The sequence below is a fragment of the Sinohyriopsis cumingii genome, unplaced genomic scaffold (genome assembly GCF_028554795.1).
Source record: "Sinohyriopsis cumingii isolate HCF-2022 unplaced genomic scaffold, ASM2855479v2 utg001825l, whole genome shotgun sequence".
NCBI classification, from domain to species: Eukaryota; Metazoa; Mollusca; class Bivalvia; order Unionida; family Unionidae; genus Sinohyriopsis; species Sinohyriopsis cumingii.
Window position 1 is genome coordinate 126,204 of NW_028316064.1, and position 126,771 is coordinate 252,974.

Consider the following 126,771-nt stretch of genomic DNA (forward strand, 5'->3'; position numbering starts at 1 on the left):
CTCGTCCTTTAACCTTTTAATAGGGATATATTTTGGAAGAATCACCAATAAATGATAAAGAACCATGCAACATGGATGGTTCAAAAGTTTTCATTACTACACAGACTGGGGATTGCTTGACCTAACAAATGCATTAGTTTCAATACCTGGTTGTGACCATGACCTTCTTAGAAATACAATCATTAGGACTCCCTTTTACTTTATTGTGATGCTTATTTGCAACCTACAGCAACTATAAATAATTTAATTTCGTCCTGCAATAGGTGCACGTAGGAAAAGATACTGATTTTTTATTCAGTCGTTTAATCGATTTGCTCCACAAGATAGATCTTGACCTCACTATGGATGGAATGCTGGGACTCTTCTACTCGTATCAGTTGTCTAAGGTTATCGAAATCCGGATTTTCTTGGCTTAACTCCACCTTGTAGTTAATCATTCTTCAATGAACAACTGAGTGAGGTTGAATTAGAATATTAATAAACTTTTACTTGTAAATAATATACCAACAATCTTCCGGGGATTTATTTTACTGGACAGGGTTCTTTTCATACTCAAAGATGAACGATCTTTTTCTGTTTCTTTTCCAGAACATCTGATAGAATCTGAATTAAACTAATTTGAATTTAATTTGACAGAAATGCTTTTTTAAGAGATCACACTAAATTTGCGTCAAGGCTGGTTTGCTCGGCTAGAACGTGATTTATATAGCAACGAACCAAATACAGATTTCAAAATTTAAAAAACTGTGCATGGGACAACTCAGACAACACTTAGAAGACCAGTTCATTAGAATATCCATTACCACAATTACGCCCGTGGTCGCTTCTTAGAAACATTGTGTTTTGTAGAACACCTGAGCCAAAACCTTTTTTTCAATTCACTTTTCACAAATTGCTGAGCATTTCAAAACAAACGTGGAAGGACTTCTCTTAACACAATGTTTTGAGATGTTTTCGTAGCATAAGCGGAAACGCTATATGCTTTATTTATAAGCAGATCTCGACGAAACATGCAAAATAGTTTGATATCAAACACATACTCATGATTTAAATACCCCGTGTAACCTTTGGCATATGCAGGGGTTCGTCTGAGTTTTGATTAGTTCATATTGTGCATGAGCCAACAGCTTCATTTATAAAAAATTATAAAAAAACAAATGCTATGAACGTATTGTATCGAAATCTTGGACTGAGTCTATGATCAATGACATTTGCACAGTGGATTGAAAACTTTTGACCATCTTGGGATCTTATGTATCTTTTCCTAAAAAAGATCAGAGGTAAATTTTGTACAGCCTGTACCACAAAATATATCGGGTTCTTGCCAAATCTGAGACAAAACAATGGACCACAAACTTCAGTGAAAGAAATATTGTGAACACCTTGGACTCTTATTTGAAATTGATACTTTTTCCTAAAAGTGTTCCCCCCCCCATGTGAACGGCGTATGCTGACAATTGCTGGAACGAGTACAATTTATTGTCAAAGTTCACGCTAGGGTTTACATTGTAAGTATCCGATTGTACTAATCATGTCTCCATTCTTGTTGGACACGTAACAAAAGCCCCAGCAAACCTGAAATAACTCTTACAATCAACATCAGCAGAACGTACCTGCAGATTAAATCCAATCATATTCAGGATTTTAATAGTAATGTAACTTAGAACAACTTTGGGAATTCAGTGATAGCATGTTTTGTATACAAGCAAATCGTATTCCATGCGTAATCTCTGGGATGATCAACAATGTTGTTTTTAAGCATTAGTTCGAAAATAGGTCAGGTTTTTGGAAAATTACACAGGGTTTATTGTGGAAAGCCTGTTCATTAAAATATATAGACGATAGTATAATGCCATGCTTGTTTATTTAAAGTAATGACAGAAGGCAATTAGTCCTGGTGGTAATGGAACAAGAAAATAAAATATAAGGCTGGACTGTTAATATCAATATAGAACACAAAAGCGTTCTTATAGCAAGAATACGCTGATTATGTAAATAGAATCATACGGTTCTGAGTAATGTAAAAACTTCATGATGCGCATTTATTTTAAATGACAATTGCTGACCGGTATATTAAGTTAAACTGACCATACTTTTGCATACAATTATAATAAGTCAAAGGACCAAATGCTGTAATATTAAAACATTTGGGTGAGTAACAAATATACCCAGGTGGGCATACCAACCTGAATCAAGTACACGATAATCAGCACAGTAACTGTTATACCCATTATCCCAGTCGATTGGAATAACCAAATGATAATTATAGATTGTATGATGCGTTATGCAACCGATAACTAAAAAACTGAGTATAAAGATTGTCCCGATTACGGAGAAGTCGAGTGCGAAATGTTTACAAGATAACAATACAGTAAGGTGTCAGATCCAACTGATACAGACAGAGCCGAGTGGAAATAGCCAATATATAACTTTAAAGTCTAGAGAAAAGACCCACCTACTAACTGGAGAGTTAAGGGGCTAGAAATAAAGAGTAATAATGTTGCGGGTGGAATCGACACTTTTAAGTTTGAAAGAGCTATTTTAAAATAAAAAATAATTACAAGCAAAACATTTTTTGCGGTTTGGAATTCGGAATTCAGAACAGCTAGAGCGGGAATGATAAGACAACTTTATAGCCGAGAAGATAGATCAGTATGAGGAAGAATACTATCAAACTTACTGGACTATATTGAGATTCGAACACGCTTGCTGTTTGCACCCGTCGTGTTACATGTATGCACACAACTTTAAAACCCTATTTTCAGAAGAATGGAATCAAGCCTTCGATATAGGCATTCGTGCACAGAGATACAGTGGCATGGCGACCAGGTAATTATCATATACATACAAAGTCAATCTTGATGCATCTGCGAGAAGCCAATCCATATATAAGTTAGTATAACAGTTTCAAGTATCTGTCAAACAGAGATGAAACTGCTATCCATAAATCATTCTGGTGGATGAGTGTTAATAAACACAGCTATATATTATCATACAATCAGGGAACCACGAGCTCATCCCATGCTTAGATTCGAACGCGGGGTCCGCCTTTACCGCAAGCACCAGTACTCATACCATCCCGTATAAGTTCACATTCCCCAAAATATAATATTTCAATTACTTCCCGTGTTGAAGCAAGAAATACATAGTTTAGCAAGGAAGTATGCATTTTTGAACCTCATGTGAGATATTCCTTCCAGTGAAACCACACGTCAGATACTGTCATCTTAAAGGGTAAATTTAATTAACATTGGTTTCTTTTTAACAGAACCATCGCGAATTCGTAACATTAACCATGAATCATGCAATATCAATCAATACTATTTTCTGTAGAAAATATATATATCTGGTTTGATAGACATAGCATATCAACGAATATTAATAGATGGAATAAGTTACGTTTAAATAGCAGCGAATAAATCCAGCCCTAAATGTAGCTCTTTTACTGAAAAATATGCTAACGTTTCATTTGATTGGAGCCGCCGCCTCCGATGCGGGATGTCCCTGGTTCGTACCCCAGACAAGTCATACTAAAGACTTATAAAAATGGTACTAACAGCTGTGTTAGGACTGGTCGGCCTTGTGTCAGGATAATGTGACTGGGTGGAACACCATGCTACATGTCAGCGGCATGATGCCCCAGTGCTCGAGATCACTATAAACTGATACGTTGCGGATATCGTAGCGATATGACTGAAAAATTGTTAACGCTGCGTTAAAATACAAACCACACACAACTCACACACACATGTCGGTTTGGATCCACTAACCATGTTTAATTTGTCCAATTTTTCATGATGTTAATTCGTTTCCAATAATAGTGTCTTGTATGAGCTTTGTGGTAGTAGGTGATACGTAAAAGTCACGTGGCATGTCTGAAGGAGTAGATATCGGGTAAAGTGTGGCTTAGAAGTGAATTGCACATCGGTAGTCATGTTCGTTTGTTTCTTTTTTCTTTCTTTCTTTCTTTATGACAATACAGTTTCTTTGTTTTTTAACTTGGAAAATGTAGTTGTTGTATTTACGGTTTTCTTTCAAGCTATATGGTACACTCCATCCATTCTGTCAAACATTGCTTCCTTTTGTTAATGGTCGGTTCCAGACATGTCGAGGTAGCGGTTATGACTTGGTGGTATTGGCTTTATTTGAGTAGATACAGAAGTATGCACGTTAAATATTAAAGATGTCGGTATAAACTGCAACCTGATAATATTTTCTCAACTTATATGCAACGTATATACTTTCATGTATAGACACAAGCAAGCAATTAAACCTGTACGGATAAAAAGAATGACATAGGTTTGCCATTACTCAGTTATAATATAAAACGAATCAGTAAGGCACTTAATATGTTAGATTATAATACTGCTGTAATGGTATGATGAGACCTTTATGAAAGGAATTGAAAAAGTGTAGAGCCTTAAACAATTAATGAGCTTAGACCATCTCATGGTCATTGGATATCGACATATTTGCATGGCTGCTCAAATACCATCAACTCTCTCTCTCTCTTCATTTTATCTGAGCAAGCTGAAAGAATATTTACTTAGGCCAAATGCAAAACAATTAATTACCATGAAGTGTAACGTTTCATCTACACAACTCTTTTCAGAAACAATCAGGAAAGGAAGGGGTTGGTTTCCTTACGGACCTTGAAAAGCGTTTCTTAAATAAAACAAACTCGACAGTACTTCGTTGTGTAATGAGTTTATATATATATATATATATATATATATATATATATATATATATATATATATATATATATATATATATATATTATAAGGGCTTGTTTTATGATTCGATTTATTTACAATATTTTGATATATCCATCGCCTAGTGTCTTCAAACACTCGAAGGGGCCCGCATCTCTCAAACTGTGAATGGTCATGTCTGTATTAGATAACAGTGAAATGTCTATATCGTTGATCTTTGCATAATCCATGCGTGAAGGCAATTTTAAAGATCTATTGTGTGCCATATCGTTTATTACTCAATTTACCACCCCCAGCATAATTGAGTTAATTCACAGAAGTAAGTTACGACAAGTAATTTTATTGTCGGATAGATAACAAGATGACAGGGACGTTTATAATCTGTATCCAAAAATTCGTTTTTTTTTCTTCTTCTTCAAACTCATCTGGCAAAGGACCCGCAAAAAAGTCAATAAATACATTGAGCGAATCATTCAGTACATGATATTCAATTCTTCAACAGGACAAAATTAAATTGTAATTAGTTATTTTAATAAGTCAAAGGCTTTTCCTTAATCGCGCCTTTAACGATCTTGCAATTAAAGAGGTCCTGAACTATTCAAACGTCTATTTTAGTTTTTGCACACGGGGTGATTAGAAATTTCGCAAATTACTTGTGATTCTTGTTTAACATTTATTACTCGGAGACTGACATAATCCGTCCATCTTATCTTCAAATTGTGTTACACTATTCATCCCTAGTTACCTTCACTAGCTAAAATAACCCATAAAGCATGAACGAATTTCAAAAGCAACTATACAAATTCTTGACGATATTCACTCATTCTTTTGAACAATATACATAAGATGACACAATGTACTTCTGCCCTGCTTCATACGTTTGCCGAAAACGGATTTCCGTTATGGATACCAATTATATCAGTGCTGTTTCCACTAGTTATTTTCAATGTTTCATTGTATTTAGATCATAGAAAAATCTATGTTGGAAAGAGTTAAATTTAAATTTGGACACCGGTGTAAATATGTATTTTATTTACAATAGAAGTTCCTGCGCATGTAGATAACGTTATCGCAGTTCTTGTATTGAATGTAATAGTACAAAAATAATATGACTATGGCGTGAAGATTGTTTGTTTTTTTAGCTCATTTTGCGGGATCTTTAGTTTATTTTGTAAACACCATGACAATTTCAATGCTATGTCATGCCAGGACAGATAAAGCAAAATATATTTGTCAAGAACATTCACAGGTAACCTATACGGGCGTATGCAACCGAACCAGCACACCCCATTGATCGTTTTATTTTGTTGGTGTATTGCCCATTTATATTGCTAAACAAATTTGAGGAGGCATGTTGAGATAGAAACCCATATTTATAATAACAACTGGTGGAATTATCATCCATCGATCAGTTACTTTGCCATGCCTTTGAGTCGAATACCTAAAACATGATAGAAATGGCCAAGGCTATTTACCGCCAATCAACACGCCGTTCTACGACATGTGCCTGATGCTCACTACTACCATTCCCGACAACATGCGAATCAAACAACGAGAAGCGTTCTACGCTTAGTGCCACACTCACGCCTTGGGGCCTTCGACTTTCAGGAGGAAATGTTAAAGTATGTTGATCAGACGTGTACATTTTACGGCGATGCTATGGAAAATTTCTAAAATTGTTCATGTAGCACAGAAGGAATCGATGCTTTGAAAACAGCCTGCACCATTGCCTAAGCGTATTCCTTAGCGTACCGCAAGCGATTCATGCCCGAGAACACCCATCTGTGATCCGCCATCAAACCTGTCAGCACATCATGAAGAATACACTCCTTGACAGGAACGTGGGTCAGCGTTGAATTGTTTAAAACTCTGGACCTGGGATACCAGTTGTTAGAAGTGTATGAAATTTACCACTTTCCCAGGACAGAACAGTACTACAAGGGTGTCGAGACTCACAGAGTCATTATTTCAGACTACGTGGATGCCCTTTTGAAACTGACACAAGAAGCCAGCGGCTATCCTTCCTAGTCCTACACTCCCGAAAACCAAAATAAATTAAAAGATAAATAATTTGAGCACAAAGGCATCACTTTAGATCAAATCGAGAAAGACAAAGGTCAGCAATCGTTTGCCAATGTGTTTTTGAATCGACTGTGGGACAAAATGTCACAGCGCCTTTGTTTAGCCAAGACGGTGTATTTGACAGAACCTTCCCGTTACTTCCAGATGATTAACGACACAACCAAATACATAAAACAAGTGGACGTCATTCGTTAAGACTTGATCTTAGTCAATTACGAAGAAGGACTGGTATTTGTATAGGCCAAGGAATTTGGAAATGTCGTCATTACAGCCTACGTGACAGCCCATGCTCGCTTAAAATTGTACGAAGCTTTAGAACTGTTAGGATTTCCTGTGCTGTATTTTGATACAAACAGTTCTATCTACATCGATAACCTTGGTCACCGTCACTCTGACATCGGCATAAACCGTTTAGCTGTCTGGATGGGAAAGCACCCCGACGACATGATTCTAGGATTTGCTAGTAGCCATACAAAAAAGTACAGCTGCAGCTACGAATGTCGGGATCAAAAAGAAGTGCACACCGAGGGTAAAGTGAAAGGATTGACTCTAAATTATCGCACCAGTCAAGTGGTGAACTTTTGGATATTGAATGAAGACTTGCAATCGGGAGAGGATCAACATTTTAAAGTGACCACCTACGAGCCTCACAAGTTTGTACGTTTAACAACACACCAAATTGTCAGTCGACCTTTGGAAAAACTCTATCAAATCATTTACCAGAGGCGAGTGCGGCTTCCCAATCACTTCACTTTACCTTACGGACACATCGTTATCGTTCAGCATATAAAAAGGGAAAACCTCCAAGACCGATAATTCATTGTGATTAGTATTACCAAACGAAAAAGACGAATCATTTTAAACTTTCACAATTCAATTTCATTGAATCTCATGTGAAGTGCAATGCTGTGCCTTGCGATTGCAAGAATGCCGTACACTGTGACCTCAGAGATTCCGCAGGACATCATGGGAATTTCGCTATGACTACTACAACTACTACTACACCTACCTTGTAAAGTGATGATGTGCGTGTCAGACCTGACGGATGCGAAAGCGATGCCACTCGTTATCGTGGACTCTTTACTGGTTTTCATTGTCAATGTCATCCTCAACGTGAAACCATACGGCAACCACCCTATGGATGTCATCAATGCCTATGCAAACTACTTCGCATGTCACCGTACCATCATCGAAATGAACCTGTCAAAAAAGACAATTCTTTCTATGTGCGTTTGTCGGAATACTGCGACTTAGAAGTTTGATTACAAACTTTCCAAGGAAAGTGGCCTAAATATATGGACGGATCTACCCCAGAAGAATTAGCCAGAACCAAATTTATATACTTGGGAGACTGTGATAAAGTCAAGTGCTTCAGTTGCCATGTGTCACTTCACGAGTGGGAGGAGAAAGATTAATCTTACCTGGAACATGCTCGATTGCCTCCGCACTGTCACTACCTGTCTTGAGTGGGACAACCTCAGTAATCTTTCCATGGAAACCTTACATGAGATCATTCGCGGTTTGTTTGTGCAGTTTAGAGAACGCATGTACCAAGAGTTTGTCAAAATACAAGTGCAACGCAAAGAATAGTTGCATCCGTTACATCATTAATATTGAAACCGCTGAAACCTGAATGCTATATAAAGATTTATTCATTTGAAGGTGTTCCAATGGTCAGAATTCTTTGGTTGCTACTCATTATACTTGCATGGTGACCATACTACAGAGAAGACCAAAGGAAGACATAGAGGATTACAACAGTCTTTCATACGGGCAAAACGTGTCCGTATAGGAACATTATGTGCGGTGTTTGGAGTGACTAAACGATTTGGAGTACGATCAGTTCTGTGCAAAAGGTACATCTATTACCTCCGAAAGAAAGACATTGATGTGAATGTCTAGTTTAGAAGAGTACATTCAGAATATATCTCTGGAACTGAGAGAAAGCATTTACCAAGAGCTGGTCAAATTACAAAAGAAACGCAAAGAACAATTGCATCCTTTACGTCACAGATGCTGGAACCACTGGTATCTGAATGGTATAAGAGGACTAATTCATTTCAACGTTTTCCAATGGTCAGACATTGATGAATTACACGAGATTCGGATAGTTTTGGATACTCATTCTACTTACAAGGTGACCATAGTACACTGAATTACAGAGGAAGAGATAATGGATTAACAAAAACTTTTACACGAACAAATCTTGTTTGAAGAGGAAACTTTACTTGTGGCGTGTGAGTTAGTGACTAAACAATTTTGGCACGGTACTGAATTAAAATCACTTCTGTTCAAAAAGAGAAGGTATGGAAACTTGATACCATGTTACGACCTTTATCATCAGTGATACACAATTGCCGCAGACGAAAATCAATGACAGCAATCAGACTTTGGAGGATTACCAAAGCCTTTTACGGGAACTGAATCCAATGAATTTGGGTCGTCGTGTGATGTGTGTCTCACTGACTTCTTTTCTGGGATTTCGTTTAACAGGCGATTCATTGCGGGCTCTAATACGATTTGCTGCTCACAATAGCACCAAAAACATGAAGGTGGTACCTTTAAATATACATGAGATACTGATTGTGTTAAAAGCCTTGCGATTTAATCTCGATACTTTTTCTACCCTTCAGGGAAAAAAATATTCGTCAACATCTAGACACTGAGGATGTTTACGAAGATGTGTGTGCAGCTTGTGACTTAAACTCTCACTGGCTAGATGTACGTAAATAGAAAAGGTTTGGTTTTGAGGCTTGGACAAAATAAGTGGCAAACTATGCCAACACTATGTGATCATAACTTCCAATATTCAGTGAAAAAGCAACTTTTAAACCTGTGTTAACTGAAGTGTCAGAAGAACCCGATGAAAACCACTCCATTCAGGACATGGTCGTCATTGAAATGGACATCCGCGAAGGGCCATTCCGTGAGGACACCTGTGTAACTGTGCCAAGTGTAGAGATTTTTAGAGCATTACCCAGTATTCATTGGACACAATACCTTCGTCACAAAAAATATTGTACAGTAATAAACGTGTCTTGTCTTGTCTGTGTTAATTTCAAAAGTGTCATCCCCTTCACTATGGCTACCTGTTGTCTCTGCTACCTCTTTCTCCATTTTTAAAGTCATCAAACAAAAAGCTAGATCGTAATAGTTGGAAGGCCTTGTATCTTCGTCATCCCTTTAACATGTTAATTTCTGGAACTAGCGGTTCAGGAAAAACTGAATGTGTCAAACGTTTGATCGAACATGAACATCATTAGATCGATCGTCCACCTCAACATATCTTATGGTGTTACAAAGAGTGGCAATCGGCCTACAGTCTCCTGTGAGAAAGTGAAGGAGATTCTATCGTGTATGTGGTAGGCTTTCGTAGCGAAGACGATGAAATAGTGTCTGACCCTAGTCAACCCCATCTGGTCATCTTCGACGACATGTTAGGAGAAGACAAAGTAGAAATTGGGCTGTGGTTTATGCGCAAAGGGCATCATAATGCTAGTGTCATTTACATCACCCAAAGGTTTTGTCAACAAAGTAAAGTCAATAGCACCATCAGTCGCAATGTTCAGTACATGGTCTTGTTTAAAAGTTCTCTGGATAAATCGCCTGTGCATGTGTTAACCAAACAATTAGGAACTCCTTGGCTGACTCATGCGTACGAAGATGCCACTCAAACCCCTCACATCTATTTACTCGTGGATGTAAAACCCACTATTCCCGATTATTTGCGATTTCGTACCCATCTGTTTCACGAGTGATGCCAAGACAGAGGTCCTGTCCTGTGCACGTCCTCGTCGACGTAAAATAATTTATAAAGACCTCGGACACTTTGGGTCCGTCTCACACATCGGCAACGTGACGTCCCTTCAGTCTCAACTTCCCGTCAAATTGAATCGTGCCTTGTACAGCATCAGTCGCGAACAAAATCCACAAATACGTGCTCTTGACTTAGAAACTAGCCTCAGAGAAATTTTACGCTCGTTTACGGTTACAGCAGATCAACTACACCGTCATTCACTCTCTCTTAAAATAGGATCCCAATGCCCAAAAAGTCATTTCAAAAAAAAAAGACAATCACCGACCAAAAGGTACCCAGAAGAAAAAGAGCAGTTGTGCCAAGACCGGGTCACATCCGTAGAAAAAGAACAGCCCCCCAGAAAGAGAAAAGTCGCATGAAAAGACCCCATAAATCAGCTTCTACCCGCAAGAGCGCTACTGTGGCCAGGACACAAACTTACATTCCCAAGCCACGACCTGCAGAGACCGTGATCGCGTCTCCAATAGCCTCAGGTATTTCCAATTCTCCGCTGCCAGACATACCAAATTTGATACACGTCTTTCCTAATTTGATGAAAACAATGGAAACCCGTCTCTCCAGGAACTTCTACTCCGAAGGTGACACCCTCTTCTTCTTTAGGTGTTGCGGAAACTGCTAACAAAGTACCTGCCCAAAAACTCAATGTCCAAGAGAGATCGGGTATGTTACATAGTTTACTGGATTTATCCAAGCAAGAACTTTCCCAATTTAGTTCGATGTGAACCTCTCAACGTTGAGTGATGCCTGCAATGAAAATGATACGACAGAGCGACACTCAATGGGGACGCATTTCGCCACTTTAAAATGACATGGGATAAAAAAGGGTATCAGAGGTTTTGTGCTCCTGAGCGCAAAAAGTTTTCACCTAAAAGAAGTGCACACCCTTATTTTCAAAAAGCAAAATGGAAAAGAAAAGAACAGTCTCGCCTTCTGACCCTACATCCGCAAAAACGTTATTCCAAGCATTGACGTTTAGCCCAACAAAGATCCAATCGTCCAAACAAAAAGAGAAGCAACCAAAGGGGATGATTTTGTTTGACAATGAGTTCTTAAATGAGCTCGTCAAAGATACTGTTTACAAACCCTACGACATAGTCAACAAATGTTAGTTCAAAATATAAGAAAAAAAACGACGTGTGCCAAAATATCGACGTCAGTGTATTTTGTGTGTGTTCCGGACCAAACAAAGATGTCACCCCCCCAGAAGCCATTCCTCTTCTTTCACAAAAGGAAATAAAATTAATGACTGCCTCCTCTGTCAGCCAAACACTGAGACGTGAGGTAAGTTATGTCCAAAGCCGCTCCACCCAGGCGAACACATTTCATTCAAAACGCCTTGAAAACGTCGTCGATACCGTGTGCGAATGTTGCTTGAATATGTTGAAAGGAACCACACCTTTGTCTAGAAATCAGAAATAATGCTTGACCATATACAGACATGTTCTTCGCCAACTGGTCAAGAAGTAAATACCCATTGGTTAAAAGAAAACGATGTTAGTGAACGACGAGGATTTCTGCACCTGCTTTTAGAACCCATGAAAAAGCTTCATTGGGACCACTGATTACAGGACTCGTGGGAGCTGATGCTTAACGAGGGAGTGGTCAAGATAAAAAGGGATCAAGAATATAAAAGGGGCCTCTGATGTGAAAATATATCGGACGTGACCTTTGGAATCTGATGGAATGACAAAAACAAAACTGGCTTAAGCGCCTTACAAATGATGGATTGAATTCCATCGTTGGCAAGAACAGCTCACCACAAATTTACCTCCAATACCTTATTTGACCGAGATGTCCCAGTTACAAAACGAAATGCAATATTTTGATGAATCGCAACGATTTGGTAGAAACGGAAAAACCGATACGATACGGTCAAGTGTTGCAACGTCTTCAGATTTAATATGAAACCTTTAGATGAAACAGCTCGACCGACTTTGAAAGTTTAAAGACCTGGTGAAAAGTCCGTCGCCACCACCACCACCACCCCCAGTGACTTAGATGATAGCCACAGGTATACCTGGGGAAGAAGAGGCACGATAAGACTTTTAAACAACGACTTCGATTCCAATTGCTAGTAAGATTACATAGTCATTATTTGACCCCTTCCCCCACACCCCAACGATAACTCAAAGCTTGGGTTAAGAAGATGAGGTCCATTCCGCCGTCGACAGATGTGAAAAAGAAACAAGGAAAACTAGAAGAGAAAAAGGAAAGCAAAACAAAAGCCATCCCATTATCAAAACCACCACAACCACTACCAATTCTGCTCCCATGGTACATCGGACACGTAAACGCGTTTCCAAAGCCCCATCTCACCCCTGTCAAAGAAGTATCAGTGAAGAGTGGGTGACTTATTAAAGGAAGAGAGTCCTAATGGAGAATTTGTTAGCCAGCATTTACTATGATCCAGCCCATCATGTTGGGTACAAAGGAGTTCCGAAAAGTGTCCGTTTACCTTAAGTGCAACGATTGTTATAAGAACAGGCCACTTACACTTTACACAAACAGGTGACTATGCAAGAATCCCAATGGGCATAATTTCATCCCATCTTGACTTTGACGACCTCAACCCCCTTTTCATTTGAAATCACAGGACAGCTCTCTTGGGACAGATTACGAAAATGAAGTTAAAAGTCGTTGCCAGATATTTTAAAGGAAAGAGCCAGAATTGAATGTATGGCTTATAATCACCTGTGAGACTTCAAAAAATTGATATCAGGGAACTTTAGTACCTTTTGAGAAACAGTTCGTACACCGCTTCTTGGAATTATGTCGTTAAATATACATTTCCTCAACGAAAACCTAAAGACCAGCAAACTTATGTCACCAACACGGACGACTGAGGAACCCACTGGGTAGCAGTCTACTTTTCCCACGATACCTGTTTGGAGTATTTTGATTCGTATGGATTACGTCTTTGGAAGACAGCATCATCGACTTCATGAGAAAAAATGACCTGATGACACGATTCAATAATGTGAAATTACAAGGCACAGATTCCATGGTGTGTGGGCAATATTGTGTGTATTTTCTTCATCAACGCAGTCTTGCATAACTCTTAGAACATTTAGTGACTGATTTTGATGGCGACTCTTCTAGAAACGATCATGAAGTAGATATAAGGTTTTGTGACCATTATGGATATCTCTTGTCTTTAGCTATGAAACGTAATGTACATCAATGGCCCAATGACCTCCATCAGTGGAAGTCCAACTTGACTTGACAACGTTGTCGTTCTTGTGAAGAATATATTGTTTGAAAAAATGTGTCGATGTTATATTATTTGTTGATTGTTTGTTGGTTGAACAAAAATGTTAACAATAATTATTGTTTGCCATTTGTTTAAAAATATTGATATCACTATATATTCTCTTTGACTTCTCTCTATCCGTCTATATTAGATGGGCTGTAGCGTTCCTACTGAAAGAAACACGCTTGGATGTTTCCTATTGCGACCGCACTTGAGACGTATAAAGCGAGGTGGTCTCCAGTCTGGCCATATTTTGCTGACTTTTCACCTCGTGGATATGTCTTCAAAATTAGCTAAACTGAAGGAAGCCCACGTCCAATTGCATCGTGTTAGGCAAAACCTGATGCCAAAGCCTGAAGAAAAAGAAAATGTCAGGATGTTGAAAGTGAAACAAGACCTGATAGAAGAGCTCTTCAGAGAAGACATAAAGAGGAGCAAAAAGACTGAAGTATGGCCTTCAGATGTAGCATCAGCAGCAACAACAACAACATCAGCAAAAGCCATAAAGAGGCTTTGTCGACTATAGAGTGGACACCAGGGAGTTCTCCTTCCGAAGAAGCAGGTCCTATCCTATGGGACAGCTTGCAACCAGACGGGTATATAAATCCTGGACGTTAAGAGAGATTGCCAAAGACTATTAACATACAAACAAGCTCTTTTCAATGCTAGCAAAACAATCTATAAAAGACATTGTACTCTATTGGCAAATTTTCCTGTATTTGTGTGTTGGTCTGTGAGTTTGTAAGTGTTGAGATATAAGTGTGCCCATAAACACTTTGTTTCCCTGACTTGTAAGATTGTGTGTGTGTGTTTGTTTTAGGGTTGTATGTATAAAAGTGAACGTGAGTGTTTCTTTTAGGGTCGCGCGTTCCATGTTTTAATTGTAGTGTTGGTATTATTAGTTTTTTGTAAAGGGGTGTTTACCTTCACCTCCGTACTTCAGGGATATAACGCGGAGCGCTCGTCAGTCTGGCTACCTATCGTTGACCTGTCAAGTACAAGAAAATGAGTAGAATTTCCAAACTGTTGGAACTCTAGATGCATCTAGAGTATGTAAGGCGCCTGCTGGATAAGCTGGCCAAAGAGGCAATCCAGAAAGAGGAAAAGATCAAAGCGGATGAGTAAAAGATGAGAGATGGGGAGAAGAAAATAAAATTTTCCCCACCTCATTCTGATGCAAACCGGTGAAGTGAAGCCAATGGTAAAGACACCTCCAAAGAGTCAAGCACAACAGCTAAAACCACTACCACCCCAGAGACCCACAGTCCCTGGGATAGCAAACAGGGACGATAAATTGGAAAGGCAGATGCAAGAGTGTGAGTCGCAGCGACAGATAGAGCAACCACGGGTACATCATCATTCAAGGGCTTGGAATAAAAGAAGAAAGGAACAAGTCTTCACTATCCTTCAAGGTGAGGATTGGGATAGTGAAACAACACAAACCTACCGGTAATCTGCGCTCCAAACAACAACATTCATTTGGGGGCAGATTTGTGGTCGGCGCTGCATGCGTGGTGCCGGGCCTGGGAGATGTACTCATTAAATAGGCGCATCTGAAGTTTTATATGTATAAAAAAAACCTCGTCAGGGCTAACCAGATCTCTAGAAAAGAAGGACTGATCAAGTTGCCAATCATATGTTTGTGTTGGTTGGTAGTGTTTGTGTGTGTATCTGTGTGTATTGTGTGTGTCTGTCTGTCTGTATGTGTGTGTGTGTGTGTGTGTGTGTGTGTGCGTGTGTGTGTATGAGTAAAGTTTAATAGCAATAATTCAGGTTGTTCAGAAGGGGTAGCGATAGTAAAGTTATACCAGCATATAAATGGATGTGTGATAACAGACAACTAGCTAACCCACAATCTTTTATGGTATTTGACCAGTGGAGATACTATGACACATGTGGAGATTTTATTATTCACCTGGATGCAATACAGAACAGTTGAACATTTCACTAAACCAATTGATATTATAGTGTACGAACATAGTCAATGTAAACTATCCTCCAAACATTATATCATGCTGATTTTACCAATTGTATTATATCATGATAAAACAAATTAATAAGATGAAGGCATTAAAATATGAGATCATTTGCTCAGAATCAATATTCTTGATAATAATAAACCACCAGATCAACAATAAAAAAAGATTCAAGAGTGGTAAAAAGCTCACTGCAATCAGGTGTAACATCACCTCATTAACATGAATTAATCTTGCTCATCTGAGTCCCAGATCTTCATGATAGAAATATACATTCCAATATATTGCATATTCAATAAAAATTAGTTAACAAATGGTAGCAATACCAATCAGATACGTATAAAAACAAAAACTTGATATAAGGATATGTTCCAAAATATATAGCAGCGAGATAAAAATAAAATGACATCCAGAGTGGTAAAAACTACTTATTTCGTTTATTAACGAACTCTTCAGGGATATTAAAGAGATAAGTAGCAGGTCTTCTATTTCTGAACAAAATAGGATCAGGAATAGGTCTTACAGAATTTAATAAGGTCATCTAATCAGATGCAAGTTCATGTAATACTTCTTGAGAGCTGACCTTCAGGAGAACTTGGGCTACCTTTGATTTATGGAAGACTGACAAGGACAATCGGTTATGTATATCTGAATTCGTATACCATGGCCCAGAAATTCAAGAAACTGAATATTGCATACTATCAATAATTTTCATAACATCTATAATGGTTGTTACATACTTTTTAAGTCCTGTCCATGTTATTACATCCGGATACTCAAGGTTACAGTTGTTACACAGTTCTCGTAATACATATGGACCCCTTTAAGGCTATTGGGCATTACCTGATCTTGTAAACAATTACTGAGACTGGTCAACATTTTTCCTCCCCTGTTGCGGTTAAACCCATTACTTTTACATAGGGTTACTTTGGCTCAATTGTCATAAGTATCGGTGTTTCTCTTAATTTTCTCTCTGAGGTCTGAACTAGTTTTCTTTACATGATCATAAAGTTCCTTCACATCTCCACAAAATAGGATGATGAAATCATTATTCATTTTCTTGTTTTCCAGATTTTGACGAGCTCTGCAAGGAACAAGATCTCCCCAATCACTTTCAAAAAACTGGATAAATGAATTTTTATTTTCTATTTTTAGCTGAATTTTTCCTTTCATCCACTCACTAGAATTATTTGGGTATATTCTTAAGAGAATATCCAAACTTCAATGCAAACACTAGATTTTTGATATGCATTTGTTTGGTTTTTGTTCACTCTTTTCTGTCATTGTTTTCACACTCTCCATGACTGATTCAAATTGTCTCGAATGAAACATTCTTGTAAAGTTCTTGGAGCTACCTTTTCAACTCTTTCAAAACTTAACCAAGTTTCTAATTTTTTTGGAAACAGAATATGCTACTTTGTCCTCAATATACCGTTTATTACATAGGCTCTGGCCATAGCTAATTATGAGATTTTTCATGATGTGTATCACATTTGAGTAAAATATTTCCGTCATTCTTGTAGGAATAGGAAGCAATAGTTTCCCTTCCTCCGTGTTACTTCTTTTTATCTTTAAGCTCTGTAAAGGTTTGGTGATGCAATGCTTCTTCTGATGCTCTGCAAATATCTCTTTGCAATACAAACCTTTGCCACAAGGGCAAGGAACAAGTCAATGCACCAGTCGATGGTCTATATTTAGGAATGTACACTCGATTAACTTTTTCATATACATCTAAGTGATGTTTAAAGTCACCATCATAGCACATCACTTTCCAACCTCATCTACGTTCCTTTGAATTATTTGGAAGTGAACTTGTTTTTACACCTTCGTGTTCATCTGAAAGACATACTTCATAGCCCGTGCATTGTTTTACCTATTAATCTACCAGAGAAATTGCAAGCAATGCTACTTATCCCATTTCTGCTTTTTGGATTCATCAGTATCTTTGGTCTAAATTACGATTCCTGGTTGGTTATATGATTCCATACGACTGAGTATGGTACTACAGTCATCATCTGAATTATCATTAAGCATCTCTTTGCTATGGATATCTACTAGATAGTTCGAATGAGATTCTTCTTCACTGCACTGGTTAGAGAATCAAATACGACTTATATTTTTATATTGTTGCAAAACTGGGGAAATTCGTGATCTACAGTTCTGACATATTGTGTTGTATTAATGATAGTTCAGGGTGCTATACTGTGATTTTGAAATTTCACTTAGATTTGGGATTATTTGAAGTTAACTTGTCTCAAATAGTTTTATATAATAGGAGTTGTGGAAAAGTAGATGTGTTGCCTGCTCAGAAGCGGTCATTAACCATGATAGGTTTTATTTACAAAGTTTGGCCAAAATCTACACAAGGATTCTAAATGGCATTCACCTTGTCATATAGATGCATGTACAAGCCCGTCTCACATACACACACACGCACATATTATGTATATATACCTATGGTTGCAAGGGTGAGGTAACAAAACATATCTTCAGGTTTGATCCCGGAGCAGATACAATACCTACGATGCATAACCCTTTGGACCAAGTTTTGTGGGTATCTTATTGGTTACAATCTAATGAGCCTAGAGTCACAACTGAAATCACTCCTTCAAAATGTTGGCATTATCACAACTAAAAAAAATAACTGAAACATTGACAAGCTTTTCAAGGGACCTTACTTTTGTTCCCAGCAAAATAATGCATACATGTGTCACCATATAAATGCCTATCGACGCTCAAGTCCAACACTGAAAGTAATACCTTGAATGTCTTGGAAACTATGACATCTGAGATAACTTTAATCTAAAAACCTAGCCATGTGTTCACACATCAGATATGGATGTCATCTTAACATAACGAATAATTTTGTTTCAACTCTGTGAAACCATAAAATAGCTCTTAAAAATCTTCCTGGCTATTTATCTGGAGTAAGGGGAGGAAATGATCGAAGCAGTATATTATTGCATATCAAGAAGGATTTTATTCAGTGTTACTAACGTTTCAGTTCTGGACACTCTTTCCAACGGTCAATGCTGTCACTGCCTTCACCATCAAAAAGGAAGCCATGTAGAACCAAGTGGATCACTGTCCATCAAACATTAAAATACACCGAAGGTAATTATGTAACGCATTTGCGAGTGGATGCCTCAAAAGACCAGGAATTACCTTCTCGGACTTTACTAATAGAAAATAAAGAAAATATTGAATATGATGCAACTGATACTCAGGAAAACCTTTGACGGAATTGTTCTTATTTAGAACGTTTACAGTGGGAAAGCTCGGTCGATTAACCAGTTCTAGGTGATCTCTCAGGATCCAAGAATCCGATCCCACTTATGTTCCTAGACTGTAAAATTTATGTTGCACTGTTCTACGCCGATTTGTTTAACACTAAATATTTTCTCTATAGAGTAAAAACAATCAGTGTTGACACAAGATTTGATTGAAACCAGATTAACCTTTTTCGACAAGGTACAGTCGTTTGAAAACAAAATTATGCCATTTTTAATACATCCCCCATAAGATCATTGAGAGAAGGACAAACCCAATACTATATTCCTTGAGGCAAACCAGGTACTTCCAACTCTATCTTTATTCAAACATGACCTGCAAGGGAAGACTGAATTTTTTGGGTTAGTAATGTACAAGAATGTCTCCTGTCAAATACCTAAATTTTAATTCAGGTGCTAAATAGCATCCTTTACCATTCGTATCTGCATATACAGCTGTCATCTGTCCCAGCTCTGTAAATTGAAATCATCAATACATAATGTTCACATTCAGTTATGTATTAGATCTTGATGTCATGGTATAATAGAATAACAATAAAATCACTTTCAGCAGAATCTGATAACATTAACCTACTTTAAAATGTCCAATTTTTTATATACTCAACATCCACTCAGTGGAAAATCCTTTTATAAAGAAAATGGAAATATATAAGGAGTGTTATAACAAACCTGTTGTTAGGCATTTTTAGGATCCAAGACGGCAAATCTCTTGCATGTACGTCTTAGTGTACAGTTATAAATCAAATTCACAACACAAAGAAAACGCCTAGAGGTAACGTTGCTTAAATACAAGTAAACATTGATAATCGTCACTGGATCATTTGTTGAAAATAACCAGTGATTGAAAGAATGGAGAAATAATACGAAAGAGAACACCGTGTTTCATTTCCACTAAGCAGATCCAATCTTTCCAACAAAAAAAAAAAACTATGCTGACGATAACAGAACGTGAATGATATTAATGTAATAAAATTGTATATCTATCCGGATTTAATGCATTTAAATTTTCAAGCGTTTTCCATTGGGAACCGAGTTATTATTATGTACGTTTAGTCAAACATGGACAATTCATATTAGTAAAATATATTATAAAATGTTTATATTAGACCTTGGCTTAGATATTGTTCTAAAACTTGCAATAAACTTTGGTTCAAAATAGTCGTTTCTAACAAGCTATTTCAATGCAAAGGAATTCAAGACAGATGGATGGACATGTTAAGCACTAATTGATCCCTCTACATTATACGCTATATCCCCCGTGAACTTCATGGCAAGTGCTAAAAGGCATGTCTTACCATTTATATATGTACTAGAGTTATCACCTGGCCTGCCATCTTTTTGGTCATTCATCTTATATCCCTTTGTGTTTATTATCTGCTGGAAGTATTATCTGTGGCTGTTTTTCACTGCTTCTAGCATTTTCATTCTGGTTGTACAACGCTTTGTGGCCATAAATGTAACTATTGTGTAGTTATAATAGTCGCTGATTCACAATAGTCAGAGAAAAGACAACACTAACAGACCTCTGAATGTTTTAAACATGATGTTAAACGATACAGAATATTCATCAAGAATGAAAAGGCCCAGAAAATAATTAGCAGTTTATTCTGAGTATGCAGAAATATTTAGGATCAACAAGTTACTAACAATTAAGTACTTTTGAAATTGTTGTCATCTCCTAGCTTCTGACGACTTTTCCAAGATACAATAATAAAATTTAACTGCAACCAATTATGTCAACATCTGGCTCGTATTGCAGCATTCTTAATATGTGCACTTTAATATCAACAAACTACGTTTTCTTTTAGGAACTTTTTTCTCCATCATTAATACAACAACATCAATTACAAATACCAATACACGTCCAAATAACCACTCCATGTGTTTGTATTGCTGCCATTGTGAACAAATATTTTAAATGCATACGATTAAAACGTTAATTGGTTCTAAGGAAGATTTCAATAGTTATGGAAATATTAATATGCTCACTTGATGTTTCAGAGCAATAAAAAATATATATTTTTATACGTAAAGGATCATATTCAGTTGTAATCATAGACATTTGCGCCAGAACAATTTAAAATGGTATATAACATAATCCATTATATAAAATATTTATTTTTGTTTCCGCTGATATTAACTCACGTGACATTGATATGTCCCACCCAGTCACATTATCATGAAAACAGGCCGACCAGTCCTAACACTAACCTCTTAATGCTGAACGACAAGCGAGGCAGCTGTTTGAACCATTATTGTAAGTCTTTGAATGACTCAGCCGGTGATCGAACAGACGACCTCCCGCATTTGAGGCGGACGCTCTAACCACTAGACAACCGGAGCGGTTCGCACAATAGAGAGGTAATTGCGTAAATGAACAGGATTCAATGATCCCAGTGAGTTTTAGAACAAATTAGTATTCAGCAAAATCTTGTTATCACTACTTCTTCCTAGAGGGGGTCACATCAGAAGTTTCTACTAAAGGAGGTCGTATGATGTTTAATTGTCTAACGAAATGTTTGCTAATGTGATAGCTAAAATTTTCCCATACCCATCGTGAAAATATAGAGGATCTCAAATGGGGAATAATTTACTATTGAAGTTATGAAAGGAGGTGAAGAATGTTCATCCTTTGACGAGATTTATAAATTTAATATTCAATCATTACCCACTTAAGATCCTTTTCATCACGTAGTTTATATTTTGGTAGAAATTATTTAGACAGGAAGAAGAACGAATAATAATACATACACTCAATGCTTACATACAATAAACAAACACAACATATAATATAAAACATCGAAAAGGATAAGAATTTGTTATATACATTCACTCTTTAGTCACATATATTAAATACACACAGCATATACCATACAACAGCTACAAGGGTTTGAGTTTTTTATATACATACACGCTATGCTTACATACATTAAGCACAAAAGAAGGGGATAGGAATTAAAAAAGAGACAGGAAATACATATTCATACTATCAAACAAGCAAACCTATTGTATCACACACAATGGTAGGATTTTTTGTAAACACACTACAATACCGTTACATAAAACATTCTATCACAAGAGAAGGGGTAAGAACGGCTGTACGTTTTACTAATCAACATTAAAGACAAACACAAACATACTTAAACATACGAACGAAAATTAACTGTAAAGAAATGATTATATATCATTTTTAGTGATGATGGTGGCCCTAAAAAGGGTTGATTTTATTAAACTAAAACTGATTCATATAAGTAACACCGCGCCACTGGTCTTCTTCCATTACGACCAGGTTTAATCATTTTGGATATCTGTTAAATCTTGTGTAATTGTTATATTTTTCTTTTTTCATTACATTTGTTTAATCGCTAAGTAGGAAATTTTAGAGATTCATGTGATTCTTATTTGTTCAATTTTTCTTTCCCATTTTTCATTTTCCATTGCTATTGTTGGATCCCTAAGTGCGAAAGAGGGTTTTTGCTTTGTTAATTTGTATTCAACCTCATACCCCAGAGTGAACCACAGGTGATGTAGAATTAACACTTTGGGGCGGGGGAGGTCGGAAGAGCACAGGTAAGTGCACCGTATTTTTTTAAGTTTACAATTACCCATTTAAAAATGGTTCTTCTTTCATTGCATCATGGAACCCCTACCAAAGGAGCATTTGTCGCAGACGCTGACAATATGTCTATCTCGTTTTTTGGACCGAACTCATGAAGTAATTGTCACTGGTAGATCGAAAGTTTGTCTTTACGCTTTAATCACTTCGGCCACTGTCTCAGTTAAGAATGTGTCATAAAATAATTTATATGAGCAAACACGATAACTGAACAGACATACAGACATTAAACATACACACGTATTTAGATCGTATCCTTTATTTATCAAGTATTTATGTTTAATGCAACGCGTAGATTTCGCTACAGAGTGTACCAGAATCGATTTTTACCTTGTAAAATCGAGCCAGTGTGGATATGTGAGAAAGCTTGCCAGTAGCTTATCGTGGGTCGGTGGTTCTTTCCGGTGTTTTCCCGGGTTCTTCCTCCACCATTAATACTGGCCGCCATGTATAGCCTATCGTGTGCTGAAAATGGCGTTAAACCCCACAACAACAACAACAACCTTGTAAAATCCAGGCGAGTTCTAGCGCATAGGTCTTTAGCGCATTTGATAGCGTAACCTCATGTAGGAGCACCGGAGTGTTATTGATAGCGCACAGGTATTTTTAGCGGCTTGACACGTGATGTGGGGTCCTGCTAAACTGTGAGTATAATTGAGATTCCGGTAATTTACTGTATTTGGAGAAATACAATTCAAGTTATATTGAACCAATGACTAGCATTAATTTTTGTTGGGTGATGAAAAATCAATTTTATTTTTGATCTAACATATTTGATGCAGCCGAATTGGTTATACCATTAGTTACTTTTTGCATTGGGTTTTGTATTTTACCAAGTTTTCCAGCTTTTGTACGTCTTGTATTTTCACCTGGTAGGATTGCTCGTAACTTTTCAATGTAGCTTTCGTTTTTATTTGAATTAATATGATTAACACATTTAGTAATTACTCAATTAAACACTCATAAATAAACATATGTGCGTAATACTTTTTTATCGCCTTGGATTCCAATACTAATTTGTACGTAACATGTATTGATGAATTTACCAATCAGTTTTTTAATACGACAATGTCTTACAACTCCGGGTCTGCTTGCTTCCTATATATCATAGATCGGATGACATCTTAATTCATCGCGATCATTCTCTTTCTTAGTTTGTTCCAGGTGAATACCTCCTCTGCGTCTGTTATTATGATGTCTTCATAAACATTTTGTTTTTCGTAATATCGTTTAAGCACACGATATTTTCGTCCGCCGCAAGACAAAGAAAACTGGGTCTTTCCCTTAATATTAAACCAACATGTCAGACATAGTATTGTTGCAGTACTGCCACGACGAACACTAGCCATGTGATATTCACAGTAATCTCCACGACAATTGTTTCCACAAGGACATACTGATCCGATCATGAGCCGTCGACAGCTATTTTTGGACTAATGCATTATATTATTGACTAAAGACCAATTGAAGATAATACAATTTCCTAATTATGCAGATGACTAATTCTTATGTTGCGAAAAGAGTATTTTAGTGTAACCGGGATACAAACCAGCTTTCCCAAGGTCGGAAATCGCATAAGAAAAATTACAAAACGAGACGTGAGTGAAATTGAGAGACTCAAACAATCGAACCAGAGAAGAGTAGAGATACCTTTCTTGAACCAGAACGAAAAAGAACATCTGCGATATAACCAGAGGACATCACGAATTTAGACATTGATAGATTTACCAAAGATAAGAAACAGTCACCATTCGAACTACAGTTACATGATTCGATCAAAATGGCGAAGAATGAATTTATCAACGATGGTGCTGCTCATGTTGTCTCAGCATTTAAGACAGATGGCGATGGAAAAGAATCAAGTCGACATAACAATGTCGTCACGATACATAACAATTTTAACCCCTGGGTATTTTCACCGGAATCGACAAACTATACTACAATATCGCATATCTAGTGTCCCCTGTTGTTTACCCAGTTTATCGTTTAAATGAACCAGACATAGATACTCTTGCTCCGATGAAAACAGGCCTGCTGAATTGTGTTGCTCGATTTATAATGGAGCATTTAGTGCTTGATTACAAATTAATAAAACAAGAACTTTTAATTTTTAATACCCCCACCAAAAATATTTCAATGTTGATTTAAAAAAAATCACGTGTGAGCATCGTCAACTTACAAGTAAGCCTTTAATCACTATCAAACTTTTATTAATTCATAACTAGATTGATAAGGTAAATTTTCCTCATAAAGGTATTCTTTTCAGCTTTACAGGTAATATCATTTGCGTGTATGAATAGTTCTTGTTGATCAAGCTTCTTATCCATTCATCAACGGTCGCCTTGTTGTAAAGTAGCTAAAAGTCGCGTGATGTGAGGTGACAAAAAGAAGTGTAATAAAGGTATCTCCCAGAATCTATAGAGGAATAAAGGTATTTACTGTAATAAGTACCAGAATAAATGTAATTACCGGAATAATTTTGTAATACCATAATAAAACGAAGAATAATGGTGTAAATTTGAAGCATTTTTAAGCAAAATTGGGTAGTGCTTGCAACTCAAGTATTTGCAGTAAATATTCAATTTAAATTACATATTAATTGCAGTAGCAACAGTCTAGCCAATTGATTAACAATCTAACATTTAGTGCATTTTATAGGAAAGTTGAATTCTGTGGTAAAATCACAGAAATAAAAAATATGAAAAGTAAAAGTAAACCGTAAGTGTTCATAAACAAAACTGTTACATTACACTAACATAAGTTAACCAAGATCTGTGTAAAAGAGATAAAAATCTCTCTTTAATTTTGTATTGCGTAATATTCCTGTAATTGAATTTATTCCTGTATTTATTCCGGTAAATATATTAATTCCGATTAATCTATTGACGACTGATTTGTAATTTATTCTCATCTCAGCGATTAAATTACCATAGATCCATCGTTCCATCGCATCGCTTCGTCGCTCCATCGTATTGCTCCATCGCTCTATCGCATCGCTTCATCGCCCTGCGAAATACTGCACAATGAAGAGAGAAACACACACACACACACACACACGCACACACACACACACACATATATATATATATATATATATATATATATATATATATATATATATATATATATATATATATATATATATATATATATATATATATATATATATGTGTGTGTGTGTGTGTGTGTGTATATATGTGTGTGTGTGTGTGTGTGTATATGTGTGTGTGTGTGTTTGTGTGTATATATATATATATATATATATATATAGAGAGAGAGAGAGAGAGAGTGAGAGGGAGAGAGAGAGATTCTTGCATTTATTTGCAGCTTGTATACCGTAGAAAAGATCAATAACATCGGAACAATTAATATATTTGCATATATGTATTTGTACTTGTCTGTGCCCCATTCACCCATTGTGCCCATAGTCTATTCCTTTATAACCTCGCCGTCAAAACAATTTTTGAAATGAACATTTTAGTTTCAAATTCATTCAAATATATACTAGTTTGTTAATTTTAGACGTCTAATTTCGTTTAAATACGGCTATTAATGTTAGTTTCCATCGCTGCAGAGGTACTATTACTTGTGTGTGAGCAAGTACCTTTTATAAAGTCAGACTATATTATTGTCTTCCTGTATTGAAAAAGGTATATGCATTTCCCAAGATTACTGTGGTAAATTAATGCAAATTATAGATCTTAGAATCTTAGGCTATCGAATATACCCTAATAATAATAATACAAATACGAATGCTTTATTCAGTAATTTAGGTCACAGGTCCATATCGCAAAATAAAACGCTAGTAAGTGAAATGTGCTCTATAATGTACATAATTTATATGTGTTATATAATGTACATGAATTAAAATCAACAATTACATCATACGTACACATATATAATTTGATACTACGTGTACCATTCGTATGAGTTATCAAAGTTTTTCTCACTCGAAAATCAACATTGATATAATAACAAAGATTTATCATGGTTAATATACTACTATGAATCATGAGGGATATACGTGCTTCGATAGATGTATAACGATTTTAAAAATTCATTAACTATCTTTTTCTGACGATGGTTGTAAGCTGGAGGAACACAAACAAAATGTAAGTCATAGTCTACCAAAATTATTTTTTTCCGGCATATGATACACTACCTACAATTTATTTCAGTCCAGCTATGCCTACTTGTCTCTACGTTCAGCATATTTTTCAGACCAACTGCATTTCCCATTTATCAATTACTTTCTGAAATACATATGTCAATCTACATGGAATAAATTTTGCAGGTTCTAATTTCTTTGAATTGCTAATATTAATTTGCATCCATTGAGAGAAACGTTTTGACCAGATATAACAAACCCGAAGAGAAATAATAGGTCATTCACTTATTTTGTCAAGTTAACGCGGCAGGCTTAAGTATATAGTTTTAACATTAATGTTGTTATTCTCACAACCATCAGTCAGTATTTAATGCACCGTAAAATTTACAATGTACAAAGTGTATATATTCCGTAGTTCTCAAAAGCACCCGCTTTACTCAATAATGTTGCAAAAGATGTATTGCACAAATTGAATATCGCTACTAAATTCAGATCCCCAATAGAAGCGATTAGTTTTATCACATAATTTAAAAATATCCTCTGCAATAAAACAGAAAAGTAATTTTTGAAAACTCAAAATCACCGTAGCTGCCATGGTTGCCAGAGCCGCTAGAATCTGCTTTGATTTTGTCTCAACCTATTTTGGGTAGAAACATATACTCATACATTTGTTGAGATTCACACGTTCAATACGACGTGGAAAAACTACAACAAACCTACCTTTGTTCAAGATATCTCTTTCCTGAAAACAAGGATTTTAGTTTCATCGAGATTGATCATCATACACATTATACCATATAAATGACATTTACAGTTGGAACTGTATAAATCGTTTGATAACCTGAAATAGTTTTAATTTTTTAATAACTTATGAACATGTTATTATCTTTTCATGAACCTATATAACAGGTTCAATAATGATTCTGATTTCAACAAATACAATAATGTGCTTGTATTTGCATTAAATTGTCTGTGTTTTAAAGAAAAAACTATTTTCATACTTAAAATATGTCCAACAAAGATTAACGCAAGATCATAACTGCTGCTTCAAGGCATCACGAGTTAATGTCCTTGACTAACGTCGACTGCGCACCTTAAAATACCAAACAACACTCAGTTTCAAACATTCATTGTGTCTGGTTTGTGACTGGTATACTAATTTTGACTCGTTATATCTAGTTATCTATCTTTTTCCAACAAATTATAAATATCATGATCATGAATATTTATTTTAAAATAACTGACTTATGATGCATGAGCGTACGCAAGATTGGGACTGTTTATGCCAGTATACCTTTATCTCATCCTCTGTTATGGCGAAAAATAAATAAACCGAAAAGTATCGCCAAATTTTACCAAGCCGAAAGCAAAGAAACGTATTGCTATATAACAAATCCAGCTTTTGTATAAAACATAATTTTTGCCTTTTATAAGATTACAAATCGTTATCGGACACGACAAAAGTCAACTCAACCGTAACTTTTACCCACCAATACCTAAAACAGAGAAAGGTCATATGAATTATTGGATTGAATATTTCCTGTTGGCAATAATTTATGCATAATTTACAATGGATGTTCACAATATAAAACATGCAAATAATTACTGGTCTCAAGTTTGATTAGCACGAAAATTTGAAAAGGCAAATTATTTTTATAAAATGTTGTGTCTTTTTCGAGTCAATTGATGATAAACATCCAAACTATTCAAGAATGCGTCTTTTTGTATAACTTTCATAAATAATTAAAACTCGTGAAAGGGAAGTGTGAGTGTAGTGGGATTTTAATATAGACTAAACAACACATCTTGCTAGGTGTTCAGTTCGTATTCTATCATAAGAATAAGTTTATTCTTTAATAAAACTGCTTTATAATTTTCACACAAATTATCACAAAATAATTTTTTGTATTAGTATTTGTGAGATTCATGTGACCAAACTTATTATGGCAAAGCGTCAAGGCGACCGACAAAAAAGTGGCGATGACTTTGGAGGGGTCGACCTCTATCAAGGCCCCAATTTGGGAAACGGGGGCTAAAATAATGTTTTTTAGCCAAGTAATGTTGACTCCAAAGCTCAATCCGAGCCTGTATGTAAGCGTGGTACTATCCGTGTATAGGGCGACCGACCAAAAGGTGCTGTTGACCTTAAAGTGGAACCCTCACCTATTCAAGGCTCCATTGCACATTCGGTACCGTGATTCTAGAGACACCAATGTCTGATCTCTTGAACAAGTAACGAACTAATAATATGAGAGTTATATCCAGAAAAGTATACGTGATTCACTTCAGCGTACATTATTTAAGCTTCACAAAGAAAAAAGTCCAATGCTGCCAGTTCCACTATGTATTCGCCCTGCAGATACCCGTCGACGATATATACACGTCGATATTCCTGGAACGGATTTACACAACAGCGACTCGTTCTTAATGATATCGTCGAGGTTCCAGTAGATTCTGTACAGCGGGCGCTGTCTCAACAGCCATCGAGTGATTGCAAATCGCCATGGATTCTAGTGTTTGCGATAACCATTCATTCGTCGCAGGGGCTAACAATCTGATACTACCATTTGGATTGTCGATGATTGCATCGATTGGTCAAATTTAATTTATCCGGCTGTATCACTAGTGACATGAGGCCGAATCACTGCTAGCGTATCCGACGCCGAATCTAACTTTGTGGTAATTGTGTATTTCCAGGAATTACCTGTAATTGTTCACGGACAAATCCACGTTGAGGTACTGTTTAATCTAGTCTGTAGATTGCATGCTGGCGAGCAGATCTTACCACGCTGGAAATTGTGCGTGTGGTTACACTCCAGACGTGATCAGTTGTTCTTGCTGGACCACACTCAAGTTCACCGGGTTGATATATATGTGTTTTTTTTTTGCGATTGCTTATGTGGGTTTCATGCTAAGTTCACGAGTGACCTCATTGTTCATTGCGGTCACCACGTGAGGATGTCTCGCAACCCATTCACGAGATCTGACCTTGCTCAGTACTTCCTGCGCGTACTGATGTACAAGTAATCGCTTAGCTAGCGTTCGATTCAATAATTCAACGATTGCCTGTTCACGATGTTACGCGGTGTGTCCACGTTTGATTTTAACCTTTTTGTTGTTGCATCATACTCATTACTGCAACGATAAATTCTTTGCTAGGATCAAGCCGTAGCAACTGTAGCCATCGCAGACTACGTTGATAAATTGTTTCAAACAAGGTTGCGACTTCAGTTGCTGTTTTAGTCGATAGAGGCTCCGCTTTTTTGTATCTACTTGCAATGTCAACGACAGTCAATGCGTATTTGTATGTACGACGTTTGCGTGATGTGATAATGATATTATGTGGTAAAAACAAGATATCTACCAGATGAATTTCTTTGAACGTGCTGACATCAAACCGTTCATGCTGAATTGCATTGGGACAGTGTACATAAATGTATCATTTTCACTGTCGTGACAACCTATCTGCGGAAACAGAACGTGTGACACCTGCCGCATCGACGAATTTGCTGATCCCTGATGTGCCTCTTTAATATCCTTTTTGACTATAATAAAAATCGACTACATTATGCAGTTATCGAATAATTAATTACACGCTCCCACGGCTAACGTACCTTTTATCGACGATGTTAACAGCCGGTTCGCGCGTAATTCTCATATGCTTTTATTCTTTATCGACTTCAATGTGTGAATCAGCTTGACATCAGAGAGATATCATTGTAGCAGGTCTTTGTTTTTATACGCTATGCTTTTGATCAACAGGAACTACTGGAAATTCTTCTGGTTTCATTTGACTTTTTTCATCAGGTATCGTATCAAGTCAGGTTCCAGGACTACAATAAGTATGTCAGAGAAAATCTGTTTGCCTTGGATACTTAGCCTATTGCGTTCCTGGTAATGTTCCTTGTGTTGCGCCGATATCACCGCCATGGATCGCAGAGCGATCCGACGCCAAACATTACAATTGTTTATTATTTCTCATCTCACAAACTTACCCGGTTGTATCCGTGACCGTTTTGCGTCGAGCACAAAATAAACTCATGATCATTAATAATCCTATATTTTATAATATAAACGTGGTTGACTATTCAGCGACACGCGTGCAAGCACCGGTAAAGTATAATCCAGTGTTAACACAATTTATTCAATACATTATGATTGGTCCGTTTGGGTCTGATAAAACCCAATAATTACTGAACCTGAAAATGAGGTGGCTCAAAGTGGACAAACATTATTTTTTAGCGGCACAATTTAATGACCAACAATGTTATAATGTTCTTAAGGAATTCAGTGGATCGGCAGTGGTTTGGAAAAGAACGATGGTATTAAATTTATCACTGACATCGATGTTGGGTCGCACGTTTAGCATCGTAACGGGAATACCTACGATCTAAGGGTTTGCATTATCATGCTTGACAAACAAGTAAATCCAGCCAGATTATTTCCATGGGGCTGACATAAAATCACAGATGTCATTTTGGTTGTACAACCATAACCTCAAATCCGAAAAGTGATCAGAGATAACTGTAATGTTTTGGTCATTTTTAACGATGTTGACACACAGGCTGTGAAATATTCATCAGACTTTGTGTCCGGTGACATGGACATAAAAATGTTTAAAAATGTCTTTGCACATGTTCAAGAATTCTCGCATAGATTCATCACAATACGTTTACGCGATCCAGAAACACGTTATCGAATTGGTCTTGATAATATCTTTTTATGAAGAAATACACTTACTGTATCATGAACCAGGATAATATTAAAGAGATTATCTCTGAGAGTGATTAGTTACAACAAGATGGTCTTGCAGTTCACCTTGAGGTTGGAAAATATCAACGATGATTTTTCGATGATACACCAGCGGCGTGAAGAGGGCAGATAAACACTAGCGGTATAATATCTATTTATTTAATTACTCCAACGCTAAATGTCACTGGCAGATTTGCATGAACAATATGAGATAGCAAAATTTATTCAATTGGCAAGCACCATTGAGAAAATAAGATCAGATATGTATCGACAATATGAAACTAGTGCGGCAGTAAGTGCGCGTGCGAGCTAAAATAATATTGTGTTGGAATCCAATTGCGATTATAAATTCACCAAGGCGGAATAGCAACGTCACCAGTACCAAAATTTTTTTTTAACGACAATAAAAATATATATTTTACTTTAGTTATTGATATGCGCATTTTATTTTTTCTAACGGCCTGTCACGCACATGCAAAATAATAGTCAAATCTTCGCCACCTGTATCCAATATATTACCGACTTGTGCGGTTAGACGGAAATTGTTCGTGACGACGACGGATTGTGACATCATAAATTAACGAATATGCAATGCAATGTAGTTTGGATCCTGCTGAAACCAAATTGTCTTCCTGTCAGACTATTTGTATATTTGTTTCTTTTGATCCTTACCGAAAATGAGTTGCATTACCTTAAACTTCTTAAAGGACACTTGATTCTGTCTCATTATATATAAGAAAAAACTATCTATCAAAAAATTTTTTAAAAAAATCATCAATTTTATTACATAAAGTAATTTGTATTACTTTATTCTCATAATCCGCTTAAACTGACAGTGATATTCTTGAGGCCTTTAAATATGTTCTTAGAGTCAACTTAGTACTTTCGAAACACGACATAATGTTTAAACAACTGTTAAAGTAATTTCCGGACATCTAGCTCTTTCGAAGCTCTTTGCAATTAGTCGGATAAAAGAACTGATCAGGTACAAACATTATATCGAACCTTGTGCATAACTGTAACAAAACATTCACATAGAGGAGATTATGATTAGACATCGTTGTGATTAATTTCTCTCACAATCAACTAACAGATTATAGATAAGGCGCTCCTTATTGTATTCCAATCAAGATAAATACAGTGGACAAGATGTAATAAGGTGGCTCTGCACTTTCACTATATTGCTGTATGATTCGAAAACATGAAATCCCGTCGCACAGAAGACAACATTTTTGGGTGGAAAAATTAGATTTCCTTTCTTGCTCTAATACACATTTTTCGTTCAGAGGGATATGCATAACAATGCAGGCAATAATGTTTTCTCAACTTGTCTACCATACAAAATAAAGTTCGTTCTCTCGTTTGCCTTTAAAATAAAATATGGTTCATTATATGATTAGTTGCAAGTAATTACCTCCCTGTGATCTTGTAGTTGGTTGTATTCCTAAAATGAATGACATAGTGTATTAAAGAATTTGCTAAAGTGATTATTTATAAGCAGATATTTGAAACTGGCTTTTTTGTGAGACTCACATTAAGTTAGCACTACCCGACAAAAGGATTCAGAGAACCTCATCTACGCCTTAAGTTTGGAAAATTTAAATATCTCGGGAGTATTGCAACCCCCGGGATTAGGTGAACGTTGATAAGAAGAGAAAAAACCCCACATGTACGATACCTATATGAAATACTTCATTCTTGATAGTGTTATTAATTTTACAATTAAAACACAACTATTGATATGGAAGAGGTCGGAACCACAGTATCTTTCGAATTAAAATTTTGCTTTCATTTTGTGAATTCTTGCACTTTATTATTATTATTATTATTATTATTATTATTATTATTATTATTATTATTATTATTAAACAGTCACTGTTATTATCAACGTCAGTAATTGTTTTGCTTCTCGTTGTTTCAATCTGAGTTCACTTGGTAGTTATAGTATCGTTGATATTATCCTCACAGTGATAAAAATAAGTGCAAGTGACTGGTGCAGCATATAAACGGGTCGAGCGAGAATCATCACAGTTTATGATGATTACTGTTATTCTATCAGTTCTGGTTACATTGTCTATTTATTTATATATCCACCACCATCTTATTAATATCAACAATGTAATATTTGTTTAATTTTGATTTTTATCAGTAATCACGTTACTAACGCACACCGTATAAATGCGTATAACCATTGAGTCGTTATATGACCCTTATCAAAGCTAACATGCATGCCATGAATGCATCAGTCGTTGCAAAGTTCAGCTTTTCGTCATCTTTTATTTAAACTTTTTTATGAATGTCTGACTTGGACCAGGAGATCTTCGTGTATTTGGAAAAAAGAATTGCGTTGACGCACTGTAACGCAGTGTGTGACGGTTTGTTAAAATTCTTTCTGGCCACATATTGTTGCATGCACTCGTCCTCGTGCCGGTGTCTTTTTATCATCAAAGGTTTTCATAACATGTATTTTCCCGTGGCTACGATGGCTCGATTATGTTATGATCTAACTCGGATATGATATAATTAATTATGTCCTCGATTTCCCTGGTCAACAGGCTAGATTTTCTGTCGGTACTAAATGTTGCCTTGGCGTTCCATTTGTCGAGAGCTTCTTGGAGATGAGTTTGTACGTGGTCTTCCACAGCCACGAACTTTTGAGCAACTGGTCCGAAATCCGCGGCGGAAAATATTGCTATATCATTTGTGAGTACTTCATACGACTGTTGTAATTTTCAGATGGTGTCATAAGCGATTCTGGCCTTGCAGTCTGCAGGTTCATCCACATGTTCGGGTAAAATCAGTAGTAGCATTAGATTGCGAGCAATACCCTACAATTCCGATCATTAGTGTGGATAATGTTAGAAACATAGAATATTGTACACCGATAAAATGGAAAATAACTAACCGCTGGATTCGATTACTCCGCTGTGGCACAATCAAGTATGTACGTGTTATATTTCAAAGATAGAGCTGCCAATGTGAATTCCTGGAGTGTGCTTCCGATGACGGCTGTACTCACGTACAAAGTAGTCCATGTTTAATTGGTTGTTTTACTGGCTTCTAATCCACAGCTGGTCACCCTCTCGATGTTGCTAACAAGCTGCCACAAGTGAAATTTCCAAACAGTGAACTCGAACGCAACCATGATCAGAAACCGAAAATTTGAATAGAAACTGAAGGCGATACACTCGTTGACACCGATGGAGGGATTTAGCATGGTTTGCAAAAGAGACATAGGCGTGTGTAGACGTATTATACTCTGAACAAGCGATCGCGCTAGACACTATATATCTTGCGGCGTTGGAGGTCAGCGAGGGTATCACACCCATGTTATTTTTAACCCCGCGCGCATCCACTTACAGTTTATTAATGACAACAAATCCGTTGATGGAGGTCGACAACATGAACATATTATTGTAATCCACGTTGAGATCCCCGGTCATCAACCCGGCCGCGTGAGCGACCGCATAATCTATTACGTGTTTGAAACTCACCGCCTGGTCATGTGTTGGTACCCTGGTGGTACGTAATGCAATAATAACATGCTAGCCGCTATCGAAATTTCACGGCATGGTGTCAGCGGATTATTTGAAAGCGTAATTTGTGACTTCTTTGTAACTTGGCACGTATCTATGCAGCAACGCCGTTGTGGCATCCACATTGATGATGAGATGTTTTTCCATGTGCAAAAAGCCTTCCATGGTATCGTTGCCAGCCTTTTAAAGAGTGTCATCATTAAGACCTTACAGATCACCACCTGGTATTTCTCAAGCGGATCTAGCTCCTGATGCAGTTCGAGTATTTTTTATTTTGCATGTACAGTGGCTGAGTCATATTGACAAAGTACTTACTTCTTATACTTACCCCGGATTCTAGCAATTGATCCGGAAACTTTATGATACTTTGACGGTGATACGATCATACTCAAGGAGTTTTGGCATTATGTTCCTGTGCAGGTATATATCCATGTTGTAGTTAGCCTCGACTGAATAAGAAAACATTGTCCGGATTGAGATGATAGACGGCTCTGACTGCTACTGCTTTCGATAGCTGATTCTATAAGAATATCCTTAGGCATAATGTCACGCGCATATTGACCTTTCCACTAATGATTCCCCCCTGCGATATTGTATTTGAGAATGAACTCGTTTTCCAACTGAACATGGCTGACCGCCTGGAATTCGGCAACATAGTCCACGAGCGGATCAATGGGCAGCCGATCTAAAGAAGCCTCCCATGTTGAGGATTCCCGTCTTGGTGCCACCAGTCAGCGTCAGTCTGACCTAATTGTCATAAATGCAACCACCCATCGGCACTAGCGTCCGGCGGTGGCTAACTGGTATCCTAGAGATTACTGATAATGTGGCTGCTCATATTATGAGGTTCATCCATCGCGTCCCCGGTGCGGTTGATTTCTTTTATCAAGTTCTTCCTAGGTGACTGAGGAAGTGGCATATCCTCTCGTTATGCATACTAACGTACCCAATGTTGTGTAGGGAACGATTAATATAAAACAATGAACATCATTAATTGTGATTGCAATGCGAAGACAAAAAAACACAAAAAGCACGTTTGGACCGAATTGCCATGCCACGATGGTGGGTCCAACAAACCGTGGCATAGCGAATTTGATGCTGAATTAACTGTTGAAGAACATGCTGAACTAAGACACTGTGGTGATTTACACGCTGAACCCCCATCAGGACAAATGCCAGACGTTGCCCGAGTTTAACAAATAGTTGTGCACCTCTTGTGCCAGTGCACAGGCCTGTAGTCCTACCATGGTTATATGTTTACCATTACCGAGCCTTTATGGTTACGCAAGTGGAGGAATTTGAGACGAACGGCAACAAAAGTATCGCGTTTGACGATATCACGATCGACAATACGCACATGATGAATATTTGCTAGTATCTTTCGTTGTCACGATACGAACACTGAAATAGCATTTACATGACGCAAAATTATTATGACGTGCCAAAATACATCCCTTGGAACACAGGAAGTGTTCTGCTTTTCTCCGGGCTGAATAACAGGGTTATAAATACCATTGGATGAGGCTATTGCAGCGGAATAACCTCGAATGATTTGAAGGACTGTTACTCGGCCGCTACGTCCGGCTCCACGGACGATTTCTTGAAGTTTAATCGCGATGTAGAAACGGTTTCAGAGCGATGTCGGAAAGGCTTTGATGAGTTTTATATACCTCCTTCGGTACAGCAGCATGTTGTTTTCAAAAATCACCTCAAATATCAGCGCGAGGAAGTGTTAAAAAAAAATTGCTGACGAAGTGCGGTATTTCGACAGCAGATCATCAAGGACAAACTTGGCAAACATGCATTTCAGCGTGATCTCGCCCAGGAATTATTCATTCCCATGTTAGACGCGTTGGACTAATCGAGGATGGCACACTATCTAAAACAGAACAAACTCCTGAATGAGCTTATATCGACGCAGCGGGCCCAGGCGTTGGATCAGTTAGTAAAAGTGACAGGCTTGCATGAAGAAGATGAGGCTGTACTATTTGACATGGCAGAAGTCAAGGCCGATAAGAGCTAGCAGGGTCTATAATTAACTTAAGAAGCAAATATTAGAAAATCGCAAGTTGGAGAATATGGCTAAACACGACCCTGTATAGAACCAGACGAATTTGAAAAGAGAACAAGAAAGTCAGTTGGTGAATAGAAGAGTGTCCGACTAGTTGATTACCGAAAAGATTGCCTTAATACAACTAAAGCATGGTTAGACTAGTTCTTGAACATAAACGTGTTCCCAATGATATAATTTATCAAGCGGCAACGACAAACCGGCCAAGAAGACTACTATGACTTGTCTGGGGCGGGTGGAAATTTAGTTAAAGCGAGCATGCGTTTGCTAATCTGCCTGATGGTTCGAGAAAAGAGCAAATGAACGACCTTCTCAAACGAATAAAAAAAATTAAACAGCAATTTGCGTGATATCCAGAACGATAGAGAGCAGGTGTATAATGCCGGTGTATCAATCCTACCTAGTGGTCCTTTGACTGCTACTAACCGTGTTTTGTGCACGACTAATTTCAAACTGGTTTGTTCACTAGAGAACGGGTACCGAAGTCGCAACGACAACGTCACAAGCGAAAACTTCGCCTGCGACACAGCGGCATATCGCTTATTGCACCTAACATTAGCAAAACTTGGTAGGGCGTTCGCTGCTAGCAAACACCGGCCGATATTGTAGCAACGCTAATGTTACTGATCGTTTCTAAGGCAACGGGTAATGTCAGCATCAAATCGATATCAAAATGGTTGACATTTGAAACCACCTGCTAGGCCAAACTCTGCTAACTCTCGCCCAGAGATGCTGTACGACGATTTGATTGACTACTAGATAATATATACTGACACCAACATTTAGTGCACACCATAAAATAAAATGTCTCTCGACGGGACCACGTTATTATTTAATTCCCAGAAATTGTCGCATGAGATCGCGATGATTTCCTACGAGATCTTGAACATTTTCTGTATCATCAGCACGCTCAATAACGTGTTTGTACACGTTCTAATCGACCGTACCTCATACAAAATATTCACGATTTCTTTCACCACGAGTATCAGAATTCAGCCAAATTATTAGACGTTTCGCATTGGCTGAATCTTGTCGGAAATTAGTCAGTGAGATCTGACTTGTCGAATTCGATAAGTTCTGAACTTGGTTTTAAGGATTCCTTCCTTTTGGACCGCAAACTTGTGTATGAGGGGGACCTCCCGATTAATATTATCAACGTGTGCAGTTTACTGCTTAACTATTCGATCGCACAGAAGTAGTTATCGCCCATCGGTTTGGCCTCTAGCGTGATTTATTTCCCAGTGAGTACCCAGCCTCCTGTATCATTAATATAATTCCGGCCTAATCCTTTATTTACTATCCCATCGTGAACAAGTACGCGATTTCCGAGAACACCAAGTGGTCACATGAGGTGTACAGTCTTTAACACTGAAAGCGCCAACACAGTAGCGAGTAAAAGTATAAAACGTTATATGATCACGCAAAAATAGCGGTAAAATCGTTATTTTCTTAGATTCGATCAGCATTACCTGGTAATGCCACCAAATCTGCGTCGATTGTTCTTAAAGCCACATAAGCCGGGGAGACCGTGGTTGCCAGCTCCTCTGAAGCTGCAGTATGAAAGAAAATCAAGAGTAAAATATCTTTGGTGTCCCCCAAACACCGACAGAGATGTTGTCTTCAGAAACCACGGCGAAAGTTGCGCTCAGTGCACAGGCGGTGAAGATTGTATCTGACCTGGAAAAGTACGTTTCGCTTTTGTAGCCAACGTTTACGTACTAGGTTCGTCATCGACTCTTGGCAACAAAATGGCAAGATACAGCTTGAAAAGATTATGGTGATTTTAAAAATCAGCAACATAGCATAAAAATCCAGATTACCGGAAGCTGTACCAGTATAAGCTCTTCGATGATTCAACGACGAAATATTGGTATGTCGAATACCACGAATCATATACCACGAATCTCAATTGGAATAGGAACCGAGAAATTGAGACACTGGATGAGGATCTGTTTTTGCTTACAATTAAGGCCTTTTTAGACTTCGCGGAAAATCCAGACGTTATTATTATGCCGCATAACAACGGCTGATCGATGTTTAAGTCGGCACAGTAACAGCTAAACAATCAAACCGTGGGGGAAGGTATCGGTTACCTGCCACTCAATCTGATCATGTTGAGCAGTGAATAATTACGGTCGTGTGCTACCATCATTTTGTGGTATAGGGACACGGTCGCTGATGCTGTGGTTAGAACCAAGTTTGCGGCTACTGCATATATGCTTCCGACAGCCGGCTTCGGTAACGCCGATGTTCTCAATTGAGGACATTTCAGGGTGAATTTTGCTTTTGCAAGTAATCTTACGTACAGTGCGGGGTTTAACTTCAGACGCAATCTCACCGACGTCAGCCAGAAAATATGCATGATAATCCCTTTAAACAGTATTTTTGACGTGTTTCGCTTTATCAATACGGTGTTCAGAGGAGTAGAACACGCGATGATTCTCGAGCGGGATTCGCTTACGCAGTACATTCACAGATCTGACGGATGACGGCCAGTTTATCAAATGGGAATCGATGCTAAGCTTAATTCAACAAGAAACTTTACTTTGAGGAAACCGGGATTAAGATGTAGCAGTTTGCTAGGGAGAGGTGACAAAGTAGCGTCTAACCCGGTCAGGGAACTTCAACGGTACGTGGTTGAGGCGTTTCAATTAGTGACGCGGCGTGCAGACCAAACCGGTATCATGCATGTGTTTAGTCATCTTAATGTATCCAGCACTAACGTCCGAATGAATTTGAAACAATACCCCGAACGGGAACTTGAGCGCGATTTTGCCGTCGCCACGATAAATGAAACGCGCGCTAATTGAGGTCATGCAAAAATACCAAAAATGGACACAGGCACGCAAAGTTTTCTGTATGATTTCGTGACGTTGTATTCCATTTTCCATATCGATGTTCCCAAGCATTCCGGTCGTCTCAAAGATTCCTCGGCGAATAGCACAATCCGGTGGACAAATGGCAATCCTGGTGCGGATTATTTGTGTTTCGCGCTGGTGATGACGGACCGGTCGATGACGCTCAACGTGCTCAATGGAAAAAATAATGTTCTTGTGTGAAATGCAAAATAATTATGTGTTAATCATTTGCACCCAAAACGACACAGACGGGGCCGCACTATTGGTTTCATTGCCGGCGTGATATTTCCCTTCTTCAGAACGTTTGCACCCAAATTGCGTATTCGGTGTTATTACCGCTCGGTCTCTTTACCTCTCGGGAAATGGAGTTTCCCGAAAACATATGAATGCCACCTTATGCTCGATGTTTCCGTAATACTGATTAACTCCGTAAAAAGCTGAAGCAAAATAATAACACTTGTAATATAAACATGCTGAACATATTAGCAGGAGTAACCCTGACTCCGCTGCGAAAGAAAATATTAAGCAGCAGTGTACCGCAAATAACCAATATCAATTAAACTTAGAGCGGCCGAGTTAACAGTCCCGTATAAAGCTAATGTTGACGCAACGCCTGGCTACCTCGTTAGCCAAACATTCCTCAACCGGCAAGGATATTGTTAAGTCCAGGGCTGCCTTGCAAAGGAAGAGAGCGTATTTTGCAAAAGGTAGTGGAAAGAGGTTTGACATTACCGGGGACATTACCGTGGAGGTGACCCCGGCGACACAATTGTTGACGCTGTCTAATTTGAATGTTAAAAAAAGAGTTGACTTTGACTGTTAAGGATTTCTTTTTTTTTTCAAAGAACAGCTCATTGACAAAATCCAGCCCAGTGAAAGCTGCATGATTAATATCCAAAATTATTGCGACTGAAATGGGACGCAAGCCACGACGTCGAGTACTTTGATTATTTTGATTTGCCTTGTACAGACGAGATGGTCCGGAATTTGGCGACGGCGGGGACGTCAAAAATAGCAGTGTGTAATTCATGTCAGCAACATGACATTGACGATGGCACGTGTAGTTGTCATTGTGACGATTTTACATCCAGCAGAGATAGAGTGGAAAGTCTCCTATAGAAGCAGTTTAATGATTGCTTTAAACGTTTTCGTGTAACTTTCAAAGTTAATTGGCAACTTAGTAGACGTATAATGTATAAACCATGTAGTTGGTAAAAAATTCGTGGTGTCTCAAGTGCAGGACATCGACGGGCAATATTAACCCGTTGGAAATGATTAAGAAAAAAGATCGTCTCATGGTCATATCGTTGTGCCATGTATGTGGTGCTACAAAATCACGGCTCGTGGCTATTCCACGCAACGTGTTAGTGTAGTTTGGTGTGCTAAACATATTGAATGCTTTATGCAAACAGTCTATGATACACAAAGCAGAATGTTGTCGCTGCGGGCTGAATACAAGCACTATTCAGATATAGCGAAATGTGTATGTGGGAGGTGTGCCACATGTAGGGGAGGTAAATTCATCGGGGGCTCTATCGGTGTCCATAAAATCATCAGCAGGCCTAGATGAGGCTGCACCTTACTCAAATACAAGTAGACTGGGCTCTGGAATCCACCGAAGAAGCAGCTGTACAAAAACGATCAGCAGTTGTCTGGCTAAGAGTCTTATAGCAACGTGGACGCCATTACGGCATTTGCTACCAAGATCATCCCACCGATAAAGCCGTATTTGATAAGGTCATTCTAAAGGATTTGAGGGATTTGAAACCCCAAAATTTAAGATAGCTGGTGAATCATGCTCTTGCACGTAGAATAATTGGTACTAAACATAAATTTAGAATCGGAACGATTTCAGGTGTTGGTACCAACACTAGCATCTCTGGCGGAAGAGCTGCACAAGCCTGTGCGTACATATTTTCTACAGCGTAACGTCATTGCTGGGACGGTGGATGATATTTGGTCTGCGATTTTGGTAGACATCAGGTACTACATCCCCAATATCGCTAATTTTAAATATTTGCTTACCGTCATTTGGATTTTGTATCGGAACTTGTGAACTAGTGCAATCACACAAAGTATGGCAGTATTAAAATGGCACCATTGGTAGCAAGGGCAGATGGCGCGACTACCTGAGGCTGTAACATGAGGTGACCAGACGCGTTAATTTTTAAGCATAACTTTCATTTTGGCGACTATGTAAAAATCATCAGGTAAATAACCACCTTCGAGAATAGATACTTGCCTAACTGGACTCTTCCCGTCACCTACGTGCTTAATGATATGGCAATAAAGCCTATTGATGGTTCTTGTAACGAGCAGATATTACCAAAAACTGACCAAGACATTTTTAGGTCTGTTGTTTTTAACGCGGCAGGTGTCGATGTCAGTACCCTTTACGAACAGATAGCAGAGGATGTGGAAAACTTTCAGAGAAACAGGTCGGGCTGGGTGCTCGTGGGGATGACCGAAATCATTGTCAAAACGGTCAAGTACAGTCCGCTCAAAATGAGCTCATGGTTACCTCTTCCCGATAAACTCGCAGGAGGCCAGAGCTTCATCAACTTTAAAAAATAACGACCACAAATGTTTAATGTCGGCGGTGTTATCCACACTATAAACGCAATTTATCTTGCGGCTGGAATCCCAGACGTCAGTGATCATTGCACAGCCTACCAAAACACGCTTGATTTTAAAGAAGTTTATTTGCGCTGCTCATCAGCGATATCCCTAACTCTTAAAAATATAATAGCATCTGAATTAATTGATTTGGGTATGACAGTAATATTAGTCCTCTCAGGTTACTGGTAATGAATCAGTCAGGCATGCCTTGATCTTTTAGGCTTATAAGGGTAGTAGGAACGGTCTTTATTGTTGGATCAAGTAGTTTTCGAGGATCATGAACGGTCAGGTTTCTGAAACGAAACGCCCGATGTACCTTTCTGCAAAAAATATGTTTGACAGGGCTTACTACTCAAAACATGGATCATGACCTGGATTATGCAGGTGTCATGACGATAAAACCTCCTAAAAAGAACAATGAGTAATAACCTGTAAACATTTTCACTGCCAAATGATGATTCCTTTTGCGCTCCATGCCGACTTTAAATCGTTGATAACTCCAAAGGCTGAAGCTGTAAATCAACTTCTACTGGATAATACCGCTAACAAATATAACACAATCCCGTATCAGGAGCATGTGCCTTGTATATTTGAGTGCGAAAAATTATGATTCCGAGCTAAGACCTTGCTGATAGCTAGGTTGCGTCGAGAAATTTGTGAGGACTATGTTGGTTGATGTGGATGAAATAGAATATATCATACAAGCACAGATGACTTTTAATCAGCAGGACCAATTCGATTTGCTCCATCTTCGGTAAAATGCTAGGAAGCAATCGGTTGCAGGATCATTTTCTTTACTTCGGCAGATATCGAGTAGCTGCTCATAATGTGTGCAATTTACATTTTAAAGTAGCCTATTTTTCCGGTATTGATGCATAATTTGCGAGTTGAGGATTCGCACCTGATCGTTGCATGTTTTGGGAGATTTTCGCAGCACAAATTTCAATGCATCCATAACAACATGGAAAAGTACATGTTGCTCTAGCTAGGCCAGTTAAGGTTCTTCAATAATGTTCAGTTCATTGCAGCATAGATGGACCATCTATTAAAAGAAAAATTAAACAATTCAGATACACTATATAGCGATATGGGGATCAGATCGAGCATGTAACAGGCAAGAACTGTTTATCCTTACGAGCACATCAGTGACTGGAACGAATTCGAGTTATGGTCATGCACAACGAATTTGGGACATATTTGGGCTGGCAATCATGGGAGATTATCATGAATGGTATCTGATCACGGATCTGATATTGTTCACGGATGTTTATGAGAATTTTATGGATCGGTGCATGATTTTTGCTGACTTTATCCCTACTGGTATTAGTTGTCGCCCGGATTGTCGTGGGATGCCGCATTCAAAATCAGCGGGGTCATTTTGGAATTGTTTACCGACGTCGACATGTTCAACTTGCTGATGAATCAGTGTGATGATCTATAGGCACTCGCTAGCCAACAACACTTCTGTGTGCCGGTTACAATCCTCAAACGAAACCAAGTACATCGTTTACATTTACATCAACAACCTGTATGCATGGGCAATGTAACAACCGACGCCATTTGGAAATCTTGCCTTCATGAATCCGGAAAATCTTACGAGGAGATGCTGTACAGTGATAACGACACTGGGTATTTCCTCGAGGTCGACCTTTATCATTAGTCATAACTTCACAAGCCAGATAGCCTAGTATTGACTGATGCCTTGGTGAGTCCTCTTACGCTCGTCGTGAAAAGTAAACTCGAGTGCGGGTAGGAAAAAAGTGCCTAAACTCGTGCCTAATCTCATGAGGAAAATGGGTATGTCATTCATTACAAAAATCTCAGGCAAAATATCCGCCTCGGAGTCGAGCTGTTGAGAATGCATCGTGTACTTAAATGTGACAAGCATTAAAGGCTAGAGACTTATATCAACTTTAACGCCGACAAAAAGACCTCTGATAAGACTGATTTCGTAAAGGACTTTGACAAGCTCATGAATAATTCGGTGTTTGGCTAAACCATGCAAAATATCCAAAACGGAGCCGATGTAGAGCTCATCAATGATGTTGAGTGGACGAATAAACTGGTGGACGATCTAATGTTTCTAACAAGAAGGTCATTGTGAATTTCAAGGAAAACCAAGTCAGTATAAAATTAGCAGGTACTAAAGGAATCAAGAAAAAGATCGTTGAAAAGTCTCTCATGCACGATCATTATCTGGATGCGCTCTTAGAAATTAGCATGCTTTCTGCACCTGGGCGGGGGAGGGGAATGGTTTATTTTACCTGGATCCGCCGATTCACTTATACCTGCGTACTCAAGCCTCAGCGGTAGTCGTCATCACAGCGTGGCTGAAAACAGAAACGAAGACCAGAAATAAGTCTTTTATCAGCACTTGTCATATCAATGTATTAGGTACCGCCTTTTTTACATGCTTGTGTTTAGAACCACCTTTTATACACTACTGATACAACTTCAGCCATGCTTATTGTGTAAGATGCAGAGATGGAACAAACATCATAATTGCATGATGTCAATTATAGTTCAAAATGACGTCAAAAACATTTCCTTTATGAGACAATTACCAGCAATGAACGTGGGGCATACAATGACAGGGAATTACAAACCCAAATGGCGTGCATTCTGTTGAATCCTAGCCTACCTAGGTTTGACGTTCGGGAAAAAACGAACTGTTATAACGCACTTTCCAAGAATTTCTCAAGCGTTAATGTTCTCTCTGACTGAGGTAAATACGTGGCACAATATTTTAAATTATTATTCTACTTTGCCTTTTCCTCTTCTCTATGTACGCCATACGCAGGTGAAAACTTTGATTTATTAAAGTCTCGATAAAGCTGCTATGTCAGATTTATGGGAAAAAGAAAAAGTGCTGTTGAGGTTTTATAGCCATTGTTAGCACATTTTAGTTCATATATTGTGGCCAATCAATCTGGTGGAGGAAGAATCCAAGAAAATGCCGGGGAGAACAACTGACTCAATTACACACACACACAAACACACACACACACACTCTCTCTCTCTCTCTCTCTCTCTCTCTCTCTCTCTCTCTCTCACACACACACACACACACACACACACACACACACACACACGCACGCAGACACACACACACACACACACACACATACTGGCATTAGCCAGGGACTCTAACCCACGCAGACAGAAATAAAAACCCTGTGATCCACAAAAAACGAGATCCATACACCACTCACCTGCCAGAAGCCCCACAAATGGTAAGAAAAAGAGATACTTCAAGCAAAAAACAACGACTAATGTATTTTATTTTCTTCATACTGAATAATAACTAGCGTTATTTTGTGTATTTCTCTTGCTTGAGGTCACATCAGTCTACGTGTGGATCTTTGAATCAGAACTAAATTCTTATTAAAAGTATTTTCTTCCTTTCTTTGATTTAATTCCAGTACATGGAGGATATGAATGGTATCATTCACAATAATATACATTTCACTAAACTATATTTATAAATATTCGTAGACGATGTCTCTATGATCCAACGAACACGATACAAATGTTCCCATCGTTGTTATCGTCATCTTCTTCTTTTAATTTGGGTCGTAGCTGGCAACTAGAGTTGTGTGTGTGTGTGTGTGTGTGTGTGTGTGTGTGTGAGGGAGAGAGAGAGAGAGAGAGAGAGAGAATGGCTCTATGATCCAATGAACACGACACAAATTTTGTCATCATTGTTATCGTCATCTTCTTTTACTTTGGGTCGTAGCTGGCAACTTGAGCTTCCTATATTTCTTGCCATTTGGAGTTTTTAGTATTGTATTCTATTCTGATAAATAATACAACCACGCTACTCATGTTTGGAGTAAAGGTTACACAACAATTTTGGCGAGTACCGAGACCTGTATTTAAAGTCAGACGTGCTATTGCTTTCTGAAGTGCTTGAATCATTTCATGATGTATGTCATATTGTCGCTTAGACACTTCATGATATATTACTTGCACAGGATTATATAGGGACGCAGCGTTCAAGCTGACAAAAATCAGCTAGCATTGCATACTGATATAGCCATATTTATTTGTATTGAAAAAGATAACACGTGATGGAATTTCTGTCATTACAAAGACGCACTCTGTAGCCAGCAACAAGCATCTGTCTAGCTACGATAAAATCTTGTTGTCAATAATTGGTATGGCTGTGCCCCATTGCAGAAGCTTCATATGGACGAGGTTTCTTGGATGCGGGCAGATACGTTTACATAAAACATATTACTTAGCAATGATGACAGAGTCTTTGCTATTGATGTGGATATATAATATCTGGTGAGTTACATACAATCATAACGAATACCTTCTGGCACCAGAAAGTATGCTTGTGGATGATGATATGCTAAACACTGCATTCTGCAACGCGTAAGAAAACCTTTCTGTTAGCAATTTTAGGATAACACAATTGATTTTTAATCGGTCTGATAAAGTGCGCTCTGTTATCCACTACATAAATCTGAAGCCGTATCTAGACGTATGATTGATCAGACTTTATGGTGTTTTAAGAGTTAAGCAATACGTTTGGCTGATGTTTTATATTGCTTTCAATACGACAAGAATGCAGCTGCTACCAATGCATTTGAGCTGGGATTTCTCAAGTTACGAACAATTCAGTATTTGGAAAATCATGAAAAATATATGAAAACGTGACGTTAATGTGCTAGTCAATGATGAAGTGCGACGTGGCAAGCTTTTGGCGTTCACTGTTTTGTCTCAATGAAAAGTTTTGTTGAGAACGTGGTCGAAATCGATAGAAGATATGAAATAAGCTTTCCCGATCTTGAATATGTTGTAGTTGAGTTGTTAAAGGATATGATATGTGAGTTTCATTAATACACTTCCAAGAAGATATTTTACTATCAAACCCACCTACTGCTTACGTGCACTGACTCACTTTGTTATGAAATCAGGACACAAGATAGTTACGACTATAAAGTTTGCCATGCGAGCTAATTTTGATTCCTCTAGTAACCCTAGATACAAACTTAATTCTCTTAGCAAATTGTATGACGCCAGCAATAGATTCTTAGGTGAAATGCGATTGGGGAAGACGTTGCACTAAGATCTAAAACATAATTTCTAATATTGCATGAAGATTCGGAAAAACCGGCCATGGGAATATAGAAAATGTACAAGTGGCAGCGATTGCTGGTGGAAAATAATGTCAGCATGAATTCATTCAAATCGGACAATCACGTTGTAAATAGTCAAAATGAATATAGTCGTAATTTCTCTGGCTACAATTATTATAGATTTGTTTTCAACGACGGCGTAAATACGGGAACATAAATACTACATAAATAAGGTTGCCAATATAATACCGCCATAGGTTTTTGAGTCCCTGAACGTGGTCTAAAACACAACAAAACAAATACAACTACGCTTTGCTCTTACTAATAAGACTATCAAACACAAATAATTAGGTGACTTTTAATCAAATTTAAAGTTATAATCTGTATTATTATTTGCTAAGAAATATGTCATTATCTTACATTTACAACTGTAATATATTTTGTTGTTCCTGTCAATTATTGTTAGGGATCGTATATTCTTACTTTTGTTGGAGTCGCCGTTATTTTTTATTTTCTTTTATTTTCGTGCTATATGACCACCACAAGATTTCCTAGATTGTTTTTTTTATATTGGTGTCAATTGAGATTTTAAAAAAAACAACAATTTCTGGAATAACACCACAATGACATTAAAAGAGGAATGCATGTGCCAGGGACATTTATAGGCGAATTAATGTACCAGAATATCATTTTGATTAGTGCCAACGTCAGAAACTCAGATATAGATTTAACCTACCTTGCCTGGTTACTTGGGAGGAATTATGTTGTGTTTTGCGCGTTTTATTTCACCAAACGTAATTTACTTCACATATGCTGTACTTGTTGTAGCCAAGGCGAAACTACCTGATTGTCCAATGCAACACAATTCAACAGGTGGAACAATTCATCCAAATTGAAACTATAGGCCCAATAAAGATCAAAGTAGAGAGACACCATAGCACTCAGAGGAAACCACGAGTCACTTCGAACTCCAAACACAGTGAAACCACAACTAATCTGGCTGAACCCACTAAAACCACTATCTTTAAAAAAGTAATAGCACTAAACGGATACAACAAGGACATAAGCAATGAACTCCTGCTTCATAAACTCACAGCAAATGGAACACAGACCGCCAAAGTATATCGTCTTAAAAATCACAAGGGACAAGGAACAAACAAATCAGTTATAGAGTCTACCGAGCCAATACCCTCAATAATAAAACTAGGACAGTCAGGAGTGTGCCATAAGCTGGAAAACTACATAAATATGCCAAGATTTTACACCAAATGCCAGCACTGGGACACTATGCCCTCAGATGTATATTCAAACCAAGATGTAAGTACTGCGGAGGTCAACACAAAGGAGAATGCCACACAATTAAACAAAAATGTGCTAACTCTAAAGAAAACCATTTTCCTAGATCGGCAGAATGCAGATTTGCAATAAAAGAGAATCAAATAGTGGACTTAATGAACGAAAAACACCTCACCTATCCCTCTGCCAAAAACATTATTTGTAAAAACAACCCCAACACACCAAATTCTACCTCTGAAACAATCAATGAGCACCAAAACTCTCCACGCAGAAAGGGAAACCATTGCACCACAAAACACACCCTCGAATCAGGAAACAAAGGAATCAAAAACTACAACCCACATTGTAACAAACCATGAGCACCCTGATAACACTCCAGATACAAACAAAACTGTCACCCCAAACATCCCCAAACCTAACACACACCCCAAAACAGAATTAATACAGGAAGTAATGAACCTAGCAACAGGAACCCTAATGCAAGATCTCAGTAGCATAATCAGAACCCTCAAAACCATTTTCACCATACTAGCTGGTTGGACCACAAGACTAACAGATAAAGACAACGTCAAAAATGAATAGTACAAAAAATAATAAAATCACCATCTGGCAATGGAACTGCAGAGGAATCTTTAAAAACCTATCAGAACTGCAGAACAAACTGAATAATACGGCCATAAAACCAGACGTAATCTGCCTACAGGAAACTCTCATAACATAAGAACACAAAGGCCTGCCCAAACTACAAGGCTCTACACAGGGAATCTTTAAAAACAGACCCATGGGGCAGAAAGGGGGTGGACTAGCAATTTGTTTAATAGATATACTAATCTACTATGAAGTAATAGAAGTACCCCCTAATCTAAATATCAATAATAGCATCGAAATAATGTCAGTAATGATAAATATAGGAACCACAAACATTCAAATAATAAATGCATACGACCCAGGGGGTACCTTCTGCCCTACCAACCTAATCTCACTAAAGGCAATCACTAATAACAACAACAACAATCTAATGATCTGTGGCGACTTCAACGCACACAGTGAATTATGGGGAGGTAAAAAGAAAGATCAAAGAGGAAAAATGGTTGAAAAATGGATAACTGAGAACAATCTGGTCATCTTAAATGACGGGTCGAACACTAGATTAAACCCTGAGAATGGCACTTTCTCAGCCATAAACCTAACCATCACTACCCCAAAATTGGCTCAAATCACAAATTGGTGGGTGGATCAGGAAGATACGTTAGGAAGTGACCATTTTCCCATCACAATCAATATTCAAACAAAAACTCAACACATTCCTAACGAAACCCCACCTAAATGGAGGTACCAACAGGCAGACTGGGACCAATTCCAGTTATTACTAGCTAGAGTAAACCAGATAACTTAGAAAGCCCAAGTATTGACATGCATTGTGAAAAAATTACAGGGACAATTATAAAAGCAGCTAACCGATGCATACCAAAGACAACTAATATCCAAAATAAAAACCCTGTACCATGGTGGACTAAACAGTGCACTATAGCACATAAAGACAAAAAAGGGCCTTAAATAAATATAAACGCACCAAAAATTCTATCTACTTCCAGCAATATAAAGATAAAGAAAAAGCACTAAAACAAACTATAAAAATTGCTAAAACTAATCTATGGCAAACCTTTTGCTCTAAACTGAGTCTAAAATCAAACTCAAAACAAATATGGGACAAGATAAAAGCCATAAAAGGGAAAGCAACTACCTCAGCCCCAAAAATTAAAAATGCCATAACAAATAAAGATAAGGCAGACCTCCTAGCGAAGCACTTTTCGAACATGAGTAGCAACAATAATCACACCAGAAACTTTCAAGAACATAAAAAACTAAGGGAGGGAACCCAACCTCAAATGTTTCAAGACCAAGGAACAAAAGTATGTCACCTAAATAGCGACATCACAGTACATGAATGGAAGATAGCCCTACGATCCAAAAACGAAACATCCCCTGGTAAGGATCAGTTAGGTTACATTATCTACAACAAACTAACTATCAATATAAAAATAGCCGTAATCAAACTCTTTAATAGGATATGGGATAAAGACCAACTACCCACCAAATGGAAACAGGCCATAGCAATACCAATCCCCAAGCTAGGTAAAGATCCCAACAACATAAATTCGTACCGACCCATCTCCCTTACAAACAATATTTGCAAAATAATGGAGACAATAATCGCAAATAGGTTAAAACACCACCTAGAAACCACTAACCTACTCTCCATAAATCAATGTGGCTTTCGGAACAAACGGTCCACCACTGACCAACTTCTCAGATTGGAAACAGACATCAAAGTCGCTTTTAACGCACATAGGAAAACCGATCGCAAGCTCATAGCGGTTTTTTTAGACCTAGAAAAAGCGTTCGACCTAGTATGGACCAATGGACTAATGGCCAAATTAAACCAATTTGGAATAACTGGACGCTTGTTCAACTGGATTGGCGATTTCCTCACAGGCCGGAAAATTACCACAAGAATAGGCAGCACCCATTCGGAAGAATTTTCACTTGAAAATGGAACACCGCAAGGCAGTGTAATAAGTCCGTTACTATCTAACCTAATGGTAAACGACCTTGACCTCGATGTAGCCTCCACAAAAATAAACTTGTCACAATTTGCAGATGATAGTGGCATGTGGAGGAATGGAAATCCTGCCAATAACACAGTAGTTAAAGAAATACAGCAGAGCCTAGACAACATAGGGAAATGGGCGGACAAATGGGGTTTCAAAATATCTCATGAAAAAACTGTGGCAGTCATATTCACCCCAAAACGACATAACAACCTAGTCTATCCAAACTTCTATATACAAAATCAATTAATCAAATACGTAACAGTAGTAAAACTCCTAGGAATGTTCTTTGACAACCACCTCACATGGAAACAGCACATCGAACAACTCACCCAGAATTGTAACAAAGATCTAAATTTACTCAGGAACATCACAGGGACTGACTGGGGATCCAACCAGGAAACCCTCCTCACGATATATAAAAGCCTAATTAGATCAAAACTGGATTACGGTTGCCAAGCATATAACTCGGCTAAGCAGCCTGTACTGCAAAAACTTGACACTATCCAGAGAAAAGCATATCAAGCTTAACTATAGCTTTACAGAAGCAATAAGCTTCGCACAAACATATATAGACCAAACATGGCAAGATTTTTGGGACTCCTCCAGAAAAGGTAAAAAGCACCATGAAACCCCCAAAAAACGTAGATAGGGACATACAGCTACCTAAGGGTACCTATTTAGAATAGAAAACTATAAACAGGATAATAACTGGAAAAACTAAACTAGCAAGCAGTTTTGGAAGGTTTCTTGGACCCAAACCAGCAACCACGTATTCAATATATGCCCAAAATATCAACCCGCTCGGAAAATATTTATCAAAAACCAAAAAGAGATTGGATCACCTCACACATACCCATAGTTACTTATGGACTCTAATAAAAATAAACAATCAGCATATAAAAATATAAATCAATTCTTAGACTCAGCAGGATTTGGGAACAAAATATAATTACTATCCCCACAAAACCAAAAGACCCAGTAACTAGCTAAATAAATTTAGAAGCCACCACATAAAAACCCATAACATATCATTCGATTTTAAAAAAGTATTAATAAATAATTCACTTACGAAGCACCTATAAAAAACTAAGGAAACCGCAAAATCGGATGTCCTAGCTGTCCTTAACGAACCGTGTAATCGGCTAGGACTCCGGTCTCTTGCTAAATAAAGTATAAATAACATTCAATCTCTAAAAACATCAATTAATAAATAACTTAAAGAGGTAATATCTAAAAACTTATAAATAACATAACGTAGGAAACACACCCTAAACACCTCCACTAGTAATACCATAATAACCTTGAAAATCTCACTTCATACATGACATCTACTAAGAAGCTCTATAAACAGCATAGAACATCCCCCCTCCTTTTAGAACGTTTTGAAGAAGAAAAAAAAGAAAAAAAAGGAGAAAAGAAAAAAAGCAAGAAACATCAGGTAAATGCAACAAGAAACCAACGATGTAAAGCAAGCAGGACCGTTCCCGAGCTCTCCTTCCCACTAATGACAGCCAACCATTCAACTGTAGGGATCTTTATGGACCCACAGATTGAGGCCAAACTATCAGGGTTCCTTGAATCCATAAAAGCCTGGGGGAGGTGGCACCATCCCATTCCCCAGGAACAACTAGCAGGCTGCGGTGCAGTCAGAAAAAAAGTGGCACGTGCAGAATTGTGCGCACGCCACTATAATTAAACTCAACAACAAAACAAGGGTGTGTTCTCCACGCCATTATTATAGTATAATGCTGTCTATAATTTTACCTTCATGATCAGGCAAGAAAAAAAAGAAAACCCGAAAAATGTAACACAAAACAACCTTTGATGTAATATATGAAAACATTTCTTGGTATAATAACATACCAACATTGCAGGAATCACGCATCAATTCTCGTCGCACAACCAGCCATCCCTTCGACGCCTACCGACTTCCACTATATCACTTATTGTTTTTTTAATTCACAGCTAAGCTTCCGGGTCCATTGGGGAATTCCGTAACATATGCATTACGTAAGAGTGTGATGTCAGACTCTAATATATCTCAGTTGTGAATCTTCATATTTGGTAATTTTTTTTCTTTTTGTGTACTAAGTTTAAATTTCTGTTGGTTCACGACGACATGTTGTGATCTTAATTTACATATCACCACGCCGTTTGATCAATCCAGCATGTTGCAGATCAGGTTTGATTTCAGATGCACCCGAATAGGGCTTAGTTGGGTCAGAATGAAAACAATTGTTGATACCGATTACGACGTACATGTGTGTGTGTGTGTGTGTGTGTGTGTGTGTGTGTGTGTGCTTTGAATTTTAAAGGTAGCTTTACAAATTGCTCAGTCATATCGCTACATTGTCTGTAGTGTTTCAGTTTAGAGTTATGTCTGGAACTGGGGCATGATGTCCCACCAAGTCACATTATTCTAACACCAGGCCGACCATTCCTAACACTAGCCTCATATTGCTGAGCGCTTGGCGGGGCAGCTGTTAGTAACATTTGTATAAGTCTTTAGTATGGCTCGGCCGGTGATTGAACCGGCGACTTGCCGTATTCGAGGCAAACGATAAAAGCACTAGGCCACATTAGCGGTCTGTATATATGCTATATTGTGCGTGTGCTATATTTGTATGTTTGTGTTGTTGTTGTGCTTTTGTTGTTGTTTATGTTGTTATATATATATATATATATATATATATATATATATATATATATATATATATATATATATATATATATATATATATATATATATATATATATATATTGCATTAACAGAAACATATATGCAGCCTGCTGGCAAAGCCAGTCCCTCAAGCAACATATACATCATGCGGAATTCACCTGAACTAGATAAGCAGAATTTAGCTAACAAGTTCAAACTTCGTTGGCGGTGCTATCTGCTCATGAATATTGTTTGATGAAAACAACGTTCATATTTTCCAATAAAAATGCAGTATCATATGATTATGATTATTATTATTATTATTATTATTATTATTATTATTATAGATGGTTAAATGCATATCATATGATAATAGTTTCCAATGTTTTAAATTCAGTTTTGGTTATATTATTCTTGTTCTAAGAATGGTAGATAGTTTCAACCTTTGAATTTCTGGGATGAATGTTTCATCAAATAGTTAACTTACACCGTAAGGCTGATGTTAGTATTTCACTGGATTCATTACTGTCATTAATGTTCTGTTGAACAAGAAACATCTCGCGCGTGGAGGAACCAAATGAAAGTATTAAATATTGGAAAACAAATTTAAAATACCACCCTTTGTGTACCATTGAATACATTTATAGAAGGTTTTCCTTTAGTTGTAATAATAGTTCTATAATTGTTTATCTTCTATAGTGACATTATGTGAAAATAGTCACTAACTTCATTCAGAAAGCATCAGTAATCATCTAGCTACACCTAGAACGGCATTCATAAATAACCCTTAATATGTAAAGTATATTACTCAGGACTTGAAATATAACAACCAGTCCTCTAAATGATCAGAACAGTTGAGACTGGCTTTGACTTGAATTTACATTTTATGGCGGTTGTTTGTGGAGAGGTTTGCTTTTAATAAATAAAGCTATAATTTACATAAAACAGCGATATAATTTATTTGGATAGGTTACTCATTATGTATATGCTTCAGATAGTCACTTATTATTTCACATAGTATATCCAGTTTCAGTCTAGTTGTGCTTTGTTCCTGTCTTGCTTGGTGGAAACAGTTACTGTATTTAGTGAATAAAAAGAGTGATAAATATAAATTTCAGTTTATTCACGAATATTTATAAGTGGATCGAATTATTTAAAGAAACGGTCAAATATTTACAAATACGAATGACCAAAATGATGATGATATCCTTTCCACGTTTTATTGATGAAGCAAAACATTATTGGAAAGAGAAGTCATTCATCCTTTGGATTTTGTTCACGACACTTGCCGTCTAAAATTAAGAAAAGCATACAATTGTCAAACACATATGCAAGATAAAGTCGTACTATGGAATTTTGAAACGTGTAACCATCCCTTTGCTATAATCTTCTCACCGTTAATTATTAATTACGAATACGGCAATCCACATTGTAGGTGTTGTTGATATGGTTAAAAGCAGAAATCAAATTTACAAAAACCGAGGATGAGGACGAATATTTTTTTTGTGGATACAATGAAAATGGAATTTAGTTCCATTCAGCCAATATGAACTTCTGATTCCAAGGCTAAATAAACATCATTCAATCTTTCTTCGTCCGGACATTCAGTTTCTCTCTATACAAACTTCAAGCGGAAATCATTGGTTTAAACCGGATTCAGAAGTTTGCTTGAACCAAAAAATACAAAATAGACAGCATAACTCAATAGCACGATGATGTTATATAGTTTTATATATTTAAACATAAGGTTTGTTCGCTATCTGCTTATCTAGGATGCAGTTTTAAGATTAAAGAAAACAAAATGCATAATAATGAATTTAATGATCTATCAATGAAATAGTATTTGAGTGGATGTTACTACATCCATACATGGAATCAAGCGTATTTGCTTTCGAGGTTTCAAGAAGAATATTAAATTAAAAATTGGAAGGATTTCATTGTTTTGTAAAGACACCTTATGTAAGCTTAATATTAAAATGTGTAAATATCATGAACTTAGTATATTACATTTTAAGACTCAGCCCTCGGTTTCGTAATGACGTTTGCATTATCTCATTATTATCATCATCAAACTTGACAGCATCATCACTGGCACAATTGACATTTCCAGCGTCATATTTTACCGCACTCAATGTCGCCGACGAAGCTTGTCATCATCATTACGACCGTTATTATTACCACAATCATCATCGTCGCCTATATCATCATCTTACTCGTAACCAAATCGTCACATCAGTCCTTATTTACACTAATTAACAACTAAATTAATTAAAATAAATTTCTTTACAATATATTTGATAAATTATGGGAATGTTGATATTAAATTTATTTTTATATTATTATGTCGCTTAAGAATGAGACAAAATATGTTGATTTTCGTTTTACGTTGCATTCAAGAAATCACTGTTTCTAAATAAATATTAAAAACTTTGGTTTTGTGGCTCTCTAAATGTGTGCAAACTTGAAAGCCGGGGATTTTTTCTTTTTTAATACACACGTTTAAAATAACATGGTTAGCCGATTTCGGAAAAAAGCATAGAAGTAGTAGTAGTAGTAGTAGTATATGATGAACGAAATGAAAAAAAATGTTTCAATTTTCTAATAGCTTTAAACTAATGTAAAGATATTTTCGATGCATAAAAGGATTTTAAATGTTACATACAAACTTATCTGAATTGATATCTTTTCCTGTGAGACATTTTACAACTGACATAGCATAAAGCGACAAGATATAGATGTTGACCTAATTCTTGTCATTTCATGAATATTCGACTGTCTTAGATAAATAAAGGTTACTTGGCAAAATGTCGTTATACTTATGCCGGTTGCACTATTGGCACACTTATAAGACGTAACATTATGGCATGCGATATAGTGAATGTATTCTCTCTTGGGTATATTTCTCCTACAATGATTTATCTTATCATATAGAGCCCTCACCTTCAACAATGTCATTACACTTAACCAGACATCATTAATGTGAACAGTACTCTCACTAGAAAGCACTAATATAACAATAATTTTGTTGGAATGCTAAAACGCATTAAGGATACGTGTAGGCAATCATGCCAGCACCGTTCCTCTGTCATATCAATTGTGTTCTTTCCTCCGACTCAATACAAAATATCTAAGCGGTTTTTTAGTTTTTACCTAACTCCCTATTTTACAAATTTCATATGTTGCAAAAATGTACATTGTGAGTGGAAGAAGAAAACGAAATACGATACGATAATAAAGTTAGGTCACCTGCGCAGCCAGGGCTTGCGCGACTGGATAAGTCCTGAAGGTCAGGATTCTTAATTAGTTGGGTCTGTGGGTATTGTGCCACCACAGCCCCGTTTTTATGTGCAATGTCGCACTCCTTAAGTTTGAGATTTTGGACACGTCTAAGAGAGGTAAAGAGGAAAGGTATCCCTGTGACGCTGTGAGCCATTGTTTGCTGGTACGCCCTGGAACGCTTAAACTCTTACGATCAAATTTTCGTCCAGTTGTACTATTGGACACTTACTTTCCAAACTTTCCACCTATGCAATTTTCCAAATTTTTCGAGTTGTATAATTTTTTTAATTATTTTTAACAACATATTGGAATTTTGTGTACATGGTGTACCTTTATTTTTCTGAAAGGTGCCAATCAGCTGGTATCAGGTACCCTGTATAATTTTTGTATCCTGTTAGGTTGTTTATTTTTGGTTTTGAACTTTTATGGTGGTAATCAAAGGTTCAGATTAGGAGTTTGTGGATAGAGCTTTTGTCAAAAGAGGACTTCATAAACCTAATGAAGAACCTCATTAATATAAAGCAATTTGAAAGTCGATGTCGGTCTTCTTTTTCGTCCTTCTCTGTCTTCTTTCTGCTTTCTGTTGCTGAGGTGGATGTTTTTCGTTCCGACTCAGCTTTCAATTGTGTAGTCCGGTATGATGTTTGCGACTGGTCACTCTGGTTATTAGGAAGTTGTTCTCATTTACTTGATGGAGCTTTGGAATTACATTGTGCCTCTAAGTGTTATTAGTTTTGTGAAAATGTTAGACTTATGTAATGTTGTGCTTAAGATGTGTTTTAGATAGCCTGATGACTGGGCTTTGTCACCTTATATTCTGATTTCTTATTGGGCCATATGGTTAAATGATGGTTTGTTTGAGTATTGCCAATCTTTGTCGCCTTGTGCGACCGGACCTGATGGCTGGGATTTGGCCACCTCATATCTTATTATTTCCTTGGGTTGGAATTGGTTCTTACAGACCTATGTGTTTATTATTATGCTAGTTTGGAGTGCACATGCTGAGTGAGAACACCCAAAGAGTACAAATATTAGGTGTGCAGTGAGGCCAACACATGAAGCATCGATATCGAACGCCAGTTTAATCATCTCAGACTATATGGGTGTCAAATAAAATCTGGCCATGGATCATGAATCATTATTTTGCTCCCAACCAACGGCTAAACCAACTTTGTGCACAATCTTGGGCATAGAGCAGGTTTTGATTGGAGGTAGCCATAACAAAAACATTTATTACAGTTTAAAGCCCTGGTATAAAGGGTATATATCGTGGTGACATTGTGTCTTTTCGGACTGCGTGTGCATTAAATGCATTATGATAATTATATGTATATGTATACTTCCCGGACAAAATAATAAGTCAAGGGAGATAACTCTGTCAGATAAAGGTAGAACCTGTATCTTATAAATAATTTTATTTACTCATGCGTAATGTTTCTTAGGTTGGTTTTTAAGGAAAGTTATCATTATTGTTCTGAATCGTTCTTGTTTCTTGCTTCGTCTGGATTTTCTCAGCGATAATAATCACGAAAAAACAATAAATACAGACAGCAAATAAACCGCGTCCATTACGTGAGCTTTTTTTAGATTTCTAAGTATTGGTTAGCTTATATAGCATAGGACTCGTATAATTTTTGGGTTCGGTCAAACTTCAACATAAAAAGTACACAATCTCACCATATAACCACGAGGTGGGTGCTCTTTTGTACTCACTGGGGTTGATTATGAGGAGGGTGTGCAGAAATCTGTTCTAAGTAGAGAAGGACCCGTATATGTATTGTGCCGTCCATAGAGATTAGTTATAGAATAATTTATTGTTGTTCCGTCCATAGAATTATGTTAGATAAGATTGTTTGTTGTGCTCTCCAGAGAACTGAGATTATATATGTATCACCTGAACCTGCTAGCAGTCTAGGGGTTCACATGGGAGTTGTGCCGTCCTTAGAATTAAGATTAAACCTGAACCTGCTAGAAATCACACGGGGGTTTAGATCTAAGATTGCAAATATATATGCCCGCTGAACTTGCTAGAATATCGTTTGGCAATCTAGGAATTCACATAGAGGTTGTGATTTTTAAATTTCCCTCTGACCTTGAAAGAATGTCTTTTGGCAATCTATGTATTCAAGTTAAAAGGATTATGTCTGCAAGTAGCTCTGTTACTGGTGAAAGTGAAAATTAAAGCGCTGTCACCAGTGACCGTAGAGAAAGTGAAAGTATTAACGGATTGTGAAAATAAAGGTAATTGTAACAGATAAACAAAGTAAAAATCCTTGACAGCGTCAATGACGAAGTCGACGACAGAGTTGTTTTGGGAATAAGTCATTTATGATAAGAAAATAATTTTATATTTCTTATAATAATATTTATTTAGAGTCAGATTATAATAGTTACTATTTATTTTTAATTGATAGTCTGAAGAATTTAACTAATAAAAATAATACAATTGAGTAATATTCCTATCAATTTGATGAATTTTGTTAAGAATTATAATATATTTGAGTAATATACCCATCAATTTGATAGAATTGTTTGACAATCTGAAACATTATGGGTAATCTACCAATCCAATCTATGAAACTATCCATTAATGTGAAATAATATTAATAACGATCAAATCATTATAAAATCATCGCATATAAAATTGTTAAGGAATTTGATTATTAAGCTTATTTAATTTGGATAACATACCCGTCAATTTGATTAAATTCTATTTTTATCATGAATCAGATCAATGACTTTATCATTGATATGTTTTCTTATTCTAATAATAATGTATATCCAGAATCATTTTAAACTATTCTTTAAGCTGATCAATTTCAACACAAGAATTAGCATAATTCAGAATCTGGTCTCTATCAAACATAATCGTGATAATATGTTCTCGCTGCAGTTCATTTAACTGTTCCTACGTTAATAAAAAGTCTTCATCGCCGTATTCATCAAGAATTATATTAACACAATTTGTTTTTGCATTGACTTTGTCAAGGGTGGATAGTGTCAATATTTTTTCTGACAAACTCTCTCGTTTTGATACATTATAAAATACCCCTTGATCAAATCAGGGAATAATTATTTGTGAGTTCATAGACTCAGAAACAAATTTTACAAAATCCTCTACGAACATGAAGATCTATGTTATTACATACATACTTAAATTAAAAACTTCACATTGCAAACCAAGTAAAGCAAGTGTCCGGCTTGGTCAATAAGCTTGAAATGTATCCTCCATAATATCGGATTATGACATCGCAGATAAAACGGATTAATGGGTACTTGTACGATCAAATATCCAGGAGGTACTTGAGGTGTAAATGTATATAAAATATATCCCTGCTGAGCCTGACATGGTTTGTCAAGATCTACCTGATAGCTGCCAACAACTGCATCACATACAAGATGACTGCACTTTTTAATGTTATATGTACACTTCCTGGTGAAAAATAACGACCTCCACCGTATGGATCATTGTTATACTTGAGAATATATGCTGGTGGGGCTATTTCTCTCAATGATTCAATTACTTTTGGAAAGTTTTCATTGATAAAATCGTTGACAGATATTTTTTTAGCTCATCAGTGGCAAATATTGGTATTACAAACGTTAGTAATTACGTTTCTGTTATTTTGTAGGCTTCTTGAAACATCTGAATAAAGCTTATGACCGCTTCATCCAAATTTCTAAGTACAAAATGAATGTCACTAATCACTGTCTGTGTAACAGTTTTATTAATATATTCAAGGTCTGACACATCCAGGATTAGATGTTTCATCATTTCAAATTTTATTATTTTACATTATTGTCATAATAGTCATGATACTAGAAAATACATTTCTTAGTGTACTGTTTACTTGCTTATGTTCAGACTAAAAAAGTCGGAATACGATTTAATTATTTTAACGGCAATATACGGTTTTCTGTTTTCGTCATTAGGATTATGAGTAAGTAATTATATTTTAGTATCTTCATCAGTAATATAAAATCTCCCAGGAGACTGTGAATCAATCTTCCATGGTTTATTTTTTCGATAATATGGAAGTTTTATAAATATATTCTTGACCGTGAAGAAATACTCTCGTTTTGGTTCTAACGGTCTTTCATAAACAGGTGGTATCTCTGGCCATCCTAATACTGTTCGGAATCACGATTGATATCTACAACATAATATAGAGAGTGGATTGCTATCGCGGCTGATAATGTTGGTTCGTGAATAGTGATAGCAATTTTAGATAATTTTACCGTATTATATTAAATTTTACGCTGAAATTTATCATTGATGAATATTGTAACGCCGATTACTGTGAACCTAAACAACCCGGTAACCTCAACGCGATGTCTGATGCATTTATTGAGTGGTGAACATAATGTTGATCCAGATGCTAACGTATATACTACAATGTCGCTAATAGTTTTATGTCAGAGAGCTTAATTCGATGACTGATGGACTCCAAACAAATTCATTAATAGTTCTATTTATGTTTCTACGGAAATTTAAAAACGTTTGTACCTGACCAGTATATTCAGATCAAAATGTACCATTCCATCACTGATTGTCATTAACGAGATCATCATCGGAATGTTGCTTTCATCGACATATTTCTTCGTTGCAGCGTCATCGCTTGATTCTGGTTCTCCAAGAATAGTAATTGTATTATTAGTCATATTGAGATAACCTGTCATTGTCTCACCTACGGTTAATACACATCTGATCGTGTTATAGTTGCTGTCTACATATCATATTGTTACCACATTATCGTCTGATTTTGGTTCTCTCACATTAATAATTGGATGTTTACTCATGGTGAGGTCGCCATAATTAATATCCCCAATGCTTCTGATACTTCCAGCAATTTACAATCACGTACATTTGTCCATTGAGGGTGCAAGTAACACGCTACACACACATCGTCGTACACATGTTCAGTACCAAGAAGTTTAAGAATCTTTTTTCCCGTAGAGAGAGAGAGAAGTATCGAGATGAAAGCGTAAGGCTTTAACAGAATGAGTCTCTCGTGGACATTTAAACGTATCACTTTCACGCTTTTTCTGGCGATACCTGATTGTCCGGACCATACAGAGCGCAAAAGGAATCGGCCGGAAAACGAAACCGCAGAAAGCAAGTTACTAAGACACACTACACGACGACCCAAATTCATGGGATACAGTGCTCGTAATAAGTGTTGGTAATCTTCCGCTGTCTGAATGATGCCATTGATCTCCTTCCACGGTAATCGTTGTATCAGGAGAGGTAAAGGTGGCTTGGTAGTCAGTTTTTATACATCTTTTTGTCGGAGGTAATACGTGTACGTTTTTAAAAAAACTGATCTTACTCTGTTGTCGTATCCAAATCGTTTCGTCACTAGTTGACACGTCAAACAACGCACCTAACTGTTTTCTACATACAAATATTTTATAGCGTAAAAGAGTGTGGTAATCCTTTAACTTTTCCGTTGGAATTCGATGTAGAATGACCACCGTTTAAGTAGTAGGATGAAATGACAACAAAGTATTCTGGTCCTCGACCAGGTGAACAATATCTGACCGATGGAATGTTTTCAAATGTATCAGTCCTCTTATACCATTCAGATAACAGTGATTCCAACATCTTTGACATTACGGATGCAATTGTTTCTTGTGTTGCACTTGTATCTTGACCAGCTCTCGGTAAATGAGTTATCTCAACTCCACAGGCAAACCACGAATGTTCTCTTGTAAAGTATTCATCCAGTGATTATTGAGATCGCACCATTAAAGGTAGGTAATGGTAATCCGGAGACCATCGAGGATGTTCCAGGTAAGCCGAATCTTTGTGCTACCACTCGTGAAGAGACACACTACAACTGAAACTCTTGACTTTATCCCTTTGCTCAAGTAGATAAATCCGGCTCTGGTTAATTTTTCGGGAGTAGGCAATCCCTGATATTTAGGCCATTTTACTCGGAACATTTGGAATCGACTTTCAAAGTAGCAATGTTCAGGCAGTCGCATGGGGAAAGAATATTATTCTTTCACGGGTTCATTTCATTGAGGATACAGTGAAATGAGTTTACATGTGGTTGAATGAGATCCGTAGGCTGGTAGCTTTATGGTTTCACGTGGACGTTGACATCCGCCATGAAAACCAGTAAAGAGAAAACGATAACAAATGTCGTCGCTTTCGCATCCGTCAGGTTTGACACGCACATCATCACTACCCACTGTAGTTGTACTGTTAGTATTAGTCATAGCAAAGTTGCCATGGTGCAGTACTGAATCGCTTAGGTCACAGAGTACGGCATCCCTGCAATCGCAAGGCACAACATCGCACTCGAGTTTTCTCTCGCTTGATACTTGCTGTGAAAGGATTCATATTTCTCGATTGGCGTTTGTATTCATAATGAAGTATCAATCTTGGAAGTTTTCCCCTTTATATGCTGGCCAATATCGGCGTGTTCGTACGGTAAAGTGAAATGGATGGGAAGCAGCACTCGCTTAAGGTACATGATTTGATACAGTTTTTCCAAAGGCTGACTGACGATTTCATGTGTGGCTAAACGTACAATCTTGTGAGGCATGTAGGTGGTCACTTTAAAATCTTGATCCTTTCGAGACTGCTAGGCTTCTTTCAAGACTTCAAAGTTCAATAAATGAATGGTGTTATAATTGAGGGTCAATCCTTGCACTTTACACTCGGTGTGCACCTCTCCTTGTTTGTCCGGGTTCTGTAGCTGTAAGGAAAACTTAGAATCTTGTCGTTGGGGTGTTCGTCAGTCATTGGTCCTAAACTGTCTTCTTTGATGTTAGGGTAACAGTGATCCAGGCGATCGATGTAGATGCAACTATCCTTGTCAAAATACAGCACACGATCTCCTAACAGTTTTAAAACTTCGTGTAACTTTAAGCGAGCATGGGCTGTCACATAGGCCGCATTGATGAAATTTCCAAACTCGTCGGCTTCTACAAAGTTCAGTTCTTCTTCGTAATTGACTATGATCAAGTCCTCACAAAGACGTCCACGTGGTTCATATATTTGGTTTTGCCGTGCATCATCTGAAAGTAACAGTAAGGTTCTCTCAAATACTCCGTCTTGGGGAAACACGGTCGTTGTACCATTTTGCCCCAAAAGCAATTTATCATCTCTTTTGCAAACAATCTCCTTCTTTCGTTTCTCTCCACGTCGTCTAAAGGAATGCCTTCCTCCTCCAAGTATTTCTCATTGAAGTTATGTTGGTTTTCGGTAGTTTGGCACTAGGAAGGATAGCCACTGGCTTCTTGTTTCAGTTTCAGAAAGGTACCCACATAGTCTACGAAAATGACTTTATGTGTCTCGTCACCCTTGTGGTATTGTTCTGTCTTGGGAAAGTGGCAAATTTCGTACACTTCTAACAATTGATACCCCAGGTCCTGAGCCTAACCTTTTCTACGCTGACCCACTTTCCCGGCAAGGCGCGCTCTTCCTGGGTGTGCTGACATGGTCGGTCTTAATTACACGTTTCGGCACAAGTACGGCACCAGAGAAACATCAGTTGTTTTGGCAATGGTGAGGTAAAACGGGATGGTTCAAGTCCGTGGCAGGCAAGACTTTGCACTTGATCAATCCTTTGTATTTTTGAATGTTGTCCAGATCGATATTTCTCGTTAGTAATTGTGGGTGCCCTAAGGGAAAGTGACAATATTTGCACACCTAAGGATACAGCGAACACACGACCAAACATTTGATTTATTGTCCTTTATTCTCGTCGGCGTAATACAGCAAACATGAGGCATTCGTCAGTCCTCTGTCCAAACCATCCCGTGGGTTCAGTGGGTCCAATAACTTGTAACTTTCCATGATGCGTTTAAACTCATGATCGGTTTTCAAACGGTGATCGTACTCGTGTTCCCTCATACCCACCACTTGGTATCCTTGCTGTTCTAACTTCAAGTGTTGCTGACAAGTGGCCTTGTACAAGTCTTCCATTGTACGTTGTAAAAACTGATTTTTAGTGCCACGAAGAGGGTAAAAGATGAGACTTCCGCGAAATAATCAACCATTAAACTCGTACACGATCTGGGTTTTTCTACGTCCCAACCGTCCACTGAATACCTTCTGATGGTCTTTTCGCCTCCTTCTTTCCGGGCATGATGGATCCATCTATCTTCCTTTGACTACTATTGACATTTGACAAAGTTCGTCGTTTCAGGACTTTTGTCATCTAGAGTGTTTTCGGGCATGAATCTCTGGCGGTACACTAACAAACACGCTTTTCCAAACGATCGATCCCTACGTGCTACATTAGTAATTGTCGAAATTTTTCACAATAAAGCCGTAAAATATCTACTTCGGAACGATAATACTTTGACATTTCTTCCTGAAAGTCGAAGGGTTCTGAGGCTTGAGTCTAGTACCAAGCGTAAAAACTTCTCGTTTTTTGGTTCGCATGTTGTCTGAATCGTAGTCATGAGCCTCAGGCAAATGGATTACAACGGCGTGTTGACTGGTTTCAGTATCGAAAAAGTGAGGAAAATAGTATTTGGCCATTTCTGTCATTCCAAACGTTTCAGGCATTCTGCTCTAAGGCATAGCCAAGAAACACATCGACTCTTTCAACTGCACTTGTCCCAGTTGCAAGCAAATGATTTAGCTCCATTCAAAGTCAACGTTCGGTGCCTTACTCCGTATCGTATTTGAAAAGAAATTGTCCATCATATCCCGAGAAATTGTGATCCATCACCGTGGCATAGCGATGACAATCTCCGTAACGTTCTATGTCCTCTTGGCTCCACATCTTGTCGATGTGGTCTAAGATCCATTGGACGAAATTGGCCAGTGTGTTAGGTCCCCAAAATATTTTTTCACGTCCTCGCAGAAATTAGGAATGCGAATGCTAGTCTGTTGAATGCATTTAAAATCGAAAAGGATCAATTTGTCTTTCTTCTGGTCATTGTCTTGATGTTGGTAATGGTGTTTTTGTATGTACCATTCGTGTTCTATATCCATGATTTGTTGACAAATGTGACATCGTTTATTTCCTGAACATACGTGAGTCTTGACATTATTGATACGTATGCCTTGTCCACAAGTATGACATACTGTCAGGAGTTGGCAAGCACTTTCTTGCTGTAAACCTTGCGTCTTCAGATGTTGTTGGTAAGATGTAGGACTGACAAAATGCGCTGACAAGTTGAGCAATGCACTCGTTCTTCTCCTTTGTCAAGTTGAGAGGTCAAACATCTCTCACATTTCGATCCACATTGATTGTTTTGCTCTCTCGATTGATATAGTCACATTTCTCCCAGTAATAACTATATCCCGTGACTCAAGTTATACTGGTAATGGTGTCGAAATGTCCATCGTGATAATAGACGTGAATGTATTTTCCGTCTTTGAAATTTCTGCCTCGAAACAAAGAGGTCCGCGCAATTCTTGAGGGTGTGCTTTCAACGTGTAGCCTGCAACCAAGAAATCTTGCAATGTTTGCATTTCAGTAATGCAGCAGGGTGTGTCTTTGGATATTCCCGCTTACTGTAACAGGAGTTCTGCTTCTCTTTTTTGTTTGGCTCGGTCAGATCGTTGAATAGTTTTCAGGCTTTTTTCATTCTATCGGGCCGTTCTTGTCGGAATAAGTTAGTCCCAACACGATGGCACAGGCTAAACACATCTGACATTGAGGGTTGTTAATTTGGACTAGGTTACGCTTGATGCTGAGAAGGTCGTCCACAAATAACACCTTTGATGTGTCCGGTCTCTTGGTGACGAGACACGTGGGTCATCAACAGTGTAGCATCGGTGAATGGAATGTCTGAAGCGATCGTCTTCTTTTGCTTGACATTGTCGTTTCAGTGTGGTTAACAAAGATTTTCACACCTCCGTGATGAACCCCTCTGCTTTCTCCAACGGTACATCGGACTTTAAACTTCACCGTGTACGTGTAGGTTGTTGTTCTGAATTTTCTGGAGCAACGCTTTTCCGTCTCTCAAATGTGGTAGTACTTTTTATGGTTTAATAGTGGTGGTGGTGAACATTTGATGGGTGTAGACTCTCTGGATGGTTTCTGGCTCACTCATGTCATCTTCAGAATCACTGGCATGAATATGAGCTAAGACTTCAGCTACTGTGCGAGGCGATAGGTCACGATTCTGTCTCTTACTTTCTTCTCCTTTCTCCACGAAATGATGCGATCTTTTCATCTTCATAGCAAACAGACAAATTACTACATTTTAAATGCTGTGGGTCCCTATATCTATATCAGGCCAGTGTCGTCCTATATAAAGGGTCAGTGTCTTCCTTCCCAGTAATCATTTCACTTTCAAACCTATCATACCGATGGAAGAACCAATTCCGATTGAACTTCTGATCAGAGCTTTGCGAGGTGTCATAAGAAAGTTTTATTCAGACAAGCCGACGGACTACTCTCACTACTTTCGAGATAAAAGTCAAGATACTTGCAATATCTGTCAAAAGAAAAGGTATTGGGCTATATAATGACCAGACCGTCAAAAAAGCAAGACAGGTGTCAAAAGAGACAAAAGTCAAGATACGTGTGTCATCGTTGACAGAAAGGACATTGGTCTTCAGACTGCCCTAAGAAACAACAGGAACAAGAGGAAAAGAGGGGTTCTGAACAGGAAGAGGAAGAGGTGCCTACCCAAAAGTAAGAACCCAGACAAATCCAGAAAGAGAAAAATAGAAGAAACAAAGACGAAGAGAAAATGAGGAAGAAGGGGAAAGTCCGTAAAAGTGGAGATGGAAAAAACAACGAAAAAAAAAAAACAAACAATCGAGAACGAACAAAGACACAAAAGAAGTCTATGAATTTTTCATAGTGTTGTGTTGTGAACTGGATTGTAAAAGTTGTATAAGAATAGACCAGACAGAAAACATAAGGGTCTCTTGTTTTGATTTTTAGAATACGGTAAACATTCACGCACCCACATGCATACATCATGGGCCAAAAAAGGGATTTTGAGTTTTAATTGTTTTGTGGCAAAAATAATACTATCTCTTTTAGAGAGAAGTAGGTGGCGCCGAAAAGGACGGTTGGGTGTTTATTGTTTTATTGTAAAAAAAATACTCAATTCTTCTTTTGTCACTGTTTAAAATCCCTAAAATGCATTCTTAAGCCTAAATCTTTTTTAGTCGATTTTTTAATTTGGTGTGATAGATTGATGTTCATCAATCTATGTATATGTTTTATATATGTTTATGTCTCTAATGTATTTGTCTTTACATAAAGTAGCGCGTATTCAGTGCATCACCTTGCAACATTATTTCCAGTGTCCAGTACCGTGACGTCACCCACCAGTGCAATTACTATTGTCCGTACAAAGTCCAAACCTCCTGTCGCTATAAAGGCTCAGGGTGTGCCTAACGGTTTTTTTTTTAATGCTAATTCCCATTGTCGCTATAATGCCCCTTTACACTACTCCCATCTAGAATAGGAATACACATAAAATACATAATACCGGTATAACGGGTCTGAAATCGATCTACTACACAAACTACCGGTAGCAGAACAAAAGAAAAGACAAACTTACATCCATTTTATTAATCCTGGCACTTATGGATTGAAAAACTAAAGTTCCCATTTGAAAAACAAATCAAAAACGTTTGATGGCCGTACCTTTAGAGAGAAAGAGTGAGAGATACAGAGAGAAACCTAGTCTATGTAGGGAACTCGGCACATTGACGGCGGCATCCGTCAAACACTGTTGCATAACAGATATTATAATGGATTGCTAACCAATTTATTCACCAGCTGTTCGGGAATCGCTTTATAATCGGATGGTTTAATGAGCTGCCCAACCGAGGTTTGCAACTACAGAAGCTTAAATCTACCACATGTACAAATAAGCGATATTGCGACTTTAACATTGAACGTACTTAATAACAATCCACACCCTCTTTAATCAGTGACAAATTATGATGCCATTTATCTAAAAGGTCTAATTATTGTCCATAAAATTCAAATCGAGAGGCGTCAGAAATAGTGTGCATCTTACGTATTCTTTGGAAATTTATATCAGAAGTATCTGTCCATGGACAAGTGGCTAAATAAGGATAAAAAATATAGATGATATATTTGGATAATGTAATCAGACTTAACAGTTTTAAATGAAATGGTTTCCTGGTATTCTTGAACAGTCTTTGATAATTCACTAGGTTAAATAGGATATTACAAATGAGTTGAAAGTATTTAAGATAACAGGACATACAGTATTGACGAAAAGCGTTTGAAATGATAAATATTTTTATGTTAACTATTAATTATTTAAAAATAGACAAGAAGTCATCAGATAAGCACTTGTCAAATATTTCACACGTGTACTTATTTATGCAACACAGTTACTGGAAGGCAAACGAGGGCTTGTTTTTCTACATGGCTTCCTCTGATATCTGCTCTTTTGTCCAGACTTTACTCTAGAGTGTCAGATTTGACTTAATTGATAAACTTATCCAAGGAGTTGCGGACGGAATGGGTAAACATTATAAACCATTTCATTGTCATATTGGTGCATAGCGTGTGTATAAATGTGATGTGATGTGATGTGATGTGATTTTTGTTTTTTAACGTAGCTTTAACAATGTTTCAGTCATATCGCTACGATGTCTGCAATGTGGCAGGTTATAGTGATGTCTAGCACTGGGGTATCATGCCGCAGACATTTAGCATCATGTCCCACCCAGTCACATTATCCTGACACCAGGCCGACCAGTCCTAACACTAACCTCTTAATGCTGAACGTCAAGCGAGGCAGCTGTTAGTACCATTTTTAGGTCTCTGGTATGAGTCGGCCGGGGATCGAACCCACGGCCTCCCGCATCCGAGGCGGACGCTCTAACCACTAGCCCACCGGAGCGGTCGTGTGTACAAATAAGTAAATAAATAAATAAATATATATGTATGTGTGTATGTATGCATGCATGCATGTCTGTATGCATGTATGTGTGTGTGTAAAGGAGAAAGTAAACAAGACGTGCCAAACGGACTGGGACACCACTACATGCTTTACCGCTGTCGCAGTGGTGTGAAATCGTACATATTCATGCAAGATTCGCGATAAACGGGAAAGGTCGATGCCTTCAACAGATCTGATCAAGACCATATATTTGCTCTGATTGGTAAGGATAGTTACAGCGATTTGTAACTCTGTCTTTTGATCTGTATTATATCATCAACACATCCACCCTTGACCTGTGCAATTGATAACGGTAGTTGCAAACAGTAACACCTAACCGTAACCCCATCGCTTGTTTTCTACCGTTCCATCAACACACACATTGTACGTATCGAGTATGTTACCATATGTGACACATATATCTACAACTATTTCGCTTTATATATATATATATATATATATATATATATATATATATATATATATATATATATATATATATATGCAACCATCAGCAAACCCACCAATACATCTATGTCATAGCTTGTCTCTTAGATATGACTTTTATTATGCAGCTTAAACTGTACACAACTAGGAATGAATGCATTTTTTATCAGAACACCGTCTTAGTTTTATTTTATTCAATATTATAGTACATCATTTTTCTAGTGTTAATACATATTACAAATTTCCAAATTTAGCATGATCGGTAATGTCATGAAATTCTGAGAAGTTCGGATACTAGGATCCTTGACAAAAAGACAAAACTTGTTTTATTTCAGTAAAGGGTGGATAACTCAAGTCGTGAAGGATGGTTACCTACATCAAAAGGAAATTAGCGATTACATTCGCTCTTCTTCGTTTGAGTATATCTTGAAGTCTTGAGTATCATTAGAAAAATTCTTTGTATTTTTTATAGCAAACACATACGGTGTATTTTATACCAAACAAATACAATTTATTTTATATCAAACACAAACGGTAAAATCTTTAATGGTCAGTATTACTTTATTGTTCAAGGCATTATATGTTTGAAACACATATGGTACATATGCATAATCCTTTATGTTACGTTTAATCGCTGACAGTTGTACATTTGGAGGTATTTTGCGTTTGATGATACCGGACTTTTTTAATACATTTTATATAAAATATACATGTCTCAAAATAGATTACCAGTTCTTTAGATGTAACATGTCTATACAAAAACGAGGACACAAACTTATTAACAAAACCATAACATTGTAATAACACAACCTTATTAAGACAAACATAACATCGTGATAAAACAACTTTATTAACACAAGGATAACATTGCAATACAACATTATTATTATCATAAAGCTAACATTGTAATTGAATAACTTTATTGAAACAAATAATAATAATAATAATACAAAATTGTTCCAAATATACCATTGAAACACAACAACTTTAACGGCAACATAATATTGTATTTAAATAATTTGAATTACATAGTATATACAGTCTCAGAAAAGTTGTGAATTCGGACATAAACTGCTTCAAATAAATGACAACACTGTGCGGGCGACAAAAGAAAAAAAATCAGTTATAAGTAGAAAATGTATATTTCGCAAGTGTGACAAAATAAACACTTTTTGGAAACAAACATATTTCAATACGTGAAAGTGAAATATGTGTATTACGTCTGTATCAGATACAAGCAAATAGAAAAGCATACTGTTTTCATTTGTATTATGCCATGGAATATCTAAAGGTGACATAATACGGTTTTTACTTCTATTATGTCATGGAGAACGTAAAAAAAACGACTCCATCACCTTTAAGTTACGTCGTTCCTTATGGAGAGTGGTCTTATTGTGCGTGGGTTGGGTGTCGCGACGGAAGGTTTACTGCATACATACATACATACATACATACACAAACACAACACATTTTGAATCTCTCAAATGCACATAGCGAACAAGCGACAAAAATGCATCTACAAGCCAATGATCGTTTTCTGCGTGCCATATTAATCGGTTGAAGGTTATCGTGTTGAATGAAAGGCATGGCATGAGTGTATATTTTGTCTTGCACAAATGTACCCCAGAGTAGAGAAAAGAAATGATATAAATGTAGGGGTATATGTACCGGTCGGGTAAAACAAGATAGCACGTAATCAATTGGCCGATTTGCATTGCGATGCTCGAAAACAGACACGTAAGCAGACCATAGAAAGGTTCAAAGTTAACCCAATAATGACCATGGGGTTTGCAACGCAAAGTGTAGAGCACGTGCCGTCACTGCACCAGTGTCACTGTCAGTCGAATTGTGATTGATTTAATGCAATTGGTAATACGCAATTGAGTACAGGTAGGTGGGGATGGTGCTGTGATTGTAGATAAATAGCGAAACAAAATTGCAATAGTTACGTTCCATTTCTTTCAATCAAGCATCATGCACAATTTAGAGGTGTTTGTTTAAAAGAATAACTTATAAAAGCAGTTGCATGCATTTTGGTCCACGTACATTGATGTAGTGTAATATGGCGTCTGTATGTAATGAAAATGAAATTATACTGATATCCTTGATTAATCTATTTAGTGGCACGAAGAAGTGGATGTTCATTAAAACAAATGAACTGAACAGGAGCTGTTTTTTTTCTGTACCTGTTGTTTGGAAAAAATGGGTCCTAGTCGGTCCTTAAAAAGTAGTTCCTACAAATGGCCCCAGCACTGTATTAGCCATAAGCAGCATTTTATGAAGAAAACAATAATATGATTCTCCATGAATTTTGGAAAAAATAAAAATAACATTTCCCAAAATCAAGTCTAGAATATTCATGTTTTCTGCTTACATGCCTTTCTGTACATGCTGAAATATCTATTGTGTGTTACGTATATTTGATTTAATTTATATATGATTTAATTTGTGTCTGATTTGATTTGATTGTTCATGAGTCTTAGAATATTTTAATTTTCTTTATATGTCAAGGTAATGTAACTTCGTTTACTAGCAATTTGATATTTTCCAGAAAATTTAGTTTGTTCTGAATCTTTCCTTAAATACCTAATAATAGTAAAACTGTTTCTATTTTTGATTTAGTTCCTGGCCTTGATTGAGGATCAAGTAAACAACTTTTTCTCCGAGTACAATGATTGTTTTTTTTCAAGGACATACGGAAACACATTATTTTTATATGTAGACATGATCACGTGATCCTCTATTTCGCAATTAGGCGTTTCAAAAATTGCGAAATACTTAATATTAATAGATTTTAGAGAGAGAGATCTGAAAGTTTTGGGGATGATGTCAAGTTGTTTTCTTCTGTTGTGACTAGTTTTGAGATTTTGAGTTATATGTATAAAACAAAAGTCAGATTATATATACTCTAAAAGATTAATTCGTTTCTCTGGAAATATTACTGGTTTTTCACAAGGAACTGTAGACTTCAACACACTACAGGTTACAGCTTACGTCATCGTCTTCCATCTTGGGTTCGTCGTCTGGACTCAAACTTGAAATCATTATAATATTTTATTATTAGGACTTCTAAAATTGTATTCGTGGATTATGCACGGATTATTTTTGGATTTGATTCTTAAAACCGTAAGATCATATGTTTTATTTTTACAGTATTTTTCCAGGAAAATACATTTTTTGTTAAAGATTGTTGTTTTCATTCTTTATTGTGTTAATGTGTATTCCTGCATAAACACGTAACATAAGATGTGCCACAATTGAGTTTAAATCTGTAACCAATACTTGGCATCCTAATAATGGGTTCAAGACAAAATGTACGAAAATTCTGATAATTTAAACATATAGTTTCCCATTATGTAGACCACCTGCCAAGTAAAACTGCCTCCTTGTGTCCTGGCTTCTAAATCACCAAAATCTCTGTTAATGGCTACACCGTACAACGACAAAACGTAATTTATCCAGGGTTCAAATGTCCTACACAAAAACATAAATAACGATTTATCGCAAATCCAGAACAAATGTCACTAAATCACAATTAATATGCACATAACTAATTGTACAAATAATTATCAACTATTTCCATGAAAGTGTCCCGTTAGACTCACCGTAGAATCCAATGCAGAAACGCAGCTGATATATACAAGAATAAATATCGTTTATCGTCATTAATCATACTGAGCTATACTTCTTTTAACATTCACATTTAGTGACAATCGTATAATCTACCACAACTGAACGAAGTACCATCTTGTCAAGTATGCGCATGCTCGTATATCTTACCTGATCAGTTTATAATTTTGTCAAAATGTCTATTTTTTCATTAATTATATTCACACGCTGTCATGCGTGCCTTCGCACACACTAGAGTAAACGCATACCACAACGTGATTAGTTCTCATAAGTACGATCAAATTCAATATACAGCCCATTTATGCACACATATAACTTTTAATTAGGACAAGTACCTAATGACAAGTACTTTTCATTATCTTTGGATGGGTATTAAGAATGGAAGAACTATGAAAACTGAAGATATAATTTTGGATGGATTAATACAAAGAGAAGTACGCGCGCCGAATGATGAGATGAAGAGGAGTAAAATGTACGCCAGCAAGTGGTTCATTTTGCAGTTTATATTTTAGAAATTGTTTCAATTCTCTTTGTTATTACAAGTACCGACAACAGAAGTTCTTTCAATATTGAAAGTTTGTTAGCCATCGAGTGTACTATCACTGTCATTTAAAGTACCTGGTTGACTTTGCACTCATATACATTGGGCTGTGCGCACAATGAACGAGGCAAACAATCGGATGCCAGGTAATGGCTGTTCTATTCAATCCGGTTCTTTGACATCATCGGGGTTTTCCACAAATAAATGCTGTTTCTTTGGTCTTTTGTGTGGATTTATATGGATTTTCCCACGATAAATACTCTGACTAGATGCTCCTTATGGACTTTATTGTCATAACACCATACGAGTTTTCCCATAATAGATACGCTCACCTCGTTTCTCTTCCCAGAGTTTGACGTCATGCAAACAGAGGGGTCTTGCCATAATACAAATTATGACCTGGACTCCCTTTTATGGACATTATCTTCTTGTCAACGCAGCGATTTTCCCAAAATCAAAGCTCTGATCTGGCCTATCTGTTTAGACTCTATCACCATTACAATACCTGCATATAGCTATAGTGCAGAACGAAGATGCTCACTGTATCACTTTAAAATTTGTCAGGGGGTAGGGGATGCAGCTTAAGTCATGCAATTAAGGATCGACAGCTAGTCTATATGGCACAGATTCGATTAATTTAAAATTATATTGAAGTGCAGCCTAACAATCTTACTGAACAGTGGTAGCCAAGGGACGTAACCCAGAAGGGAAGCGTGTGCATATTCTCTGAGTAGTCGAACTTTCATTAGATCAGGCTACTTGATAAAATTAGTGGTTTTTGGTATATTGACCCGTTCCAGTTTCAGCAAATTCACACCCTATCAATTACCATTTCTAAAGTAATCTGACCCACGCCCCACCAATTCCCATTTAGAATGTCCTCCAAATTCATTAAAGGTCCAAACTTAGATTTAATATAATATAAACACTAAACTGTAGCAAAACAACAAATTCTTATCGGCACACGGTCCATTCTGCTCCGAATGTATGTGCGTGGGTGGATTTGGTTGGAAGGAGGAATCGGGTGTTACATCTGGTTGGTAACCGCAAATGTAGCTCCAGTCTATTTTTAGATCATATTTTCCAGTCTCATTTTGGGGTGATAGTCGAGTTAGATTTAGCCACTCTTCGTATTAATTTAATAATATTTTTTTATTCTTTTGAATTTGAGCATTATTGTGTGGCTGTCTGTGTGTTTCTTGGCGACAGTGTACAGTGCGTAATGAGGCATTTATCTTGATCCAGAAGTGAAATTGTGACTCATTGCATGGTGCGTTGCTTACAGTCCAACCTTTAAGAAAGGACTTCACTGTGAATAAATCAGTGAAGGTGGTTTATGATGGGATATGTTTTATTATGTTCTGTTTACAGTTGAAAGTTCACTAGTTTCTATATGGGAAATATGATTGTGACCTGAGTCTAAGAGTCGGGGATTCTGTAGGACTCACGGTACTAATGGAATGGAATACCGTGAACCAGTCTAGAAATGGGTAAGCATACAATAGACTATTTAAGTGTGTTGCTGGCCAAGATTGCTTGATAATGAAAGCTAGATTTAATAAAAAGCGTCCAAGTTGTAACTAAAAAATGGAGACATTAACCCATTGCTGAAATTAGCACCTAGCTTTTTCGTGCAGAATCGAAAACACGTGTTTCAAAAACAGGTAAATCCAGAAAATGCCGTTGTTCGCAAGGTTTTCTCTTGAAAGAAATGTAAACTCAGCTTGACCTAGCATATACCCGTCAATACCATTGCTGGTTTGACGGTCGAATTACGTGACTAGAACACACCATATAACGGACTAGAACACACCATATGTCGGACTAGAACACACCATTGTTTGAAATAGAACACACCATTTATCGGACTAGTACAAACCACATATAGGAGTAGAACACATCATATATTGAACTAGAACACATGATTTATCGGACTAGAATACACCTTATATCTGTGTAGAACACACCATATCTCGGATTAGAAGACATTATTTATCGGACTAGAACACACTATTTATCGGACTAGAGCACACGAATGTAAAGAAAATTGTTCTATAGTGAGAATTAATACTTTTCAAATATTTCTTTTTAATGTAAGATACGAATATTATTCTTGTGAAAAGTACTTAGATGCATACAAAACTATTTGCCTTTTGGTCTTCGCTTTTATTTGGATTTTCAAACTATTAATAGTACTTGACAATACCGAATTTGTAAAAATATGCTATGTACTTTGAGCACAGTTCATCACAGTAATTTGTTAGACAATGGCTCTTTATGTTTGGATACATACTACCCATATATATATATATATATATATATATATATATATATATATATATATATATATATATATATATATATATATATATATATATATATATATATATATATATATATATATATATATATATATATATTTAACAGTATATAAAACAACTCAAAAGGGAACGCCCTACTAATAAACTTGTATTATTTGCAAGTGCAAAAATGTTACATATATAGGATAGCGAACCATATAACTTTGCAAGTAAGGAGCAGAGGGGGCGAATCGGACATTTTGTCCAATCGTTATTTTGCTTAATTATTACTTTCTGCACTCAGCGGATCCGGTGTCGTCAGCGCCTGGTAAAAAAAAAACGACGACGTCGTTGGGGGATCGTCGCGTCGTCATTTGGTTTAATTAACACCTTCTGCGCGCCGATCCCCAGCGTCGTCAGCGTCCGGTAAGCACATCGACGACCGCGTCGATGTCATCGCCCCCTCTGCTGCTAAGAAGTTATTTACAATGAAAATTATTTACAACTAACCGAATATTTGGTCAAGTCCGATACGATATCGTGTCCGAGGATCATGTAAATTTATCGTTACGAATCCATGTGGGGTCGACTGAGCATGACTAAAAAAGTTTCGAAAAACATTAAAGTCCATGTCACCGCCGCACCATGTCTGCCAAATATTTCGTAGCGTGTGTGTATCAACGCCGTTGAACACAGCAAGAATATTACAGTTGTCTCTAATTACTTTTGGAATCTGAGTGTATCGTTGAGTGACATATATCACGTCAGTGTTTTTATGCCTGCCTCTGGAAAATATCCTAGCTGGGTTTTTTTGATTGTCTAACATAACATCATCGTACACGACTAGATTGTTAACGTCGCCATCAATATCATCAATACCCGGTGCATCATTGATATCCGTAATAAACTCAATAACATTTTTTTTAGCGATCGCTGATGCATTCTCGTTGAAATCTTTCAACACCTCGTAGCATCGTTGATCATCTACGCTAGGAGCAACCAAATACAACTTATCCCACTTCATCCATCTCATTATTAAATTGAGTAACAATTGCGTCTTGCCGGATCCAGATGGTCCGATGATAATCATCCGGATCGAGTTTGGTAACGCTGCAACATGCTTAACTGGTTCTCTTGTTTTAGTCGCCGAAAAATCAATTATATTCATATCTCTATACATAAATTATGGATCTATATTGTGTGAAGTGTAGAGTACGTACTGGCACAAATGATATGACAACCGCTACAACAAGAAATAACAGATCGGCCCTTACTGGCAAGTGTGTACAATGCGGTACAAAGAAATTTAGATTTATTTCTATTAGACCCGGAGATGTTTTTAAAAAAAGCGAGGAGGTGACATCGCAGCCAAATTGGCAAAACTCCCCGGAACACCGTGGGCAAAGTATCCAGGAGAAAAACACCTCCCAGGATATAACTACTGTGGCCCCGGAACACGATTAGATATTAGACTCGATGATCAAAATCAGCCCAAACCCGGTGAGTATCCAATAAACGCTATCGATAAGGCGTGTCATGCTCATGATGTTGCTTACAAAAGTAGCGATCTGCAACAGCGTCATATCGCTGATGTAAAATTAATTCACGCATTAAATGCTATTCCTGATAAATCCGTCAAAGAAAAATTGGCCTCATGGTTGGTAAAATCGGCTATGAAAGGTAAATTAATGATTGGAAGCGGAGCTTCTCGCGCTGGTAATTGAAAACGCTAGCGTTTATAATAACAACATGGAATCCATCTATTATTCTCCGAGAGGATACTGGAAGGGGAAGGCCGCAATTGGTAAGCTTGCAAGCGCTGCAAAGGTAACAAAGGCCGTTGCGGCTAATTGGTTATCCAAACAGGCTATATGGCAAATCTATCTACCACCGCCTAAACAAATCAACTTCTCGCGCTTTGATGTCAGCGTACCTAATGAAGTTCATCAAGCTGACATATTATTTTTGCCGCATGACAACGGTTACAAATACGCGCTAACCGTAGTTGATGTTGCGAGTCGATATAAACAAGCGGAGCCGTTAAAAACAAAGTCGGCAACTGAAGTAGCCGCTGCGTTTGAAAGAATTTATCGAAGAGGCCCTCTGCGCTGGCCAAATCTATTACAAGTTGATCCCGGTAGTGAATTTCGCGGCGCTGTTTTATCAACGCTGAAACATCATAGCGTCGCGATACGACGAGGTCATACTGCGCTACATCGTGATCAGGCAATTGTTGAACGATTCAATCGGACTGTTGCTGAACGGTTATTTGGATATCAATACGCGAAGGAATTCATCCAAGAAAAACGATCTCGTGAATGGGTTAAAAGGTTGCCAGGTGTAATTGCAGCGTTAAATAACGAGATTACCCGAGCAATCAACATGAAGCCCAGCGACGCGATTAAATACGAGTATATACCCGGAAAATCAAAAATAAATAGCGTTTCCAAGCCGATTCTTGGCGATGTCACTGTTAGATATCTATATGAACCAGGAGAGCTTGAAGGCGGTAAAAAAAGAGCTACTGATCCTATTTGGAGTGTTACCACACATAACATATCAACGATAACACGATCAACTGGTAGACCACCGATCTACAGACTGGATTCAACTGCTCCTCAGCGCGGATTTACTCGCGAGCAACTACAAGTGATACCTGACGATACTCAATTACCCCCGCGTGGTCTTAACTAGCGCCGTTGCGTCTATTACACTCAAGACAGGTCAACCTCACATTGTTTTTAACATGACCGAGACTGTTATCGATTCTGTCCACGGTAAATTGGCGAGCGTCTTTATCCGAATAGCGCCAACTCATTATATAATTGCAACTCGCGCAGTGATTATTCTGTTGTTGTCGTAACGCAATTATTAATTCGGCATCAATATCAAAACGCCGCTGTTTTTTTTATCCTGTTGGCGGTAACCCGAGAGTTTTCTATCAATGACGCTTGCATCGATGGTGACTTTGTCGCCGGCTTCGTCAGTGACTCCGTCACCGGCTTCGTCAATAACAATTCTTCGAAGCTGATTTATTCTCCGTACTCGGGACACTGCAAGATAGACTAGATTTGACCATTCGATGCGATTATCAACCATCCAAACAATGGTGTCCGTGATAGTTAGTCCCTGCGAGGAATGTATTCTTGTTGCGTATCCTAGCGTCCACGGGGATTTATCAGCACGTAGCGCGTCCTCGACGACACCGATATCAACGAGCACGATATCATTCAGCACGAGAATTTGTTTTTTTGTCCCTGACGCTGTCGGGGCCGGGATTTCAACTTCAATGTTCTGCCGCCGTGTGTCCGCGGGTCTATAACATAACGGCACTGGACGCGTTGGAAACTTTTCCTTATGCAACGTAAACAACCTCCGCTGAAGTGTGTCTCTGACTATCTTTCTACTCGCTACAATCAAATCGTTTGGTCTCCATGTTTCCCAGAATTCATTTAACGGCGTTTCCGGAATCACCTCGCGGATTATTTCACATTGAACTCTATCCGGCTGTAATCTGATTAATTTCTTAACCTCGCGCAGTTGTTCATCAAGTGCTCGGTAATCAGTATCGGTTTCTTCATAATAGTCCACAAAACCCTTTAACCAATCATGTGGACCCTCGCCGACAAATGGCGGTGGTTGGCCATGGTCCCCACACATGATTACCGCTGTATTCGCACGCAGCAACCACTCAAGAAACATTTGTAAAACATCTAACGAAACAGTACATATCTCATCCCAGATGATAATGTCGGGAATAAATTTTTCACCCATTCGATCAGGAGTCCACTCACCGCCGCTGTATCGAAAAAAGCTGTGATAAGTAACGGCGTCAACATTTCGTTGTTTTATCTCTCGCGCTAGTCTATGGGTCGGTGTAAGCACGATTATACTTGCCCGCGTTCGAAATAATTCAATTGCCCGAGTCGTCTTTCCTGACCCGCCACAGCCGCTTAAATAAACTGTTTTGTGTCTACAAATTGGATCAGAACACGATGGTGCATTAGACCATTCTGATAAATTATTACCGCGTAGGTAATTGTTCTCAACGATGACATTTGCTGACGGGGAATAATCGCGTCGTATTTCTTCTTTAATTCTCCATGTACCCCAACTCTCGTCCGGACTAGTAAACTCGGTTACGTTTTTCTTATACTTCGCGTCTATATAAAATGAATCAACGGCTACTCTAACCGCGGTGTTGGGAAATCTATTTATCATCGAGAATAAATTGATAGCGGCGTAACCCAGCATAGACGCCCTCAAATGTGGATACGCCGGGCTGTCTCCGTCGCTGTAGGTAACAACTGTACCCAACCTTGTTCCATTGGACAAGAAAGCTGTTTTGCAGTTCACGTATCTATTTTTTGCCACTGCGTCCTTGATTACGAAATCATATTCTGCGTCATCTATAATCAGCCGTGAGCAATATCGTTTGTAATCGCAGTTTTTTCCACCTTGTGTAAACTTACCAATTATTCTTCTACCGAGATCTTTTGCCTCGTGGTTTCGTTGGTTAAATATCCTCCTGGACCATTCGATGATATATTCCTCGTCGGCATCAATGTGTGCTCTGGACTCGTCAATTATGCTATCTAGACGCTCCGGTTCTGGTAACCAGACTTCAGTCTGCGCCCGGTATGATATAATTGCGTCACTGACAATCAACGAAACTAGCATGCTACAATCAATCATATACCGTAGCAGCGCTATTGGCAACCACTTCTTTTCAGCTATGTGTCTACCGATCCAAATATAGCAACAGCGATGAAGTCCTGCCGCGAAATCAAATGATACTACGCGAGCGAGTCCGGTTAAATCAAAATCAGGCAGTGGTCCATTAATAGCAACACGAGTCATTTCATGTCTGGGGTGTCCAAATCGTTTGAAATACTCAGCTGCGGATCCATACCCGAGAAAACTCGCTGGATAACAGGCAACCATATCAACCGAGATCATAGCGTCGCGGTTGTATTCAGTGTTCCACAGTCCACCGTGATAGTATTCCAAACAACTGGATTGTACATCTGGTAAAAATTCCTTGCGCATTGGTCTCCACGCATTTTTCCTTGCTGCAACATGAGCTACAACCGATGGAATCGTAAAACAATTTGTTAGCAGTTGTTCATCATGCTCTTCAAATTCCATGGCGGTTTTTTCATCCTGTTGTGAAATGCTTCAGTACGATATAATTCGCCGTTTGGTCTTACAAACTGATCAAAGGTATCCATGTCGTTTTCAGCGCTGCGAAGTAACCACACTGATACAGGGTCGTTTTTACACAAGCAAGCAATAGCATCAAATAGTTTCCTCTCCGCGAGAAAACCGTCCTTGGAGAATTGTTCTCCCAGGAATTCTTCGGGTATATACTTTACTGTTCTATCCCGTGGAAATATTGTGATCGTGGGCGTCCATGCGTGTTCGTTATGATCAATAATTTTGATTGGGGCTCCCTTCGATTTATACTTTGATTCGTATAATACTTCACCGGTTATCGTCGTAACGGTTATTGGAAATCTCAGCGATGTTTCTAATCTCGCTATGTCGCTGATGGTCGCTCCACGCTCTTTTACGGTTAGTTCCCACTGGTTGATTTTGCTACGTCGTAAATCAGTCAATTTGTTTCCTCGACACACATTTGTAAAATGCTCTATTATTCGTTCTGCTACACAATTTATCCCCGTTGACTGTTTCATCGGTTTCAGTTTTCCGATATCAGGTTTCTTATTTAACGGGTATATTCCATAAACAACTGCTGTTTCAGGATACGCTCGTTCATAGTATGGTTTGTCAATTCCGGTTAACAACCCCGGCTTGGAGTCGCGGCTGACAATGACTGTTTTCTTGTCGCTGAGAACCGGTTCAAATTTATCACGTATGATCCAATCGCCTGATTTCACCCGGACAATGAATTTTACTCTGAAGAAATATCTTTTACCGTCAAGTTGTGATATTATCGTTGCTGCGCGGTTGTCGTTCATGGTAGCATCAACAATGCCATCAATTCGAAATGTTGACCAACTATGAGATGCACCATCACGTTTGAATTCATCGATACAATCGCGTATTTTATTTAACAGGGTTCTATCGTTTATTAACGCTTTTGGTGTGTCCTTGAGGACTCTATCGAGATTGAACTTAATATTTTTCCGGGGCTTAATTGCTGCTAATCTCTCGAACTCATCCATATAATTAAAACAAGTATTTAAATGAAAGAATATAGTATAATGAATCACTGCAAATGGTTGATGATTGGGTCGACAACCCCGTGCAATAAATCATGTAGAGGTGAATTCTGCGGGTATCATTTACAAAGCGTTCGTAATGGTTCTCTTGGCCCCCTCCCGTGCTTGGTTTGCCACGTCGGTGTAAGAGGAAAATCGCAGTTGTGTATTAATTGTGGCGGAAAGCGATACAGGGAACTAAAACGCTATTATGACAAGCGAATTAAAAACGCCGTCATTGACCCCACCGCCGATTTCGTCATTAAAACCCCCCAAGACTACGTTGAAAGATTCATAATTAAACCAAATAATAAATTAGACAAATAGTATTATTATACAAATGGACCAAGAATTTCAGCCGCATCCTGTGCTCGTCAGTTACGAGGCATCTCGCGACGGCATTGTTAGAAACCGCAAACTGAAGAAGCCGGTTGGTACCGTGAATAATCGGGGGTATTTGCAATTTAGTGCTGGAAAGAAGACGTATTTTGTTCACAGGGTGGTATATGAAGCGTTTAACGGATTGATCAAAGATGGCCTCGTTATTGATCACATTAATTCTAATTGTCAAGATAACAGACTGTGTAATCTGCAAGCTATCTCTCAGAGCGAAAATATTAAAAAAGGCCAAACTGGTAAGTGTTCAAAGCAAGCAAGAGGTGTCAAATCGTTTAATACATCAACGCACGAGGAAAAAACATTTCACTCCATGCATGCGGCAGGAAAATATTTCGACATTTGTAGGGCCTCAGTACGATTTGTTGCAGAACGAGTATATCAAACAGCGATCTCAAAAAGGACCGGACACAGAATTCGATTTTCATATGTAAATATCAGCGAGTGACGAAGTCACCGGCGCCTATGGCGCTGACAAGGCCACCGGCGCTGACAATAAATTGTCCGTTCCGGAAGAAAACGAATTATTAAACACCTTCGGAATTGATACACGGGGTTTTCATTTTTTTATATTTAAAAACAAGATGTTTTATAAGAATAATGAATATCGAAGACATCAATAATATATTAGCCGAGATTTCAAAATTAAAAAATCAAGGAATTGAATTATCTGATGGTCTCGACAGTGAAAAAATATTATCCGATTATGAGATTATTAACGAACAATCAAAACGGGGGCGTTTTACCCTGGCCCGCGAGTACTTTTTTATAAAACGATTACAACATACGATCAATGAAAACTTGTACCACAATGACGCAAATGCATTCATTGGACTATTCACTGCCGTTGAAATAATACGAAAAAAACTCGGACGTGTTTATGAACGACGCCGGGAGATTTCTAGTAAGATCAAAAACATTAGAAGGATTATAGACGGAGCCTCCGATGACACACTGGGCGGGAAATTAGAAATTGCTTCGCAATTGCAATAATGGTAGGCGAATCACTTACTACTCGGCTAGCCAGAGAGCGGCTAGCAGCGCTTAAAAAGTTCATACCGTTACGAGACAGGGTCCGAGAACAACTTCAAACGCGGCAGCAACTACAAACCGATTTTACTGTTGGAAGCGAACAACTCTTTGCCCCGGTAACTAAAGCGACCCAAGATGTTACGGCGGCAACTGTGCCCGTCCTCGATGCGCTTGAAAAGATAGCGGCTCAGACAAAACAAACAAAAAGGTCTTTAGAAACACTAGCGGCTGCTACAACACGGAGGCCACCACCACTCGCTATAACGGAACCACAAGAACCTTATGTTACAATGGCCGACGAAGAAGAATTAGGTGCTACTGCAAAAGAACCAGAAGAAGAAATACCAGAAGAAGAAATACCGGAAGAAATACCAGAAGAAGAAATACCGGAAGAAAAAGAGGGGAATATACCCCGTATTGTACTCAAGAAGAGCACAATAGATCAAATTAGAGGCTTCAGCAACAGGGAAGAATTAATTAATTTTGCTGCCAACAATTTTGCTAAGAGCATACGAGATAAGAAGCATATCAATAGCGGTTACGAGAAAAATATAAAGTCGTTAAAGGACTGGGCAAGAATAGTGTATTTAGCGAGTAAACATAAAGAAGCATTACCACATCGTGGTGATCCCGATTACGATGAATTCCACAAGGAAGTTAAGAGTATAACACCAAAAAAAGGAAAGGGATACTCTGTTGGTAAAGAATCCTACGGCGTTACCTGTCGTGGCAGTGTTCTCAGTGATATATCACGGCTAGAGGTACTAATTGGAGGAAAACGAGCCGGAAATAACTCTCCGGAAATAATCAATGAGGCCGCTGATATTTGCAAGCGGTTATTTGCAGGCGGTATTATGGACATTAATGCATATCGAACGCTCATAGACGAACTCGTGGATGATTAATTGAAAAACCGGTGTTTTTATAATAAAGATGATCATACACTACAACCACGATAAACCAGTACTCGTCTACGTGGTAAACTCGCGATTGCCTGTTTACCGTGCGTACTATGGAGATGGTCTCGGTAGCACCATTGCGGGGTTATTTACAAGAATGGCTCCAAAAGTAGCGCCGTTAGCCAAACAATTAGGAATGAAGGCTATTGATGTTATTCGTGATAAGGGTATTAGTGCTATTGGAGATGTTGCCGGAAAGGCGCTTTCAGCCGCGCGGGACAAACTAATGTCATTGGTGAAATCTAAGAGATTCTCAAGAAAAAAACAGATGCCATCAACGACAGTGATGCCTGCAAATGTCAGTAAAGTAATAAATAACGCCGTGGAAGAAAAACTAGAGTCGTTGGCGACGACTCAGTCGTTGGCGACTTCGCCATCCGCCGGTGCGGCAACCAACGCGCTCATGAACGCGATAGCGGGAAGTGGTTTAAATTCAAAGAATTTACGACGAAAAAATCGCAATTGAAAACATCAACATGATAAATAATAAAATGTTTGCGCGAACCGCTGACCCCGCGTTTGATATGGACGCCCCAGTACGCAGGGATGATTCTGTCCGTGATTATCAATATTATTCTTATTATGCAGCGCAACCTGACCTACGATCGCGAATTGAACTTCAAGTCCAAGATACCAGTAAATATTTTTTGCCGTGTGAAGCGTTTATCGAAATCGAGGGAGAACTCGTGACAAATGCCGCCGATAATGCACCATACGCAGATGACCATCGTGTTCGAGTTGGCTTCGTCAACAACGGTATCATGGCGTTATTTGAGAGCGCCAGATATCTTATTGACGGGCGAGAAATTGAATCAATAGAACGCGAGGTTGATGTTGCAACGACGATAATTGGGCTAGCAAGATACTCGGATGATTATACAAGATCGGCGGGCCCATCTATGATGTTTGCGAAGGACTCCACCGATAACGCTGACCATCTTCAGTACGTTAACGTGCTGGTGGAAAGAGATACCGCAACTGACCCACAGGCTGAAGCAAATAACCCAGACCGCAGAGCAAGACCAGGCGCTAATTTCAATATTATAAAAAGTCTTAACGATAATTACAATATGGGATTCGCAACACGAGTAGGGATGTTGCAAGGACCACGCCGAAAGTTTTCATGCGCGATTCCACTCCATCACATATTTGGATTCTGCAGAAATGTTAGAAAAGTTATCTATGGGGCTAAGCATACAATCGCGCTGACGCGAAGGGGCGATGATAACAATGCAATATGGCGTGCTGCTGGCGTCGCTGCCGGTAAAGTCATTTTAACTAAAATGGCATTGTGGATGCCGGTGCTGACTCCATCAGTTACCACGGAAGCACGATTGTTAGCATTTATGGAACAGGGAGGGAAATCGCTGTTGAGTTGGCTAGCGGTAACAACTGATGCTAAAGAGGATAACGTCGCCGATACGTTTACATGGCACCTAGCATCAAAACAGGGTGTTTCAGCCCCGCGTCATATATTCATAGCGCTACAGAATAGGAATCGATTGGGTAATCAAGAACACAGCCATATGATATTTGATCAATTAGGAGTCAGGGATGTTTCGCTGAGAATAAACGGACAACAGGAACCATCCGAGGATATACAGCTTAATTACGGTGACAACCATATCGCACGTGTGTATCATCGATTGCTGTCATATATGGGTCGTGATCAAAACGTCGACACCGGTTTGCAAATATCACAACTTGATTTTAAAAAACTGTATCCGATTTATTATTTTTCGCTGGAACATCTTGATTTAACGAGACAATCCGTCGTTGATATACACTTCCGAGCTCATATAGCCCCGGTTAATGTTAATTATAGAGCGGTTGCTGTCATTCTCAGCGATAAATCAATGCTGTTGGAAGGCGTTGGTGGACGAATGAGAATCATTGATGCACCAGTGGAAAACATGTAATTGAAAACACAAACGCGTTTACAATAAAATGTCGTATAGTGTCGTTAGTGTAGAGTTGACTGATGGTCAAGTCAAGAAATTACGATCAAAGTCGGCTAAACAATGCGGAACCACAATAACGCTGAAGCCGTCGCAGATGGCGGGCGGTAATCATAAGATATCGTTGACGGCGCGTCAAATAAAACATTTCAATGATGCGATGAAGAATAAAAAGGGAGTTCAAATAGATTTTTCAGCCGCAGCGATTAAAAACATGGAAAAGACCGGTGGGATATTTCCGCTGTTAGCTGCGATTCCAGCGTTGATTGCCGCGGCCGCACCAGCAGTGGCTAAGGCGGCTGCGTTGGGGGCCGTTGGTACCGCGGCGGGAATGGCATTAAAGAAGGCAACCGGGAAAGGCTACAAAAAAAAACGACCCGTGGCCGGAAAGGGTCTAAGACTACCGGGGACCCCGTATTCATGGTATTCGGGAAAGGGTCTAAGACTACCGGGAACCGTTTATTGACTCGGGAGTCAATGACTCCTGAGTCTATGATTCCAATGTCTAATTTTGATTTAATAGACGCCGCAAACGCATTAGCGATAAAAAACTTCAGAGGTGTTTTTATGAGGGATCAATTACCGGCGGCCCCAAGGAATACTGAAACCGGTATAATTAACCTCGATGGGTCCTCCGGAGCGGGAACTCATTGGGTTGCATACGCGATTGATCCGCGTGCGATCGTCTATTTTGATTCATACGGGTTAGCCCCGCCGAAAGAGTTCATGCGGTATATCCGGGCGTGTTCATCCCGGGCGTGTTCAGCCCGGGTTTTTTATTCCACGCTGCCAACACAGCAATTGAGTGACCCGCCGATATGTGGCCGTGAGGTATTAAACGTACTCGCGGCGATTTCATCATCGCGAAAACCACCTCATATGGTTGTAAACGAATATACTAGTGGGGTCGTAGAGGCCCGGCGGGTTAATTAGAAACGCTGGTTTTTTTTACAATAACGATGATTGATATTTGGGGACGACCGGTTTCGGCGCTGAAAGAATCCACGGAAACGGCCGCCGCCGACATAAAAAAACTAATTGAGGATGAAATCGCTGATACGTTGAATTTAACCAGTGTTGACCCGGGCGAAATAGTTGTATTTCAAGACCGCCAGGGTAAATTGAAATCCGGTAATGTGTCACTGAATGACGTTTTATTACGACAGCGTAATGCCGACGAGAACACTATCGCGCTGTATACCAGCGACGGACGACTCAGACCGGGTCGACATATAGTGGAGATAGAGAGAATGATAGAATTAATCCGAGACGGTGGTATAAGGTTGAATAGATCAATAATCGAACTCGAAGGGCATGTGAAAACAACTATCGATAGATTTTTTGGGTACCCGATAGTATTCGAACCAAATCTTGCAACAATAAAAAATACTATTTTGGAGTTTACGACGCTGTCGGGTCAATTTTACACGTTACGAAAAAATGTTAACAGGATCGATGACAACTTTGATAAATTCCTTGGTAAAAAAAATACCAAGCCGGATGAAATCACAATAACTATAAATGATATCACTGCGTATGGACAGGAAATAGAAACAATCAAAACTGATGTTGCAACAAACAAAAAGGGTGTAGACGCGCATGAACGGGAAATAGAAATAATCGGCGCTAATGTTGCAACGATCATAAATAATGTAGACTCGCATGGACGGAAAATAGAAACAATCAAAACTGATGTTGCAGCGAACAAAAAAGGTATAGACGTGCATACATATGAAATAGGAACAATCAAACTTGATGTTGCAGCGAACAAAAAAAGTATAACCGAGAATACACGGGAAATAGAAACAATCAAAACTAATGTTGTAACGATCATAAATAATGTAGACGCGCATGGACAGAGAATAGAAACAATTAACATTAATGCTATAGCGAGCAAAAAAAGTATAGACGTGCATGAAGGGGAAATAGAAGTACTCAAAATTAATGTTATAGCGAACAAAAAAAGTATAGACACGCATATACAGGAAATAAATACACTCATTACTAGGGTTGCAGCGAACAAAAAAGATGTGGACACGCATATACAGGAAATAGGAACGATTAAAACTGATGTTGAAGCGATTAAAGACGGACTACCGAGAGTAGCAGAGCAATTCGAAAAAATAAAAATCCCTCATGAGAACATCATCAACACAGTATACACAATTCGGCATGGATCATTCGATTGGACTCCTACACAGAATACAGTAGATATCACCGCAACTGTTAAGGGCATTTATCGATTGACATTGATTTCGGCGATGCAGTTTAGTATATCATCGTCGAGTTCATCCGGGTTTAACAATACAGTGTCAACAATCATTGACAAGGACACAATTGAACGGTTTGTGATTAAGGCCGTTGATAGCGGTCTATTTAGGGCAAACATCACATGGTATGTGGAATTTGTAGCGAATCTAAGTAATTAAAAACACTAGCTCTTTTAAAATAAAAATGACCACCAAGGAAATTGAATCAGAGGTATCACCGACGTCACATCAATATCGATTCGATACCGCAAAAGAATTCTCCGCGAATTTGAAAACGCTTTCCGAACAATACCGCGCAAAAATAAAAAAATACCGTCGTAAAATAACCGCCATCGACGCGGTCGTGTACTCGATGTCGGGTATAGTAGCCGGTACCGGTGTTATTTTATCCACGGTGACCACGATAGCCCCGATCGCTGTTCCAATTGTCTCCGCAATGACAACAGTTGCTGGAGTCGCCAACGCAATCACTAGGAAGATATCATCGTGTTTTCAGAAAAAACTCAACGAGTATACAGTAAAACATCAAATAGTATCCGACGCGTACTCGAAATTATCCGGGTTGATCTCGTTGTCAATTGATAATTTGTTCGTATCCGATGTTGAATTCTCCACGATGGTCCAGTTGTATAGCTCCGCGATGTCAAAAATCGAGGATTTTCAACTGGAAGCCGGAACCACCTGGTTGTTGAAATTAGACACTAAAGACAACGAATAATAATAATGTCGCTGAACCCCGAAGGGTCTCAATTACTTCAGCGGATCGCGGAGAACACCACTCCGGTACAAACAAATATGATATCAATAACGTCAACGAAACCCGAATTCAGTGTGAACTTCCCATCGCCGGTTCCAGTGAAGGAAATAGCGCTGGCAAAATTGCGAGTATATCACAGTTGGCCTAATATCCGAGCGGACGCATTTAACGGACAACAACCTAATAACTCGCTGGTTTTTGCATGGACAAATAAACCCGATGGGACCCCAGACTGGGAGGAGGTTACAATACCAACTGGGTCATACCAAATAGAACAAATCAATAAAGAATTTCAACGCAGAATAAAATCGATCACAGGAAAAGAATCAAAAATCGCTATTACGGTTCATGAACCGACGTTATCGTCGACGATTGAAATAAGCACACCGGGGTATATGGTTGATATTTATAACAGTTCAATAAGAACCATACTAGGATGGCCTAAGAATCCACCCGAGGACTTGCACACGAATGTGAAATCGTATCATGAAATTACCCCCCGGTATCTAAATAATTTATCTACTATAAAAAGCACGTTATCACCCAGTTGGTTTTTATTTCAAGACAGGAATATCATGCAGTGGTATTTTCAGCATAAGGAAACTACTGAATCGGTCGCCATATTAACATTTATTTTAAGTGATATCACTGATGCGTTTGCCGAGATTAATCGTATTTACCAATCACAACTAGAACAGCTACGGGAGACAAAAGCACGAAAACACGTTGAGGTGTTAAATCAACTTATATCAGACATGGAATATATCAATGAACGAGTCGTTAAAATAATATCCGATAACAGAAATGATAATAAACAACGATTCCTAACCGAGTATAATATCACAGAAGCCGATTTACCCGATTGCAGGTTTCCAGGATACAACGCGCCAGAACTAAGAAAGTCTCTTAATGATTTTCTCGGTCCATCAACTTATATCCTCAAACACGATAACGGAGATGGTGGTAGGCATATTGCCCCGTACAACGTAAATATCGCATCGGTGATAGCAATCAATCTAGTGTGTGATGTTATCGAAGGGAGTTACCAGGTAGATACCAAGCAATCAAATCAAGCTCAACAGGGGTATATCCTTTATTCATTTTCACCAACAGCCCCTCCCGGATTTTTAATAGTTGAGAGTCCGATTAATCCGGTCTATATGAGATGCCATAATCGGTTTTTAACGAGAATTAATTTCAGACTCACCGATCAGTCAAATAACCTAATTGATCTACAGGAGGAGGAGTTAGTGATCACTCTGTTTGTAAGATCATAGCAGCAGAGGGGGTGATGACATCGACGCGGTCGTCGCGCTTTTTTACCGGACGCTGACGACGCTGGGATCGGCGCGCAGAAAGTATTAATTAAACCAAATGACGACGCGACGATCCCCCAACGACGTCGTCGTTTTTTTTTTACCAGCGCTGACTACACCGGATCCGCTGAGTGCAGAAAGTATTAATTAAGCCAAATGACGATTGGACAAAATGTCCGATTCGCCCCCTCTGCTGCTTAAGGAATGTTGATATTTCATACTTCTGCTACGAGGTTTCATGCGAGATTGAAGGGTCTGTGAAGGAGTTCCTATGAACATCGAGACACGGTACATAAACTCAACAATAAGAAAAAGTCAAATAACATCGAAATGTACACCTCATTAATATTACCATATTAAAGTGCCCGAAACATTTCAAATTTATATGCTGCCACGTGTATCGTGTAATACATGCATGTACTATCACGTGTATCGTGTAATAAATGTATATAATATTACCTGTATCGTCTAATATATATATATATATATATATATATATATATATATATATATATATATATATATATATATATATATATATAAACAAGTGAATCGTGTAATAAATGTATATACCATCACGTGTATCGTCTACCAAATTTATATGCTATCACATGGGTCATTTAATAAATGTATATGCTATTACATATATCGTGTAATAAATTCATGTTATCACATATATCGTGTAATAATTCATGGCGTTTTATATAGTCGATGCAACAACTGTAAATTTTTTATTTCTTAATAAAAACTCCTGCAAATTTAATTGCTTTGCTTATTGAAACGCACGACCTTACAAATACCACATGGATTATAATTTCATTTCTCATGAGGGTTATGTGACTCTGTTTAAGACATATTAAACGTTCATGTGCAAAGTTAGTTTCATTTGTTATGTAACCTAGTCTGAAAAGCAACAAATCCAGCAACTTTTTTTTAATTAAAGAAGCAGCATAACAAAGTTTAAAATAGCTACAACAAAAAAAAATTAAAAAATTTTAACAAATCGTGATTTGTTTTTTTTATGATCAATTTATAATGAACGCACTGGTGATTTTTAAAATAGTTTAAAAGTTTCCCCTGACATTGCTAAGTACAAATAGACTGTCAGGGTCATGCAACTTCTAGTTTAATTCCACATCTTTGATAATGATGGAACACGTTATCATACGAGTATTCAAATTTTGTACAATATACCATACGAATTATGTGGATGATTTTGAATATTAAACTTTGAATTATAGGGATGGTTTTGAATAGTACAAAATGAATTATATAGATGGTTTTGAATATTACAGGATGAATTATTGAGATGTTTTTAATACTATATTATGAATTATAGGGATGGTTTTGAATATCACAATATTAATCATTGAGATGTTTCTGAATATTACAATATGAATTAAAGGATGTTATTTAATATTACAATATGAATTATACGGATGGTTTTGAATATTATGATATGAATCAAAGAGATGATTTTGAATATTACAATGTGAATTATAGAGATGGTTGGAATATTACAATATCAATTGTAGTGATGGTTTTGAATATTACAATATGAATTATAGTAAATATTTTGAATATTCTATTATGAATTACATAGATGGTTTTGAATATTACACTATAAATTATAGGGATGGTTTTGAATATTACAATATGAATTATAGGGATGGTTTTGAATATTACAATGTGAATTATAGCGATGGTTTTGAATATTACAATGTGAATTATAGGGATGGTTTTGAATATTACAATGTGAATTATAGGGATGGTTTTAAATATTACAATGTGAATTATAGGGATGGTTTTGAATATTACAATATGAATTATAGCGATGGTTTTGTATATTACAATGTGAATTATAGGGATGGTTTTGAATATTACAATATAAATTATAGGGATGGTTTTGAATATTACAATATGAATTATAGCGATGGTTTTGAATATTACAATGTGAATTATGGAGATGGTTTTAAATATTACAATGTGAATTGTATGATGGTTTTGAATATTACAATGTGAATTATATGGATGATTTTAAATATTGCAATGTGAATTATAGGGATGGTTTTGAATATTACAATGTGAATTATAGGAATGGTTTTAAATATTACAATTTGAATTATAGAGATGGTTTTGAATATTACAATGTGAATTATAGAGATGGTTTTAAATATTACAATGTGAATTATAGGGGTGGTTTTGAATATTACAATGTGAATTATAGCGATAGTTTTGAATATTACAATATGAATTATAGGGATGGTTTTAAATATTACAATGTGAATTATAGGGGTGGTTTTGAATATTACAATGTGAATTATAGGGATGGTTTTGAATATTACAATATGAATTATAGGGATGGTTTTAAATATTACAATGTGAATTATAGGGATGGTTTTGAATATTACAATGTGAATTATAGGGATGGTTTTGAATATTACAATGTGAATTATAGGGATGGTTTTGAATATTACAATATGAATTATAGGGATATTTTTATAATTCCAAAATGAATTATAGGGACGGTGTTGACTATTTTAAAATAAAATGTTACTACATCTTAAACATAATGGATGTTAGATATTTAATGTATGTGGTGGGTTAAGAATGTCAATCCTAGATAATTACACCATCACTTCAACTCTAGATAATTACACCATCACTTCAACTCTAGATAATTACACCATCACTTCAACTCTAGATAATTACACCATTACTTCAACTCTAGATAGTTATACATTTACATCAACAATATATAATTATTACATTGCGTTAACCCTATTAAGTTATATCATTGTGTCAACCCATAGATCGTTATACTATTATGTCAGTCCTCATAAGTATACCATTACGTCAACCCTATATAATTATACCACTACATCAGCCCTAGATTATTATACAATTGTGTTAATCATAGATAATTATACTATAGCGTGAACCCTAGATAATTATATCATTGTGTCAACCCTAGATCGTTGTACCATTATGTCAACGCAAGATAATTACACCATTACATCAACACTAGATTATTATACCATTTAGTGAGTAAGAAAGTGTTTTGGAATGTAAAGGCATATAATTCGTCCAGGCTAGACAGAGTATACCGGAACGAAGGTTGAACTAAACTCGAAATACAGTATTGGCATATGTCAATTTGACTGATCTCATTGTAATAAGTTCATGGTATGTACTATTGTACTTGCGTCTCCGTTTTCAGATATATTTTAGTGATTATTTGTTCGATTATGTGGAGTGGGTGTTCATAAAATATTTATCAAACCAAGTAATTAAACGATTTCTAGGAGGAGCAGACGTCATAATATACATTTTTGACGAAACGTTATGATAGCATAGATTAGTTTCGTAAAATGGACCCTCTATAATTTCTTAATACAGTGAATTCTCTGAATTCGTGGGTATTCGCGTTTAACAATTTGAGATAGAAATACATATTTATATTCGTTGTTTGGGCCTTGCTTACTACTGCATGGCGTAAAGTAGAAATATTTGGCCGGGACAAACTTAATGATGAATCAGACAAATGTAAAACATGAAACGTGTGTGTGTCTGTGTGTGTGTGTGTGTGTGTTTGTGTGTGTGTGTGTATGTGCAGAGCGGGATTGTTTATACAAAGGAAAAGCTGTGCACGTATTAATTACCTTCAAAGTCTGTCATTAAGTCTATGTTTCTGCTCTTGCTATGTGGGTAAAATATACTCTCTCTCTAATTGAACATATCCGATATTATTAATTTATTTTTATGTTAAACATGCTTTAAAGTCACCCACAGTAATAAGGATCGCATGATACAAACACTGACAAAATAAACTTTGGTGTATATTAAAACATCTTAAATGCCATCATCCAAATAATCGTGATGTTTCATGTATTTAGTCCTAATTATATGCAAGCATCATCGTATTATACAAACAGCTCAAACCAATACATTATCTTTCTCTATTTTCTTCTCCAGCACGATTGGAATCATAATTATAGATGTTTGTAATGGCCGCATATATTAACATGAACCATGGTTGTCAAATAGCAGTTTTGTCTTTGATCATGTTTATTATTCAAACTCATATTCATCTTGCAGTTGTAATTGTATATAATTCTCTAGTCCTTTCTAAATCAATTCCTGGTAAATCAAACTGTGTTACCATATATAGTCATGTTTCTTAGGCCCTAGTAAGTTCCTAGAAGGAGGTATGTATTAGCTATATACAGATGCATTCCTTTTGAGTTTATCAAGGTCATGGTTTAATTTTTGATTTCAGATTAAAATGATTCGATTTTTCAGCCTTTTCATTTTAAATGAATGAAATTTATATATAACTGACTGCATTAAATTACTGTTGGTCAAACAAAGCAACCCTAAACTATGTTGCGAAGTTGATATTGTATTTAGTAATTGGAGTGAAAGACCAGGGGTAAAGAAATCCAAAATCTAAATAATAAATAACCACATAAACAATTGAGATAGATCGATGACGTAAACTTCTATTAACTGTTTGCGTGCATCTATTTGAGGTTTTCATTTGATTAGACTATATCTTTCACAATTTATTTCGAAATGATGCATCTTTTTTGTTCCAAAATGTATAAATAACACTGGTTTTTGTAACCGGTAAAAAAATTCGCTGGACATGGCATATCTTTATAATTCTCGGCCTGACATTGGACTAGGTTCAACGTCGTATCAAATTCTCTTTTTGAAACTTACTCGTAATAAAACACATATATACCTTTTGTTATAACATAATGCACGTTGGAATGCTCTAACATATAATATGTTATTGGGCTGAACGTAACAGTGGAGTAGCGAAATACTTTTCACTTGTATGTGTCCACTTCTTTGCATAACCATATTATGTTGGTTATATATTAGTATAAATACATAAAATATTTATATTTATGAAGATCATAATAAATAACCATAGAGGTACAGTATTACTTGAGAAAACTGCAGATTTGCTTTGTATTTTAAATTTATATTAACGATTTATCATCATGCGACATGGATGTAAGATGAGGTACATATTGTTTTGATCAATATGGTATTATCGATTAACATACAAGATCTGTTTATCTGGTTATTTTGTTAGCGGATAGTCTAAGAAATACATATGTATAACCGTGAGAAGACACTTCGTGGTTAATTATGACATGCTGTTTTTTTTCTCACTTGACAGTTTACATGTAGATGACCTAAGATCATTATTATCTTCTCTCCCCTTTCCTGGAAGAGGTACTAACAATGTATTCACATCTTTATTTCCGCCTATTTATACCATATATATTCAGTTATAAACAGATGTAAAATACATGTTATTGATGTTTTTCTTACAACCTGTTGGCCATAATTTTAAGAGTGTGAGGGAGGTTGCCGGTAACAAATACGTTATCCCCCGACGGCCGATCCAGCAGTAGGTTGTTACACTGACATTTAAAATATTACTATTATAAGATCATGACTATAAGACATCACTATTTTTTTGAGATTGGAGATCTATATCACATAGTGAAGTCGTCGATCTAAATTACTTACCCGGACCATCTCTACTCGGAATATTCTTTGATTTGATGTAACTATTAAAACAATATTGTTATTGCTGATAAAAGAAAAGTGGTAAGTGGTGGTGAATGATTCAAAATGCTCTGTCTGTCTTTATAAAAATCAACTACTTACTAATGTCACCATTGTGATCTTTGTTTACTCTTTGCATTTAGTCGTAATATTGATCCTAAAGCATAAGTATATGCAAGTGGAATAATATTTATAAGACTGCATATTTAATTTTGCTACCATATATCGTGGTTAGCTTGCATGTTCTAACAAGCATTAATATTTTCGAAATCAATATCCAAACCGAACTGTTTTAAATCCCGCTAAAGACATATATGATGAAAGGTGTACTATTTTATTTCTCTACAATGCTTGGTAATACATTATGTGAAGATTTTACCAGGTACAAAGAGGCAAATGTCGAGTCTTTTCTTAACTTGCAGACATGGATCACATGCCTGATGTGCTTATAAGGGCAACAGTCGTCAAAATACATCACTGATTGCACAATAAAGCACATCTTAGCAGCCATACAAGTGTATATTAATCATTACCTTATTTGCTTCAAACTCTGATTAGAAGTGAGAGGTAGGGTCCGTCATTCTTGTATTCATTTAAATGGGAGGAACATGATTTTCTCCCTAGGTAGCTGATGAACGGCAACAAATGGATGAAATAATGCTTTATAAAGAAGTGTGTTTTGGTCAAAGGGTTGGCTCAGGGCGGGGTTATCTGAAAGCACAAAAAAAAAATTCTTTATATTTTCATATGCATATAATTTCCAAATATAAATGTAGAAGATGGTGATTTGTTCAGCATGTCCACCTTTGCTCACTAAGTGAATTGGGCCCACTGCTTATCAAGCCTTTGTTTGGCAATGATCTAACCTTTTTATTCAGATAGCTGCCTGAGAGAGGAGGTAACGGCGCTGGCTCATATGAGATAAGTCATATAAGTGCAGGCTCAGATCCTGATTGCAAGGGATTCATAATTTGCTTCATTACATCTATATAATTACGTACGCGGTGCCTTAGTACCGTTATAAATTTATCGTAAAGTGCGAGGTTTGTGGATAAGAACTTTCATTTTTTCTAGTACAGTTTCCACTTTAGAATTGTATATATCTCCATTGCATTTCATAAACGAAATCAAGGAGAGGAGGTACATGCTGCTGTGTGTTAACTACAACTAGCTTCGCGTTTTTGGTTTTTATCCCTTTTGTATTTGTCTACACATATATTATTACAACGAGAAGTTCATAGCGGGGTTGGAAAGAGTTATGATGCAAAATCAAATCAAAGTGTCATTATATGAGGTACAACCTTGATTCTCTTTAATTATTGCTGCAAAGCGAGGTGGTTATGTGCTAATCTGGCTTCTCTTCAATTTCGGTCCATTTTTTCAAAACAATTTAGTGCGAACGCTGACCATTATATGCTAAGATTATATATAATCTACCCGCATTTAACTTCATGATTAACTATATTTAGAATATCCATATGCAAAACGAAAGGTAACATCCTGAAGAAGAAAACAAAAACGAGTACGCTTTCTATTTAATCGATTATTTCATATTCCAGTAATGTTCACTTCTTGATCGTTTAGTTTAATTTCATTTGCCTGCGTATTCATACATTTGCTGCTTTCCCCAAATTGTATAGTTTCAAGCAGCAAGAGGGGGTCGCAGACAAAAGGATGTGTCAACCTTGGAGGGACCCCCATCAAGGCCCCAATTTTGTAACCAGGCCTAAAAAAAGTCGAAGATAGTCCTCAACAGAAATTATATGAATTACCACCAGCCAACAAGGCCACCATACTGCAATTGGTACCTAATGAAGATGTGTTGATTATTTTTTTTTGTTACTAAATGACTATCCGAGGCTTGTATCCAGGATGTGTAAAAAATGATATTATCAATATAAGTAAATTTTATTTTCTGGTTAAATTTATTGAATGAGATGAGATATTTGACACCTGCTGTAAATTGTACTGAATTTGGGTAAATATCAAACTAGTTTCCAGCAGCAGTCATTGACAGCATTGTTTTTCCACCCGTTTCTAGGTTAACTGATTGAACTGTCGTGGTATATTTTTTTTACACCTTCCACTTTTTCTCGTTTGTTATTTTCACTCGAAGTAATCGCCTGCACGTTTTCAAAACGAATATCAGTTATATCGGAGTTGATGTGATCGATAACAAGACCTTTATTGGTCATGTCATTAAATCACTCAATTACAAATATATGTGAAGGATAATGTTTTATTTGCTTACTTACAGTAATTCAAATACCAATAGGGAGGAAACCCATCATATTAAAACTACCCACACGTTTTTTAGTCGAGTGTTTCTGATAGCACCTACTGTGTTAACTTCGTAGTTATGAAAACTGGATGCTTTATAAACGCATCCATATTAATCTCTTTTCTTAACTTGTTCGATTAAATATATAATTCCTTTTCTCTAATATAACATTACTATAATATTACATTATCTTGTAATTGAGGAATATATATCTAAATAATCTCTTGCGTCTTTTATTTTAATGTCACCAGAAACATTCGGTTTATCATAATATTGATTTAATGCTCGATATTTTCGTCTACTACATGTGATACATTGTTCGGTTTTCCCTTTAACCAAGGCTCTACATTTCAGACAAAGGTTTGGTCCTCAATTGCCAGGAATAACGCTGGACAAATGAATTCCATAATAATCATTATGGCATGATTTCCCACAACTGGTTATTGATCCAACCATCAACCACTTACAGCTAAATTTTGCTTATGTTAAATCATTATATTCTGAAAACGTCTAATTAGAGAAAGTTACTTTAATTTAGACAATATCTTGTCTCGATTATACAATGAGCAAGTGGCCAACAGCAAAACAATTGATGGGACAGTATTTTAACCTCACTGGAGTTAAACCAGAGTTCCCAAGGCCAAACAATTTCACAAGAATATTTATGAAATCAGATGAAAACGTTAGAAACCTCAATGGAATTTGAAAGATTGACCACGATTGAATCTGAAATAAAACCAGATAACGAGAGAGTAAAATATTAGCAATTATCGAAACATAACACATCACCAGATTTGATTTCGATAAATTAATGTATAAGAAAAAACGTTCGCGATTTGAATTACAATTACACGATAATATCATACTGGCCAAGAATAATTTTAACCGCGATGGTGCTGCTCATGTTTAGTAAACATTCCGGATAGTTCACGATGGTATTGTCATTAGTGCTGCAATGAATAACGAATGCACAGCCACTCTTATTAATTATATTTCAGACAAAAACGATATATGTTAGGGATGAAATTTATTGTCGAATATCAGAGCAAAGATGCCTCAGAGAGGATTATCCGAAATAAACTCGACTCTGTTAAAGAATCACGATGACATATTAGTGTTGTCACTGTTGATTAATATGTTAAACCTGGTACACTGACGGGTATTGACCGGTCATATTATATGCTTGCATAGCCAGTATCCGCTTTATGTATGCACTCTACCGTTTAAACGATCCTGTTATCAATGCTCTTCAAACAATGCGAAACGGCATGTTAAATTATGTGGCTCAGAGGGTAACCAAACAGTTTATGAACGATATACGAGGAAATTGATTAACAGAATAATGAATTAAAAAAAGAATGACCCAGTGATGTTATAAACAGTGCTAGCATAGATGACGTCACCGTGTTGGAAAAAACATTGATGTTTCAGATAGTAGCAAAAACGTTTTGAACAATTCCAACAAATACGCAACATGAATCACTCCGATCAAGATACTGAATCATAAACGCATGCGTGGAATTAAGCAGTAACAACATTTCCACGAGAAAACAACTTGATTTTATTAATGCGATATTTTGAGGAGATTTATAATATTAGTAAAAGTGACCCTGTCTTGGTCTGGCTTTTTTACACTGATGGATCAGCCGATGATGCTGATTGTGAATCATTTGATCAGTTAGTGCTACCGTCAGGTAACTTTAGGTGAAAGAATCACACCAACACGCGATGAAACAAACTGCGGTAAAATATCACGATGATGGTACCAGCATTGGTGAATTAATCAACAATTGTTTTACAATGACGTCTGTGTTGCAGATATAGGACAACAATAAAGTTTAAGGCGTTCAACTGCGAAATAATTTATAGACTGTATATCAATCTTTTTGTGCCGAGTTTAGACACGGCGGTCTCTGAAACACGAATATATACCAATCCGACATGATCTATGTTGATAGTGTTGCTTTTTATGCGACCAATTTTCTTGGATGTGGTGATTGTTAACAGTATTTTTGAACGATTAGGTCATCCAACACGCAAAACGACTAGAGTACCAATAAACGGTTTACTATATCCAGACTATAAGCTGACTGGATTTGCTAAGATAGAATCATTTGAGTTTTCAACAAATACTTACCTGGATACACCTATTTATTTTGGTCGTCCTTTTAATAAACCAGATACAAATGTTAATCTCAATGATGGCTGTGCAAATAATCAACATTGCTAATACAACATATGCCTGATCCTAAGATTCTTACATCACTAACATTACCTTATGCGACCATTTCATACACGCCATGGAATACAGTTTTGCTACCGTGCAATGATAAAGATATGTGCAGGTAAAGTATCGGTATGTTGACATGCGGTGCGTTATATAATAGGCCGCTGTACAAGATTAACGATGAACCCTGCTGAACTTGATTTTGTGATGACAAGCACAGAGGCAAACGGTTTATTGATGTCAAGATAAAGTGCATATTTTACACGACGGTACAAATATTTCCACAATCGTTAGTTATTACTAGTACGTTTCGCAGCAGTTTACTCATTATCGATCTTCGATGCTGTCACTCGCCTTTATAATCACAAAATATTCTCATCTCGCTCGCTTTGGGTGGCTCGAATTTCGGGCTCGGCGAAAGTGTGTATTTGAGAAAGGTTGCCAGCAATTTCCAGTTGTTCAGTGCACCTTTCCATGGGTTTACCTGGTTCTTCCTTTACCATATATACTGGCCGCCATGTTTAGCCTATCATGTGCTGAAAATGGCGCTAAACCCACAACAGCAACACCACCAACAACGACAAGAATAGGTAAATTGCAGATCCTAGCATTAATTAATACGAACGCTATATGCACGAAACTAAGTAACAACAGAAGTGCCCTTTTCAGTAATAAATGATGGTGTTATGCCAATGCTACTGGCTAACGCGCGGTAGTACGGGTCAAACCACACAGGCTCGTATCGTTCCTTACAATTTACCTGTCAATCATGTACTATAGAAGAGATGACACTTCTTTCCTTAATTGAGCGACTTATTTAAGAATAAACGCTGATATTTCAAGCTATATTTCGCGTAGCGTAATACATTTGGTAACGAGGTTTAGCTCAGGCGTTTGACTTTGTATGCGTATCTACAGTTTGGCTTGCTATTATACCTTTAAGGAATGCCAGACCATTTTCCCACGCTACTGCTTGATCTGGCCATAATCGTGCCAGCATAATATGCAAGAACAGCGCGCTGAATGGAATTATGTCTTCTCAATGGTCAACTGAAAAAAAGTTATAAATAAACGCCGGACGTTATTTTCTATTAACCAATGAGAGGACAATATTCCATTCAGGGGATTTCACGTAGTGATATATTGCAATAAAGAGTCGTAATAGAATCGTGGATATGCATATGAAGAAAGATGTGAACAATTATTTATATTCCTATTATTGTTAATATTTTAATATCAATATGCAGATGTATTTAATGTTGTTTAGATTTATTTGACAGGAATCATTTATTTGAATTAATTATTGTCAAATTAATGTAAGGACTAAAGAAACAGCTTGGATTATTTTGAACTCATTCAGACCGCTACGGTGGCCAAGTGGTAGAGCGTCCGACTAGGATGCGGAAGGTTGCAGGTTGAGTGGGATTTACGAGTCCAACTTTCTACCAACTGAGCTAACGCGGTTCCCTTTTTTTCTCGAAAATGTTTGCAAATTGTCCATTGCCTGGTTTAAACAAAATACCTGGAATATAATCACTGTTCACCTGTAAATAAATTAAGCATAATTTATCATCTCTCCACTATCCTGTCAGTCCCTCCCAACCCTATATACATCCATTCCTGCGTTGTCCTCCCACACACTAAAATTTAAATATGCACCATATACAGCACATTTTGGAAAGAAAATAAAGGCTGGAGCATGTTGAAGTATATGTTGAATATAGACTGTTTTAGAAGGATAGATAGATAGATAAATATATCGATCATTATAAAATGTTTGCATAATTTCATGTTGGTCTTTAGTAAATTTGTAGATAGGAGCGAGCAAACGGTGTCAAAAATGTATCTTTGGATTCCATTAAGAGTGAGCATATGTATGACTGATAGTTTCATAACTGATTCGACGATTCTGTTGTTTTTTATATATAATTCTGTGGCGAAAACAGAAGAAGAATAAATCTCACAAAAACCACACATAAAAAAGAAGCGAATTATGCAGAATGGAAACAGGGTTCTAAATTTTGCTGCACACGAATTTAAGAAGACATATCCATCGTTAAGTCCACGAACGCGTCGAATCAGATAAACAATAATATCAACAACAACAACATAAACAAAGAAACAAGGTGCTTTAACATGCGTTAATGCTCGGGGTTCCTTTCCTAATTGAGTATTGCATTATGTATGAGAGAAACTTTTGTTACGTCAAAATACCATACCACTCAGACGTGATCTCCAATTTGTAACTTTGAATAAATATAGAAATGGTATGAAGGGTTATAAGCAGAGTTTAGACATCAGTGGAGGTAACCTCATTGTGTGCAAATTTCTAATAATCAACAATTCTGAAGTTACGATTATTGTTGATCAACACACTTGGCCAACGTGTTTCTCATGTTATAAACTACACCAATGTTAAATCTATGACCAAAATATAATGGGGAGGTCGGGTGGAGAGAGCGGGGGTGTGTGGAGTATATGTTCTATGCAAACTTTACTATAAAACAGTCCAGTGGATAAACTGGAAGGACTTCCGTCAAAAGATATTTAGCTCAAACTCGGATAGAAGGTTATGCGGTTGAAAGGTTTTGTGTCGGAGTCGGGGGGGGGGGGGGTAACGTGATTATAAAAATCGATTATATCTACTCGTACCCAATCACATTTAACTACACCCCAACCAAACCGTAGCAGACAAAAATGGCCATTTCACCAGTATCAAATATATCTTGGTAAAACGTAATGAAACTATATGCAATGTTTGTCTTGATGTCCAGGTACTTCTATACAGAAATAATATCCAGTGGATATGGTCAATAGATAAGACATTTTGGAAATTATATATTATACCACGGCTGTTATTAACAATATTTATCTATAGACTATTTCTTCGCACATTAATTTTTATTTCCTTCATTAAGAGATTTTGCATAAGGCATCGAGTTGGGTACATGACAACAAAGTGTCATAGTTACATAAAAAATTGTTTCATGTATACAAAATATACACAGCACCTACATGTACACACAAAAAACAACAACATACACCAGGCGTTTCCGTTATACATGTAGCTATGGGAGTGTAGTTTTCAAACATACTCAGGGGCCCCGAGTTGTCTAAAGCGCTAACCATTATGGATCACTGCAATACCACCTCTGTCTGCGTGGGTTCGAGTCTCGGGTTCGGCAAATGTGGGTATGTGAGAAAGCTTGCCAGTATCATCTCGTGGGTCGGTGATTCTTTCTAGGGTTCTCCCTAGTTCTTCCTCCACCATTATTACTGGCCGCCGTGTATAGTTTCTCTTTTGCTGAAAAATGGCGTTAAACCCTACAGCAGCAACAATAACAACAACAACAACAACAAACATACCCCGATGGTTTCCTTCATTTCGGCAATCGCTATGATGCAATACGACTATCTGCGAGTGACCCTGGATGTATTTCACCAAGGATCCGAACACTGAATCAATTCACTTCTTATAAATGAACATTAGACTGAAATTATTAGTATCATTTAAGATCAAATATATTTTATATGTCTAACAACAACATATTGTTGTTATTGTTATTGCTACTCAGGTCAAAATTAAGAGTCATATTTTCAAAGTTATCTGGCTTGTTAGGAATCATTGGTCTTAAAATAAGTAATAGAAAGAAGCGAAACCAACACAAGAACAGCGCACTGAATGGAATACTACCTTCTCATTGGCCAACTGAAAATCAGTGATAAATAAATACAAGACATCATTTTATTTTACCCAATGAGAGGGCAGTATTCCATTCAGCGGGATCTTACATATTAAGCGGGGACGATCACGGCAATGGCGAGCAGTAGCGTGGGAAAATGATTTGACATTCCTTAATGGTATGATATTAAGTCAAACGTTTGATAGGGATACACAGTCGAGTGCCTGAGCTAAATATCGGTACCAAATATATTAAGCTACGTAAAGCGTTTATTCTTAAATAGGTCGCATGAGCCAGGAGACGAGTGTCTTCCCTTGTAGTTATTATATAGTACATGTATGACAGGTCAATTGTAAGCATTGATACGAGCCCCTGTGGTGAAAATGAAATGTCCGGCTGCAACGAGATTTGTGTCATCTTCATGTGCATGAAATGCTTTATATATACCGTGACCAACGAATCATAATGTCAATTGGTAGAAACTAAATTTAAGTTTTGATAGTGACTGTAAAGTTTAGATTCAGTTTGGATCCAATTAGGTATTACATGAACAAGAAAACGTCTTAGCAGTATCTAAAAGCAGCTTTTTGACTTTACTTTCAATTTGATGTAAACAATCATTTCATGTCCCTTGTATAGCAAAATAATAGGTTCGCAGATTAGGATGTGTGCGAGTGTGTGTGTGTGTGTGTCTGAGATTTGGATTTTTATCGTAACTTTAACATCTGTTAAAATGAGTTTGCAAACGAATTATATGCTGTATTTAGCTATTATTTAAGAAGAAGAAACGGTTATTTAGATTATTCGTGGAATAGAACGGGTACATTATTTATTATTGCTAAAGAATAAAGACAGTTATTGAGAAAGTTTATTTCTTTGAGGTTAAGGTCATATTCATGTGTTGGAAAAATATATTTGCTAGGTCAAATAAACCTAGGTCAGATTATATGAAGAATTATAAGCCATTTATGTCAAAAGTTTCTGTATCACTTACTGGTGATTGGGTCAATCCTGTCCCATTAGAAGTATTATGGGAAACAGGAGCTTCTCGCAATATTTTATTATCATGTACTCTGCCTTTGTCTGAGAAGTCTTCTTCTGATAAAAGTGATCTTATTTAGGGAGTAGAGTGCGTTTGTTTCTTCTTCGAATTCCACTCCATAACGTTAATTTGTCTTCACACCTAGTTTCAGGACCAACGACTATCAGCGCTGTGAGTTCCTTGCCCATTGAGGATGTTCATTTATTAATATGCAACGAATTAGCTGTTTGAATCCTACTGAACCTTCCTGTCAACAGTGTTTACAAAGATACAAGGTGTCAATGGAATTAAACAGAACACTCCAATCTTTGAATTTCTATGATAAATATAACTGCAGCATAAATAGCATTCTCAGTGTCTCTTACGGAATTTGTTCAACTTCTACATTAATTATGATAAAAATAACTAATCTATATTTTATTGCACAAAATCCGCCTAAAATATTTGTTGAAAAAGAACAGAACGCTATGCTATTTACATCATAGAGGCAAACGCAATTATCAAAATGTCAATACAAGTAAAATATAAGCAGGGTGAGTCCAGAACGTATTGGTCGATTATCGCAAATAAACATCGATTACTTGGAAGATATTGGAGAAGAATAAATATGCATATTAAGGGGAACCTAGTGTACTTTACTAGACATAGACATATGACATAGTACGATGTCCGAAATGCGTTGAAATATAATATCTGTTGGTCCAGATATGTAAATCACTTGTGATATTGCCATTCACTATACTTAGATCATTAAATTAATATGTTTATGTTATATCCCTTGTACAACCTATATGAAACCATTTGATTAATAATGTTGAAGGTTAAGTAATCGTAAAAAACCCCACAAAAACAGGACAAACTATTACATGCATCCATTGGTGATACAGTTGGTTTACATTTAAACCCGTGGTTGAGAGCAACTTCCATGTATAATCCAGCTATATTTTTCACTCATTAGAAAACACATTTTATTTATTTCATTAAAATTGTTGAGTCCTTTTCCCAGAATGTACAGAACGAAATAAACATGGTTGTATTCGATGTATTTTTTGACATTTGCATCAAACGTTACATGCTTCTGTATCTCTCTCTATCACCATCAACCCCACTCACAAACAAAAACTCACACTTTTTACAGCGCTGATCATAAAATGATATATATATATATATATATATATATACATTTGTTATATAACTCAAAGAAATTTTCCCTGATGTTTGCCTTTAACAATTAGCTGGTGAATGGCCCCATGAAGGTCGGCTCAGCAAGACTCCACTTTACTCCCCACACTAGACAAGAACTGTCATTAATGACTAACATGTGCCTGCAACATGAAGTGGTATTAAACTGTGTCAGTTAGAACATTAAACATAATACAAGAGCAACATTATTCCATTACACATCAAATCTATTTAGTTCCTGTTTAATACAATTTATCAGTAAGTTTTGTGTAAACTATTGATATTTACTTTTCTTATTTATTTGTTTACAGTTAGCAAAATCTTAAATGGCCCGATCTTTCAAGCAAATCAGATAGGAAAGTATTTTCAAGAGAGTTTCCTCAGTTTCATGAGAGTTTCCTTTTTCGAGGCATTATATTTTGACGATTTAGTGCTCATAAAAAATAAAATACATTTTACATATTTTGTACCTGAAATAAATATGATACATATTTAAATAAACATTATTATTAAGTGTCTATTTTAAGTTGGTGAAATTAAAGTAACATATATTTTGAATCGATAAGCAATGATGGAAATTAATCCGACATCCAAAATACCGTTCTGATATATCTCCAATCTTATGGCTACTTCATTAATTAATTAATTAATTAATTAATTCATTCATTCATTCATTAATTCATTCTTGATGAACATTTTAAAAAGAAATCACTGTACATTTATGTATAAAATGAACAGTTATGCTAAGAAGCAAATGACTGAAACAAGCTCCTTGCAGCAAGTACACTTATCGTATTTAATAGCATTAAAGAGCTTTCAACATGAATCGTAAAAATTGTAACGAACTCAAACTTCAATGACATGTTTATATTTGATATTCAGGGTCACCCTTGATGCTACACTCTACAATAAAGAGTACGTGTGCCTATTGGAAAAGAGGATAGGTCAAATACTATAATTATTTCGTTATATATATTAACTCGTGTCACGCTGATGGTTATGTTTGGAAACAATGGAGCAATCGGAGTTGGGTGGCGTTTGAGTGCTTTCCCACCTTAAGTGACAATCTAAACTGGATTCGTTGTATGGTACTAACCTAGATCACAAAGTTGCCGATGCTACACCAGTCACGTTTAGAGAAAACAAAAATCTAATACCAAGGTTAATCCCCAAAAATCATGATAGGTAATCTTACAATAATTAAAATCCTTAGCTTAAAGATAGTATGTACTGCTGGCTGTCCGTTTAGACTTTACTGGGAGGAGGCTAATTCAACTCCAACAATGTTCACTATTCGAATATGTAAATGGAAATTCAAGTTGTTTCGTTTTCTGTGTGAACCAGATATTAATGTAAAGGATACATTTGACAAGCCACTGCTATAAATAATTGTACAAATGCCAAATTGTTTGTTGTATTGATGGTATAATATGACTTAATATATTGCGCTGACAAGAATCAATTTCACAGTATATTAAAATATCAAAGCTAGCGGTGATTTAAGTTTTCAAAAAGATACTTAGCTAGAAAAGGTATTCTATTTGCTTACCAAGTGGGACCCTTTCGTTATATCTACTCAAATAACACACACACACACACACACACACACATACACACACACACACACATATATATATATATATATCCCCAATGTATGTTTGGCCGTGGAAATATGATAGACTAATCATATAATCCTATGTTCGCAAGTACTATCTTTATTCCATTTGCGGGATTGAAATAAATCATAATAAATATTAATATTATCAATAATGTTGTGATAACATTAGATTATTTGATTTTATCTGAAACTATATATTGCATTTTCTTTAAAATTTAAAGAGTTACATTTGAGCTTTTAAAGTAAGCCTAAGTATTCATAAGTTAAAATACTAGGATGAAGACTGAGATAAACAAGTTTTATAAAACAAAATTATTACATATTATTGAGATGAATATTTATAAAGAGTGTATTCTGGTGAAGGACACACACTGCATACAAACCGAATTTGTTGTCATGAACTCGGTATTAAAAACGTGATAAATCTATGGTATTTACAGTATCAATATGCACATAATTGTCACAATTTGAAGAAAATGGACGTTGAACAGGTTAAGTTCAGGACGCTTTGTAACATGACTAGCACATGACACTGCCGTGTACTAAAATATGTTATGTACGGGATTAATTAGTATGAGTACATTTCAAACTGGCGTCTAATGTACCTGAAACTGAAAGTAGCATTACCTTGCTGATGTATAGGACTTTCATAAAATCGCTTGGGCGATGAAACACAACCATATACAGGCATACATGGAAAGGCAGTATGATATACCTGGAATTTAATTTGTCACGTACTATATATGATATGCCAGTCGAATTTTCGCTGACATAACAAACAGAACCATTAAAGAGGCGGTTGTTTAAAGAGCAGAGTAAGTAATTTGTATCATATTTGTATGTGATTTTTTAATTGCTATTATATGTTCATAACATCTTCACTTCTATGTAATGTTTAACTTTTGTACAAACTTTAATATGTATGCAAGGATAAAGTCAAAACAACTAGTTTATCCGAACATTTAATCATAATAAATAAAGATAAGGTAATTGTTAATGTTATCGAATGATACATTCTTGGAACATAGAGAGTGTAATCAAGATGTTCATATTAGAATGGTAAATTTTATTTTGTTCAAGAAATATATTATGTAAATATTGTTTGTCGTAGTACAATACAGTGGAAGAACCCAACAGGATACACAGACTTGTCAAAGATGATACACATATCAATTTTTTGTTTTTAGTTGGTTTTCAAAAATGTCTAGCATTATTCAATGACAATCCAGTGTTTACCTAGGTGTTGCTACTGTTGATGCTATATCATTAACCGTTAAAAGAAATTATTAATTTATCTTCGTGCACAGGTCGCTATATGATGTGAAGGGATTGGGGATAAAAGCACAAAACGGGAAATATGTTTTCATGAAAAGGACAAAATATGACAAAATATTTCTATTTCGGGCCCTTATATTGCTGTCTGTATACGCGAAACGATAGAGAATACCTAGCATACGGTTGCTGGTTTTAAGGGTGTGGAAAATAAATTTAACTTAAATCGATTTCCTTTTAGATACCTAGTATATCTAAGGTGAAGTTGAGTTTGAAGAAATAATTAACACAAGGACGCCGTTACATCTGGCAATAGTGTGAGGATCTTTAAGGTACACTATGTACTGCTTAACCACCACATGTGTGATAGCTCGGTTTCACATCTCAACATAGTGATAAGAAAGTAATGACTCACAGTTCACAACTCGTTTTTGTTTTGTCGACTTGTTATTTTTGTTAAAGGGGGAAGGTAAATGGATAACAGAAATTCAACATCCATATCGCAAAACATTATAGTAGCTGCTTTTTATATGTAAAATTAAAGGGAAAAACAACCATTATTGCAGGTAAACTGAAAAGTAGCATGCATTTGTTGGAAAAAGCCTTATATATAAACTATAAATCCCACATTTCCCAGTAAAATCGTAATTAAGATTACTTATATTAGGCAATCGCTTGTTTTAAACATCCTATTTAAAGAGGAAATAACACGATCTATCCCATAGATGATAAACGTTGATCTTAAATTGTATTTGTAAACAAACATTTACGAAACCATCTGTTTATGTAGATCTCTTTTTTTTTTACCTTTCTACAAGTGACTGATCAACACATGTCTGACGGTTTAAGGTATATTACACTCAACTGTTCATCATATTGTTAGACATATATGATGGCTAATTTGTTCCTCTCAAGCAGCTAAGTTTCAACAATTGTATGTTCTTCTCTATCTCTCACAGAAACACAAACATACACACACACACACACACAAACACACCGAAACACACATGCACATTATTTGTACCAACATTTATACTTCAAAGTATGTATGTTGGCATTAAAATGCAGGCACGTGGTTTTGATTTACCTACTGACAATTTTTGAATATAACGTAATAGAAATTGCAATAAAATCAACATTAGGGGTCGATATTAGACTATAAGCCGTACATTAATAACATTTATACTGATTACGTAATCATTTTCTTCACTCGATGATATGAAACGATTTTTAGCAGACGTATTATGACTTTATATTTCGTTATATGAAGAATACTTTTGAGAAATTAATACATGCATATGTCTCCATGGTTCATTTTGGATTTTCAAAATATTGTTTAAACGGTATTTATGCTTGAAGATAACAAAAGAAAATATATATCTGAGAAACTGTCAAAAGTATAAAATTCCTTCGCCACGTATTATATGGGTTTCATCTTTAGTTCGACAAGAGAGATCGTATGGCTCACCATTTTACATTTCAGATTGCCTTTCACCTGGTGCATTGCATTTCCCCATAATCATAACCAGGTGATATTTGTATTAGAATATATCAGAAATTAATTTATCTCCGTCTGCACCCCAGTGTCTCTCTCTCTCTCGTGAAATATATAAAAGCACAAAAAATATTTCACATTCATACGCAATAGGCACAAATATGATCACAATATTAGAAGATCAATACAACAAAGTTCCTAAGATACATCCATAAAAGTAGCTTTCTGGAATTATGTCAATTAAGGATTCTTCATATGATTTTATATTTCCAGTGACAAATGCAACGATACAAAGCATAATAATAATTATCGTCCGTTTATTCAAAACAATCATAATGCGAATCAAATGACAACCCTGTTCTATGATTTAACTTTCCCTCTCAATAAAATGGTCTATATGCGTAGAACGCTTACGTCTGCAAAATAAGTCTATGAGGTTATGCTTATTTTAATAGGAATAACGCCTAATTTATGTATACAGTGTGCAATTACACAAAAATTAAACCTACACCGTACATGTCATGCCAAGAGTTATATATTAAATATTTAATTGTTGCTAAAATTATCAGATTTTCTGAACATTTTGATAAATATTAATTAGAGAAAAAAGTTCTAACCTACTCTGTATCGAATAAATATATTTGCATTCGAAGAAAACATGAAAGTGAAAACGCTATGAAAATAATAAAATAAGATGAAATTGTGGGCTTTTCATCTGTATTGGATAAGGTTCCTTACCTATAAAATGGGGGACACAAAGACGAGTAATATCATTAAAGTCACCAATTTCAATAAAAGTTTGTCTTCATCTATTGTGACCCTTTTTTGCTGAAGAGGAAAGAAATCGGATAGTTTGTGTTTAAATATGTCACCTGTTAGTCGTATTTATATCATCTTTGCAGTGATCTATTTGGACAAGTTATTAGCAAGAAGATATAAACATAACTGTTTTTCTTTATCTTGCGTACATAAATACATGCATACATACACATAATGAAGTTTGATTCAGGCAGATTTATATTTAATTCCAAATATTTCTTTCTTTCTAGGAACCTTTTGAGTGTTTGCTGTTGACAAATGGATTCAAGTGCCTACCACAGGACTTTTTCAACCGAAGATCCGTATGAAATTGGTCATACATATCGGGTAAAATTTGAGACACAACCGTTCGCAGCTGGAATTTGTCGTCATGCATTTAAGGGAACCGTACATGGACAGGGTCCTGAGGTAGGCCAAATGTGTGTTGTAAAGGCACCAAAAAAACTTTATGCAAAGGAATTTGACTCTTGGGTTCCTGATATCGCAGCAAGCAAAATGGCCAATAAATACGCTGAGAAGTTCAACAGCGATTGCATTCCGCTCTTGCTCCAAGACAGAGACACTGTAGGAGAAATGAATATCAAATTTTTGCTCCCTCTTATTGCCAAAGTTGAACACGTGGCTCACAATGATGAATCATACGTAAGACAAAACTCATACGTCTTAATTGAGTATTACTTGGATGGAGAATACCATAAATTCAACAACAATTATGGTTATGAAGATGACCCTAAGGGGGTCCTCCTGGCATTCACCCATTGGACGTATATCATTAGTGGCGGGATACACATCATCTGCGATCTGCAGGGAGTTGAGACACCCGAAGGTTATATCCTGACAGACCCAGCAGTTCTTTCATTGGAACAGTTGTATGGTCCCACCGACCTAGGCGTCGAAGGCATGAAGTCTGTTTTACAATCCCATATTTGCAGTATCCACTGCAAGGCGCTTGGCATCTATAGCCATCAGAATCAATACGTACAGGATACTAAAGAACAGGTGCATCATACGAAATATTTATTTCAACTTACCGAGGAGAAGAATCTTAGAGCTAAGAAGAAAAGTAGCGAGCTGTTTAGTAGGATACCATCAACATTTGGGCGGACATAAGTGAATCGTCAGTTCAACCATGTTTTGAGATGTTACAATTATTCTATCTCTGATTATTATGAAATAGTATATTTGACATTTTTTATTTTTCTTCCTACTATATATAAAACCTTCTCTTTCTTTGCACTGTATAGCCGATCATAAAACTATATATAAATAGATCGTATTACCTGTTCGCAAAAAGAACTGTCATCAAATACAATGAAGATTACATTTATTTGTATAAATGAATAAACTTCATCAAAGAAAAGAACATTTTGGGAAAGGAATAATGTTTATTCGATAAATGGAAAAATATTAATATAGCTTTAGATCAGGATTAAATATAGATTTCGTCATCCAAACGTATATATTTTGAGACAGTACAATTTCCGTTCGTTCTTGTTATACAAATATTTACTGCAAATACTAGCTGGCACACTAACGTTAACGCTTTTGAAGTTTGTGAGCGAGACCGAGTCGAATTTGTAATATCCTCATTGATAAATACATTGATTGAAAGTAACAATAATACAATTATTGTAAATTGTATATATAATCTACATTAAATACATATATGTTTGTGTGTGTGTGTGAGACATATATTAATATGTATCCATTTCTTAACTTCATAATATATATTACTACGTCCGTTCCCGAACATTTAACTTTTCGGTTGGTGCAGCAATTCATAATTTGAGGAATACAATATCCATTTTGCTGCTGAATTAATTTAATAGTGGACCGATATTTAGAATTGCAGTGATTCAAAGACCACAACACGCTACTAGCTTAAATGTAGGTAGCACGTGATAAAGTTCATTAGAAAGTTCTACTGATTAAAATTGAATATGATTTACGTTTTGTTTTTTCTTTAAGTCATTAGTCCATAAATGACAGAAGATCGTTGTCTAAATTGATTTGGAATCCTCCATCTTCCAAATATGTACATGTCGTTGGTGAAGTTGAAAACCTTGAACAGACTGTTACGTGAAATATCCAGGTTTTTTTGTTCAGAATGTACTTCTATATATTAGTATTGAATTGTAATTTTTTTGAAAGCAAACAAAAATAGTCCACAAAAATAAGCCCATACCATGCTCAGCTGGTTCATAATTAAGCATATTCTTTCGCTCGCCACGAACTAATCTTGGCATCCGTCCGTCTACGAGAGACGATGGCGTAGCTCCAAAGTACGCTTTTGCTTATCCTTCTTTCTAGCTCTCTTTTCAGCTTGTTTTTTCTTCTCTCTTCCTCTGCGTTTTGAACTCCCTGCCTGACAGCTAGACGCCAACTGGAACGGTTGTTTGCACAGCTCTCCCACTCGTTGACATTGATGTTGGCCGCCTTAATATCCTTCTTGCAAACATCTTTGTAGCGCAGATGTGGTAGTCCAGCTGGTCGTAAACCTTCTACTAACTCCCCATATAACAGGTCCTTGGGAATGCGACCTGGGTCCATTCTCTTGACATGGCCAAGCCAGCGAAGGCGCCTCTCGCTGAGTATGGAGAACATGCTGTTCATGTTGGTGCGTTTTAGAACCTCTGTGTTGGGTACTTTGTCCTGCCACTGGATGTGCAGAATGCGCCGCAGACATCTCAAAGGAAGCTGTTGAGTTTCCTCTCGTATCTGGCATAGGTGGTCCGTGTTTCGCTGCTGCAGAGAAGTGAGCTGAGCACGCAGGCTTGGTAGACACACAGTTTGGTCTTCTCTGTGAGGTTGGGGTTATTCCAGACCCTCTGGTTAAGTCTGGCCATCGCTGCTGCTGCCTTGGCAATCCTGCCACTCACCTCAGAATCAATGGAGAGTGAGCTGGAGATGTTAGATCCGAGGTATGTGAAGTTCTCGAGAACTTCCAAATTGTACTCATCTGTGGTGACAGAGGGAGCGGAGTCTGTGTCCTGTGCCATGACATTCTTTTTCTTCAAACTGATTGTCAGTCCAAATTCCTTACATGCATGGGAGAGGCGGCATACCAGCTACTGAAGTTCATCTTCCGTGTGTGATGTCAAGGCTGCATCGTCGGCAAAGAGCAATGCACGGATGAGTACCTCTTTGACCTTAGTCTTAGCACGGAGACGGGCGATGTTGAACAGCTTGCCGTCAGCCCTGGTATGGATATACACTTCCTCGCTGCAGTCCTTGAATGCGTACTGGAGAAGCATGGAGAAGAGCGTTGTCGCAAGGACACAGCCTTGTTTGACTCCGCTGATTGGGAATGCTTCAGATGTTGCGCATTGAAGTACACTGTGATGTGCATGTTCTCGTGGAACGACATAATGACAGCAAACAGACGTGGGGGGCAGCCGATCTTCTGCAGGAGTCTGAAGAGTCCACTCCGACTAACCAGGTCAAACACCTTCGTCAGGTCTATGAAGGCAATGTAGAGGGGCATCTGCTGCTCGCGACACTTCTTCTGCAGCTCACGTAGTGAGAATATCATGTCTACAGTTGACCTGCCGGCTCGAAATCCACACTGGGACTCTGGGTAGACGCGGCAGGCTATGATCTGCAAGCGCGCCAAGGCAACACGGGCGAAAGCCTTTCCGACAATGCTGAGGAGGGAGATGCCCCGATAGTTGTTGCAGTCGCTACGGTCTCCTGTGTTTTTGCACAAAGTGACGATGTTGGCGTCACGCATGCCCTGTGGGATGTATCCCTGTTCCCAGCAAAGGCAGAGGAGTGTGTGTAGGGGCTGGAGCAGTGCTGGTTTTCCGCTCTTGAGAACTTCCCACAGGCAAGGCAATCGATGGCTTTTCCAAACTCTTCCAGGGTGGGCTATGTGTCTAGCTCCTATATGACAGGCAGGTCTGGAATGGCTTCCAGGGCAGCTCCAGTAACACTGTTTTGGGTTGCATATAGCTCGAGATAGTGCTCAACCCATCGCTGCAGTTGTTTCCCCTGGTCTGTGATGACTTTGCCCATCTTGGACTTGAAGAGGGCGGTCTTGTAGCCTTTTTGATACCCTCATACATTCCTCTTGTATCCCCGGTGTCAGCAGCTGTCTGTATACTGTTGCAAAGGTTCAGCCAGTAGGTGTTGGCACAGCGGCGGGCGGTCTTCTGGGCGTTGTTCCTTGCAATCCTGAGGACTTGTAGTGTTCTAGGGCTAGGCGCAGCCTTGTATGCCAGGAGGGCTTTCCTCTTTGCCTCAGTCACGGGCTCCATCTCCTCCCAGTTTGCCTCATACCAGTCCACATTCTTTCGCTCCCTCTTCCCGTAAGCCGTGATGGCTGAATTGTACACAGAGTCACGGATATGGGACCACTTGGAGTCAATGGTGTGATCAGGTGTCACTTTGGTGAGGGCTTCCTTCAGTTTCCTGATGAACTGATGTGTTTTCTCTGGGTTGCTTGCACAGCAGGTGTGGATACGTGGGTGACCCTTCCTCTTGGCGTGGTGCAGGTTCTTGGGTAATATTCTCACCTTGCTGGCCACGAGGGAGTGGTCCGTGTCACAATCGGCACTGTGGTAGCTGCGGGTGAGAAGGACACTGGCCAGTTCTGCACGCTTGGTGATGACGAGGTCTAGCTGGTGCCAGTGGCGTGAACGTGGGTGTCTCCACGACACCTGGTGGATCTACTTGCATTTGAAGAAAGTGTTGGTCACACATAGGCTGTGGGAACAGTACATTTCTAGCAGTCGCTAACCATTCTCGTTGATCTTGCCCCTTCCGTAAACGCCGAGACAGGTGGACCAGGCCTCAGGGTCAGTTCCCACTCTAGCATTGAAGTCTCCTAGTAAGTAAAGGCTTTCATTGTTGGGGATACTGGATATTTCCTGATCCAGAGCCTCATAAAACTTGTCTTTCTCCTCGTAGGTGAAGCAGAGGGTTGGGGCGTACACGCTGAAGATGTTGATCGGGCCTAAGTATGTTGACAGTCGGAGGGCAAGGATTCTCTCAGTACCTGGTGATGGAGGTTCTATGAAGGCGATTAGCGTGTTCTTGACGGCAAAGCCTACACCATGCTGCCTAGGTTCATCCAAGGGCGTCCCCTGCCAAAAGAACGTGCAATTGGCTTGCTGATGGTGCCGCTCTCAGCCAGTTGGGTCTCCTGGAGGCAGGCAATGTCGATGTTCAGTCGGCACAGTTCTCTGTCAATTACGGCAGTCTTCCGTGCATCGTTGATTAGTTGTAGGTCAGCGGGCAGATTAGGACACATGGTCCTGATGTTCCAGGTTGCAAAACAAAGAGTTGGAGTCTTCTTATTTCTTCGTTTAGTCTTTCCTGGTTTTGTAGCCCACTTGTCGAGATGGTTCTCTAAGCTCCACGCACCCAGTGATGCAGGCAGGCCATGGCGGGCAGCACCTTACTGACTGGGGGCTGCCCAGCTTGAGGCGGGCGGTAGCTGTCCAGTGAGACCTGGTGATCTCCCCCACCGTCAGAAGTAACCCCAGGCGCCAAGCTCTACGCCATTCGAGCTGAGACTGAGAACCGGTAAACTGCTACTTCTCGTGTTGTGCCGACGCCGTATGACGACGCTGGAGTGTCCTTTCCAGTGGAGCTATGAAGCCTGGGCAGGGTGATATGGAGAATCAGCTGTTGCCCATGCAGCAGATCCCCCCTCCCTCCACGCAGCCGGTGTGCCCAAGGGAACGACGAATGCCGATACTGCTTGGCACCAACGGCGTCGCAGGAGTTGCCGGAATGACATTGAAGTCAAAGTGAAACCGCCTTAGGGACTCCATCTCCGGATTTTCTGTCGGGGTTTACTACCTTAGCCTTTCCCATGAGTGGGTGTAGCCACAAGGCAGCAGAGGTTTGTAATCGGAGTTTTCCTCCTCCTAGATGAGCTACCATCCAAGGTTTACGAGTCCCATCTACCCGAAGCAAGTGGTTTTAAGGCGCCAGTGGGCCGCCTTCACCCTTTCTCCTGTTAGTGGAGAACATGGTCTGCCAGGCTTCAAATCTAAGCCATTCGCGAAGGCCAGGAGCTAGATTTTAGTTGACAGAGGCAGCTAGAGATGCAAGCCGTTTGGGGCATTTTGGAGGATTGGGGCGCTTGTCTCCCACTCTCACCCCGGGCAATGTCAACCTTAGACCATCGCCACGAACTAAAAGCGCGTAATATGTAGTTACGTGCCTGTTTTTGCTTTGAAACTGCTACTAGAAATACAAATTAGAACCTAATAGTGCCAATCTTATATAAATGCTCAAAGAAGGCCTCGAGGTTCGAATGAAGAAGCTTGGATGTGACTTATGCGACATTCTCACTCTTAAAACAAAAGACATGTACTTAGCATTACAATGCTAAAATAGTATTTGCTAATGTGTATACGATGATTGTAATCGCTTAGTGACGAGATTCACTATACCGCTATGAATATGAGAAACTTACGCTCGATGTCGTAAAGAATATGAATAATGTAACCATCAACATGCTAGTAGGAAATGAAATGAGTAGAGATAAAACACACTTATCCTGATAAGTGAATGTAAAACTTCCGTAACACGATCGAAAACAATCTGAATCCGTTTATAAACAGGAATATCATTCGTGGTGACACATTTGTTTGGTTTCGTTAACTTTCGAGAATACTATGTGCATAACAGAACTGGACCCGAATTTCTCCTTAACGTTAATTCATATAGAGAACCTAACTCCTTAGGGCGGTTGGTCTATGTTGGTATACATGTGATCTTCGTTTCCGGCTTTAGGGTTCTCTACTCTCACAGGCATATTGATAACACAGCTACGTTGGACAGAACGGTCCATTGAATGCCTATGCAAACATAAAACAAGGCTGTCACGAGCCTCCACGTTTATTCAACAATCATGCATATAGAGCAGTGGCTCGTAACCTGTGTGCCTGAGTTATTCCAAGGATGCTTTAACATACAAAATATTATGTGGGTGCTCGAGCGAAATGTTTGAAGTTAAGAAGTGGTGTATATACTCAAAAAGGCTGGAAGACACCGACGTAGAGGATATAGATGCCGTAACCCAGACATGGTTACCTTAGGCCGGTAGATTGTTAAAAATGGAAAAATTAACTAATTATTGCGTATGGAGAAGACACATCCCGCTCTTAGTATGATAGTGATATAATAACTTAGAACAATGGGATCACCATACTTTCATGGACATGGAAACTGATGTATACTCTCTTTTAATCATTATTGTCCTCTCAGTATTTGTATATATTTACATCAGGTGCCAGCAACCCACCATCTTTCATCCGACCCTAAACCGCCAACATTCATGTCCTTTAATAGATTTTCTTATTAATTTAAAGCCACCCGCCTCTCTAACGTTCGATTAAACACCTATGCTCTCCCCAGCATACGGAGAAAATATTTGTTCCTTACAAAAATTCAAGGACACCAAGCCTCTATCAACCATCTGTTTACTAAATCATGATGATACTATGCTTTAATAATGTTCACCTCTGAGTCAAGAAGGCTCAAACTTTAAAAGTAAAAACGTCTTTTTGTATCATATTTGAAACCAAAATTAAACTCTGGACTTCAAAGAAAAGTTTCAAAAGGACACTAAAGCCCAAACATAAACCAATTCCACACAACAGCACTGGACCATCGGCTGTCGAATGAATAAAAGAAACAAAAACAAGTAAAAAGCAAGCCAAAAACTAACAATCAAGCTTTCAAAATGATATCTTTTTTTGTAGATAGATAGATAATGTTTTTTTTTAATGTTAGTGATAGTAGTTCAAGATTTTCCAACAATATTTATTATATATACATTAGTTTTAAAGATTTGACTTTATTTAAAGGTTTTGATTAGGACCACATGGTCACTCTGAATTATCAGTCTCCAAGGACAAGCAATCTCAGAAATGTGGTGTACTTGACCGTTTGATTGGAAATACTTTCTTTTCTTTTTAGACCTAAATGGCCGTAAAAGTATGCACTTGACTCCAATCAAACGAAGATGATATATGAAAACTTATTTGATTATATACTTACATGAGCTGACATTAGTGAGCTGATATACACACCTGATAATGGCATGTTATGTCCGCGATGACTTCCGAACACAGTGTTGTGAGTCAGATATAATCGGAATTACATTTCCGAGAAAGATCTCAATTAAAAATGTGATATTCAGCTTCCATGATACGTAGTATAAGTAGACAACCTACATAGCAACGAAGCCTGATGGAAAGTCATATCTTTAGATCCTGCCATTCTGCCGTCCTTTTTAAATAATGTGACGTTTAAGTAGATATCTTTGTTAACTGTATCTGCATATTGTACTAACATCATGTGTGACAAGAACATGTGCGAAATTATTAGTGAGTTGTTTTACATGTGGTCATTATTTCAATTAAAGAAAAGACAAACACGCATGAATGGCACAAATACTGTCAGATTAAGAGTCTTGATTTACCGTTTATCAGGTTATGAGAGTCATAGCACACGCTATAGGCTGTATCACATACCTTTATACAAAATACCGTATGTACTTGATTCATTCTAACGAAATACATTTAACGAAGTTGGTTGTTTATTTTCATAAATTGTCATTACGACTAATTGCGGTGACATATTTCTGACTGAACAGCCTAATAAAGAGTCGTGTTTAAGAACACAGACGTAAAACCCACAGCGTCGTGGCGAACTGGTTGTAGGTCATACAGTCCAACTGGTAGGCGGCTTTTGCTTTTGAAGTTACGCGCTCTGTTACATCAAAGATATAATAATATCCGCAGGGTCTTCACATTAATTCGGATCTCGTAAATTTCAACAGAATATTTTTTAAAACCGAAGTTTACTTATCTAATTCTGACTGTTGATCATCTGTGTCAGGGTGTGCGATATCTGAAACTGGGTATTGATTATATGTGCATGTTGGCTCTTCGAGTCGGATGTTTATATTACGGCCTTGGAGATGTCCTTTGTAATTATTATCTTAATTCAAACAAAATTACCGGGAGATGTGGCTAATCAACTAGAAAAAAGGAAACATTACCTATGTAACGTTAGCACCACAAATTCCTGAATTGTCTTCGAGAAAAGTTATAATGTTGAACAATACAATACGTCCTTTTGTTCCTGACGTTGCATGACATAGTTAGGTGGTTTATGAACCATTTGAGAGTTTGTGGTAGGGTTTTTAACAAAATGTTTTGGTCTGGTAGCAGGCTGCTTCTTTATTTTCACTTCGAAGGCTGGTCGTCTAGTGCCTTTTTGTGGCCTTGATTTGTCCTAGGAAAAACGTTTAACTTTGATGAACTATAATTTGGGTGAAAATTCTGTAAATTGTTTTCCTTGGAATTTTGTAAAACATATGACATACATGAAAGTCGGTGGCATGGGGTCTTTGTGTAAAAGATTATTTTTCTCGTTTGGTGGATTGAATAATGGAGCTTGAAGAAAGAGAATTTGAGGGTGTGTGTCAAGCACTGAATATTTACCTAACTACGTACCTTTGTGTTCCTTACGTCATAATATATCTAAATGGGAATTAGTTTATATATCGTTCGTAACGTGGTTTTGTAAACACCATTTTATTCTTTTTGTTTTGGATTTATTAAATGAGATTCTAGAATTGTTTACAATATAACAAAAGATCATAAAACTATAGTTCTACCACCAAAGATCTAAAGGTATTCTTAAGTATATGGGTGTGGATGGAGAGTAACATTTTCAATATCAAGTTCTTTAAGCGTTGGTGTTATTCTGCTTTAATACTTTCATGTCTCTCTCCGGTTCGGATGATTCAAGTATGATAATTCTCCAAGTAAGATGGACGCTTCTGCAGTCATATTTGGCACTTTCAACTCATTCCGTAAATAGCGACAGGTTCTATGGTCTACTAAACATTTGCAATGAAATGCTCAAATCACCGAGAAAAGACTGCAACTGGTGCTAGAATGAACATGTCGACGACGTGATATGAACGGTAGGTTAAGAATGGCATATTCTGTTAAATGGACAGTTTTGAACCTTTTAAAAAATCTCGATTACTAGATAGTGATTTATATGGATAAATGCAGATGAAAACTGCTGATAACATATAACTTGATGGCCATACTTAATGAAGGCCTAAACAAACTAATATTCCAGATTAATAAAATTCAAATAACGATAAGCTGAATCTCCGAAACTATACTAACAAGGACAGGCGAATGTATAAATACACAAAGAATAAGGTTCATATTTAAAAAATACTAAAATATGGATTGTGAATGCTATGATATTTGAGCCGTTTCGCTCGGACATGCGTATGATTCGTGCATTGCTAATGGCCATGAAAACATCATTCACTTCCAAAGTAGACTTCTAACCTTGCACTAGGATTGAGCATGATCTATAGATGCATTACTGAATTTCAATACATGTATTGTCGTCTGATCTTGGGTGTGGGAGTGGGTGGACTCAGATGCTCGTAAGTTGGGTATTTGTATAAGAGGAATAAATAAGAATTAAAGCTTGCGAATAATGCTTCTTTGATGCTCCTTCTAAGTTTTTACTGGGTTTTATCTACATCTAACATATATAAAGTGTCCTTAGTTTAATTAGATAGCTATCATCGCTGACCCATACGTTTGCATCAACAACTCAAACCATTTTATTTGGTTACACTCTTATCGCTGCCGAGCAAGGTTCTATTTAATTCATTGTCCAACGATAAAACGAAAGTCACGAGAAACAATTGACGTATTCATTCCTTACATTTTATGCACTGTCATAGTCAGGATAGTTTAAAATACTTCTTTTCGTAAAGTATACCTCTTATTTAAGTATCTTTGGTCGTGCTGACTTTGATATAGGATTGAGATGTGCATGTAATAAGGGAAATGTGGGAGGAATGCAGATAGAACCGTCGACATGTCATACATATTTTGCATACACATGCTTCCTTGGTTTAGTGTTTTACCGTACAACAACACGAATCGGTTCTGGAGCGCCTATGCAACGTGAAAAATGTGCCTTACTTAAGTAAACACAAGGGTGTCGAGCAGCAGAGAGGTTGAGCCCACCTCAATAAATCCTAGCAAAGAAGTCTATACGGCTTATCTTAACAGAGGAAGGTTTCACTTTGAAAAATAAAGCTTTCAAGAAGGAAGGCTCAGTTGTAAGGGGCGGACTACAAAGTCTATACGTGTTACCTTGAGGAAAGGTCGCACCTTATCCAAAAATTGTATCAAGACCTATACGATATCGTGATCGGGGGTCATGTAAGTTTATTGTTATAAATCCGTGCGGGGTTGACAGAGCCTGACTAAATAAATGTCTAACTTATCCATATCACCGCTACACCAGGTCTGGTGAATATTTCGCAAAGTATGTGTATCCACTTCGTTAAATACAACTAAAATATTATAGTTAAATCATATCATTTCAGGCGTGTACCGCTGAGTAACATAAATCACGTCCGTATTTTTATGCCTGCCTAGAGAAAATATCTGAGCTGGATTTGTCTGTCTAGCATTATATCGTCATATACAACTAAATTGTTAATAAATCCTCTACGGACGGCGCTACATTAATATCAGTAATAAATTTAATAAAGTATTCTTTAAACAACTGTGTATTTTCATACAAATCCTTAATTACTTCGTAACATCTCTGATCATCAACTGACGGAGCAACTAAATACAATTTATCCCATTTGATCCACCTCATTATTAAATTAAGCAACAGTTGTTTTTTTGCCAGACCCGGATGGGCCAATTATAATCATTGGGAAAGAATTTGGTAGCGCTGGACGATGCTTGACCGGCTCATGCTCATGCAAATCAATCACATCCTTGATGTACAAATATAATAATTAATATGGATTTATATTGTGGAAAATGCAGGGTGGGTACCCCCACAAGTGGACTAACAATTACAACTACGAAAAATATACGACAAGCACTTACGGGTAAGTGTGAATGATGTGGTACACACAATTTAAGTTTATTTCCGCTGCCAAGCCAACGGGCAAGACTAAAAATGGGATGTGATATTGCCGCGCAGTTAACAAGGTTACCAGGAACACCATGGGAAAAATACCCTGGAGGAAAACACCTTCCACTATAAATTACTGAGGTCTTGGTACGGGACTTGATATCAGACTCGATAGCCAAGACCAGCCAAGGCCTGGTGAGTATCCAGTAATCGATATTAATAAAGCGTGTCACGCTCATGATGTGGCTTACAAAAGTAAAGATCTTCAGCAGCGACATATCGCATATGTAAAATTAATTCACGCGCTAAATTCCATGAAAAAGAAACCTTTCAAGGAATCATTAGCTTATTGGTTAGTAAAATATGCAATGAAAGGAAAATAGCGTTAGGAGCCGGTAATTAATCAACCAATGTTTATCATAATGGAGTCGATTTATTATAATCCAAGAGGATATTGGAAAGGTAGAGCAGCGATTAGAAACTCGCCGACACAGCAAACGTTACACGTGTTTGTTGCGGAAAGGCAATATGGCAACTGCAACTGCCGCCACCTAATATTATTCAGCATGCACAAAGTTCATCAGGCGGATATTTTGTTTTGATCACATGATACTATTAAAAATGGAAGACTTCGAGTAATATACACGTACGCGTTAACTGTCGTTGTCGTTGCATGTATGGTATAAAGAAACAGAGCCGCTATTTACTGAAGCAGCATCTGAAGTAGCTTCAGTGTTTGGACCAATTTATCAGCGTGGTGGTCTACGATGGCCACATTTATTACAAGTTGATCCTGCCAAAGAATTTCAGGGTGCAGTATCATCGTTGATGAAAACGCATAACGTTGAAATACGACGAGGTCACAATGCAATTCATCGCGATCAGGTAATTGTTGAACGAGTTTTCACTTGATGTTTATTATACGTGACACTATTTCGTTAAATGAAGGTTCTACGCAGTTTACAGGATATTTTTTTCTTATCTACGTTATTAAATTTTGTTGCATATCTAGCAGAGTTTCAGGTCCACCGTAATTGTATATGTTATCCGTAGGGAGTCCGGCATATTTTTAAATAGAAATGTACTCCACAGTACCTCATATGTCAGGTCCTTCTTTATAATGCATGGAAGATCTAAACCTGAACGTGATCACTAACGTACACATCTCGTTTCATATGGAACATGTTTCAGATATCTCATCTCCGTTACTCCGTGCCAAAGCCCTAGTTGGATTTACTGTCAGAATGAATGCAGAATTATACGTTTAAAACAGCTGTAATATAACATTGCATCACGAAAG

At 37.5% G+C, this 126,771-nt stretch overlaps 1 protein-coding gene across 2 annotated transcripts; it reads left to right on the forward strand.

The window, feature by feature from the left end:
• The first annotated feature begins 76,194 nt into the window (after positions 1-76,194).
• Positions 76,195-115,466, forward strand: LOC149771477 (alpha-protein kinase vwkA-like). 2 transcript variants are annotated; one of them, XM_089948394.1, is made up of 2 exons: positions 76,195-76,592; positions 113,753-115,466. In XM_089948394.1, the coding sequence occupies exon 2, from the start codon at positions 113,781-113,783 to the stop codon at positions 114,630-114,632; it is 852 nt and encodes a 283-aa protein (XP_089804520.1). In that variant the 5' UTR covers positions 76,195-76,592; positions 113,753-113,780; the 3' UTR covers positions 114,633-115,466. The 2 variants fall into 2 exon arrangements, with proteins under 2 accessions (XP_089804520.1, XP_089804519.1); XM_089948393.1 differs by lacking the exon at positions 76,195-76,592 and adding an exon at positions 110,603-110,751.
• The last annotated feature ends 11,305 nt before the right edge of the window (positions 115,467-126,771 follow it).

Coding starts and splice junctions, on each gene's coding strand:
- LOC149771477 (XM_089948394.1), top strand. CDS start 113,781: ATGGATTCAAGTGCCTACCACAGGACTTTTTCAACCGAAGATCCGTAT.